The 121,896-nt window shown below is 30.0% G+C and overlaps 17 protein-coding genes and 2 long non-coding RNA genes across 26 annotated transcripts in view; 9 read left to right on the top strand and 10 right to left on the bottom strand.

Moving 5' to 3' along the window:
- Window positions 1-3,605: 3,605 nt before the first annotated feature.
- Window positions 3,606-6,561, bottom strand: LOC130668985 (inosine-5'-monophosphate dehydrogenase-like). Its single transcript, XM_057471605.1, has 2 exons — window positions 5,939-6,561; window positions 3,606-5,296 (listed from the first exon to the last, which is right to left on the bottom strand). The coding sequence occupies exons 1-2, from the start codon at window positions 6,263-6,265 to the stop codon at window positions 4,052-4,054; spliced, it is 1,572 nt and encodes a 523-aa protein (XP_057327588.1). The 5' UTR covers window positions 6,266-6,561; the 3' UTR covers window positions 3,606-4,051.
- Window positions 6,562-8,477: 1,916 nt separating this feature from the next.
- LOC130674896 (dolichol kinase) lies at window positions 8,478-13,359 on the bottom strand. 2 transcript variants are annotated; one of them, XM_057480355.1, is made up of 7 exons: window positions 12,737-13,359; window positions 11,657-11,910; window positions 11,321-11,541; window positions 10,099-10,287; window positions 9,606-9,815; window positions 9,172-9,499; window positions 8,478-9,103 (listed from the first exon to the last, which is right to left on the bottom strand). In XM_057480355.1, the coding sequence occupies exons 1-7, from the start codon at window positions 12,742-12,744 to the stop codon at window positions 8,970-8,972; spliced, it is 1,344 nt and encodes a 447-aa protein (XP_057336338.1). In that variant the 5' UTR covers window positions 12,745-13,359; the 3' UTR covers window positions 8,478-8,969. The 2 variants fall into 2 exon arrangements, with proteins under 2 accessions (XP_057336338.1, XP_057336332.1); XM_057480349.1 differs by lacking the exon at window positions 12,737-13,359 and adding an exon at window positions 12,049-12,681 and having other exon boundaries at window positions 8,479-9,103.
- A 182-nt stretch (window positions 13,360-13,541) lies between these two features.
- LOC130674860 (glucose-6-phosphate isomerase) lies at window positions 13,542-18,123 on the bottom strand. The gene is made up of 10 exons (XM_057480295.1): window positions 17,850-18,123; window positions 17,577-17,670; window positions 16,400-16,591; window positions 16,131-16,211; window positions 15,677-15,892; window positions 15,371-15,610; window positions 14,986-15,285; window positions 14,151-14,379; window positions 14,008-14,074; window positions 13,542-13,929 (listed from the first exon to the last, which is right to left on the bottom strand). The coding sequence occupies exons 1-10, from the start codon at window positions 17,981-17,983 to the stop codon at window positions 13,809-13,811; spliced, it is 1,674 nt and encodes a 557-aa protein (XP_057336278.1). The 5' UTR covers window positions 17,984-18,123; the 3' UTR covers window positions 13,542-13,808.
- Window positions 18,124-18,441: 318 nt separating this feature from the next.
- LOC130674866 (28S ribosomal protein S30, mitochondrial) lies at window positions 18,442-22,404 on the top strand. The gene is made up of 4 exons (XM_057480308.1): window positions 18,442-19,022; window positions 19,896-20,497; window positions 21,618-22,011; window positions 22,094-22,404. The coding sequence occupies exons 1-4, from the start codon at window positions 18,568-18,570 to the stop codon at window positions 22,302-22,304; spliced, it is 1,662 nt and encodes a 553-aa protein (XP_057336291.1). The 5' UTR covers window positions 18,442-18,567; the 3' UTR covers window positions 22,305-22,404.
- On the bottom strand, window positions 21,966-27,164 carry LOC130674871 (lysosomal acid glucosylceramidase-like). 4 transcript variants are annotated; one of them, XM_057480329.1, is made up of 9 exons: window positions 27,014-27,151; window positions 26,846-26,914; window positions 25,805-25,953; window positions 25,221-25,304; window positions 24,835-25,150; window positions 23,341-24,124; window positions 22,576-22,850; window positions 22,364-22,490; window positions 21,966-22,251 (listed from the first exon to the last, which is right to left on the bottom strand). In XM_057480329.1, the coding sequence occupies exons 4-8, from the start codon at window positions 25,264-25,266 to the stop codon at window positions 22,388-22,390; spliced, it is 1,524 nt and encodes a 507-aa protein (XP_057336312.1). In that variant the 5' UTR covers window positions 25,267-25,304; window positions 25,805-25,953; window positions 26,846-26,914; window positions 27,014-27,151; the 3' UTR covers window positions 21,966-22,251; window positions 22,364-22,387. The 4 variants fall into 4 exon arrangements, with proteins under 4 accessions (XP_057336312.1, XP_057336303.1, XP_057336321.1 ...); XM_057480320.1 differs by lacking the exon at window positions 26,846-26,914 and having other exon boundaries at window positions 27,014-27,164; XM_057480338.1 differs by lacking the exons at window positions 25,805-25,953; window positions 26,846-26,914; window positions 27,014-27,151 and having other exon boundaries at window positions 21,966-22,296; window positions 25,221-25,374.
- A 267-nt stretch (window positions 27,165-27,431) lies between these two features.
- LOC130674919 (ubiquitin carboxyl-terminal hydrolase isozyme L5) lies at window positions 27,432-29,702 on the top strand. The gene is made up of 6 exons (XM_057480376.1): window positions 27,432-27,587; window positions 27,772-27,835; window positions 27,924-28,029; window positions 28,097-28,284; window positions 28,981-29,178; window positions 29,260-29,702. Exons 1-6 carry the CDS (start codon window positions 27,512-27,514, stop codon window positions 29,561-29,563), a joined length of 936 nt encoding a protein of 311 aa, XP_057336359.1. The 5' UTR covers window positions 27,432-27,511; the 3' UTR covers window positions 29,564-29,702.
- LOC130674851 (uncharacterized) lies at window positions 29,649-35,383 on the bottom strand. The gene is made up of 5 exons (XM_057480285.1): window positions 32,474-35,383; window positions 32,213-32,401; window positions 31,951-32,141; window positions 30,183-30,778; window positions 29,649-30,113 (listed from the first exon to the last, which is right to left on the bottom strand). Exons 1-5 carry the CDS (start codon window positions 35,117-35,119, stop codon window positions 29,968-29,970), a joined length of 3,768 nt encoding a protein of 1,255 aa, XP_057336268.1. The 5' UTR covers window positions 35,120-35,383; the 3' UTR covers window positions 29,649-29,967.
- A 1,312-nt stretch (window positions 35,384-36,695) lies between these two features.
- On the bottom strand, window positions 36,696-43,670 carry LOC130674909 (sorbitol dehydrogenase). Its single transcript, XM_057480365.1, has 7 exons — window positions 43,441-43,670; window positions 42,140-42,173; window positions 41,168-41,328; window positions 40,884-41,047; window positions 38,689-38,873; window positions 38,128-38,428; window positions 36,696-37,038 (listed from the first exon to the last, which is right to left on the bottom strand). The coding sequence occupies exons 1-7, from the start codon at window positions 43,495-43,497 to the stop codon at window positions 36,885-36,887; spliced, it is 1,056 nt and encodes a 351-aa protein (XP_057336348.1). The 5' UTR covers window positions 43,498-43,670; the 3' UTR covers window positions 36,696-36,884.
- A 465-nt stretch (window positions 43,671-44,135) lies between these two features.
- On the bottom strand, window positions 44,136-46,490 carry LOC130664249 (serine/threonine-protein kinase RIO2). Its single transcript, XM_057464157.1, has 3 exons — window positions 46,257-46,490; window positions 46,018-46,159; window positions 44,136-45,729 (listed from the first exon to the last, which is right to left on the bottom strand). The coding sequence occupies exons 1-3, from the start codon at window positions 46,320-46,322 to the stop codon at window positions 44,504-44,506; spliced, it is 1,434 nt and encodes a 477-aa protein (XP_057320140.1). The 5' UTR covers window positions 46,323-46,490; the 3' UTR covers window positions 44,136-44,503.
- Window positions 46,491-47,455: 965 nt separating this feature from the next.
- LOC130664181 (protein crooked neck-like) lies at window positions 47,456-50,442 on the top strand. The gene is made up of 2 exons (XM_057464037.1): window positions 47,456-47,664; window positions 48,358-50,442. The coding sequence occupies exons 1-2, from the start codon at window positions 47,629-47,631 to the stop codon at window positions 50,335-50,337; spliced, it is 2,016 nt and encodes a 671-aa protein (XP_057320020.1). The 5' UTR covers window positions 47,456-47,628; the 3' UTR covers window positions 50,338-50,442.
- A 2,267-nt stretch (window positions 50,443-52,709) lies between these two features.
- Window positions 52,710-59,335, bottom strand: LOC130664112 (putative uncharacterized protein DDB_G0282133). Its single transcript, XM_057463916.1, has 4 exons — window positions 59,137-59,335; window positions 56,679-57,811; window positions 54,454-56,445; window positions 52,710-53,673 (listed from the first exon to the last, which is right to left on the bottom strand). Exons 2-4 carry the CDS (start codon window positions 57,666-57,668, stop codon window positions 53,572-53,574), a joined length of 3,084 nt encoding a protein of 1,027 aa, XP_057319899.1. The 5' UTR covers window positions 57,669-57,811; window positions 59,137-59,335; the 3' UTR covers window positions 52,710-53,571.
- On the top strand, window positions 59,267-60,252 carry LOC130664430 (uncharacterized). The gene is made up of 2 exons (XR_008989410.1): window positions 59,267-59,406; window positions 59,466-60,252. It is a non-coding gene; the product is annotated as an uncharacterized LOC130664430 (long non-coding RNA).
- Window positions 60,253-60,824: 572 nt separating this feature from the next.
- LOC130664362 (peroxisome assembly protein 12-A) lies at window positions 60,825-62,369 on the bottom strand. The gene has a single exon (XM_057464218.1). It carries the CDS (start codon window positions 61,961-61,963, stop codon window positions 60,980-60,982), a length of 984 nt encoding a protein of 327 aa, XP_057320201.1. The 5' UTR covers window positions 61,964-62,369; the 3' UTR covers window positions 60,825-60,979.
- Window positions 62,370-67,120: 4,751 nt separating this feature from the next.
- Window positions 67,121-68,841, bottom strand: LOC130671808 (uncharacterized). Its single transcript, XR_008990580.1, has 4 exons — window positions 68,827-68,841; window positions 67,646-68,106; window positions 67,371-67,547; window positions 67,121-67,285 (listed from the first exon to the last, which is right to left on the bottom strand). It is a non-coding gene; the product is annotated as an uncharacterized LOC130671808 (long non-coding RNA).
- A 24,829-nt stretch (window positions 68,842-93,670) lies between these two features.
- Window positions 93,671-98,276, top strand: LOC130674437 (ankyrin-3-like). 3 transcript variants are annotated; one of them, XM_057479781.1, is made up of 4 exons: window positions 93,672-93,905; window positions 94,006-95,174; window positions 95,298-95,531; window positions 96,563-98,272. In XM_057479781.1, the coding sequence occupies exons 2-4, from the start codon at window positions 94,034-94,036 to the stop codon at window positions 97,696-97,698; spliced, it is 2,511 nt and encodes an 836-aa protein (XP_057335764.1). In that variant the 5' UTR covers window positions 93,672-93,905; window positions 94,006-94,033; the 3' UTR covers window positions 97,699-98,272. The 3 variants fall into 3 exon arrangements, with proteins under 3 accessions (XP_057335756.1, XP_057335749.1, XP_057335764.1); XM_057479773.1 differs by having other exon boundaries at window positions 93,671-93,905; window positions 93,988-95,531; window positions 96,563-98,276; XM_057479766.1 differs by having other exon boundaries at window positions 93,671-93,905; window positions 94,006-95,531; window positions 96,563-98,275.
- Window positions 98,277-99,823: 1,547 nt separating this feature from the next.
- On the top strand, window positions 99,824-104,087 carry LOC130664828 (ankyrin-1-like). The gene is made up of 2 exons (XM_057464948.1): window positions 99,824-99,949; window positions 100,209-104,087. The coding sequence occupies exon 2, from the start codon at window positions 100,219-100,221 to the stop codon at window positions 103,384-103,386; it is 3,168 nt and encodes a 1,055-aa protein (XP_057320931.1). The 5' UTR covers window positions 99,824-99,949; window positions 100,209-100,218; the 3' UTR covers window positions 103,387-104,087.
- Window positions 104,088-105,864: 1,777 nt separating this feature from the next.
- On the top strand, window positions 105,865-109,571 carry LOC130665354 (ankyrin-1-like). Its single transcript, XM_057465691.1, has 2 exons — window positions 105,865-106,020; window positions 106,284-109,571. Exon 2 carries the CDS (start codon window positions 106,297-106,299, stop codon window positions 109,366-109,368), a length of 3,072 nt encoding a protein of 1,023 aa, XP_057321674.1. The 5' UTR covers window positions 105,865-106,020; window positions 106,284-106,296; the 3' UTR covers window positions 109,369-109,571.
- A 1,465-nt stretch (window positions 109,572-111,036) lies between these two features.
- LOC130666638 (putative ankyrin repeat protein RF_0381) lies at window positions 111,037-114,209 on the top strand. Of its 2 annotated transcripts, XM_057467836.1 has the most exons (3): window positions 111,037-111,163; window positions 111,231-113,374; window positions 113,432-114,209. In XM_057467836.1, exons 2-3 carry the CDS (start codon window positions 111,244-111,246, stop codon window positions 113,836-113,838), a joined length of 2,538 nt encoding a protein of 845 aa, XP_057323819.1. In that variant the 5' UTR covers window positions 111,037-111,163; window positions 111,231-111,243; the 3' UTR covers window positions 113,839-114,209. The 2 variants fall into 2 exon arrangements, with proteins under 2 accessions (XP_057323819.1, XP_057323811.1); XM_057467828.1 differs by having other exon boundaries at window positions 111,231-114,209.
- A 4,431-nt stretch (window positions 114,210-118,640) lies between these two features.
- LOC130673443 (uncharacterized) overlaps window positions 118,641-121,896 on the top strand; it is an 8,493-nt gene continuing 5,237 nt past the window's right edge. Inside the window, exons 1-2 of the mRNA XM_057478462.1 lie at window positions 118,641-119,151; window positions 119,419-121,896. The exon at window positions 119,419-121,896 is cut by the window's right edge and continues 688 nt beyond it. Of these exons, the coding sequence (XP_057334445.1) occupies window positions 119,432-121,896 (2,465 nt within the window). The 5' untranslated portion in view covers window positions 118,641-119,151; window positions 119,419-119,431. The remainder of the gene's footprint in view (window positions 119,152-119,418) is intronic.

The raw sequence follows: 121,896 nt of genomic DNA, 5'->3' as shown, positions 1-121,896 counted from the left end.
GAGGTTGTTAGACCTCAGAGTTAAATAAAATTTAAAAAATAAGTTCGTCTAAGCTAAATCCAGACATACCCTAGAGCGCGTATTTTAATAAAAAGGAATACTTTTCATTTGTTTAATAAATTGATTAATTTCATTTACGATTACCATACCTAAATTCCCAACAGTCATCAACCAAAAACTTTAGCTCTTTACAATAAAAACTAAATTATTATTATTATTATTTATATATTTGGCTATGAAGTCTAAGCTTCTTGCAGCCATCCATATAAAATACTATATAATATAATAGCATAATACAAGATAGTATAAAATTATCATTCATTACAACCCTGGTGAAAGTTTTTCGGACTTTTGTCCGAAAAAGTCTTTAGAACTCTAGAACTGAGTTTTTAATAATTTTATCATCAAATTAGCTAGTAATACTTAAAAAATGTTCAAAACACGACACATGGAACAGTTTAAATGTTAATTTATTTGTACAATCGACTGGTAAGTTGTTCCATGCCCTTATTGCACATACAATAAACGATTTATCAAATTTAGCACTACGATAATTTGGTAATGCTAATAAATCTTGTCGTACATTACTCTTCGGAGTTTTGGCTCTTAAATATAAATTTCATGTCGAAATAAAACCATGTACCATATTAATTGCCTTGTATATTAAACAACAATAAAAGGATTTACACCTTGTTTTTAATGTATGCCATCCTAATTTTTTGTAATATGGAATGACGTTCGTATCTAGGGATATTAAAAATGAAACATACACAGGCATTCATTTTTCTGTGTAACTTTAATTGCTATTGTGCAGCTAAATCACTATAAATCGCTGCACAATAATTGCAATATTCCTGATTTTTTTATACCAATAACAATTAATAATTATTCTAATTAATTTATAGATTAATCCAACAATTATTTAAGTTTCAAGTAATGTGTCTATAACAGTACGCATGTCAATAACAATTGATCACTATAAGAAGTTTGAAAAGTCACAATAATAAAGTGATGAAACGTCGTTCAAAAAATTAATGTTTGATTAATTAATCATTCAATTTGTCCATACCCGTGATAAATTTTCGATATTTACATATTCTGGACGTAATCAAAATTAATAATTCATTATAATTACAAGAGTCAGATTTAATTTTAATTATAAAATTTATTCCTATAATCTAATTGTGAAAATTATTTTAGACAGAGCATGGATATTAAAATTTAATCGGGCGATTAAAAATATAAAAAATAAAAATAAATTTTTTAAAACTCGTAAATTATAAACGTACGTACTTTTTTCCGGAGTAAATACATTTAGTAATTGAAAAAAAGGTTCATGAGCTTAAATCGATCCAATAATATTTGTATGGTTTCAATATAGAATTTTAAAAATAACTTTGTCAATTATTATTATTATTTTTGCTCTATTTTAAAATCAATTACTGTAATCAAATAAAAAGTGTTTAATATTTGGAGCACTCGCTATTATTTTTTTTTTAATTTGGTGATATAAAAACAATTCTTAGTAAAATTCTATTATTATTATTATTATTCGTATAAGTATGCGCATAATTTGTTTTCAATATGAAACATGAGAAGTTATTTAATCTTCACCTTGAAGATTCGTCTCGCATTAACTGTAATATTTGCGTAATTAACACAATGAACAGCATTAATTCTAACAGTTGATAATTAATTCTCGTGTAACAAGATCTCTACCCAGTAAATCAACATTCTTAGATAATTTATTTATTCGTTATACTTGAAAAATTCTAATCAACTAAAAATTTTACCTTTAATAAAAAAATTTACTTAAAAAAAAAAATTTACTTTTGTAAAAACAATATTTTCCTAAGAGATCATTCTGGTTTAAGTGGTAAAAAAAAAGGGTATTTTCATTAATTTGTTTAGAAGGGAATTGTTGTAAATATTTATAAAAAGTTTATGTAAGTTTTTGGGCCAAAAAAATACTTAAAATCAAAATTTAAATTTGACCGTAATTCAGACGAGAGCTACACGTCTACTTTATGTAAGTAATTTTTACTTTATCATTTTAAATGAGCCATTATCGAGATATCACCGCCGCCAGCGAACTACCTTTTTTTTACGAAGTCACCTTCATCCGCTATTTCAAGGTATTAGAAGAGTGAAAAAATTAAAAAAAAATTTTCTATCTACTTCAAAAGTGAATTAGTCAACCTAAATAAACTTTTTATGAATATTTACAACAATTCCTTTCTAAACAAATTAATGAAAATAGCTTTTTTTTCACCGTCTAACCCAGAATGTTCTCTTAATTAAAAAATTTACTTTAAAAAAAAAATTAACATTTGTAAAAACAATATTTTCTTTAGTAAATCAATAAAAATTGTAACATTATTAAGTCTATATTTAAATTGGAGAATAATTTTCTTGATAGGAGAAAATCGGAATTCATTTACACGACTCCAAAAAAAAAGGTCAGCAAATCTTGAGCTGAGCTCAGATTTCTTCGATTGCGCGAATTATTTTTGATGAAATATTCAAATCTTTGTGTTGAAAATATATTAGACTGAAAATTTTAAATAGTATAATTTCTTGTAAGAAGAAATTACAAATTTCTAAGACTTATTTTTTCTCTCAGTGTACTGATGAAAATCATTTTCAAGTTTTTGCTGAAATAAATTTTTCGTTTAACATTTAATTAGATTTATTTGTAGTTTTAATTAATAAATCGCCCAAATAATGAGGTAAGTTAATATTAAATAAATTTTAATTATTTTTAGAAATTAGTTATCAATAATTAGTAATAAATACTAATGGAATAAAAATCAAACTCGTTTTTAAGAAAGGATTGAATAAGAACAAAAGATAAATAGAGGTATGAATTATAATTTTATTAAAATTTAAAAATTTTACTACTTATGTAAAATAAATCGGAATACAAATTCCTTACAAGTTTTTAAAACATTACTAATAATTAATTCATTGATTTTATCAAATAAAAATAAATCCTTTTTTTTTATTGTTATTTGTAAAGATGATAAAAAATAAAAGCTGATTTATTCGGAAGTTCGAAAAAGATTGACAAAATTGTATATGTATAATAAAAATATAATAAAATGATTAAAAAAAAAAGGTTTGTGGGCTAGTGATTGTTTAAAAATATTATGGCAAACAAAATTTTATCTATAAAAATATTTTTTAAGTATATAATTATCTTAATTGATTGAACAATGATTGTAATGATCCCGTGTCATTTGGCAATATGTCATACTTTCTTTGTGTATATAGGGTAGAGGTACCGTTTTTGGCCACTTTAGGGCCAGTTTAGGACACTTGAAAAATTTAAATAAAATAATTGGTAAAAGATGCAATGATATAATTAATTTTTAAAATGTATTCAGACACTCTTAACCCGCTATTAAAATGGTAATTTTATTTTACACTTTGCCATTAATTAATATAAAGTATAAAATTTCCAAAAATGGAGCATTGGCCACAAATGGTACCCCTACACAGAAAAAAAAATTTCTTGCCTCAAAAAAAATTTTTTTGGAGCAAGAAAAAATTTTTGAGGCGAAAAAAAAATTCTTTAGCCAAGAAATACTTTATATATATATATATATATATATATGTATACACTGATTGGTTAAAAAAAATGTCTGCAATAGTCATTACTTTTTTTTTATATAAATTAATCGTCATAGAGAAAAGTCTGGTAAAAGTTTATCACAAAATGGATTAGACGGTTGTCAATTGATAGTGAAGAGTGGAAGCAATACTAAATTAATTTATAAGGCCTTATATAAACTGTATAGATTTTAAAGTAAATTATATAATGTTATGTATGTTAAAATATTCGCGTGAAAATTATTAAGGTCTTACATGAATTGTATATATTGTATATCTAAAGTAAATTATATAATATGATGTATGCTAAAATACCCGCGTGAAAATTTTATTAATTTTCAGAATGTAGTAAGATTTGTATGATGATATTCTAGTTCCAGACTAGAGTGGAACAGAGACAGGTACTGATGGATTTTAAAAAACAAAAGTTATATATTAATTAATAAAGTCTTTTTTCGTATGAAAAGAGACCGTGTACATTGCCTTCTTGCTGTGCTGAAGGTGTCCTTCTCTCGAATCTAAGTTCTCCGCTGTATGTTAATGATCGAAGAGTTGAAAGGGATTTGGCCCCGATATCTTGACATCCGTGTTTTATACCACACTGCAGATACGGTAAGAATTTTAAAACACTGCCTTTGTCGACGATGGATCCACTGACACCTTGGGCGACCTTCATTTTGTCCATTTCATTGTGGAAATAACGATCCATTGCTGAACCTTTGGCGTCTTTTTTATTCATAGCCTCGAGGGATCCCATGCCGCGGTATTTTTTCAAGCGGACACCGTCACTGAAGAAGTATTCACCAGGTGCTTCTGAAGTTCCAGCCAATAATGATCCCATCATTACTGTACTTGCACCAAGACTGAGTGCTTTGATGATATGTCCAAGAGATTGGATTCCACCGTCTGCAATTACTGGGACATCAAATTTACGAGCATACTCGCTGACTTTATAAACAGCAGTAGCTTGTGGGCGTCCAACAGCCATAACTTCTTGAGTAATGCAAATAGATCCGCATCCCATACCAACACGTAGTCCGTCAGCGCCAGCTTCAATTAAACTTTTCGCCTGCATCGTTGTAACAACATTACCCGCAACTATTTGTAGCTCTGGATACTCTGCTTTTATGTATTTAATCATTTCTATTTGAAAGAGTGAATTACCCTGTGATGAATCAAGAACAATCACATCAACACCTGCAGCCGCTAATAATTTAAGCCTCTCCCGATCAGTACTTCTTGTCCCAATAGCCGCGCCAACCAGTAACTGCTTATTCTCATCTTTGCTGGCATTTGGATAGCTACGATTTTTCTTCAAATCCGTTCGCGCCATCAAGGACACCAGCTCGCCTTTGTCATTTACAATTGGCAATTTACCTTTTTTAGATTTTTCCAAAATTAAATTTGCCTCTTGCAATGTCACACCGGATTTTGCAGTTATAAGATTTTCAAGTTTTGTCATTACCGTCCCAAGCTTTAAATTTTGCTGACTAGGTGAATCCTCCAAGAAATCAATATCTCGAGACGTGACAATACCAACCAATTTACCACCAATTTTACCACTTTCTGTGATGGGTACACCGCAAAAACCGTGTTCGGCTTTAACATTCAGCACATCTCTCACCGTGTGATTCGGTGAAAAAACCACCGGATCCCGAATAAATCCGTGTTTGTATTTTTTTACCTGTAAAAAATAAAAAATTAATTAATTAATTTTGAGTCACTGCACCGTAATAAAATATTAATCAAGTACGCGAATAATAAATACAGTGAAACTTATTAGTTCAATACTTTTAATGTTTTTGGTTTTTTAACTTATCAATATGCATGTTAACAGCTTGAATTTCCTGACGATTGGTTTTAACTAAGACTATTTTTTTCTAACAGCTTTTTCAATTCTAACTGCTTCATTTTTTTGCTATTGGAATCAATTTTTACTAGTTTTTTTTTTTCAAGATGATATTACAATCGCATTCGCGCCGCGCCACTTTTTGAAAAGTTTTGACAGATAAAAAAAAAAATAATCGGATTTTTTCAGTCAAAAGAAAAGAAAGTAAAAATTTTTTCAGCTTTTTGATGAAATTCCCTGAATTTCCCAGTATATTTACAATCCCCTGATATTTCCAGGTTTTACAGAGAAATGTGGCCACCATGATTTTAATACTAAAACTCAAAATCGAAGTGAATGCGGATTTAAATAAAATCCGTAATCACTTCGAATCCGCTGACAATTTTTTACAGTGAATCAAACGTTGCGCAAATATCAAACATCTGTAAAAATATTTGTGCAGCAGTTATCACATTTTAAATAAAATAAATAATTTACCTTGTGGACTTCAGAAGCCTGGTACTCAGGAGTGCAATTATGATGAATTATTCCAATCCCACCAGACAAAGCCATCGCAATGGCCATGTCTGACTCCGTAACTGTGTCCATCGGCGACGACACCAACGGCACTTTCAGAGTAATTTTTTTCGTCAGCGGAGACACCAGATCAACTTGATCAGCAACAAAGTCAATATAACCAGGCAGAATTATAAAATCATTGTACGTTAACCCCTCGCCGGCTGCAAATAATTTAGCAGCTGATAGACCATCATCTGGGAGCTCGATATCTCCAGGTTTCTCTTGACCAGCTTTATTGTTATCCATTATATTTATTTTACTATATTATCACACAGATGCTTTTTTTTTTTTTTATTAAACTTTTTATTAGTTTTTAAATACTCAATTTACTAATTAAAATTTTTGAAGTGAAATAATTATTAATTATTCTTGTCGTTATTTTCTATAAAATAATAATTGTATCGATTGTAACTGCAGTCAATTGAGTTAAAATAAGTTATTTTTTTTAAATTATTAATATTTTATTAACACGTGGTTCGTTTAATTCAGCGCCAGGTATTCACTTCACAAGATACTTCGGCAAAGTGACCGAATGCACATTGCGCACATCACTTTTATAGATCATGAATACTTCGTGTAGTTAAAACTATTATTATTATTATTGTAATACGATTGCTGCGCCACATAACAATAAATAGTGTAACTAAAAAATTTTTTATTTCCTACTATTTAAATTACAAATTTAAAATTATAAATGAATAGAGTAAATAATTAATCAAATTAAATTTTTAAAAAAATGCGCATTTAAAAAATTTTGAAATTAATAAGTGCATTTTTTATAAATATTATTTTTTTAATTATTTTGAATTTGTCTGATGTCTGCTCATTCACACTCATCACTAATTAAATTATTATTTTTGCATAAAAATAATAAATATAATCTGTATACTCATAAAATTATAATTAAATTTTCATCATTTTTTAAACTTCATATTCATAATTTTTAATTAGTTTTCAGATATATTTATATATTTTTTGTCATAATTAATGAGAGGTTAAAGGTTAGCATAAATTTTTCAAATTTACACTCAAAATATTGTTAATTTTATAGCGCAAATTTTTAAATATTTAAATTCTTCTCTCTCTATATAGGTACATATATAAATGTAAATAAAAATATATACATAATATACATATAGATCATTTTACTTTCTATAAATTATTTATTTCAAAATTTCCAAAATTTTTGAAAGTTCTTTACTTAGTTGCATTAATATCAGTCAGAATATGATTTCTTGGAACGAATTGACATTTAAATGCAAATAACTTAAAAAATTTGGAGAACTTTGTAAAAAATAAGTTGTAGAAAATGAAATAATTTACAAAATAGATCTCATAGCATTTTACGATAAGTCTGATAGTTTCGCTGGAAAAGTAAAATAATACTAAAATTTACAATGAATTAAACTTTGAATAACTTTTGAAAAATTAAATTTATCAAAAAATAATAAGAGATCTTTTTGTAGAGCCTTCAATTTCCAACATCAATTCATTGATTTTTACGATAAACTGATTCGCTGATGAGCGAGAAAATTTCACTTTAAATAAAATTTTTTCCATGTTATTTAATTAGGAAATTGAAAATTGTGATGAGCCGGTTGTTAATATTAATATTAAGAGCTCAAACTTTGGCAGTATTTTTTTTTTCGTCTTGAACAATATTTTCCATATAGTTTTCGAAAAAGAAATCGTCGACTTTTTGAATCAGTCTAATAAATCAACGTTCTAATTAGTAAATTTTCAGATAGTAATAATGAGAAAAGAAAGAAAAGAATATTATTTGAATAACCTAGACGAAAATATTATACGTATACTAGATATGGAATTGACATCGACTATTACATAACACGTTTGTTTTTTCCAAGCACACCTTTCAGTTGTGCATTGCATGTCCGAAGCTCTACACTAGCATTGAAAGTATCTCTGTCCACTGCTGCAGATTTAACAGCTTCCCTCAAAGATAACAGAGTATTATGCCGATTTCATCCCGTAAAAGAAACTGTCGATACCATGCTAGCTTAACATGTATTAATAAATAAAATTTAATTAGCTTTTTCATTTAATCCGCATTCACATCTATCACTCCAAGACATTACACAATCAGCAATACTGCCATTAGACATTTCATGTAATTCTGCAACATTACACGGTCTGTCTGAAGCCCTGTTGTATTTCATGAAATGCCTAAAAATTTTTATTAGTCACTTCGTGAAACAGAATTACTGTTACAGGATCTGTCTGCAGTTCATGAAATGTCTAATTTCACGATGTGTCTACGAAATATATATAATATATATATATATTAGACTGATCAAAGGTTGTGCAATAAATAAATTGTTTAGAATCCCATGAAAATAATCGTTCAACTTTTTTATTAATATATTGTTATTTTTTATTTATGTAAAAAAATATTTCATAAAATGGTTTAGTATAATTAATATTTGATAAGATAAAAATATTCATTGTTTTAGAAAAAGTAGCTTACATTAATTTGTAGGAATGCAATGGTAATATCCCATAAACATTAGTACTAAATATACGAGTTAAATTAAATTTACACATATAATAAAAACTGTTATATTAACTTACAATAATTAAATATATCAATATTTATGAACCGTTGTTGGCTGGAATTAAAAAAATGACTATTTTTATTAATAATAATTCTATTAAAAAGATAAAAAAATTTAATAAGGAACATATAAAATTAATCTTATAGTTAATTTGTTAAATAAATTTATCGATGCCATGCTGAAGTGTATCCTAAGGCACTGTAAACTTTACAATTATTTCCAGATATTACTTAAAATATCAATTATCAATAATATATTAAACTATAACAACCAAAACTATTTTAGTACGATCACTTTGTTTTTGATCTAGTTATAAAAACTAAACAATCAATTAAGTTTTCTTTTTTTCTAGATAAAAAATAAAAATATAAAAATATTTATAATATCAAAAAAATATATAGAAGAAGAGGTAGAGCGAGATTATCAACTTGATTCGTTTGTGCTTCGATTATTGATACTGCAATAACTGCTAGAGTACTTTTTATCAGAGCCAATCCACCAGAGACTAGTCCTAATTAAATTTAAATGGTTATTGATTTAACAGTAAAAATAAAATAGTTAAACTTAATAGGAACTTACCGATTACAGCGAGTCCGTAGATGAATAATAATTGACTTAAAATACAGGCAACGGTACCCTCTAGTGTTTTAGAAGTTCCTGGCCATTTATGTTTTCCGTATTTACTGCCAATAAAACTAGCTGCTGAATCACCAATACCTAATACGATCATACCACTCATTAGAGGTAATAATTCGATATTACTTGATGGCATCCATAAAGGGAATGACACACCAATATGAAGATACAATGGAGTTAACGAAATTAATGAATCTTTTTCATCTACAAATGCTGAAAATCCGAGTTGTAATATTTTATTCATCGGCGGTAAGTTTATCAATCGCATTAACTGAAAATAATTATTATATTTATGAAATTAAACGCTTAAATTATAATTATTAAATATCAAATTCGAAAATTCGATTCGCACATCCCTATTATTTATACTGTAATACCTCAAGCATCATAAATAATCCCATAATAATTCCACTCGCAAGATAAAGTAATGTTGGTTCCCATATTAATCCTGGGGTGTACACTAAAACTGATAAAATGTGAAAAGTTTTTCGCTCTATTGTACTAGCTGATGAATCGGATAATATTTGACGAGTGATGATAATTATGGCTATCAGCAAACACACACTCCAATACATTATCAAAGCTATCTAAAATAATGAGAGTAAAAAAAAAGTCAATAATAATATTTTTTTATTTATTAAGTAATAATATTGGTAATGGTTTTATTTTTAAACTTCCCGCTATGAAAATTTTCGAAAAAAGGGAAGTTAATAGTTTTCAGCAAAATGTGTATATTTTTTGTCCAGCCGTTTTTTGAGCTCGAAGAGCTTAAAAGTTTACCAATAATAACGTTCTCGAGCTCGAAGAGCGGGAAGTTTTGGAGCTGGCCCACAGGGTAAACCGTTGTCCAGATTCTTTTTTTCTACTTACTTTTCTGAAACTTCCGAATACAAAAAATAACATCCACAACAAGGGACTTTGATCCAATAAAATATGTAACACTGGGATCACGACAATTAGTAAAATTCCAAAAGCTATTGGATAAAAAAAATTAGCTGAACGTGATTTAGGATAAAAGGTGCAAATTAAACATAACAATCCGACGTAAATAATTCCGACCTGAAAAATAAAAAAATAATTGATATTAAAAATCACAATTCAATTTAAAAAAAAAAAAATTCTTAAAAATTTTTCTTCTTTCGGTTTAAAAATTCTAATCTTCCGAGAGCCAAAAGGGCATATCATTTTTTTTTTCATTGCCAATTGTCGGATAGTCTTATTGTAGAGCAAAAAATTTAAAAAAAAAAATTTGAAAGCCTAGAGGACACATGACTTGAATTACATGCCCTTTGGACTTTTTAAATTTTTTTAAAATTTCGAGCTTTAAAATAAATCTCCAAAACAATTTGTACTAAAATAAAAATTATAAGCCCTTTTCTCTCTAGAAAGTTCTCTAAACGCTGCATTAAATTTACATGGACTCTTATAGAAAAATTACCACACCTTAAAACGTGTAAAAAGTGTCTCCCTGATTAAGAAAAATTGTTTAATCCATACTAAGTGTATATCTATATATTAGTCGATTCAAATTGTTTTAAATCATTTCAAATTGTTTTGAATCATTTCAAATCATCTTTCTTAATGAGGGCCAATTATCCAAACTGATGACTTGCACACGGAGAAAAATGTTGGCTCAAAACGTAACAATTGCACGCCTCGGACGCGACAACGGGAGAGGTTGTGCTCTAAAATCGACTCGTCGTGAAAACCGGATTTTTTTATTATGCTGTCGACCAAAATTGAAACAGAGTGAGGCATCCAAAAATTTATTATGCTCTTATAAAAAATTATTATGCAGCATCACAATCATTATAATGTATGAAAGTAATTGTTATTAAATCTTATCGATAAGTTTCTCGCGCGTAGTAAGTGTTGTCATACAGCATAAGAACTTTTCGTATGAGCACAATAATTTTTTGGATGCTTCCCTTTTTGTTTCAAGTTTGGTCGACAGCATAATAAAAATTGCTAGGTTGCGAGCCAACATCTTTCTCCGTGCAGTGTTTTTAAATTAAGTTTTTTTTTCTTTTCAAATTGATGAATACAAAATTTTAAAAAATCTTTCAATGCTAGTATAAAATAAATTTCTCACCTGTAAAATAGTCGTTGCAATATCATCATCATGCAAAGGTGGCAAATGATATCTTAAAGGTAAATTTGTTCCACTCGATAAAAGAAATAATATAATTCCATGCATTATAGTAATACATTCACCTAATGTTAAACATCCTGGTAAGTAACTCATAAGCTGTAACACTCCCCAGGTACTCAAAGTTCCAACTCCTAAACCCCATGACACACTTACCAGTAAACCTGAAATTAATGATAAATAAACAAAAAAATAACACAATATTACAGTTATTGTTAGTAGTCAACGCAAAAATTTTAAATTTTTAAATCGTGTAATTAAACATAAATAAATATGTACCTTTATCTGCCCAGAGTAAATATAACATCGATGTTAAAACCGCTGGTAAAAAATATAACAACTGAAAATCTTTACTAGATGTTGTACCCATGTACAGTTGAAATATTAAACAAATACAGCTCATAATTAATCCGAATCCTGTTATTCCATTGAGTAAACATATTTCTGAATAACTATTATCCTCTTTTATTAATGTAATCAAAGCACAGATACCAATTAGCAATCCTAGCCATAGTCCTGTGCCTGACTGCTGTCTGTAAAATTTAAATAATTTAAAAAAACTAAAGGTATTTTTTTTAAATTTACAAAAAATGATTAGTAATAAAAAAACAGTTGAGGTTAAGTTTGATTATTTTTACAATAATACTTAAAAAAATAATATATATTATTACCGATGTACTATATTACTTTTTTCTAAATTTCGTAATATTTTTGCTTCAATAGAATTGTATGACATCGTAAACATTTTTATTGTTTTTATTTTACAACTTATGGAAATTATTTTTTTTGCGTCAATCGACACAAATCACACTACATCTCTTCCCCCTCTTTTTTACATTCATACAAAAATATATAGGTATATATATTTTGTATAATTCTAGGATATTGAACTGTTTTCTTTTATTTTTACGGAGGATTTTATTTGAATCCCAAAGTAATTTTTGAAAAAATAAAATTTTAAAAAAAAATATTGTTATTTTATATTTTTTAATTCTAAGATATATATTTATATATATAAAGAATCCAATATTGTATGGCGAGATGTGAATACGTTTTTAATTAATATGCGCGAAACGTTCAGATCAGAAATGACTAATTGATTTAAGACGCACATAGAAAACCGTAAGCACATTCGCGCTTATGGCGCGCAATAATAAATTTAAAAATAATAGGTAACAAATATAATGCGTTTACCGAAGTAGAGTAGAAACGACTTTAATATGTCTTTGAAAAGGACAAGACATATTTTTTTTTTCTCAAAGCCAAATTTTTTTATATGAATAAGACATACAGGAAATTTGTCTTCTTTTTTCGTCTTCAAAAAATCATTTCAACTAAAAATTTGTTTAGATGACTTACGTGGCCATTATTTGTAATTTACTTTTTGTCGTCTCTTCCCAAGTAGGACACTTGGCTTTATGATATTTATAAGATGTCAGTTTTGAGGCTGTTTTTTCACCTATCAAGGCACCAAAATGTAGACAAAGCGATCAGAAATTTACATCACTGAAAAAATATCTGCTTAAAAAGATTTGACACAAGTGATGACAAAAAGTGAATTACTAATGAATCATCTAAACGGTTTTTTAATTGAAACGACTTTTTTAAGACGGAAAAAAGAAGACAAATTTCCCATGACTTCTGGGACAAATTTATATGAAAAAAACTTGGCTTGGGACAAAAAAAAATTTGTCTTATCCTTTTCAAAGACATCATTATGACATCTTAAAGTTGCGTCTATTCTACTTGGGTTGGTCGTCTATTTGGGTACCGAAAACAAAATCATTTTTTTTTATCATCAAACTGTTGATATTTAAATTTTTAGTGAGTAATTAAAAGTTAGGTAAGTAAAATCTAATGCTTGTCATACTTTGCTATAAAATATGTAAATATTCTAGCATATTTCCTACTCTTGTTGGAAAAAAATTAAATTAAATAACAAGAGTAATTATTATACTTTATAATAAAGTCTTGTAAGCATAGTCGATAATTTTGCCGCGCTAAGTTTCTGTTTTAATTTCAAAGCATATATGTATGATTATATATAATTAGATTATACATACACAGAACAAAATTACATACAATGAGTAGTGACTAATGACATTTATTACTTAAATTATCATGCATTATTTATTAATTACATAAGATTCGATAAAAAATATTTATTATTTTTTAAAATGTATATTTTATGGCAGCAATTTTTTCTATTATATTTTCTAAGGATCTTCAGTATAAATAATTTTTCTTTTTTCTTATTTAAAGTCTGTATGTAAAAATAATACAGGAAAAATAAATGATTTTTATATATGTATAAAATGTATATGAATAGATAATTTGTAGACCTGTATAATAATAATTATTGCTGATAACAAAATTAAATAATAAATTTATAACTATGATTCTAGTTTAACAATAAAATCAAATATTTTTCTTAATTATTGGATTTTATAAAATTAATTAGACCATTGGTTGATGAGTCGTGACTGGTTATCTTATCTTTGCTTTTCAATTCTGGCTCAATAGCTTTAGCTAATTGTTTTCCTAATTCAACACTAAAAAAAAAATTATTCATTAGTATTTAATTAGACTAATTGCCTAAATTAATGTTAATTGCTAATAAAAATTGTTACCCCCACTGGTCGAAAGAGTTGATATCCCAAATAATTCCTTGCACAAAAATCTTGTGTTCATACATCGCTAAAAAAATGACAAAAATTATATAGTCTTCAATAATATAAATAAATATTAATCAATCCGGAAAAATTATACATACCAATTAATGCACCCAAAGTAAAAGGTGTAATTTTTTTAACGAGAATACTATTTGTCGGCCGATTGCCTTCAAAAACTTTGTGTGGGAGTAAGAAATTAACTTGTTCTGAGCTTAGTCCAGAGTTCTGCAGCTCTTCTCGTGCTTGGTCAACACTTTTACCTTTCATAAGTGCTTCAGTTTGTGCGAGAAAGTTGGCGAGTAATATTTTGTGATGTAAATCACCTTGTACCTGTATTCAAGAATAGTTAGTATTTAATTTTATATAAAAAATCTGAAAATCGTTGACCCTGTGAGCTAGCCCTAAAATTTCCTGCTGTTTTCAAGCTCGAAAACGTTTATTAATAAACTTTTGAGCTCAAAAAAAGTATATACATTTCGCTGAAAAAAAAGTAATTTTTGTCCAACGATATCTTCGGTATAAATCAGCCGATTTGCGGCAATCGTAAGAATTTATAGAGACTTAGATTTGATCAAACTTAGAAACAAATCGGTCGAGTGATTTATGAGTTATGCAACAAAAAATTTTTTTCCCGTATAACTCGTAAACTACTCAATCGATCGATTTCAAAATCTACTCAGATCTAAGTCTTGACGAGTCAATTCGATTGCCGCCAATCACGTTCAATTCGTTCTAAAGATATCATACGACAAGAAAAGTTTACACACATACACAATAGCTTCCTAGAACCTAAAAAGGTCGAGTTCTGATAAAAACTCAATTTTCGAAAGTTGGATCAAAACCAATAACATCTTTTTTTTTTGAAAATTTAAAATTGTAATGGCCGGAAGTTAAAAATATTGTTAGATATTTGCATAACATGAATAACAAATATACCTTATTGTGCGATAATACAGGAGCAATAAAATCAGCTGGTACCAATCTAGTACCTTGATGAATTAATTGATAAAATGCGTGTTGGCCATTGGTACCAGGTTCTCCCCAGACGATTGGTCCAGTAGTATAATTAACTGTTGTTCCTGAACGAGTGACATATTTTCCATTACTTTCCATATCACCCTGTTGAAAATAAGCAGCGAATCGATGAAGATACTGGTCATATGGCAAAAGCGCATGGGTTTCAGCTTTGAAAAAGTTGTGGTACCAAACACCTAATAGAGCAAGAATTACTGGTATCTAAAAATAATAATAATAATTTTTATTTAATTCCCTGTAATTTAAAAAAAAATAAAAAATTAAATGTATCAAATAATTAATGTACGTTTTGATTTAATGGAGTGTTGCAAAAATGTTGGTCCATGAAAAATGCGCCGTCCAATAATTTTTTGAAATTATCAAAGCCAATAGATAGTGAAATCGATAAACCAATAGCTGACCATAGCGAATAACGTCCACCGACCCAATCCCAAAATCCAAACATGTTTTTTTCATCGATTCCAAACTCCTTGACTTTTTGATTATTTGTTGACAATGCGACAAAATGAGACGCTACCGCTGCTTCCTATTGTTTTTAAATTTATTAATAAGAGAACATTGAGAAATAAAATATTTTTTATAAGAAACTTACATTTTTTAGGTGTTCTAAGAGCCACAATTTTGCGGATGTTGCATTAGTGATAGTTTCTTGAGTTGTAAATGTTTTTGATGCAATGATAAAAAGCGCGGTCTCTGGATTCAATTTTTTCAAAGTCTCGGCAATGTGAGTGCCATCAATATTACTCACAAAATGTACTCTCGGTCCACAATGATAAGGTTTTAATGCTTCAGTTACCATTAGAGGACCCTATCCGATAAGTTATCATTTTTAATATTATTTTTTTTTATTTACATATAGGGAAGAGTGGGAAAAAATGGGCTTACATTTATATTACATGTAAGCCCTTTTTTCTTAAGGGGCTCAATTTGGAATAAAATCAGTATTTTTTACTAAATACTACTGAGAACTTTGGGGTGGAGTAAAAAAAAAAAGTTTGTTGCTTCTAGTAAATTTAAAAATTATAATAAATAAATTATATATTTACCAAATCAGAACCACCGATTCCAATATTAACAACATCTTCGATAGGTTTACCAGTGAATCCTTTCCATTCTTTGGTAATTACCTATAAATAAAAAACACATTACCAACACACATTACGAGCATCAATTGCATTTTTCTATTCTTGGCTATACGTTGTCTAGAAGCCGCAATCCAATTAAAATTTTTTAATCAATACAAAAAAAATGAGAGATTAGCGATAAGAGATTTGACTTCTAGACTAGCAAAAATTTTTAATAAAAATAATTTTACTTGATTGGTAAATTCCTTCATATGTTGTAAGACAGCATTAATGTCTGGCATGACATCTTTTCCGTCAACGAGAATTGGTGTATTTTTTTGATTACGGAGAGCGGTATGTAATACCGCACGATTTTCCGTAAAATTGATTTTTTCTCCAGCAAACATTGCATCTCGCGCTTTTTCAATTTGTCGCGCTCGGGCCTACAACAAAATATAAATATATTTCCCATAGGGTCGAGACCCAGTACCCGATCATGGAACTAGTACCCGATCACTCATGTATTTTTATATCTATATTTACTGAATTTTACTGTATACAGATATACAATTACATGGAGTGATCGAGTACTAGGTCTTTTACCTCCCAAGTAGCACAGAGACTACTTTAAGATGTCTTTTAAAAGAACAAGACAAATTTTTTTTCGTTTCGAAGTCAAGTTTTTTTATATGAATGAGACCTACAGATGTTGGTCCTAGAAGTCATAGGAAATTTGTCTTTTTTTCCATCCTACAAAAGTCATTTCAATTAAAAAATCATTCAGATGACTTATTAGTAATTTAACTTTCGTCGTAACATGTGTCAAGTCTTTTAAGCGGATAGTTTTTTGGTTACATAAATTTCTGGTTACAAAATATTGATCAATTCTAAAGAAAATCTTGAGGAAGTCAAGCAAAATATTATATCTATATATACTGTGCTCTCAAGATCTTGACTAAACTGCTATCTTTTAAATGTCATAAAGTCAATCGTACTACTTGGGCTTATATATTTTGTTTGAAGATTTTAAAATCCCAATTAGTATACTTGGCTTCGTAACATCTATAAGATATCAGTTTTGAAGCTGTTTTTTGACCTATTGATAAGGCACCGACATGTTGACAAAATAATCAGAAATTTATGTCACCGGCAAAATATCTTCTTAAAAGACTTGATACAAGTAACAAAAAATAAATTTCTAATCAGTCACCTAAACGATTATTAAAATGAAATGACTTTTAAAAAAAAAATAAGAAAAATTTCCTATGACTTCTGGGACCAACATCTGTATGTCTTATTTATATAAAAAAAACTTGGCTTGGAGACAAAAAAAAATTTGTTCTTTTAAAATACATCTACAAGTTGTCTCTGCTAATTGGGATTATGAAATTTAAAAATAAAAATATGTATGAATTGTTTCGAACCTACCAAATTAAATAAAAGACTCAAAGCTTTCTCATCGATTCGATTTTTTGAATAATCAAATAGTATAGGCCCATCATCAGGAGTTTGAAGAGTTAGACTAAATCAATAAATAAATAAAAAATATTTTTCATCAATACAGAGATGTGTTAAATAATTAACCGAATTACATCATGCATTTATTAAGTAAAATATAATAAATTTAGAAAAAAAATTTTACATAAACGTTGATAAATTAGTGATTACAAAAGGTCATAATGATACTAAAAAATAAATTACCTAAATTTATCAAATCGTTCTGGGTCTTGATTAAATAAGTCGGCAATTTTAATTTTAGAGCCAGTGCCGAAAAAATACTCTTCTAATTGTTTCCAAGAAGCTTCTTCAGTTAACTTTTGTTGTTTAAGATCCATCTTCTTATATTTTATTACTTATTACTTATTTAAATTTCGATTATTTATGATTATCACGAACTTGGACTTTTCGAATTAATTTCGGAACTTCTGTCCTCGGTTGTCCTTCAAAAGTTTATAAGAACTGCTGCTCTGAGCATGACAATAATCACGTTCACTTCAGGGCGAATTTTCATTTAATTTTTTACAGAAATTGACGTCTTTTTTTAAATCTCGCGCACATGAGTGTGAATGTAGCAGACGGACAAATTTAAAATTATGAATAAATAGAGTAAATAATTTTTGAAAAATGTACTTATTAATTTTAAAATTTTTTAAATGCGCATTTTTTAAAAATTTTATTTGATTGATTATTTACTCTATTTATTTATAATTTTAAATTTGTCTGACGTCTGCTACATTCACACTCATCTCGCGCACATGCGCATAAAAATTTAAATATTTATTATTATGATTATGCTTAAAATTTATCACATGTTGAAAGTGTAGGCAGGTTATTTTTGATATTTTTGATGATCAACAAAATAGATATATATGAAAGTAAAAATTAATTTTAAAAGTTTTTAAATAAAATAAATATAAGAATGTTATTAATAAAAATTCATTCTCGCTCGTGTGTTAAATACTCGCCGGTAGTGACATGTATCAGAAATTCTCAAAGCGATACATCAAATGTTGCCGACTCTGTTAAAAGTCCAGTATACCCTCCAATTTTAGACATATCAGTGGTACCGAGATGGCAAAGAAAACTCGAACTTTGGCACGAGCAAGTAAAACAACTTCCGACTCCAGAGGAAAAATTAATAAAAGTTAATATGCCGCGTTACTGGGGATTCAAATGTCTTATGGTTCATGAAGGCAGTGTTTATTACAACGAGTTACCTCAAGCTCAATATATCACTCGTACGCACATAATTGATAATTCATCCCTGCCTTCATATTATGATAATTTAATGTCACCTGAAAAATTAAACAGTTTGACAGAAAATCTTAAGCAATTAATTGAAGACGGCGTAGCGTTTGAATTCAGAAACCAAAAGTATGTATTACGTTTGTGACAGTAAAGTTGGCGGACATCTGAAAATTTTTAAAACTTTAAAATCATGAAATAAAATTTTGTTTTTCAAAAAAAATTCTAAAATCAGTAAATGCATTTTTTTTTATTGTATCAATTTAATTGATTAATTTTTTTATATGTAATTTAAAAATTTTCTTGTCTGCTACATTTACACTCATATTACGTTTTAGTATAGGGTAGAATGGAGGTACTATTGGTGGTCACTGCTCCATTTGTGGACATCTAATACTTCATTTAAATTAATGAAAGAGTAAAATAAAATTTCCATTTTAAGGGTATTCTCAGACAGTGCCTCCTACTTTTTAAAAATATGAAATGACTTAACTGTCATAACTGTATTCAAATTGTATTAATTAATTAAAAAAGGACAACGTAGTAGCGATTTTGGGAAATTAGGAGTTAAACAAAATTTGTTGAATAAATTTTAGCCTACAAAAATTAACATGAAGATTTTGTCGAAAGTTGAGACATTAAAAATTTTTAAAAAGTTAGGAGTATTGTCTGAAAATGTCCTTAATAGTGGGACTAAAATATCTGTAAACACCTGAAAAATAATTATTTTATTGCGTCTTTTACAAATTTATTAATTAAAATTTTTAAAGAGTCCAAAACTGGCCCTAAAGTGGTCAAAATGGTACCTCTCTACCCTAATTATTTTTGTTTTATGTTTACATTGAGACCTAGTACCCAATCAGGAAACTAGTGCTCGATCACTCCATGTGTTTCTATATTTATATCTAGTAAATATATACATACAAATATATGAGTGATCGGGTACTAGTTTTCTGATCAAGTATTGGGTCTCTTACCTTAATACCGATTTATGTTATCCAGTCAATCTCCAGGACAACAGACGAAAGACACTCCTGATAAGCCGGATGAACTTGATGATATTGTAGGAAGTGCTGTATCCAAACAAGTTAATCGATTAATGTTATCAGCATTAGCTAAAGATTATCCGCATTTAATGGGGATTGAAATAGATTATGATCCTAGAATAGAAGCGGGTTGGTTTTTTGGTGGGATTAATATGACCAGAGAAACAAGAATATCGTTGCTGAAAAATAAACTTGAAGAAGCGTTAAATGAACCCATAGATAGAGAATTTCAATATTTAGGATCACCGATATTTCAACTTAGACATCAACATCCATTAAAAGAAATATTAACTATGGCTGAGTGTGAAAACCCAGAGTTTGAAGTTCCAGTAGTTAAACTTGATCCAAGAACATTTGGACATTATATTAAACGACGTCATCTCACGACTTTACCTGGGTTTTGGCCTGGAGATCCGAGTGAATTTGGTTTTATGTCTTATCATAAACGTGGATATTTACTAAGAAGACCCAAAGATTTAAATGATGAAATAGATGTACTTAAAACACAAGCTGTTTTCAGTAACTATGCGTGGCTTTTATCTCAAGCTTGTCATTTAGGTGATTTTATTAATATTTATTAGCTAGCGCTGTTTATTAACAAATGATATTAATTTTATTAATAATTATTACATTCTAATACGACGTTTTGCCTGCACTAAAAAATCGGGAGTAAATTCTGAGTGATTAGAAATTTTATTTCAATCTGAATTCACTCTGTTACTCGGAGTTTGTAAAAAAAATTACTCCGCATAGGGAGTGAATCGAGAGTTTCTTTTTTCATCGGAGTGATTTGGATTTTATTTAAATCCGCACTCCGACTTGGAGTTTTAATATTAAAATAAACTCCCCTTCAGAGTTAATTTCACTCCGAGGGGGTTAAATAAATAAACAGTCATCTGATGTACCTGAAGATCGGAACGTTTTTCACCCAACGAAAATCAAAATAATTTATGTAATTTGACTCTAAAGGTGACTTAAGGGGTAGTTGGGGTGACTTGCAATTATCGGCTGACGTGCGAAACATTTTAGAAATCTAGATCTAGTAGATTTTTTACTTTTCATTTCGATTTTTTATTTTAGTTCCGCGTAAAATGTTCTGATTTTCAGGTACACGTCATCCGCTCCGTATTCACTCCGGATTCAATCCGCGTTCACTCTTAAAATTTTTTACAGCATACAGTAAGCCTGTGGCAACTTCAAGTATCTTGTGTAAGTTATTAATAACTAAATTAACAATCTTATTTATCACAGCAGGTCATTGCAATTTCTTGATGACATTGATAGTTATCATTGTAACTATTAAAATAACCATGCAATGTGCTGTGATAAATAAGACTGTTGCTTTAGTTATTAATAATTTACACAAGATACCCGAAGATGCCGCAGGCTTACTGTAGGCGAAACGTCGTATCGTGACTTGTTAAAGTAAAATAAAAAAAACAGTCTATGAATATCAGTTGGCTTTGACTAATAATATCTATTAATTTTATTCAATAATCAACAAATTTGAGAACTTTAAGAAGTCACAATAATAAAGTGACGAAACGTCATTCAAAAAATTAATGTTTGATTAATTAATCAAGTAATTTGTCCACAACACCGGTGATAAATTTTAGATATTTACGTATTCTGGACGTTATCAAGATGAATAATTAATTTTATTGTTTATTATCTTCAGGATTTTCAACTTTCAATGATATCACTTATCCGTTAGTTAATCAAATGATTATAACTAATGGTCAGTACTGGTCATTTTGTGTTTACCAATTAAATACGACGGCTGTCAATCAACGGAATGCTGATGAAAATCCGAAAAGAAATCTGTGTTGGATCACTGAACCGATCAAGTTGTACGAAAAGGTGGAAAACAATAAATTAATTGGATTCAACGATGAAGTTATCAAAAATTTGATTAAATTTTATGTAAATACTCCTGAAGAGAGAGTCGGTGTTGACATGAAACCCTATTTGGGTAAAGAAGAACAACGAGTCGCAGACATACAGGATAAGGAAAAAAGAATTTGGCTTGAAAAAAGATACAAACATTTAATGTCAGCAAGACCTAGGCACTTGTACGTACTGCAATACAGTTATACTTTATAAATTTTTTTATAATTACTCATATTAAATTGGATATTTTTTTTTTTACTATAGACGGATGCCTGAATTATACCACTGGCAGAAAATTTATAAGTTTATATTCAATACCCGACCTTTGGATAAAAGACGTACCCCTTGGGATTATGGAATCAATCCGTATTTACGTAGATTGGATAATCATTGTCCTGATTATATACCAAAAGCATTACGCCCTGAAGGAAAAGCGAAAAAAATTAAATTCGCTAAGACTTATTATCCTAAGTAAAATATTAATTTTCGTAAGTATTTAAATAGATTTTTATAAATATTACTAAGTATAATTACCTGAAAATAAATAAATTTTTTTCTTTATTGTCTATATATAATTGTTTGAATAGTTTTTTTTGAAACCATCACATTGATATTTCCTTTATTTGGATCTACTATAGTCACATTTTTTGGTTTATCATTTCTGGAGGAAGAAAAAAAATTTTTTAATCGTGGGAGTATTGATAATTTAAGTAGTTTTTTTTTTAAAGAGATTTTTTAATACATACTTATTGTAAAGCACTATTACAGTAGTATTTTCTGGTGTGATGAATGCGACGGATTTAATGCTTCTGTGGTGAGTAAGATCAACTCGGACAGATCCACGTGAAATGAATTTACTGAAATGTGCAATTGCATAGTACATGGGTTGTTTGTAGAATTCATCTGTTTCTGAGTTTACGATTATTGCAGAGTCAACATAATTTTTAGCCCAATTCGGACCTCCTTTTTTGTCTAATGCGAGATTCCAATCTACCCATCCAGTTACCCAGTGATTTAAATCCTAAAAATTGATTTTATAAAAAAATAATTACAACATTTATTCCAGGACACAAATGGAGTTGGAAAAATGTAAGAATTTTTATTGTACTGGCGATCAAACTTGGAACAGGAAGTTGAGTTCCCCGATAATTATTGTGCTGTACGATTTCGAGCCTCTAGAAATTTTTCATACTCATATAATTCCGGATTCGGGCAAATAAATTTCATTACAGCTTATCAATATTTAAATTTATAACAATTTTTTGGGGACTCAACTTCCCGTTTCAAGTTCGGTCCGCAGTATAAAAAAAATTCGTACATTTTTCAACTCCATTTTCCTCGGTGAAAATATTAGAGTGCATGGAATAAACTCAATGTTTTTTTGGCACTAAATCGTCTTTTAAAATTTCAAAAATTTTTTCTAGTACCTGGTAAAAAAAAAAAATAATTCATAATTTTATTCGATACACTCTAATATGGAGATATTTAAAATGAATAAGTTTTAGTTTTACGTCAATAATGCTCATGATATATCTCTCCCCCCGCTTCCAAAATCCTAATCGAACTTTTTTTAATTCCCAAAATGTACTTCCAGTACACGCTTCTGTCATAATAATAAATTTATTTGGGAACGCAGTGTGAGTTCGATCGTACAATTCAATTGGAAAATATTTATCCATGTACCAATGAACTGCGATACCAGAAATATATTTATCGATTCGATTGTCATAATTATGCATTGCATGAAGATACCAAGGCAAGTCAAATCGTTGATCATCTAATGCTAAGATAATTGTTTCGTTTGATGTAGAATTAAGTAAAGTCGGTCCTAAATTATTAACAACCCATTTTGTAACAGTAGCAGGAGTCCAACCCATATCATTAAAGTGAACTGAATTCAATGCAAAAACATCTGCCGGCTCGTTTCCGGTAGAAATTGCCCAAATCGGTAGGCCTTGATTTTTGTAATCTTCTAAAAATTTAACTAAATAGTCAGCATATATTTGATAGTATTCTTTTTTTAAAAAACCCAGAAATCCAGTATAATTATGATTTGTTTTCATCCATGGAGGTGCTGACCATGAAGCGGATAAAAATTTTAATTCTTTATTTATTTTCAGAGCTCTTTTCATGTATGGTATTTTGTAATCAGTATCTTCTTTTGCTAAAGAAAAGTCTCGTAGTGAAACGTCATCTGGTGTATCGTCGAGCGAATAAGGTCTTATAGAAAAATCGGTGCCACCAATTGGAACGCGACCTAGATTATATTTGCTTCCGCTTTCGCCAAAATATGATCTGAAAATAAAGACTTTTTTCTTAGTATTTTTAATTTTTTATGAAATTAAATATCTCGCGTCACTAACTCCAAAAGGGCTTATATTTTTATACCCCCTTTTGGCTGTAGGAAACTATCTAAAACCAAGAGGGCGTGTAATTTTTTTTTTTATTGCCAATCATTTTGTAGACTTATTTAATAGCTGAAGAGACAATTCATTTGCGGTTCATGTCATACGTGCCCGGAATACGTTGCCAGCTGAGACTATAGCTATGGATAATTTGGCTGAATTTAAGGTTGCTTGCTTTAATTTTTTCATGGAACGTGATAACTAGCAATCACAATTACTGACTTTATATTGATTACATAAATTAACGTTTTCTTTTTACTAGCAGTATTATATTATATAATATTGTATGACAATTATTCCATAATTACTTTGTATTTTATTATAATTAATTTGTCAACCACTAATTAATTAATTTTTGTTTACAGACATATCATAATTACATGAATGTAAAACAATTAGGCTCTAGGGTCAAATAAAATTATTATTTATCTACTATGTAAAAATTGAAAAAAAAAAGATTTGGAAAGTCAAAAAGGCATATAATTTAAACTATACTCCCTTTTGACTTCAAACTTAGTGACGAAAACCAAAAGGGTTTATAAAAATATGTCCCTTTGAAATTAGTGACGCGATATATTTATTAATATTGAATTTACTGACTGTAATAATTGTTCTTTTGTTGAATCACTAAGAGTGTTGATATTTATACCAGTAGAATCAGTAAACGCGCCTCCAAATCCATGAATAGTTTGGTATTTTTTTTCAAAATTTAAATAAAGCTTTATGTTATTTTTTATTATTTTATCAAAGTCATAAAGTTTTGTTTCTAATCGTTGGCCACTTATGCTTGATTCGTAAACTCTAAATTGTCCATCTTGAGGTATTTGTACTGTTACAAAGTCGCAGTATGTAGCATTACACACACAAACATTACTATCTTCTCCAAACCTTCGTGGCGAACAATTTTCAGCAGATACTGTAATAAATAATAAATCCTATTACTAAATAAATTTACGTAAAATATGACTTCTTTTTAATGGACTCACCTAAAATACTGGTGTATAAAATAATAAAGAGAACAGTCATCGACATGATGCAGTATACGATTAAAAATTTTATGAAAAGACGAACTGAAATTTGACAGTTCTTTTAAAGTCGATAGATAGAATTTTTAACATTTTTTAAAATATATTTCTGAACTTGAAATACTTAAATATATTCTTGAATATTTTCATTTAAATAAATAAATATTATCAGTTTGCTTATCAAACTGCCAAGAACTGAATATTTATACACGATAGATTGTAATTATACAAAAATGTTATCTAGTTAAAATACACGCTGGTCATGCCAATATACTCGAAATTCAAAAATTATCAAAGTGAATCAACAGCTGAAGTTTAGACTTCAATCGTTTGAATACTTATAATTTGTTTAAAAAAATATATGATTTATTTAAATATTTTAATTTCATGTTCGTTTTATATTTTAAAAAAATAAAAAATAATAAAATCTATAAATTTGACCAATCAAACATAATTCAATTTTTGAATTCTTTTTGTCGCAAAGAAAAAACGTCGCATCTCTGATTTAAATTAAACTGAAAATTATTTGTAAAAATTTGTATTACCTTACTCCAATAAGTCATTTATACAAAACTTATCCAGGAACAGAATATTTGGACTAGCCAACGAGTACAAAAAAATGTAAATTTTTTTGGGGGATCTCTTAATTCATTCAAAAAGTCAATCCAAGTGGAAATAAAAACCAGAGGGAAAGCTGAAGCCAAAAATTAAGAAATTAAGAATAATTTAGAAATTTCAAATACTTTATATTTTTTTTTTAGTAACTTATTCCTAAAGTTTATCTGTTATGTATTGTAGTTATTGTGATTATCGCACTGGATAATGCAAATGAAATATGAAAAATTGTAAATTGCTGAAAGCGTAAATAAATAAATAAAATAAAATAAAATATCAGAATTAGAAAAATAAAAAGAAAACCAAAAATGTTACTATCATTTTAAAACAGATTTGGATACTGCTATATTTTAAAGATAATAAATTATACATGGGGAAAATTAACTATGGGCGTATGCTATAAATGAACTGTAAGAAATGCAGAAATTTACAATAACATATCGTAAATTTAGAAATTCTAACATTTAATAATTAGCAAAAAAACGAAGTAAAAATAATTAGTACTATCAGTAATTTTTACTCAAGTACCATAGTAAAATTGATCATCATTTAAAATTTAACATGGAGTTCATTGTATTTTATAATTTACATCACAATGTCCCATAATAAATCGTAATATTCATTTAGAGTTGGGATTCCCGACTATACAAAGTTCTTAAATTAGCCGATAAGTAAGCATCCAATAGCAGTTTTGTATTTATTCTAATGTATCCAGATTAAGGGTCGGCAGTACTAAACGAATTTTCGAATTTTACTTTTCTAATTACGTTTAGAATAATTACGTCACTCGAATGATGAAAACCTTCCGAAAAAGTTTGTCTTTCACATTTTTTCGGAAGCTATAAAAATTTCTGTAATAACAATTGATTAATAAATTAAAAGAAAAGTAAAATTCAAAAATTCGTTTAGTACGGCCCAGCCTTAAGGCTAGTTGTACCTAAAAAATTATGGAATCTTAGATTTCTAATTACGTTTTAAATATTTATGGGATTCGAATGATGAAAATCTTCTTGTCCTTTTTGTCAGAAGCTAAAAAATCGCTGTAATGAAAATCAATTAATTAATCAACAGAAGTCTAAAATTCAATAATTTTTTAAGTATGACCTTAAAATTACTGATAGATTGTAAATTTTAAAAACCTGTGCGCGTGTCAAAATCGCCTAGCAAAAGTTTCCTTCAATTTATAAAACTGTTGCCAATTAAAAGATATTCCAACTTTTACTTATAAGTAAATATATTTATGAATATAACTTGAGTTTGAACTACAAGTTGTCGTTCTATGCTCGGTTTTTTCAGACAAGTTGACTGAAAGTGTTGCCTGAAAAATAAAAGTTACAATTTGACATCAAGTTGGGAGAAGTTTGCGTCAATGAATTGAGCCTAAAGTTTTTGCAGTCAAGTTGACCTGAAATTCCTACCGTAGTTTTCTGTCAAATTGCAATTTGCAATCAAAGTGACTATCAAAGGGGTGAAGAAAAAAAAAAAGATAACGAAACTGAGGATAACTTCGACTGCAGCGTGAATTGCGGGAAAAATAAGTACCAAGTTTATGAGTGTGCGTGTGTAGGTTATTACTCTTTTAAAAGTATTTTTATTGTACACATGTAAGTACAGTATTTTGCAGTAAATTGAAAATAATGGCGTCGTCTACAGGATATTGGTGTGTCATCGAAAGTGACCCGGGTGTTTTTACAGAATTAATTAAAGAATTCGGTAATTAAAATTTTTTACATACCGATATTTATTTTATTTTGAATAATATTTAATAATAAATTAATTTACTGATTAAATTGCAACACTACAATGACAATCATAAAAGATAACCTACAAAAAAAGTTTTCTGGTTTATTTATAAAATCTTTATTTGTTTTGAATAAAAATAAATGTTATATTTTAGGCGCAAAAGGAGCTCAAGTTGAAGAATTATGGAGTTTGGATGAAGATCAATTTGAACCACTCAAGTGAGTAATTTCTTATAATAATATGTACTTATCAACAATTTTAAAATTATTTGTTTATTGATAAACAATTTTTATTTTTATTCCGCAGACCAATTCATGGGTTAATATTTTTATTCAAATGGGTTCAAGGTGAAGAACCAGCAGGACCTATTGTAAAAGATAACAGATTAGACAAAATATTTTTTGCTAAACAGGTGAGTAGATAAAATATTATTGTTGATTATCAGTTTAATTAAAAGTTCATTTTTTTTTTTATTAAAGGTAATAGGCAACGTTTGCGCTACACAGGCTATTTTAAGTATTTTATTAAATTGCAAACATTCCGATGTATCGATCGGTCCGAATTTAGAAGAATTTAAAAATTTTTGTCAAAGTTTTGATCCGACAATACGTGGACTTACTTTAAGTAATTCTGATGTTATAAGAGATGCTCATAATATGTTCGCAAGGTATGAAAATTTTATTCCAAAGTGTTTTTATTTATTAAGACTTTCTGCGATTTACGTATACATATACATCACAGTAGCACCATTACAATGTGAAAAAAAAAATAAGAAAAAAGATAAATCTTACATATATATATATTAGGGTGGCCCAAAATATGACTATTTTATTTTTTTAAGTCATAAAAATTTTCCTGATAGTAAGACTTTGGTCAGAAAATTGGTGTCAATTAGTTGCGATCAAGTTGTCGACAACTTGCAGCTTTTGACTACAAGTTGTTACCAACTTTCCCAGAAAGTTGGCGTCGGTCTACTGCCACAACCTGTCGCCAACTTTCTGAGAAAATTAAAGGCAACTTTCCGTCAACTAATGGCATGTCAACTTTTGCCACAAACTTTCTCAGAAATGCCATTTTTTGCGGCCAACTTGATGACAAGTTGCTGCAGGTTTATGTTAAAAAATCTTTTAAAAAATCAGTTCGATAAAGAATTTTCAAAAAGTCGCACCGGAATTTGGAAAATTTTAAAAATGATAAAAATTCGGATTTTCTTTCTCGTGACAGCAATACTTGATATGTGTAAAATTATCAATGTGTTGAAAAAATATTTTTTTTTTGAGATGGAAAATGATTACTTTGATAGATCAAAGTTATGTAAAATGAATTTATATCTGCTGTATTTTAATTATATAATAAATTACAGGCAAACATTTTTTGAATATGACCAGAAGCAAGAAAACAATGATTCTGATGTTTTTCATTACGTAAGTTACGTCCCTATTGATGGAAGATTATATGAATTAGATGGTCTCAAGGACGGTCCTGTAGATTTAGGTCCTTGTCCTACTGGAGAGGAATGGGTTCAAGCAGCTAAACCAATTATTCAAAAAAGAATTAATAAGTAAGTCAATATTTTTACGAAAACTATTAATATTAAATATCAAAGATAATATTGACATTAAAAATGTACATAAATTTTTAGATACAATGAAGGAGAAATTCGATTCAATTTGATGGCGATTGTTTCTGATCGAAAAATGCTTTACGAGAGACAAAAACTCAGTACTTGTGATCCAGCAGAAGTTGCACGACTAGAATCGCTTATTGAAGATGAAATTAACAAATCGAAAAGATATAAAATTGAAAACGCGCGACGTAAACACAATTATCTTCCTTTGATTGTTGAATTATTAAAAGTACTTGCTAAAGAAGGTAAACTTGTTCCTCTTTATCAGAAAGCCAAAGAACGAGCTATTGAAAAACGATCAAAAAAAAGTAACGCCTAATTTTTACATTTAAAAAGCATTTACTTATAATGTAATTCAAAATTATGTACCTGAAGATCGGAAGGTTATATGCGGAACGAAAATAAAAAAACGAAATGAGAAGTAAAAAATCTACTGGATTTAGATTTCTTAAATTTTTCGCACAGGTGCCAGTGTGTCAGCCGAAAATTGCAGGCCATCCCAACCTTCAGAACTACCCCTTAAGTCAATCACCTTTGAGCAGTCAAATTACATAAATTTTTTTAATTTTCATCGCGCGAAAAACGTTCCGATCTCCGGGTACATTTCAAAATTTAATTATCGAAACTTCATTTTTTTTGTATCAATTGTTTATTTAAAATATATTATCAATAAAAAAACGTTTTTCTTTATATAAATTAACACAATATTTAAATAATTTAATTTTAGTCTAATTTCGTATCTCTTTCATACGGATAATCATCGATGACTTCTATTTTACCATTTTTATAAATTAGTCGTGGTAAATAATTATCATTTTTTGCCCTCATTATTCTAGGAATTTTAACTTCATACAACCACTCAATTACTTCTGCAATAAAAAATTTTAATTAATATAATCATAAAAAAAAAAAAAATGTTTTTTTACACTAAGTTTTACCTGACAAGTTTTCTTTATCCGAAAAAGGTGACATGGCAATCATTGAACTAAATAGTCTACTCAAACCCTCATTGGTTGCACCGTCAAAATGTTGAGCAACGACTGTCCAGTCGATTTCTCGTCTAGTAGAAATACCTTTGACGTACAAGTATTCAATCAACATTATCCTTAATTCACTAGATATAATACATTTTGGATGAAATAATTGCATATGAAGCTGACAATGCCAAAACTGCATCAATTTGGACATAGGAATATTCAATTTTTTTTCCATTTCTATCCATACAACTTTTGGAATTTTCGCATACTTTAATTCGTCTATTTCATCACTTAGAGTCAGTTCCATTAAATTTTTTAAAAATTTTTCTGTCAAAGGCACATCCCACTCGATAAGCTGTCTTCCTTTACGTACTCTGGCTTTTCTGTCTTTCAATAAATGATAACGTGACAATACTGCTGATTCAGTTTGACCCAATAGTTCTGCTAATTCTTTACAACTTTTTTCAATATTTGATTGATTTTGAGTAATGTACACAATAATTAATCTGTCATCTTTGGACGTGAATCGCTTGGAAGTGATTTTACTCTTGTAATAGCTAATAATGATAATAATATTGATTAATATTAAACAATATCCACATTTTAAAAAAATATTCAATAACCTTGAGCTTTCATTACCGTATTTAAATTTTATTAATTACTCATTAGCATTAAGAAAAAAAGACAATTTCGTCGAAATATAGATTTGAAAAAAAATTACAACAGTTTTTATCAATTCGAAGTCAAATGAAATTTGGTAATATTCAGTAAATTTTAGTAAAATCTTCATGTCAAATTTGAAATGTAAAATTTTGTGGGCTAGAATTTACTTACCAAATTTCGTCTAACTCCTGATTGATAACAACTGTAAGTAATTTTTTTTTTTTTTTTAATCTTCATCTTGGCGAAATTGCAAAGACGGTGTCTTTTTTTCAATTAATTCTTTAATTTCTTTTTAATTAATTAATAAAATTTAAATGCAGTAATGTCCTTGATATTTAAAGACATTCTTAGACAGTGTCCCCACTTCAAAAATATTCAATGACTTTCAACTGCCATAATCGTATAAGAATTAAATTAATTAATTAAAAAAAAAAAAATTAAAGCGTTAATTGAAAAAAGGACGACGTAGCTGCAATTTCGTCGAGATATAGATTTGAAAAAGAATTACATAGTTATTATTTAATAGGAGTCAAACGAAATTTGGTAATAAATTTCAGTAAAATCTTCATATCATATTCGAATTGTCAAATTTTGTGGGCTAAAATTTACTTAGCAAATTTCGTCTAACTCCTAATTGATAAAAACTGTAAGTAATTTTTTTTCAAATCTAAGCGAAATCGTAACTACGTTGTCCTTTTATCAATTAATGTTTTAATTAATTTATAAAATTCTAATACGCTTATGACAGTCATTAAATATTTTTAAAAAGTGGAGGGAGAGAATTTTCTAAAAATGCCCTTAATGTCGTAGAATAGGATAGAGGTACCGTTTTTGTTCACTGTAGAACCAGTTTTGGACACGAAAAATTGAAACAAAATCATTTGTAAAAGATTCAAAGGCATAATTAATTTTTGTAAGATATTTTTATCCCACTATTAAAAGAGAAATTTAGTTTCATAGTTTTTCATTAATTAAAATAAAGTATTAAATGTCCAAAAATAGAGCAGTGGCCACAAATGCAACTTCTACCCTACAAAAAAAAATTAATTATTAAAAAATAATTTACTTCTTTTGTTTTGTTCCTCTGTACAAAGCTCGAAATCTTTTACACACTTGATGTAATAATCTATTCGGCAAATCTTTGGCTAAAAATTGTACAAGTTTGATTTTATCTTTCATGTATGCTAATAATAATCTTTTCCGGTCATTATGTCTGTCTAGAAGTATTGTTGCGCAGCTTGGATCCAAATCATGCACCTGAGAAAATATAATTTATATATAATACTAATAAAAATTGGAATTTTAAATAAGAATATAATTTTTTATACCTCACAAAAACGATTCCAATTTCTTTGAATAATTTTATCTTCTTCTAATCGAAAGTTTTGCCTCTGTAATTTTGAGTATTTACCAAATGAGCATCTTAATTCTTCAGTCATCTCGTTCAATAAAGAAGTTTCAAGTTGATGTTGTTTTGGTACCTCATGTTCAAGTTGAACTTCTAAATTTATAAATTTCTGAAAACAAAAAGTATGTAAATTTAAAAGAGATATTGTTTATGATATAATTATCTTATTAATTATACGTACATTTAATATTTTAGGTCCAATTCTTTTAGTTTTTTCTTCAACTATATCAGCTTCCGATTCTTCTGATATCATACTCATCTCTGAAGAAGATAAACCAGAAGAATCAGAATCATAATCATCAGCAACGTCCGATATTTCAGGCTCTGATTTTACTGAAATTGATTTTCTTCTCGACGTCTGTTTATCTCGATACTTCCCGTTACTTTTTATCCTACCCGGTGTGTGCTTTTCAATAAAATTTTTTTCTTCAACTATTTCTTTGGTGTCGGATTGATTTTCAAACTCTTCAACCTTTAAACTTTTTTTTCTTCCCACTTTATTCGTCCCTTGATTATTTAATTTTATCTTCAGTTTCAAAGGTTGGTCATCTTTAATAATTTCATACTCAGCATCATCATCACAAGATTGTTCTTCAATCTTAATACTTTTTCTTCTTCCTCTCCCTCTACCTCTACCTCTCTTACCCGTACTGTCTCCTAGTTTCTTCTTTCCTTTAAAATCTTCATTATTTTCATTTCCTACATCAGGATTCACTCTGATATTTTCATGATTCTCTTTGTCATCGATGTCTCGATCATCACGTGACTTTTCTCTAATCCGCGAACTGCTTCGTCGTACAAAATCACTTGGAACTTTTTTCCTAACGCGTCTTTTCTTGATAACTTCAGTATCAACTGCATCATTTATACTCAAATTTTGATTGATAATTGAAGTATTAGTTAATTTTTCATAATTTCTTTGACTTTCATCATCACTAAAAAATTTATTATCAATACTATCACTACGTTCTCTTTTTATATTTGTCAAAATTTTTTCGCTAACAAAATAATCTTCATTATTTTCATTTACTGTATTTTTTAAATCCGTCGTAGGTAAATTATTATCGAGATCCGCCTCAGCGATACTTTGATTCGCTGCATTGTTAGACGGCCTTTTAAGTCTTGAAAAACTTTTACGGGTTTTATTAATTTTATGAGGCGTATCAACTAAAGATTCTTCAATATCTTCATTAGTATTTTGAATATTTATAGATTTTTCTAAAAGTCGGGAACTTCTTCTCTGCTCAAGATTATTGTAAACTTTTCTAGTGCGCTTACGCTTTACCTTAAAATCACTAGTACTTTCTTGTAAAATATTGTCTACTTTATCACTATTACTATCATCCGAATCATCATCCTCACAAAAAGACATTTCATTTTTTAATCGTTTTTTCCTGCTATTATTTACCATTTTCTTGGTACGTTTTTTTCTTTTATCAAATTTATCTTCATCTTTATTTTCAATGCCCAAATTATTTTGTGAACTGCAAGATTTTCTCTTTGCTCTTAAAAACTTTTTACGCTGAGCATTGCTTGCTATTAATTTTCTAATATGTCTGCTTTTAATTTCAATACCTAGATCACTGTCGTCTGAAGTGTCAGACACTGAATTTATTGAAGTCGAACTGTCGATCAATGGATCAATAGTAATCATATAATCTTGATTTTTTTTATTTCCATGAGTTACAGGTGTCGTTAATAAATCAGCTAATAAATTATTATTTGTCGATTGATCAAGATCATTAAATTCATTCAACAATTCGATTGTTTCAAAACTAAACCTCGTTGGTTCATAATTATTACTTTTAATTGTATCACACATTCGTTCAAATTCACTGTCAGAACAAACTACTCCTTTATTGTCATTCTGAGAAAGTGTTGATAATTTTTCATTACATATTTTGTCATATTCGCTATCAGAATCTAATACATCTTCGGAAATCGAAGGTATTAAATTTTCTAATACATTATTATCTTTACTATGTAATTCTTTTATTGGAGTAATATACAATGGATCGTTTTCTTCATGACCCTTATGATTATTTTTTTCTGGAGTAATTGGTACTGGAAAAATATTATCAATTGGTACATCATCAATACACTCTTTTATATTTATTTCTTTATCTAAATTATCAGTATTATTAATAATTTCTTCATTATCTTTTTCCGGAGTCATTGGAATTGGAACCGCAGTTTCATTTTTTACAAAATCAAGAGACTTTTCTACGTCTATTTCTTCTTCTACATGATCAGTATTATCACCAATAGATTCATTTTCCTCTGAAATCATTTGTGTTATAAAAATATTATCATTTTCCACATCATTGATAAATTCCTTCAGGTCTAATTCTTTTTCTACATCATCAGTATTATTGACAACTGTTTCATTATTAAAAATATTTGTTTCTTCACTAGATTCAATACTTTTTGAATTTCGCTTACATGTTTTACTACTCCGACGTCTTTTAGAAGCACCAAGTTTTCTGGGACTTGACAAATCATTGTCATAAAAATCTTGATGACTTTTTTCAGTCGATGATTTGACAGGTGAAGTGTGAAATGGTTTAAGGCTTGACAGTCTTTCAAAATCGACTGTTTTGAGTGGCGCATATATGGTTTCTTCATTATTGACATCATTTGATTCTAAATCATCATTAGCATTTAGTACAGCTGGACTATCATAATAATTAACATGATACGATTCACCTGGATCACTTTTTATATCAAATTCTTCTTTGATTATATTTTTAACAGTATCTGCAATATTAAATTCTTGAGATAAATTGTAAGAAATTGACCCATTGTTTAATATTTCTTCTGCATTCATATTATAATTATTTTATAAACAATCACTATTACCACTAATTAATATTTAAAAGTTAGAAATTCAATATTTAATTATTTTAAATAGTTGTCACAAAATATCACTTTTATTTTATTAAATTATAGTTGTATAATTAACTAATTAATATAAATTTATAACAAATCAAAATTTATAAGCTTAAAAAACAAGAAATTAACAATCACGTGCTTTTTTGTTTCGTTTACAAACAATCTCATTGGTTATGTTACGATTTGCGCACGCGCGAGAAATTTAAAAATTGGCGCCAATAGTAATAAATTTTTGAATTTTACTTTCAGCGGTTACTTTCCATTAGCTAATGTTTTATGTTTTTTAGTAAAATTTTTAATTACTATCAATATTTGACAGTATGACAACCTTCAAATTTCTCTAATTGATGCCACGTCTACTCAAAATAGATATTTGGGTGCAGTTTTAATTTTCAAAAACTCTACACTTTTCTTTCTCTATTTAAAGACGACTTTAAATTAAAGTCAAATTAAAGCAGATGTTTCACATATATGTGAGATCTTTGAGATAAAAATTAAGGTATCAAAAATTGACTTCGATGAGAACTCTCTAGATGATCAAAATTTCAAATCAAAAATTGAAACGAAACATTTGACATTTCGATGACGTCTAGTATACCAAGAATTTTATTTAAACTTTTTACTTTCCCACACGTAAAATTACATATAGAGATGTGAAATATCAGCTTTTATTTTACGTTAAATTTATATGCTATTTTACTTATAAAAGAGCTAAAAAGTTGCACTGAAATTTTTTATGTATATGTACGTCACCAAGATAACAAAAGTTGCATTTCAATTTCTGAGCTGCAACTCTAATTTTTTGGAAACTTGATATCAAGTTGGTGACAAAAGTTGGCGTTCCATTAGTTGACGCAGTCACCTTGGATTTTCTCAGAAAGTTGGTGACAAGTTGCGGCAGTAGATTGACGCCAACTTTCTGGGAAAGTTGATAACTTGTAGTCAACAGTTACAAAAGCTGTTGTGAACTTGATCGCAACTAATTGATATCAACGTTCTGACCAGAAAGTCTTGCTAACAGGATAATTTTACAAGTATTTAAGATGGAGCAGTTGTTCTTGAAAGACCCGATTAACAAATCGAGCTGAACCAACAGTCAAATTAAAGCAGATACTTCACGTATACGTGAAATAAAAAACTAAGGTATCAAAAATTGACTTCGATGAGAACTCTCTAAATAATCAACATTTTAACTCAAAAATTGATATGAAACATTTGACATCTTGATGGCGTCTAGTACACGTAAAAAATATCATTTAAATTTCTGCTCTCTCTTTGATTAAGATAAAAATGATAATAACTTAACTGATAAATAAATAAATTTTACTTTTTCCATATTCTATTTCTGTTTATAAATTTAAAAAATTATGAGTTACTTTAGTTTATAATTAATAGAATTAAAAAAATTTTTACAAAGAAAAATCCAAATCGTTATTTACTTGTAAATATATTACTTTTTTTTATTTACATTAATAATTATTCCAAATATACATAAATTTTCTAAATTCATTTGTAACAAATAATTATGTATCTAAAATAATACATAAACATATTTTTTAAAAAAACTCTTTTATATCAATATCACTGACGAAGACGTCATTGGCCTCTATACTTCAATAGCACTTGTGATTTTTAAAAAATCTTATATACATTTAACATTTTATTTTTTATTTTCCTTTTTTTGGAGTAGGAGGTAAAACTTATTGGCAGTGAATCATCACTTTGATAGCACCACTTGTTAGAGATTTAGCAGCATCAAAAGCGTCAACAGTTTTTTCCATTTTGAAATTATGTGTAATTAATGGTTTCACATTAATTTTACCGGAAGCGATAAGAGCCAATGCATCAGGATAGCTGTAAAAAAATATAAATAATGTAATTCATTAAATTTTATTATCCAAGTATATAAATTAAAAACTATTTTTAAAACAATTTTAGTTTAGATATCTAAGAAACTCGATTTAGGAAGAAATTTTTTTTTTTTCAAATAATCAATAATGGCATAAAATTTTTATGGTTTATTTCTTTGTTTTACGTTGGATTTAAGTTATTAAATTTATTTATTTAAAAACAATTCCAATGTAATATATTACGAAAATTAAATTGCATTGTTCTTCGATAACAATTTACTGAAAAAAAATTCAAAATAATTTCATCAATTGTCAATAAATTTAAATGATACTGAAGTTCACCTCAACTACCTTTCCCTTCAAAAGAACGGTCCTTAGCCAGATAGTCACTTCGTTGGCCCTTAGTAAAATTATGAGCCAACGATTGGCCAGTTTTTGTTGTGAATCAACTGGTCACAGCAAACACGTTCGTTTGGAGGGATATAATAATCACCGAATGATACTGAAGTTGGCCTACGTCTAATAATTTTTTTTTTTTTAAACAACAAATTATACAAAAAAAAAATTTTGAAAAAATTGCACTTGTAGTTTTTAAAATTTTCTACATGTGCATATTTTTATTTTTTATTTTTTTGGTAATTGATTTGTTGAAAAAAAAATCCGAAAATTGTAAATTGTCTGTTTACTTCAGGATGATAAATTTAAATATGATACTGAAGTTAGCAGACGTCTAGTAATTTTTGGATATTATTTTAGACGGTAAATTATACAAAAAAAAAAAAATTTGAAAAAATTGCACCTGTAGTTTTTTAAATTTTCTACATGTGCATATTTTTATTTTTTATTTTTTTGTAATTGATTTGTTGAAAAAAAATTCGAAAATTTTTAATTGTCTGCTAACTTGAGGATCATAATTTAAATTTTAAATGTATTTTTTATGACAATAATTTATACTAAAAAAAAATAATTAATAAAAAAAGATTAGGTTTTAGTAAAAATGATCAAAAATAAAAAAAAATGTTTAATAAATTAACTCTTGTTTTAATCTTAAATAAGAACCAACATTTAAAAAAAATAAAAAAATGAAACCTACTCATTGGCATATCGGAAGACACCACGAATATCAACTTCTCGCACCAAAGCATTAATCAATGGAATTTTAACTTCTGGTGCACCCATTCCAACTAATACAGCAATACCGCCAGCTTTAGTAGCCAAAATAGCAATACGAATACACGATTCAGCACCAGAAGCATCAATTGTTTTATCTGGTTCACCATCGAAAGCTGCATGAATCAATTTAACAGTATCTTCTTCTTTCATTTCTCTTTGCAATTGTATCGTCTTGTTTGCGCCCAATTCTTTAGCTACTTTCAAACGTTGTTCCACTAAATCTACAAGCAAATATTATAAATTGCACTTATTATTCACCTTGGAATTCAACACATTGGGTACATATTTGCATAACAAAGATACTATCTAACAAGTAAATATATAATAAATGATCGTAAAAACTTATGCAACACAATTGTTTTTGCATCGTTCAATTACGTAAGAAATATGCAGGTATTATCTATAGAATTAATCAGGTTACTACTTCAAGATATGAGTTAATGATAATAAAACAAATTATTAAATAAAATATTAAACTTACCAGTAATCACAATCATACTAGCGCCCATTGCTTTAGCAACTAATAAAGTTACTAAACCAATTGGTCCAGCACCAGTAATTAAAACCTTTGATCCAATTCCAATATTTGCACGTTTGCATGCATGAACACCAACTGCCAAAGGTTCCATTAATGCTCCTTCTTCAAAACTAACATGATCTGGTAGTCTGAAAATAATTAAAGACCATTTTTATAATAATTATTAATCAATATTTCATTTAATTAAATACCTATACTAATTACTAGTTCTTAAATTGATAACCCTGCTGGAAAAGCCTCATAAATTGTTATAGAAATTTTTATTTTTTATTTTACTGATAAATTCTCATAAATATTTATAATATTGACTGCTCATAGGTTCCTATAAGAGATCCTTCTCATCAATTACAACCCATAAAAATCTCGATAAGAAATTTAAATATGATGAGATTTTATGGGAGACTGATGCTACTCATAAGATCTCTTAGGTTCTGATGAAATTTAATGATGATAAGTTTCTATGAGTGTTTTCGTGGAAAAATGCACGTATAAAATCTCATAGGATATATTTCAAGTTTTTTTTTATGATAATCTATGAGGTTTTTCCTGCAGGGAATTAATTTAAATGAAAATTACATCGGTATTAATAAAATTTATATACACGAAAAAAAAGTGTTACTGCTTTCCTGCAGCTGCATCAGGACTTTCTTGTGGTAGCAACAGGACGTTCTTGCGGCTTTCATACGTGGAATTTTAAAACCCATAACTGTGGTGATTACATTCAAAATCAAGAACTATTACTACCTATTGTACCTGATATTTTAATTATAATCAATTGGTTTTGCTACGTAACGAGACATTTAATCAACACAGTAGTGTACGTGTAAGACAAAAATTTTTGAAGTAAAACATCCATTAAATACAACTTATTAAAACAGTTACTTTCTGTTACTTTTGTTATGAATTATAACTTTTTTGATATTTTTTTTAACGCGATTTACATCCGACAAAAATTAAAATTATTTTTCCATAGAAATTTATTTTATACTAGAGTGTTTTTTTACTTTGGGTTGATTAGAAACTCTTGTAGCAGTCACAGAAAAGTCCTGTTGTAACCACAGGTCAATCCTGTGATAGCAACATTTTTTTCCGTGAAGTGATACAATTTAAATATTATAAATATATAAGCAATAAATATTGATATAAATTATCATTTTCCATTTACATTAATCACAATTTCTTTAATCAATCGATAAATATTAATCCGTTTTATAAAATATGGGTTTCAGATTAACTCGGTTGTGAGAAAATAAATTAAAAAATAATAATTATATTTATTATTTCAATTTTGCGGTCGTCTCATAATTATGCAATTGCATTATTTATTTTTATTATCATTTTGTTAAAACAAATTACGAAATAAATAACAGAAATTTCTTTCGTTAGTAAACTGCAAGGTCACACGCGAAATCGTTTTGTAATGACTTTAAATGATATATATATTTGGGTCATTTTACTCCAAATCACCCAAGCTGTGATACCGATCATTATTTATTCAGTTCATTTTTATTTTTTTTTATTTTACTACACATTAAAAATCACATTCATGTTTTTTTTCAATTTTTATCTCAACTCTTCGAAGAGTTTTAATGCCTATAATTTACAACTTTTAAAATTATTGTAATTATTATTAATAACATGATTAATTTTTTGGCTTTGAATGTATTTTCCATGAAATATATTTAAAAATTTATTTTCATTAATTTTTTTAGTTTGAAATACAAAATCATTATTTTAAAAATATTAAAATTTTCATTTTTTTTTTTTAATTCTCACAAATTATTTTCAAAAGACAAATTTTGAGTCTTGCCCATTCGTGGCGATATTTTTTTGAATTTCAGAAAAAATAATTACTAGACTTTTTACTCCATAAATCTCTCAAAAATTTTACAATAAAACAATAAAAATTTTTAAACATGATTTTGTGGTTTTTGTCTTTTTTTTTTTTCTCAAATATTTTTTGTTCCCAATACATCTAAAGTCGAACTCCCAAATTTAAAAAATTCCAACTCCTTAGGGAATAAAAAAAATTTGGCTAAATAAAAAATGGTCAATGTCGCGACTTCTTTGATTTGCAATAGAATAATAATTCTATGATGATTATTATGATGAATGATTATTTATAAATAAATATTTACTTGAAACAGAAATCAGCAGCATGTTTGTAAAAACGACGAAGATTACCATGAATGGGTGGTGTAGCGCAGAAAATCATATCTTTACACAAGTTATAACGTCCTTCTTTACAAAATTGACATAATCTACACGATACACCGGGTTCAATGGCTACACGATCTCCTACCTGTATACAGAATCGTTAAATTAAAATATTTGTATAGATTTATAATAAACTTTAAAAAAAGCAAAGCCGTGAATAAAAAATAATAAAATTAATACACAAAAAATAATGATAATAATAAACCTTCAAGTTCTTGACATTTTTTCCAATCTTAGCGACAGTTCCCGAGGCTTCGTGACCTATTATCATTGGCTTTTCTACGATAAAGTCACCTATTCTTCCGTTCACAAGATAATGAACGTCCGAACCGCATATTCCAACACATGCCATTTGCAAAAGTACTTCTGCAATTAATTTAATAACATTCTATTAGTTTTATTACTATTTTATTTGTAATTATGATTGAATAATTGCAATAATATATATCGAGATTTATAAAAATAACTTCTGTTACTATTAACGTATATTTGATGATTGTTGGGACTATTATTTTAACACATTAACGAGGACATACGTATCACTTTTAACTCACATTTATTATATTACGTATGTACATAATGTCTAACAAGTTCAAAAATTACCATTATTGACGAGTTAAAAATAACACTGTTTCTTTTAAATTATAGCGAGTTTTGTATAAACATCATTACGAGACTACTTAATTATCCATTCATTTTTTTTTTGTTATGTAATTAGTATTTGAAATAGACGAATATGTCAACAAAGTAATTACTAAAATCTATTATTTCAACGACTGAGCAAAGATAATTTTTTTATGATACTGAAAGTACCAGACTTTAAAAAAATATATTTCTTTTAAATAAATAATTAAAAAATTGCACATAAAAAATTTTTAAAAATCTTTAAATGCATATTTAAAAAATTGTATTTTATTTACAAGTAAATTCTTTATAAAAATTACAAAATTGTCTGATGTCTGCTACTTTCAGTATCATATTTTTTTATGTTTAAATTTAATATTTATAACGAATTAATTAATTCTTCAAATATTTTAATCAGGTATTAATCAACGAGTAAAATTTTTAAAATTAAATACAAAATAAAAAGTTACATTATTTTTTTTAATGATTTTTATAATTTGAATTTTTAAGTCATATCCCATACAGATATAAAAATATAAAATATGATATTTACCACCATCATTTGGTTCTTCAATTGGAGTTTGTTCCTAAAAAATAATTTAATAAAAAAAATTACAAATCGATTGATAATTTATAGAAAAAAAAAGTTGAGTTATAATAAAAAATTAATATCGACATCATTATAGATATATATATATATATATATATATATATATATATATATATATATATATATATATATATATATCTATATATATGAGCAATCAATAGTACTAGGACAAATGTATATATATTTATATATAAAAGCTCAGGGTCACTAGTCGTATGATTGAATGAATGTCAAAGTACAATGTCAATGCAATATGATATAGCGTAGTTTATATATATATATATAAACATAAGAAACGTGGCTAGATCACGTGCGTGATTATTACATACATTGAAATTAAGCCCGTCATCCTAAAACAACGTTATACTACTTGCCACGTTAACCGAAAATTATTAAATGAATATGTATTAAGTAAATTAATTTTTCAAAGCAGCAATGCTCGATAAATACTTTTCCTCTTCATTAATTGTATAATTACTCATTTAATAAATTAATCTCAATGATTAAGTATAATCTCAAAGTGGCCCCTAGATATTTCGAAAATCTAATGACCCTGAAATATCATTAATGAAAATAAATATATACGTTATCTATGGAATGTAACATCTATTTCCCGCAAAAAAATAGATTTCACTATATATATAAACACATATGTTTGTAATAGATAATAAATTTATTTTTAATATGAACAGGAATTATATTTTTGTATTAGTGTATAAAGAGATATACTATTGGTATATTTGTACTTATCTTTATACATAGGTATAAATTATAATATTTCGTAATCTTATTTTAGCGCCGAAAAATGTATGTCGAGTAATCGTGATTTCTATGTTACATATATTTGTATGTACACGTAATAAACTGCATATAGTTTTTATTATGCAAGCTATTTAATTAATAGTATTATAATTTAATTAGCAAATTAAAAAAAATTAACGCGTTATCTAAAAAAAATCGAGGCAAGTTGTACTTTCTTCAAGTATCGCATCGATTTTTATTTTATTTTGTTGATAAAATTATATATAACATCTAAAGGTCATTAGATTTTTTTTAACTAAAGGAAACTCTGAGATGGTTTTTAATTAACACAAGTAAAAAAAATTCAAAATTAATTGGAGTGCAAATTTAAAAAAAAAAAAGTCTATTTGATTTTTTGACAAATGACTGTAGATATTTTTAAGAAAAAATCAATCAATAAAATTTTTAATTAATTATGAATAAATAAAAAAAAAAAAACGAACCAATCGTATATCGTTGATACCGTAAAGTACAGCAGTCAAATTATCGCCCGTAGCCATCGTTAAAGAATTTTCTTCCGTTCTACTGATGCAGTAGCTCAGTCAAGAGTAATGTGAAACAACCAGCTTACACCGAATCGTGAAAACCTACTGACTGACTGACTGACTTTGAGCAACTGGTTAGCTGATATATTGATCGGTTGGCTGTCGATCTTAGTGAGTATTGTTGGAATGAGTTCTGAAAGCCTCAGGGTGACTTAATACGACTTTTATTTAAGCTTACCAACATTTGCATTTATTATCAATATAATACCTATCGAAAACTTATTTTTTTAACAGCAATAAATTATTCATTGCCTCAATGTCACATGATGCGACTAAAAACGTAAATCATTTTATAATTACCAAGATAATGATTTATCTTAATGTTGCTGTAATAAAAGTTTTTTTCTTTATATCTATCTATTGTGTCCATAAAATCTATCCAGGAAATAAACTTAATACTTCAGTCATTTGATAAATTTAAAAAAAAAATTATTAATAAAAATTTTTCAGTTTTTATAAATTGTTTTTTTATTTATTTATCTATAATAGTAACAATAATAATAATAGTTATTATCTAAAACTAGTTTATAATCTCTAGATAAACCAAATACTTGAAAATAATATTTTCAAAAATTAAATAAAATATTTGCGTATATTTTAACTTCCTGTTATGAAAATTGCAAATTTTCAAAAAAAGGGAAGATATTTTTTTTTATTAAAGTCATGATGAAAAATTCGACAAATTTTTAATAAAAAATGAACATAATTTTAAAAATATTTCAATCTGGAGTTATTGAAAAAAATATTTGTACTTAAGTAGTTCGAAATTCTTTGATAGTTCTACGAAACTAAAAAGAAAAAAAAGTACTTAGAATAATTTAATTGATATATAAACTTTACATTAAATTATTTAATTAATTAATTAATTAATTACGAAAAATATTGAAAACTTTTAAGGAAGTTGTTAAGCGCAACACGTCCACGCTTGAGGTATGCAATATAAAAAAAATTAAAACAAATTTTAATCTCCCCAGATACCGCCACCAGTAGATTGTTGAATATTACTACGATTTTCACGTCTCTGTCGTGTAGTTGCACTAGCTTCACCCTTAGCTAAAATTTTTCTCGACTGTGCGCGATGCTCTCGCTTCAGCAGCGATTGTTTTACGCGTTTCTTTACCACCATCGGATCAATTGTCGATGCAGTACTCCATGCACTTCGATTATCAAACTGCGACTCACAATCATCATCAGAAAAATCTCTTTTTTCATCAACTTGTTCAACTTCCCCTTCATTATTACCATCATCATCAACTTGTATTTTTAATTGTTCATTTAAATCTCTGGCAATACTTGCATCGACTTCATCTCTTAATAATTTAATTTTAGCATCATCTAAAGTTTTTTCCTCATTATTGTCTTTGTCATCAGCTTTATTATCTTGATTACTTTCATCGTTTTGATTATCATCATTATCATCATCATCATCATCATCTATCATTCCCATACCAACAAGTAAATCTTTTTCCATTTCTCTAGTCAATCCACTAGCTTTGACTTCAGCATCAATACAATCTTCTCTATCAATATCTTTAAATGACGGATATAATTCACTTTCATAATCGAATCTTCGTTTGAAAAATGTTCTTATACAATTGACATCACGTTCAAAAAAATATTCAGCATTAGGATGTTCAGTAGATACCATCTGAGGAAAATCAATAATAATCGGTTTTCCATCATCCGTAATCATTATATTAAATTCATTGAAGTCACCATGTATGACTCCATGATTACCAAATCGTACTATCAAATTCATTAGTTCATCATATAATTTATCAGGATTTTCAACTTGTTTTATTGAACACAATGGATAACCATCAACTAATTCCATAATAACACAGTGACGATTAAAATCAATGGGTTTTGGTACAGGAAACCCACGATCTTCAAGTGCTTTCATATAAGCAAATTCACGTGTTGCTGATACACGAGACAAATATAACCATGACATGGATTTACGATTTTTATGATAATCACGTTTATCTTTTATGTTACGGAAACATGTACGGCCAAGACGGTGTAATTTTAAACACAATGGAGTATCATTTTTGTCAGCTACTACGTATATGTTTGATTCTTTTCCTACACCTATTTGATTACCAAATGATGACACTACTTCACGTGATGATAGGACTTTTAAAGCTAGATAATCATATCCTGCGTTGGTTAAACGATAACCATCATCTGGAAAAAAAATTCAAATTCTTAATAGAAGTGTAAGACTGGCAGTTGAGTTGTAAAGGGACATCTGAAGTCTACAAGTTAATAATTTATGACAGTGAAATCAGCAGAAATTTTTTGAATTTTTAAATAGAAAAAAATCAAATAATTTGTCGAATAGATATTAAGGACTTTTTAAAATCTTTGTGGCCACATTTTAAAATAGTTTTTTCTAATAATATTTAATCGTCTTTTAACTTCAGGATCATTAATAATAAATAAAATTAATAATTAATTATTTAAAAATCTTACATCGTTTTCCTCGTTCATAACTGACTAATTTATGTTTTGACAATTCCCTTAATAATTTATGAACACCACCATGACGTAGGTTTGCAATTTGAGCAACAAGCATTGCAGGAACAAGTTCATGATTTTTCATTCCCATTTCAATCTAAAACAAAATTAATTTGATACAGTAAATATATAAATAATTTTAATAATTAAAATAAATATAATTTAGTATAAGTGTGTAAGAAATAAATACTAACAGCAGTCAAAACACGAAAATCTTCTTTAGAAAGATAACGTAATCCTGTGACATCAAGTTTACCCATTGTTTAAATTATTTAATAACAATCGATTAAATTTATTATTTTATTAAATTCAAATAATATTATTTAATTATTTGAAAACATGTATGAGTTTATTTTATTGTTGAAAAATACTTAGAAACACGTGGACGTGTGTTTTTACGGTAGAAATATAAAATGGCGACCAAATGAATACCAGAGACATCTGGATTTTTTTTTTTTTTTTTTAAAAGACCGCAATATTTTTAAATGAGGAAATAATTAGATCTGTTTTTTTTTGTGAAGTCCCAAGTAGCAGATTTGGCTTTGTGACATCTATAACATATAAGTTTTTTGACAATCGATAAGATGCCAAAATATTAACAAAGCGATCTGCTTAAAAAACTTGACACAAGTGACAACAAAAAGTAAATTACAAATAATTGTCAAATAAGTCATCTAAACTATTTTTGAATTGAAATCACTTTTTTTACAATGTAAAAATTTGCGGAGTGGGCGCAGATTAAATCTGGACCGAAACCGGAGCGGATGACTGTGTTTTTTCTAAACCTCTCGGAGTAAAATTCACTCAAGGGGAATTTATTTTTTCCTATGACTTCTAGGACCAACATCTGTACGTCTTACATAAAAATGTACACTTGTCTGGTGGGAAATAGCAGTTGTGACGTTTTTTAGCTGCAATACACTTGGAAACATTTAATTTAAATCTCCAAGTGTGTTAGGAAATCCTTCTGCATATTATTTCCCCGCCAAGGTTTGTTCAAACACTTGCATGTTTTTTTTTTTTTTTAATATTTTTCTATCATATTCTGCCACGATTTTATTTTACTGAACGAATTTTAATTTGTCTCCAATTTTTAATAATTTATTTTCAAAATATTTAAATTTACCACGCAAGTGATAATAATAATTAATAAATTAATTACTTGGGGTGCATTCGAAAATGTTCTGGCTCTAGCTATCGCTATATGACAACACTTGGCCAGAGCTAGAGCTAGAGAAATTTTCGAATGTACTAGTGGGTTAATTTTAAAAATAATTGTGCGAGGAAATTCACCAGCTATTACTGCAAGTCCTATCCAAAATATTTGAATTGCCGCTTTTTTTAAATGGCGACCGCGCATGCGTGCAGTGAGTCGTTAACTTTTAACTTCATCCGAATTTTTTCTGGCGGCCATTACAGATCACAGCCAAAAGAGTATGCGAGTATTTACAAACGTTTTGAAAGTGAAGACAAGTTAATATATAATTTCTTCATATTTATTATTTTAGAATAATAATTACTCAGTAATAAACTTTTAAACGTCACTTGTTAATAATTTACTCCAAGATGGAAAAACCTCAGAAAATGCCTAAGGTGGCTAAAGTAAGTACATAACCTTTTTAATTTTGTTTCAAATTAATATTCAATTATTTTTTAAACCTATTGCTTGACTGAAAGTTAAGGGGGATAGCCACTGTGAAATTTCAAAAAAAAAAAATTTTTTTTATTTTATTAAATCAAAGTTTATATATTCAAAAATATGTATCTTGAGTATTATATAAAAATTTCTAATATTTTCCGAGTTAAAGTCATTTTTGTGACAACGCGTCAACTGACCGTTGCATCAACGAAAAACTTTAAACGCGTTTTTCTCGAAACTACTTTTTTTGAACTAGTCTCATCTATAATTTGCATAAATATGAACCGATTCGCAACTTTTTTATTTTTCCGTATTCGTCTATTCAGTAGCTAAAGTCGCACGTAGGGAATTTTGAAAATTTTGATTTTTAAGATTCTTTAAAGCTGCTTGAATCCAAAAAAATGAGAAAAAAAAAACGAAAAAATTTTTAATATGTCGTCATTTTTTTTAAAATCTAAATTTTCAAAATCCCCTACGTGGAACGATAACTACATGCATACAGATTACAACGCGGTTTGGTTTTTTCGTTTTAGATAATCCGTTTTTGAGTTTGAAATGAGACCGTGGTGGGGGAAATTTAATTTTTAAAATATATTGGGTCCATATTGATCACAATTTATAGAATAATGATACTAATTAATATTAATATATTTCAGGTTAAAAATAAAGCCCCAGCGGAAATTCAAATAACAGCTGAGCAGCTGCTACGTGAAGCCAAAGAACGTGATTTGGAGATCCTGCCACCACCACCGAAGCAAAAAATTTCAGATCCCCATGAACTCGCGGACTATCAACACCGCAAACGTAAAGCATTTGAAGACAACATACGTAAGAATCGTATGGTCATATCAAACTGGGTAAAATACGCACAATGGGAGGAAACACAGAAACAAATTCCCCGGGCGCGTTCTATCTACGAGCGTGCTTTGGACGTCGATCATCGAAATATAACTCTGTGGCTAAAGTACGTCGAGATGGAAATGCGCAACCGTCAAGTCAATCACGCGCGAAATTTGTGGGATCGCGCGGTCACTATTCTTCCGCGTGTCAGTCAATTTTGGTACAAGTATACGTACATGGAGGAGATGCTGGAGAACACGGCAGCAGCCCGGCAAGTATTTGAGCGCTGGATGGAGTGGGAACCTGATGAGCAGGCATGGCAGACGTACATTAATTTTGAGCTTAGATACAAAGAACTAGACCGAGCTCGTCAAATTTACGAACGTTTTGTGATGGTCCATCCAGATGTTAAGAACTGGATAAAGTACGCGCGCTTTGAGGCCAACAACGGATTTATAAAAGGCGCCCGTAGCGTTTATGAACGTGCTGTCACATTCTATGGCGATGAAGTGATCGACGAGAAACTCTATCTTGCGTTTGCTCGTTTTGAAGAATCTCAGCGTGAGCATGAACGCGCTCGAGCAATCTACAAGTATTCAATAGATCACATTCCGAAGGAGCGCGCTGAAGAAATATATAAAGCGTACACGATTCATGAAAAAAAATATGGCGACCGTTCAGACATTGAATCGGTAATTGTTAGTAAGCGTAAAAATAAATACGAGCAGTCAGTTAACGACGACCCCTACAACTACGACACATGGTTCGATTATCTAAAACTAATGGAATCGGAAGGTAACCACGAGGAAACTCGGGAAGTATATGAACGGGCTATCGCTTACGTTCCGCCTAAAAAAGAAAAAGAATACTGGCGGCGTTACATTTATTTGTGGATCAACTACGCCCTGTTTGAAGAGCTCGAGACCAAGGATCTGAGTCGCTGTCAACAAGTCTACACAGTATGCCTCGAATTGATTCCGCACAAAATATTTACGTTCGCAAAGATCTGGCTCATGTATGCGAAGTTTGAGATTAGACGAAAAAATCTAACTGTCGCGCGTAAAACTCTGGGTAGAAGTTTGGGCGTATGTCCAAAAAATAAACTATTCCGTGGGTACATCGAATTGGAGATCCAGTTACGCGAATTCGATCGTTGCAGAAAACTTTATGAAAAGTGGTTGGAATATGAGCCGGAAAACTGCACGACGTGGATGAAATACTGCGAGTTAGAGACTCTGCTGGGTGATATTGATCGTGCGCGAGCTATATATGAGCTTGGATTAAAGCAACCACGGCTCGATATGCCGGAGCTGCTGTGGAAGTCGTACATTGACTTTGAAATATCCCAAGAAGAGCCTCAGAGAGCGCGGCAGTTATTCGAGCGCCTGCTTGAGCGATCGATTCACGTCAAAATTTGGATCGCTTATGCCAAATTTGAGCTGTTCAATGAGCATGAGGATATAGATAAAGTAGAAGTCGCTAGGAGAGTTTTCGAGCGTGCGAATAATGCATTAAAACTAAATGGAGACCGAGAGAGCCGAGCCATCTTGTTGGAAGCTTGGAGAGACTTTGAGATGGAGAAAGGGGATGAGGAGAGTCAGAAGAAGATCAAGGACAAGATGCCGCGAAGAATTAAGAAAACACAAAAAGTGATGGGTGAAGATGGTATGGAGGGATGGCAGGAGGTATACGACTTTGAGTTCCCTGAGGATGAGACTCACAAAACCACCATAAAATTACTGAGCTTTGCGAAGAACTGGAAAAAGATCGCTGACAAAACTTCAGAAGAAAATTAAATTTTCATTATTCTTTTAGTTGAGTAAGGATTTGATTTAAATTATGGATATAAGTTTTCTTTTGTAAATAACTGTAAATAAAAATCACTCATTTTTCTAAATAAATTGTAGTATTGAATTAAATTTAATTATTTTTTAATATTATCCATTTACCGAACAATTAGAATAATAAAAAATAAACTTTATATCGTAGATTGATTTTTATAAAATAATTATTGAAGTTTTGAATTTTGTTCGGAGATTCAAAATTTTATTTTCGGTATATTCATTAAGATTTAGCGCCAAATCATTGCATAGAAAATTATAATTAAAAGAAAAATTTAAATAATGACCCCATTTATAACATCTCTGGAATATTAATTTCGGCCTTGATGTCAATATTGATTTCATCTTGAACATCTGTTTTGCTCTTTTTAATTCCACTCTGACCTCGAATTTTCATAGTTTCTCCTCTTTCAAAGTTTCTTCCTCTGAGAAAATCCCAATTATTATCGTCAACTTGCTAAGAACCATAGAGGTATCTATCAATGGCGTTTACTGTTCGAGAACCTCCTTGATTTCTATCAGTACCATACATTCTTCGATAATCACTTTGATTTCTATCACTGGCGATAATTCTTCGAGAATTAGATTGACTTCTATTACTGCCGGTTACTCTTCGAGAATCTGCTCGGTTCCTATCAATGTTGTATCCTTTGTAATAACGATTGTGGTTAAAATCAATGTCAAATACTTTTCGAGAATGAGATTGATCACCACTAATCATATTTATTCCTAAGGAGCCATCAGGTTGAAAAGAATCGATCTATGAATTAAAAGAAAATTATTTTATCGGATTTTTTAAGCTGGGCCTTGGGGTAAAGTACTTTATTGCCATCATAGCTCTTTTAAATATTTTATTAATGAATATATGTAAAATTTAATTATTATATTTATTTTCTCACTGATTTTATTCCTTGTTAAGACAATTTTCAATAATGAGTTGTCTTATTATTGACATACTCGCAATTTAAATCATAGGAAATTGAACAGTGAAATTAATTTAAATAAATCGATCGTTTCGTGATTTTTTTATGACTTTATCAGACACTATAGGATAAATACAATAAGTAATTAGTATCAATCAATTAAATTATCTTGCATGATTTATTTTATTTTATAAATTCAATTGCCTAATTTATAAAATCTATACGAATTGGATCATACGTTATTATTTTTACTATGCTCAGACTTATTTCAAACGCTCAAATTGATCCTTAATAAATTATTGTTGATTTAATAAAAAATGAATTATTACATCTATTTATTAATCACTTAAGTGTTCAACTTATTTTCATTAATTTAACTGTCAAATTTCTAACAATTTGAATCATTTAATTATTTAAATTTCAAATAGGCAAAAGCTGACTTTTAATTCTGTCAAAAATTTTCGTATTTTCATCCTTAGACTTAATAGTACATGACATTCATTAATTCGCAACATAAGGAATTTAATAATTATAAAATTTTGAACATTTTTATGGCGTAAGAATTTGGAAAATAATTTTTAAATTAACTAGATTTAATAAAAGTCATTAAAAATTTCTGAAGCATTTTATAAAAATTAATAAGTTTAGCATTAATGTTTATAAAGATTTTAAGGCCATTCTCAGACAGTGCCTCCCACTTTTTAAAAATTTTCAATGATTTTCAACTGTCATAAGCGTATCAAATTTTTATCAATTAATTAAAAAAAAATTAGAACATTAATTGAAAAAAGGACAACGTAGTCGTAATTTCGCCGATATACAGATTAAAAAAAAATTTATTTACACTCGATATCAATTAAGAGTTAAACAAAATTCGTTAAATAAATTTCAGTAAAATCGTCATGTCAATTTTATAATTCGAATTTTTAAATTTTGTTGGCTAAAATTTATTCAACAAATTTCGTTTAACTCCCAATTGATATCAATTGTAAGTAATTTTTTTAAAATTTTATATCTCAACGAAATTACGACTACGTTGTCCTTTTTTCAATTAAGGTTTTAATTTTTTTTTAATTAATAATTAAAATTTTGATACGGTTATGACAGTTGAAAGTCATTGCATATTTTTAAAAAGTGGGGGGCACTGTCTGAGAATGCCCTTAAGTAATAATTCATATTAATTAAACATAATGAATCATCGACTGTCAAGTGTTTTAACTTGTAATTAATTAAATATGTGCTTATCTGTTAAATTACTCTTAATCAATGACTGATATATTTTATTAATGATGTTTGCTAAAATGCAACGACATTTATAAAAACTTAAGATTAAATAATGTCCTTGGTACGCAATAAATTAATTACGAGTTACGGATTAAGGAAAAAAATTAAGTATAAGTAATATAAATCAACATATTTAATATTTATTTTTATAAGAACAAAAAAGTATATAATAATTATTGATTACAAATTAAGTGGCGATAAATTTAAGACGATAAAGATAATATAATATTTAATATAATAATTTTTATTATTTAAAGCTCTTATGACAATAATTATGTACCAATCCAATTAATACCCACAAAAATTAATTTTAAATCTTAAAAAATACAAGTTAATCGATATAGTAATTTGCATAAATTAAATTTTTTTATTATGTAATTGTGTTGTATTTTTTCTATTTTTTTTTATTCTTTAATTTTTTTTTTCTTTTATTTGAATGATTTATAAGACTATTTTACGTAGAATTATATACATATCACAATTACACTAGCACTGATACAATTTTAAATACAAGTACAATAATACAACAAATTAATTATTAATTGAAGAAAAAATGTATAGTAATTAAATTGAAAAATGTTTATATAAAACAATTAAAAAAAAAAAACAAAGTTGTTGATAGAAATTTTTATAAGTCTATAATTTTTTATAAAATGAAGTCATATATTATACATGTTAAATTTTTAAGGCACTTTCATTCAACTTTTACCTCGTATTTTAATATAACAGTTGGATTTAATTATTTTTTAAATCAATCTATTAGATATTATCAGCATTTATCATGAAAATTAATATTGACTTTAGTTTGGTCCATTAATTATTTAATCACATCGACATAAAATTTTCATTTGATCATTTATCATTATTGATTAAAAAAAAAAAAGAGCTCAACGCTCATCAAAAAAAAAAAATAATAATAATAATTGATCAAAAGTTAAATAAATGAATAAATCACATTTATTCTTTATCTTCTCAATAAAAATTATTCACTTGGACTATTCATTTCATCATCAGATCCAAAAATAGAGCCATCATTTGATCGATTACTATTAAATGATTTTGAATAAGTACCTTTTGGAAATACCTGAAAATTAAATAAAATTTTAGTTGCAATAATTTTTCAAATAACTATGACGACTAATCTGCAGTCACTGTGTGACTGCCTAAATATCACTACTAAATTTATGAAAAAATACACGGAAAAAAATGATTCATTGCTGCAAAAATTTTTATGCACTATGAATTGAATACAAAAATTGTCTTGGGGCGAGAAAAAATTTTTTGGGAAAGAAATAATTTCTTGCGCCAAGTGATTGTTTCTAGTTTTAAATAAATTTTTATTTTTAATTAACAATGCAAAAAATTTCTTGGGGTAAGTAAAAATTTTCTTTAGGGGAGTAAAAATAGTAAACACTCCTTGGGCAGTAAATAAGAAAGCCTCAGATCACATGTTTATTGATTACATGTGATCTGAAACATTTCTTACTTTACTGCCCTAGGTGTGTAATATACTATTGCGTCAATGAATCCTTTTTTTTCTGTGTACGCTTTTTTCGCTTTGAGAAACTCCCTAAAACTAAAAGGGAGTGTAAAAATATGTTGTTTTAGAATTAGTAATGCGATATAAATAATATATATTCAGTGACATCCAGTCATATTTAGTGACAGGATAATTAAAATATTAATTTGTTTAACTAAAATAAACACGATCGTCCTTTTTCCCGCGTAATTTAAATGTAATTCGAATGATGTAGATAAATCAATTTATCTCAATGCTTGGGAATAAAAAAGAGTTTAAATTACGAAAAGACACAAATTCAAGTCAAGATCTTTCTAACGATACTAAATTATTAATAAAAAATACCTTATCATAATGATCATCATTATCACCGTCCAATGGTTTAATATCATCATCTTCCATCAAACCAGAATTTTCATAATCAATTATCTTTTCTTTTTCGTCAAAAATCGATCCATCATCAGACAAATTATCATCATTATCATCACAAATAATCGAATCCTGTTTCTTTTTTTCCCGCATTTTTTTATGTGATCTTTTAATCGACGTATTTTGTATTAATCGTAAATACGTCTTAACTTTTAAGCAATTTGGTGGCGTATTAATTGTCTCAGTATTACTATCACTTTTATTATTATCTGAAGGAGACGAATTATTTGCAGAAGAAGTTGATGGCCTAGGACTTGTTAATTCTTCCGACGATTCATGTTTTTCCTCACTTTCAGGGCTGGATTCGAATGTTAAATTATTAGAACGCCAATTCGTATTATTAACTGTACTGAGATCTTTAAAATCATTTTTACCATAACTACTATTTTTATTTTTTTTTAATAACAAACGTGATGACTCACGCGTGCGTACTTTCGCCCACTTATCTTTACGATGTGATTTTTTAATCGAGCTTAAAGATGAAATCATTTTAGTATGATTTAAATTATCTGGTGTTTGTCTGCCATTCGTGTCATCATCACTCTGCGTTCTCTCGACATTTGCGTCATCTCCCTTCTTAATATTATTATCATCATCATTGTTATTATTATTACTATATTTATTTTTAACTACGTCATTATCATTCGCAGGTATTAAAATACTCATACCCAATCTAGGAGTTTCACATCTATCGCTACAAATTTCAACAACTGGTTTTTTTGGTGTAGAAAATACACATTCATTTAAATTACTCTTATTTAATTTACCAATAGACTTTCTTTTTTTAATTGGCGTAAATATTTTAAATTCTTCTTCCGGACTCTGACAATCCATCAGCTTTAATTCACTGCTTGACGTATCTGCTTCAATAGAGGAACAACTGCTAACATTTGGGCTCTTTCGTTTATTTGGGGATGAGATCAATTTAAAATCTCCGTCTTCAGAGTCTAACACTGACTGATGGAGACTTTGATAACGATTATTGTCATGGTGTAATGACGTTGATAAATCATTTGAAGACTTTGATGTACTAGCTTCTGTTATATTTATTTGTGGAATATTTAATAAACGTTTGCTGGGTGATTTATTATATTCTGCTTCAGGACTTGAACTTTCATTGCTGTCATTCATCATTATATGACGTTGGGCAAAACCTATTTTGCGATGTTTATCTTTTCTATGTGATTTTTTAACAGAACTAAATTTTGATAGCAACAGTCTACTTGAATTCATATTTTCTGGTGTACCAGAACGATTTCTAGTATCGGTATCTGAAGATTTTGATGGAAGAATTTCTTGTTCAGTAGATTCATTTAAATTTAGTTCATTTTTCAACATTGAAACATTATCCTGTTGTCGTTCTATCAAACGCGACTTGAATAATTTTTTTTTATTTGAATCCTTAAGTTTTTTATGTGACTTTTTAATTGAATCAGTCATTATACGTTTTAAATAATCGATACGATTTTCAGGAGTTATTCGACCTGATGTACTTGCTCTTGGAGTCGCGGGTACAGGTGTCTTGGGCTCATGACACTGTCCAGTTTTTGGGGGTGTTTGAAATTCTATTTCCTCGTTAACTTGCACGGGACTCAAATCTTCAGATGAATTGAGTTTCAATTTTTCTTCTTCTTCTTCTTCTTTTTCTTTTTCTTCTTCAATATTTGAGTACTCAAAAAGAGACCCAGTGTCTGACAACTCATCTTCTGAATGATTTACACATAATTTTTTTTTACTTTTATCTTTTTTATGAGATTTTTTAATTGAATGAATACTATAATTTGGACTCTGATGTACATCACTTGTTAAAGGAGTTGTGGGTCGTTCTTCCGAGTCAATGTCTGTGTCTAGAGGCTCTTCAGTTGAATTTTGATTTATACGATTCATGAAGCGTCCAGTAAAACGTTCCTGTAAAAAAAAAAAAAGTTATTTATTAATTCACTGAAATAGAAAAATACAAATTTAAGGAACCAGAACTTTTTTAAATTTTTTCTCCAAATGCGTCTCTAATTATTATAGTTTACGATGAAAATGTACCAAAAATAACCGCGTCATCGTTTAAGACACGCTCTTAATTAGTTTAAATTTTTTGTGAAACGCGGCAGCCCCTTTTAAATTTAAAAAAATAATGATCTTTTTACCTTACGATGACTCTTCTTAATGGCACTCATACTCTCCGGAATCAATCGTATAACATTGACCGGTGTTTCCGGTCTCTCATCATCATTATCATCGTCCGTAAAGTCTTTATACAAATTTCGTGGTGTACTAACAGTAATTTCATCATCATTAACTAGTTGCTTATGACCTGATGACATTAATTTTGATTGTGGAGTTGTTACCATACTTGTTACTACAATATCATCTATTTTTTCACGTAATTCAGTTCTTAGGCCCGGCGATGATAGCAAATGAAATTCAAATGACGATGACGTACCACTTCCACCTGAACTTAATGATAAATAACTCAATGTTTTTTTTATTTTTCTACTTCTTTGTGAAGACGGGGTTTGATTTTGATTCTCGTCAATAGATTCAATTGAAGTATCAAGTGCACTTGCAACTGGTGAATCATCACAGCTGTCAAAATTTAATGATTTACTTATACCATTTGACTGTAAACTTAAATCAGATAATTTACAACGACGTGTTTGGCTATTTGTTGCTGTTGATGTTGGTGATTTAAATCTACTTGAATTTGGTGTTAAATCAAATGTCAAAGTTTTATTTATTTTTTTATAATCATCATTCATTACTGGACTATACTCAATATTTAATGCTTTTAATATTTTAGCTGATCGACTCAATGATAAATTTTTATTTATCGGTGAATGTCCTACTGATTTTGGTGACAAAAAACTGTCACTTCTACGTCGTTGTTCTTGTGGATTAATATTACTATCAAATTGTAATGAACGATTTATTTTGAAATTTACTAAACTACGATTACGTCTTGGTACTGATCTACTTAATAAACGTGACGGAAAATTAGCACGTGGACAAAATTTAGTATCTGATGGTGGTGTAAATTTTATATAATATCCTTGTCCTGTTTCTACATGATAAAAATCAAAGCTTTCATCACTCGGTGGATTCATTAATCTATCGTCAAAACTTGCCGTTCGAAACATTATTATTTTTATATTTTATTTTCTCAAGGTTTATACTTTTTTAATTTATCAATCGTTCAATTTGTTTTTTTTGTCAATTTTATTGTCATAAAACCTTTAGCTCATATGAATGTTTTTTTCTTGTATAAGTACACGAGCAGTATCTGTAAAAAAAATAAAAAAATTAATTCATAATTTCGCAATTATTTTTACATTGCAGTGAACATTTAAATTTTGAATTTAAATGTTAAACAAACAATAAAAAAATTACATAAAGACAAAGCAATTACTGACAGATGGAAATAATATATAAATACTGAGACTTTCGACATAAATTTAATATTTTTATCTAGACGTATCATTGCGGACGTTTTCGAAAAAATAAAAAACATTTCCCAGCAGTAAAAAACTAGTTTCTAAGAATGTTAGATAGGATACTATCGAATCTCGGGTCAAGTCCAGGAGGTCACGCCCAAAAGTTCTTCGACACCTATTTTTTTTCTTACTATTTTACTATTAACTTTTACGCTACACCCCCTACGTATCCCGTTCCCCTTCTTTTACGGTCATCTCCCTTTGCTATCAAGATCTCCCGCATAGTATAAAGAAAAACAAGTTCATTTTTTAACTCCAATACAAAAAAAAATATATTTTTTTTAAATTATTAATTCAATTTTATAGAAAATCTTTAGTCATAAAAAAAAAAAGAATTTTTTAAAATCTTTATATGAATAATTTTAAGTAATTTTTAATTTCATAAAAAAAAACAATAATAAAAATATGATATTTTCAGTATCATATTTATAAATTTTTTAAACTAGCATGCATGTTAAAAATACTTGTTAATAATAAGCATATACATATCTTTAGTTAATTAATATAAATATTGGTTTGAAATTCAAATTAATTTATAATATCAGCAAGCCAATATATATTTGAATTAGCAATTATCTTAAAAACAAATATCTAATTTAAATTCAACAAGTGGCCATGACAAGATTTATACATATATTTATATATATATATATATATATATATATGGACAGTTATGCTACAGGTTGAAGAAGATTGCTCATCACCCCCTTGAACACATACACATCTATATACTTTTATAAATGTGTACATGTGTATATACATTTAGATGCATATATACATTAAGCCAGTAACATAGTGTACACATATATAGAAGATTGCTCCTTTTCCCATCCACCAACGCATGATACTTTCAATACAATGATATATATAAGATACTAATGGCATCATAACCCAGACATCAGGTCTTCAAAGACAAACCTACACAACTATCATTAATTTGTTTTGTCTAGTGCTTATCTGACGGACCGTAATGTCTAAAACTATTATTTTTTTTTAGACGAAAATAAATTCATACATTTATATTTAAAAAAAAATATAATAATTTATAAAATAAAGAGACCATGAGGTAAAAAAAAATTGGTTATAACGGGATAAAATGAGTCATAATACTTACGATAATGTGTTAAATGTACTCTGATTAATTAACGAGTGATTTAAAAATTGCAAACGCTCAACATTCACACAAATTTAAAAATTAAAACTTAATCTTTTAATTTAAAAAAATACATTTTAAATTATAATCACGAGTACACGCGACAAATATATATCACACTATACAGTATATACGACTCTTGCTCTTACTCTCTACGAATTCTACGTGACTACTACAGTCAGTTTACTACGGCTTCATAAAAATTTACAAATACATTCAAAACCGGTTTGTGTGAGTTTTTAAATTCGACGCTCACTTTACTATGGCTTACATTTTGATTTTTGTTACAGTGGAAAGAGAGAGATGGAGACATTGGATTGAGCATGTGTGTGAAATTAATGAAATCGAGTATAATACGAGTGCCTACGAAAAGCGACACGTCACGTTGTGATCTTTCTTGAGAGTTCAATAATTTGAATTTAGGTGGCGCGAAAATTAAGTTCTGATATCGATTGAATGTACGGGCGATTTCTCATGTTACCAACAGAAATCCAAAAAGAAAAAAGTCAACTACGCGCACTATACTTTTTTTTTTTGACACTTGAATTGTTTTTTTCCCGGCTGTTATAGTTGGATTAGCGAGAGTTTGTGTTTCGGATATTTTCGGTTTTTACCCCCACCATCTAAATTTAGTACCTAAGACATTGCGCCTTGATGGTGGGGGTAAAAAACCGAAGCGCAAACTCTCGCTAATCCAACTATATTATTCTCTGAAATTTACAATTTTAGAATAAAATTTTTTTAAATTAATTTTTTTTTAATGCTGTTTGTAATGTTAATTTGTTATGATCCAGAAATGAGCAATGTGTGAATGTAGCAGACATGAAACATTTGATAAATTTTGAATAAATAAATAAATGATTTAAAATAATGAAGTTTAAAAAAGTGTGCGTACGGATTTTTCATTGATCTAAATATGTACGCATTTTTAAATTTTTATTTAACTTACATTTTATGCATTTCTTCAAAAATTTAAAAAATTCCCATCTGTCAGTTACATTCATACTCATAAATTAGCAGACAATTAACAATTTTCGGATTTGTTTTCAACAAATTAATTAAAAAAAAAAAATAAAATAAACTAAAAATGTGCACATGGAGAAAATTAAAAAAAATCATAGGTGTAATTTTTTGAAATATTGCACGACTTATGATGCGAAGCATCTGAGATGTGCTTTACGATCAAAAAATTTTTTGTTTCTATCATTCGTTTCTAAGAAAATTCAAAAATTACTAAACGTCAGCCAACTTCATTATAATTAATTTGTAAATTTTATATTAATAAGTAAATTATTACAATGAATATAAAATTAAGTAAAAAAATGTCTCTAGCAAAATCTGTAAGTTCTTTAAACAAAAATATATTTTCTTATGATCCAGAAGTTAGCAGGCAATCAACAATTTTTGGATTTTTTTTTCACCAAATCAATTGCAAAAAAAAAAAAAAACTAAAAAAATGCACATGTAGAAAATAAAAAAATCTACAAGTGCAATTTTTCAAAATATATTTTTTTTTATAATTTATCATTTTTTTTAAATTCCAAAAATTATTTGACGTTTGCTAACTTCAGTATCACATTTTCTTGATAATCACCGAGCAAATAATTTGCTTAATTGAAAAGAAAGTTATTTAAAATTTTTTTTTATTTTACTTTAAATACTTTTGTTATTATTTGAAGCTGTTTGAATAGTGATTAATAAAATCTAAAACTAGTTATTTAATTAAAAAAATATTTATGTAAAATATTGTTCTACACATTCATACAAAATATAATAAATTAAGTCTATCTAAGATTAAATAAAACTATTTATCCATATAAATTCTAATTAAATCATCTTCCTTAGCAGGATAATGTGTCACTGGACACCTCTTATCAGTTTGTATGATAGGTAGAATACATTGATAGCAAAATACATATCCCGATACTGCCACAGCAGTCGGTATATTTAAAGTTTTACAACAAACTGGACACAGTCCTTTGGATTTCTCAGGCATTTCCAAAGTCGGAGGTGATGGAGGTATCGGCAATGATGTGATGTTCGTATAATAATTTTCTTGATTCCACCAACTAACAAACTGAAGAAAAAATGCTCCCAACTCAAGAGTCGTCATAAATCCTCTTTGAATTAATTCAACACCTTCACTGGTACTAAAGTTATTTTGTTTCCATTTATTGAATAATTCAGCCATTGAAGTTACTTTGAATGGATCAGAATAAGTTAGTGTCGATGACAACAAATGGAATAAAGGAGTTGGATTTTTAAAGTCGTCTATTATATAACGCAAATAATAATACGTCTCAATAATATTATAAGTAAAATTCATAATTTTGTAAGTCTTAACAAAATAAATTTTCATTAATTGTTTCCATTTTTCCTTTGGAATTTTCCCATCAATTATTTCTAACTCGTATTGTTGAAACTTTGATTTAATATACGGATTAATAATTAATGTAATAAGATGTAAGATTTTTTTGTTTTTAGAGATTTCATTCTCTACATGTGAATTTTTAATTGTAACTCTTTTTAATCCATAAAATGTTTCAGCAAAAGACGCAGAATAATTTTTCAAATAAAAATATTGAATTACTCCATTAAATAATAAGTAAACTTCATGTGACCAACGATCAAGACATCCATATCTTTCGGGATTATTAGTTATTAAAAATGAATAAAATTTATTAAATATCTGCTCTAGAGTTGATGAGAGCGATTGTTGTGCGACTATTTCAAATATTGTCGGTTTTACAAAAGTAGTATTAGTTAAATAAACCCCACGTTCTGCCATATTTATTTAAATTTTTTTATGTACTTTTTACATATATTAGAATACGTGGACACATATCCTGATAAATATTATTGATATTCGAAAAAAATGTATCGTTCAGATCACAACTTTCAAATTATTAAATTTCTTTGAGAGAAAAGTGGCATTATTTTTTATAATAATACGTTAGAATTTATGAAAATTGCAATAGGTTATTTAACACTCAATGTCGCATTACTCGTTTCACACAATATCGTTGACTATGAACATAAACTTCATGATTTTCATATTATTATAATTCTTAATACTGATTCAATTTAAATTATTACTGTTCAGAATTTGATATTAAATAATATTGATAAATATAACAATGCAATTAACAATATTAATCAACAGGATACAAATAATATCTGAGCACGTGACTTATCTTATTCTTTGTTTACAAATTTAATACCTCTCTCTCGAATAAGAAGCGTAATAATCATGGTAACAATAGGTAACGTGTTTATCAACATTTTGATTACTATCATATGATAAATGAAATTTATGAGCGTGAATTTGGCTGACAATCGGTAATTTTTAAAATTTTTGAATAATTATAAATAAATAAAATGTAAAAAAACAACGAAAATTAAAAAATGAGTACTAAGTAATTAAAAAAAAAGTACGCGCATTTTTTTAAATTTCATTATTTTAATTTATATATTTATTTGTGCAAAATTAATAAATTGTCTCGTGTCTCCTATATTTTTTTGAATAATTTAATTATTTATGAAAAATTAAAAATAAATAAATGTTTTATCTTTTTAAATATAAAAAATATTATTATCAATAAAAAAAAAAAAAAAAAGAAAAAAAAATTGTCGCAGCCCGGATTTGAACCGGGAACTCTCGGATATCAGTCCCTTAGGGGAAACTTACATTCCTAATCTTACTAAATAGTATCACGAAGGCCCACAGGTTCGATCCACAACCCCCCTCACCACCCTATCACGAGATATTCACCGGTGGCGGATCAGAGGATTGCTTCACTCCCCTATGACACAGATTATAGATCACACGAGGGCTAGCCCCTCAGGAGAACTGTCCAAGCGCGTTACCAATTTCGCCACTGCGACCACAGGTGACGATTGATTGTTTTAACTGATTGATAACGCATCGTGTACTTACTCATGAAAAGAAGCGATTTAAAACGATTAGTAATGTTAAATTCTCATGAGAAGGGTGATTCAAAGGTATTCAAAGTATTCAAAAGCATTAAAAAATATAAAAAAAATTTTTTTTTCTAATAGTTTTAAATCGCTTCTTTTAATAAGGGCTGTGGTTATCCCCTGATATTTTAAAATAAATCATAAATTGATTAACTAAAATCATTAAATTTAAAATAATGCGCGTTTGGATTTTTCAATTTTCTCAATACGCATTTTGTAATTTTTCTTCTTGTTATATTTAAATTATTTATTGAAAAATTTCAAAAAACTGCTGATTGTTAGCTACATTCATCAAAAAGTCAATATTTTTTTCTTTACACCGCTTCGGAGTACTCAAAAATTATGCTTTTTTAAAAGTGTTTTGTCTTATTTTTTACAACAAAATATTATTGTTTTAGATATTTTGATTTTTCGATACTTTTGCTTTTATTTTTTAAAATTTAATTTAAATGGATATTTATTTCTAATAATTATTATTTACAAGTTAATTACTTTTGATGCTAAAAATTATGCTTATAATAAAAAAAGAAATCAATAAATAATTTTTTTAAACAAAAAAAAACATGAGCACTTACAAGTTGCGGCTTTGTTATGAATTTCATCGAAGCTCAATCGAGATATGGAATGTGAGTAATTAAAAGATTGTTCATTACGAAATACACTCACATTATCTACGTCATCTGATCATTAAAATCGAACAGTTGAAATAGTTCGAAAACATTAGTTAGAGATGTGAGATGAAGATACCAAGTGCTCAATTTGTGCCACACATTTAATCATTTTCTTTTATTTATTTGTGACATCTAGAAGTAATTAATAGCTTATTAGCTTTCTGAAGTAGTATTCATCAATCTGAAAATAATTTTTTAATAAACATTGGCTTAGTCAGGTTAAATATATTATCTATCCGAATAGCTCGGATTTGACAAATACAACGAACGATTTATGTCATCATTTTCTTAATCATAATTTGGGTAATTAATTAATATTCAGGTATTGAATTGTCGTTTGAACAACGATTTAAATAATTTAGCCTTTATAATTATACTAAACTTTTTATTGAAGACAAGAATTTAATATACTAATTATTGTCACTAGAAAATAATAGACTTGGATTTTTAAAAATATTTATTATGTTCAATTAATGAGCGAATTATTATAATTTTACAGATCTTGAGAACTGTAAATATTTTAACTGGAAGTTGGAAATAAAGATGGCCGTAAAAAAATTCAAATTATGAAATTGGATGTCAGCGCTGCAGCTTACTAAAATTGCCGTTAATAGTGTGGATGCTGCAAGAAGACAAGAATCGAAGAATTTGTGACAATTTTTAAACTAACTTGTATTAGTAAGATTTAAAATTCAATCATTTTATTACTTTATTTTATTTATTTTCATTGACAATAAATAGTTTGAGTCTTGACAGCTTCATTAAGTCATTAAGTTTGTTTATTAACTGTTTCTTAACTGAATATTTAATGTCGAAAATATATTTTAAATATCCCTATCCAAAACATCCCATAGAATCCATTAGAATGGGTCAAAAGCCGCATAGAATCCTATAGACTTGTATTGGTTTTTAAGCGGCTTTTGACCCATTCTAATGGATTCTATGGGATGTTTTGGATAGGGATCTGGATAGCTTGAAGGTGCTTATATATTTAATTGCTTAAAAAAAATTTGTATTATTTTCTTCACTGATATTTCAGTAATTGATTTATATTTCATGTTTTTTTTATAATATTCTGGAAAATTAAAAAAGAACAAAAATTATTCTCAGCAGTTCTAAATATTTGACTTTGAGCTAAAAATATTTATTTACTACTTATAAACAGTTTTTTTGTGAAATTTTCAGTTGACGCAAAAATGATTTCCCTGAGAAGAAAATCTACAGTTCCGAGTTGCTTATTGATGCAATAAAATTATTTAAGGTCCCGATCATTAGCATCTTTAACGCTGGTTCCGGTTACTGGAAGCGCAAAAAAACGTCCGCCGAAGTAAATTTTTTTTCAAATGCAACAAAAATTTATACAAAAATATTATTTTATGTAAACAATAATTCACAATAATTATTTTTGTATTTACAGAAATTGAAAGAATTGTCTGCTGGTCTGGATATTTTTCGGCGAGGTGAGTGACGTAACGACTTTCTGCATGATATATTTTTTTAATAAATCAATTTTTTTAATAAATGTTTTTATTTTCTATCTTTTGACTCGAGTTGAAGTTGTGTGCTAATATTTCCCAAATTTTTTTCGTTTGTACAGTCCAGTCGCGTTATAAGTCCGCCGACTTATATTTCTCGGAAGACATTCCCCCTCTATGACTACGAAAATAATCATGTACACACTCACACGCTTGCAAAGTAGGGGAAGTGTGAGTTAAGGCGTTCAACTGCTGAGCAGAAGTGGGGGCACAGAAATTCTTAGAATTATATTCCCTTACACCCCTGTAGGAGGACTTATAACGCGATTCTACTGTATTTAACTGAAACTGCCCCAAGTCCTAAAGTAGAGGTAATTCGGTTTGTAGTCTGCTGATAAGTTTCGCGACTTTTACCTCAAATTCATCTTGAAAAATATTCGAGCTTGTACCTCGAATCTTAGCTTTAATTAATTTAGGGACCTTTCGATATAAAATATCTAACAGCTTAAGGAGAGGCTACTTGTTCAATTTATAAACGAAAACTAAAACACTTGTTCTGATAAGTTTTTAATCAAGAATCTCATTGGTTTTATTTGTCTGAAAATTACTGAAGATTTCCGGTATGTGTTTTTTTATTTTTAAATCAGAAAAAACATTCTTTGTTTAATTAAAATCTGTCATTGATTTATTTATTTATGTATTTTAGATTATTATCAAATACAATTGAAGTAAAGGAGTTGATCAAGTACTTGCATCAATTTTATCAATAAAAATATCGTAGATTTTGTCGATAACGGCGATCCAACTTTATGTATTGGAAAATGACAACATCATCGAAGTCTTTTGAAATGTAGGTAAATAATTATTATTTATTTATTTATTTATTTTTTTAATTATTATTAAAGGAATTTTTATAATATTTCTATTCAACTTCAATTTAAAAATTGATTCAATATTGCCACCAAAGAATATAGAGTCGCATTCCTTGAAATAGTAATCTAAATTAATTAATTATCTTATTACAGATCTTGACTGCCTAAAGGATTCTAATAGTCGCCTATTGTCGGAGATACAGATAATTTTTTAGGTAAGATATTTGAAATTTTTTTAAATTACAAAATCAGCTTCGAAGCTCACAATCGTACAGTCGACTATGCCAAGATGTAACATAATTTTTTTTCGATTATTTAATATCCTAATTCTACTTTCTATTTAAATTTTTATAGCCGTTATCAAAATGTCTACTGATTGACTGAGAATAATAAACTGGAGTGTAAAATGATAAACAAGAGTTGTGATTTCATTCCAACTGATGATCATCATGGCTTTAGCTATCTCGTTCTGATGCCTGGAAGTGGAGAAAAACGACCGCCGAAGTAAGTGAGTTTTATAGTTTATCAAGCCAGGTAATGTATATGCAAACATTTTCAAATAAATAAACATCTATAAATTAAGTCAACTTTCTTTACTTTTACAGAAGTTAAAAGAATTGTCTGCTGCTCTGAACACTTCTCGGCGAGGTGAGTGACTTATTGTATGAGTATTTTTTTTTTTTATTTGTCTGATATTATTATTAACTGCCTTCAGATTCGAGTCAAAAGGTCCCGCTTATATTTAACCATGAGTATTTATCGTCTTTCATGAATCAAAGAAAATTAAGAAAATTTTTTGGTAGATTTCAATAGAAATCTAAAAATAAATTTATTTTTTCGAGTTTTACTGCATTTTTTTTTATTTATTCTGAGGGAGATTTTAATTTATTGGCCGAGTTTCTCTAGTCAATTATGCTGATATTAAATAATATATAAAAAAAAATTCGTTCTAATTTAGAAGTTAACTGTATTTTATTTAGATAGTACATATTTATTATTACCATTTACGAAAATACAACAGGAGTTTTAAGAATTATCTTATGAGTCAATTTAAATTATAATATAATTATTCAAACAAGCCAGCGCTTCCAGATTCCAGCGATTCGATTTCCATCTGAAATAAATATTTAAAAGTTAATTAGAAAATTGAGTTAGTAAAAAACTTTTCAATAAAATCTTCCAATTAGAAAAATATTTACTTTCTGTTTGTAGCACATCATCTATTATATTGATAAATGATGTTCTCTTTACAAAAGTCGAGATAATTTCTTTTTCAATTTAACTTTTTCCTGTGGATGTCCTATATTTTTAGTTGCATCAATTTCCGAATTCGCTGACTGTCCACCTTCTGGTGAGATTGCACTGGATTTAGTCTGCTGTAGATTAACAAACAAATAAATAAATATTACAATTTAGGAACACATAATTTATTTTAAAAAATGTAATATTATTCTAAATTATTCCAACTACTTACCATTATATTTTTGTAGAATTCAGGCTTAAGAATCCAATAAGTATCTGCTAATCTCATTTCCATTTCACTACCATAGTTTTCACTTGATTCACTCATTTTTGAAAATTAAATTTAATTTCAACAATTTGAGAAATAGGAATAATATATTTTTAGTCTCTTGCAAGTTTCTGCAGAATATTATTTTTCGATCTTGCTAGCTTCAAGACTTTTGTAAAACTGATTGCACAGAGCAATAGCATTCATTACTGTCCTCAGACCCGAAAATAAGAGTAGGGAGAAAGACCCGATGGACGTCATAGACAATTGGTAACAATCCCATGTATAAGATACCTGATCTTAAAATTTTGTCGGCAGATGTTATTGCTTTTAAATTATCGTAAGAGTGTCATTAAATTATTTTACGATAATAAAAGTAAAATCTATTGTATACCCACTTCCATAACAATGAATCTTTTGTATACCTAGAAACATTAGGTATATTAGTTAAGACCTATAATGACATTCGAAAACAAGACCAAAGAAAGTTTATTTAAAAGATTATAGTTTCAAGAAATCCAGATTATCTTAAGGAATGGTAGATTATATGGGAAGGGGGGGGGGGGGGGGAGGGGCAGAGCGGTGTACTTAAGAAAATATTAAGGTTTCGAGGACTCAAATACGCTAAATCTTTTTTTTTTTTTAATGATATTCAGAATAATAAACAAAAATTTCAGTTGCCGTTGAAACAAAAAATTTTTTACTTTTGCGGGCAAAATGAGGTACCTCCTCAAAAGGTGAAAACAAAAAAAAATTTGCATATTAAATAAAATTGATTAAATTAAATTTTTTTGTAAGTAATTTACATAAAGAAAAATTATATTTTACACAATTATCGGATGCAAAGGAAGAAAAAAAAAATTTTATTGGTTTTTATCATAAAATAAAAGCCATTAACATTTTTCGACTAACACTTGATTGTTGAAAAAGTTTAAAAAAAATATTCAAAATAATGCTCAATTAAATTTACAAAAGTGATTTTGGAATGTTTAAAATACATTTAAAAAATAAAAATTTTTTTTTTTTAATTTTTGGGGTACGCCGTTTTGCCTACCCTACCCCCTTTTGACCCTTAATTTTGAGTTACGCGTAATTTAATAAATAGATATAGGCATAGATTTAAAAAAAAAAAAAGAATTACTTACAGTTATTATTACATTGAGAAAAAAGTTTATTAACATTTTATAAATTGTATGTATGAAATACTCGACTTCATTTATTAAATATTAGTCTGAAAATATAAAATATTGATTCCTTACATCGACTAAATATCAATAAATTCATATCAACATTTTATAGGCCGCTGGTCAATATTTAATACAAGTTTATTACTATTTGATAAATTTGTATTAATTATTGATATGAGATTATTAAAAAAATGGGGCTTGCAAAAATTATTTCTAATTTTTTGATATTTGTGTCCATCTTTATTTCATATTTAATAAACTGTTAATCAATATTTCATAAACACGTTTATTAATATTTGATAATGAATTACTTGGAAACAATCTACACTGAGAGAAAAAAGTGTATATTTCCAAGTAAAATTTCTTAATTTAAGTATTAGTTTACTTAAATAGTGCCAAGAAAATATTTTCTTAATTTTAGTAAAAATTTATATGAGTAGATTTGAACAATTGTTATAAAGAAAATTTGGAAAATCCAAAAGTGCGCGACTCATAATGCTCATTTATTATGAAATAATAAAATAATCATAAAAAAATGGCGGGAAGCACGAATAAATTTAAAATATATAAAATTTTCTTTCCTTAAATATTTTTTTTTTTTTTTTTTAAATTATATTAGTATTTTTTATATAATTATGAAAGAACCTACTCAAAATATCTCGATTAATAACAAAAGCAAAAAAAAAATATGTAAATAAAAAAAAATTGAACTGAAACAATTCAGGCTTACCAATTAGCAAAAAAAAAAAAAAACAGCTACGCTAGGATGGTAATTCGCAAGCGCCCCTGGTGGGATAAATGTACGTATAATGTATAGGTTTAGATATATCGGCATCCATGTTAATTTTACATCGATATATATAGATATAGTTATACAGCCTTTTTATTCTTTTATTAATTGTTATTAAACGACACTGAATTACCTAGCCAGTAGCAATAGGGGATCTACAAATCTTTCAAAGAATTAAAAAAAAAAAAATTTGATTCAATTACTGCATTTTTTCGTAAGTTATTGTGTCTACGGGTTTCATACTTGACGGACAGGAAATTTTTTTAGACTATTTTGATGTTTTTTCCTTTTTTATTGAACTAAATAAATTTTTGAAAAGTATGAAACTAATATCCATTAAATTATCTTCAAAATAGTATGCAACATATCTCAATTCCGTAAACTAACAAGGGTATAATAATTGAAATAGTTGCCGAAGTGAGGCGAATAAAATTTTTCGATCATAAAACACATCTCAGATGCTTCGCATCATGAGTCGTGCAATAGCTAATTTTCGAAAAAAAATCAGAATCAAAAGATGGAGTGAAACGGCAAGACCTGAATTATTTCTATCTTCCGGGGCATTTTGATTGATTCTGACGAATCTAGGGACTGCTCAGCTAAACAACTTTCACGATCGTGTTCCTCGGGAAATTTCCGATGGGAAACTAGTTTCAAATAGCTAATTTTCGAAAAAAATCAGAATCAAAAGACGAAGTGAAACGGCAAGACCTGAATTATTTCGATCTTTCGGGGCTTTTTGATTGATTTTGATGAATCTAGAGACTGCTCAGCTAAACTACTTTCACGATCGTGTTCCTCGGGAAATTTCCGATGGGAAACTAGTGTCAAATAGCTAATTTTCGAAAAAAATCAAAATCAAAAGACGAAATGAAACGGCAAGACCTGAATTATTTCTATTTTCCGGGGCATTTTAATCATTTCTGACGAATCTAGCGACTGCTCAGCTAAAGTACTTTCACGATCGTGTTCCTCGGGAAATTTCCGATGGAAAACTAGTGTCAAATATCGAATTTTCGAATAAAATCAGAATCAAAAGATGAAGTGAAACGGCAAGACCTGAATTATTTCTATTTTCCGGGGCTTCCTGATTGATTCTAATGAATCTAGGGACTGCTCAGCTAAAGTACTTCCACGATCGTGTTCCTCGGGAAATTTCCGATGGGGAACTAGTGTCAAATATCTAATTTTCGAAAAAAATCAGAATTAAAAGACGAAGTGAAACGGCAAGACCTGCATTATTTCTATCTTTCGGGGCATTTTGATTGATTCTGGCGAATCTAGGGACTGCTCAGCTAAACTACTTTCACGATCGTGTTCCTCGGGAAATTTCCGATGGGAAACTTGTGTCAAATAGCTAATTTTCGAAAAAAATCAGAATCAAAAGACGAAGTAAAACGGCAAGACCTGAATTATTTCTATCTTCCGGAGCATTTTGATTGATTCCGACGAATCTAGCGACTGCTCAGCTAAAGTACTTTCACGATCGTGTTCCTCGGGAAATTTCCGATGGGAAACTAGTGTCAAATAGCTAATTTTCAAAAAAAAATCAGAATCAAGAGATGAAGAGAAACGGCAAGACCTGAATTATTTCTATCTTCCGGGGCATTTTGATTGATTCTGGCGAATCTAGGGACTGCTCAGCTAAACTACTTTCACGATCGTGTTCCTCGGGAAATTTCCGATGGGAAACTAGTGTCAAATAGCTAATTTTCGAAAAAAATCAGATCAAAAGACGAATTGAAACGGCAAGACCTGAATTATTTCTATCTTTCGGGGCTTTTTGATTGATTCTGATGAATCTAGGGACTGCTCAGCTAAACTACTTTCCTGATCGTGTTCCTCGGGAAATTTCCGATAGGAAACTAGTGTCAAATAGCTAATTTTCGAAAAAAATCAGAATCAAAAGACGAAGTGAAACGGCAAGACCTGAATTATTTCTATCTTTCGGGGCTTTTTGATTGATTCTGATGAATCTAGGGACTGCTCAGCTAAACTACTTTCCTGATCGTGTTCCTCGGGAAATGTCCGATGGGAAACTAGTGTCAAATATCTAATTTTCGAATAAAATCAGAATCAAAAGATGAAGTGAAACGGCAAGACCTGAATTATTTCTATTTTCCGGGGCTTCCTGATTGATTCTAATGAATCTAGGGACTGCTCAGCTAAAGTACTTTCACGATCGTGGTCCTCGGGAAATTTCCGATGGGAAACTGGTGTAAAATAGCTAATTTTCGAAAAAAATCGGAATCAAAAGACGAAGTGAAACGGCAAGACCTGAATTATTTCTATCTTTCGGGGCTTTTTGATTGATTCTGATGAATCTAGGGACTGCTCAGCTAAACTCTTTTTACGATCGTGTTCCTCGGGAAATTTCCGATAGGAAACTAGTGTCAAATAGCTAATTTTCGAAAAAAATCAGAATCAAAAGACGAAGTGAAACGGCAAGACCTGAATTATTTGTATTTTCCGGGGCTTCTTGATTGATTCTGATGAATCTAGGGACTGCTCAGCTAAAGTACTTTCACGATCGTGGTCCTCGGGAAATTTCCGATGGGAAACTGGTGTAAAATAGCTAATTGTCGAAAAAAATCAGAATCAAAAGATGAAGTGAAACGGCAAGACCTGAATTATTTCTATTTTCCGGGGCATTTTGATTATTTCTGACGAATCTAGCGACTGCTCAGCTAAAGTACTTTCACGATCGTGTTTCTCGGGAAATTTCCGATGGGAAACTGGTGTCAAATAGCTAATTTTCGAAAAAGATCGGAATCAAAAGACGAAGTGAAACGGCAAGACCTGCATTATTTCTATCTTTCGGGGCTTTTTGATTGATTCTGATGAATCTAGGGACTACTCAGCTAAAGTACTTTCACGATCGTGTTCCTCGGGAAATTTCCGATGGGAAACTAGTGTAAAATAGCTAATTTTCGAAAAAAATCAGATCAAAAGATGCAGTAAAACGGCAAGACCTGAATTATTTCTATCTTTCGGGGCTTTTTGATTGATTCTGATGAATCTAGGGACTGCTCAGCTAAACTACTTTCCTGATCGTGTTCCTCGGGAAATTTCCGATAGGAAACTAGTGTCAAATAGCTAATTTTCGAAAAAAATCAGAATCAAAAGACGAAGTGAAACGGCAAGACCTGAATTATTTCTATCTTTCGGGGCTTTTTGATTGATTCTGATGAATCTAGGGACTGCTCAGCTAAACTACTTTCCTGATCGTGTTCCTCGGGAAATTTCCGATGGGAAACTAGTGTCAAATATCTAATTTTCGAATAAAATCAGAATCAAAAGATGAAGTGAAACGGCAAGACCTGAATTATTTCTATTTTCCGGGGCTTCCTGATTGATTCTAATGAATCTAGGGACTGCTCAGCTAAAGTACTTCCACGATCGTGTTCCTCGGGAAATTTCCGATGGGGAACTAGTGTCAAATATCTAATTTTCGAAAAAAATCAGAATCAAAAGACGAAGTGAAACGGCAAGACCTGCATTATTTCTATCTTTCGGGGCTTTTTGATTGATTCTGATGAATCTAGGGACATCTCAGCTAAAGTAATTTCACGATCGTGTTCTTCGGGAAATTTCCAATGGGAAACTCGTGTCAAATAGCTAATTTTCGAAAAAAATCAGATCAAAAGACGAATTGAAACGGCAAGACCTGAATTATTTCTATCTTTCGGGGCTTTTTGATTGATTCTGATGAATCTAGGGACTACTCAGCTAAAGTACTTTCACGATCGTGTTCCTCGGGAAATTTCCGATAGGAAACTAGTGTCAAATAGCTAATTTTCGAAAAAAATCAGATCAAAAGATGCAGTAAAACGGCAAGACCTGCATTATTTCTATCTTCCGGGGCTTTTTGATTGATTCTGATGAATCTAGGGACTGCTCAGCTAAACTACTTTTACGATCGTGTTCCTCGGGAAATTTCCGATAGGAAACTAGTGTCAAATAGCTAATTTTCGAAAAAAATCAGAATCAAAAGACGAAGTGAAACGGCAAGACCTGAATTATTTGTATTTTCCGGGGCTTCTTGATTGATTCTGATGAATCTAGGGACTGCTCAGCTAAAGTACTTTCACGATCGTGGTCCTCGGGAAATTTCCGATGGGAAACTGGTGTCAAATAGCTAATTTTCGAAAAAGATCGGAATCAAAAGACGAAGTGAAACGGCAAGACCTGCATTATTTCTATCTTTTGGGGGCTTTTTGATTGATTCTGATGAATCTAGGGACTACTCAGCTAAAGTACTTTCACGATCGTGTTCCTCGGGAAATTTCCGATAGGAAACTAGTGTCAAATAGCTAATTTTCGAAAAAAATCAGAATCAAAAGATGAAGTGAAACGGCAAGACCTGAATTATTTCTATTTTCCGGGGCATTTTGATTATTTCTGACGAATCTAGCGACTGCTCAGCTAAAGTACTTTCACGATCGTGTTTCTCGGGAAATTTCCGATGGGAAACTGGTGTCAAATAGCTAATTTTCGAAAAAGATCGGAATCAAAAGACGAAGTGAAACGGCAAGACCTGCATTATTTCTATCTTTCGGGGCTTTTTGATTGATTCTGATGAATCTAGGGACTACTCAGCTAAAGTACTTTCACGATCGTGTTCCTCGGGAAATTTCCGATGGGAAACTAGTGTCAAATAGCTAATTTTCGAAAAAAATCAGATCAAAAGATGCAGTAAAACGGCAAGACCTGAATTATTTCTATCTTTCGGGGCTTTTTGATTGATTCTGATGAATCTAGGGACTACTCAGCTAAAGTACTTTCACGATCGTGTTCCTCGGGAAATTTCCGATAGGAAACTAGTGTCAAATAGCTAATTTTCGAAAAAAATCAGATCAAAAGATGCAGTAAAACGGCAAGACCTGCATTATTTCTATCTTCCGGGGCTTTTTGATTGATTCTGATGAATCTAGGGACTGCTCAGCTAAACTACTTTTACGATCGTGTTCCTCGGGAAATTTCCGATGGGAAACTGGTGTAAAATAGCTAATTTTCGAAAAAAATCAGAATCAAAAGACGAAGTGAAACGGCAAGACCTGAATTATTTGTATTTTCCGGGGCTTCTTGATTGATTCTGATGAATCTAGGGACTGCTCAGCTAAAGTACTTTCACGATCGTGGTCCTCGGGAAATTTCCGATGGGAAACTGGTGTAAAATAGCTAATTTTCGAAAAAAATCAGAATCAAAAGATGAAGTGAAACGGCAAGACCTGAATTATTTCTATTTTCCGGGGCATTTTGATTATTTCTGACGAATCTAGCGACTACTCAGCTAAAGTACTTTCACGATCGTGTTCCTCGGGAAATTTCCGATAGGAAACTAGTGTCAAATAGCTAATTTTCGAAAAAGATCGGAATCAAAAGACGAAGTGAAACGGCAAGACCTGCATTATTTCTATCTTTTGGGGGCTTTTTGATTGATTCTGATGAATCTAGGGACTACTCAGCTAAAGTACTTTCACGATCGTGTTCCTCGGGAAATTTCCGATAGGAAACTAGTGTCAAATAGCTAATTTTCGAAAAAAATCAGAATCAAAAGATGAAGTGAAACGGCAAGACCTGAATTATTTCTATTTTCCGGGGCATTTTGATTATTTCTGACGAATCTAGCGACTGCTCAGCTAAAGTACTTTCACGATCGTGTTTCTCGGGAAATTTCCGATGGGAAACTGGTGTCAAATAGCTAATTTTCGAAAAAGATCGGAATCAAAAGACGAAGTGAAACGGCAAGACCTGCATTATTTCTATCTTTCGGGGCTTTTTGATTGATTCTGATGAATCTAGGGACTACTCAGCTAAAGTACTTTCACGATCGTGTTCCTCGGGAAATTTCCGATGGGAAACTAGTGTCAAATAGCTAATTTTCGAAAAAAATCAGATCAAAAGATGCAGTAAAACGGCAAGACCTGAATTATTTCTATCTTTCGGGGCTTTTTGATTGATTCTGATGAATCTAGGGACTGCTCAGCTAAACTACTTTCCTGATCGTGTTCCTCGGGAAATTTCCGATAGGAAACTAGTGTCAAATAGCTAATTTTCGAAAAAAATCAGAATCAAAAGACGAAGTGAAACGGCAAGACCTGAATTATTTCTATTTTCCGGGGCATTTTGATTATTTCTGACGAATCTAGCGACTGCTCAGCTAAAGTACTTTCACGATCGTGTTCCTCGGGAAATTTCCGATAGGAAACTAGTGTCAAATAGCTAATTTTCGAAAAAAATCAGATCAAAAGATGCAGTAAAACGGCAAGACCTGAATTATTTCTATCTTTCGGGGCTTTTTGATTGATTCTGATGAATCTAGGGACTACTCAGCTAAAGTACTTTCACGATCGTGTTCCTCGGGAAATTTCCGATAGGAAACTAGTGTCAAATAGCTAATTTTCGAAAAAAATCAGATCAAAAGATGCAGTAAAACGGCAAGACCTGAATTATTTCTATCTTTCGGGGCTTTTTGATTGATTCTGATGAATCTAGGGACTACTCAGCTAAAGTACTTTCACGATCGTGTTCCTCGGGAAATTTCCGATAGGAAACTAGTGTCAAATAGCTAATTTTCGAAAAAAATCAGAATCAAAAGACGAAGTGAAACGGCAAGACCTGAATTATTTCTATCTTTCGGGGCTTTTTGATTGATTCTGATGAATCTAGGGACTACTCAGCTAAAGTACTTTCACGATCGTGTTCCTCGGGAAATTTCCGATAGGAAACTAGTGTCAAATAGCTAATTTTCGAAAAAAATCAGATCAAAAGATGCAGTAAAACGGCAAGACCTGAATTATTTCTATCTTTCGGGGCTTTTTGATTGATTCTGATGAATCTAGGGACTGCTCAGCTAAACTACTTTCCTGATCGTGTTCCTCGGGAAATTTCCGATAGGAAACTAGTGTCAAATAGCTAATTTTCGAAAAAAATCAGAATCAAAAGATGAAGTGAAACGGCAAGACCTGAATAATTTCTATCTTTCGGGGCTTTTTGATTGATTCTCATGAATCTAGGGACTACTCAGCTAAAGTACTTTCACGATCCTGTTCTTCGGGAAATTTCCGATGGGAAACTAGTGTCAAATAGCTAATTTTCGAAAAAAATCAGAATCAAAAGACGAATTGAAACGGGAAGACCTGAATTATTTCTATCTTCCGGGGCATTTTGATTGATTCTGGCGAATCTAGGGACTGCTCAGCTAAACTACTTTTACGATCGTGTTCCTCGGGAAATTTCCGATAGGAAACTAGTGTCAAATAGCTATTTTCGAAAAAAATCAGAATCAAAAGATGAAGTGAAACGGCAAGACCTGAATAATTTCTATCTTTCGGGGCTTTTTGATTGATTCTCATGAATCTAGGGACTACTCAGCTAAAGTACTCTCACGATCGTGTTCCTCGGGGAATTTCCGATGGGAAACTAGTGTCAAATAGCTAATTTTCGAAAAAAATCAGAATCAAAAGACGAAGTGAAACGGCAAGACGTGAATTATTTCTATCTTTCGGGGCTTTCTGATTGATTCTGATGAATCTAGGGACTGCTCAGCTAAAGAAATTTCACGATCGTGTTCCTCGGGAAATTTCCGATGGGAAACTGGTGTCAAATAGCTAATTTTCGAAAAAAATCAGAATCAAAAGATGAAGTGAAATGGCAAGACCTGAATTATTTCTATTTTCCGGGGCATTTTAATTATTTCTGACGAATCTAGCGACTGCTCAGCTAAAGTACTTTCACGATCGTGTTTCTCGGGAAATTTCCGATGGGAAACTAGTGTCAAATAGCTAATTCTCGAAAAAAATCAGAATCAAAAGACGAATTGAAACGGGAAGACCTGAATTATTTCTATCTTCCGGGGCATTTTGATTGATTCTGACGAATCTAGGGACTGCTCAGCTAAACAACTTTTATGATCGTGTTTCTCGGGAAATTTCCGATAGGAAACTAGTGTCAAATAGCTAATTTTCGAAAAAAATCAGAATCAAAAGATGAAGTGAAACGGCAAGACCTGAATAATTTCTATCTTTCGGGGCTTTTTGATTGATTCTCATGAATCTAGGGACTACTCAGCTAAAGTACTCTCACGATCCTGTTCTTCGGGAAATTTCCGATGGGAAACTAGTGTCAAATAGCTAATTTTCGAAAAAAATCAGAATCAAAAGACGAAGTGAAACGGCAAGACCTGAATTATTTCTATCTTCCGGGGCATTTTGATTGATTCTGGCGAATCTAGGGACTGCTCAGCTAAACTACTTTTACGATCGTGTTCCTCGGGAAATTTCCGATAGGAAACTAATGTCAAATAGCTAATTTTCGAAAAAAATCAGAATCAAAAGATGAAGTGAAACGGCAAGACCTGAATAATTTCTATCTTTCGGGGCTTTTTGATTGATTCTCATGAATCTAGGGACTACTCAGCTAAAGTACTCTCACGATCGTGTTCCTCGGGGAATTTCCGATGGGAAACTAGTGTCAAATAGCTAATTTTCGAAAAAAATCAGAATCAAAAGACGAAGTGAAACGGCAAGACCTGAATTATTTCTATCTTTCGGGGCTTTCTGATTGATTCTGATGAATCTAGGGACTGCTCAGCTAAAGAAATTTCACGATCGTGTTCCTCGGGAAATTTCCGATGGGAAACTGATGTCAAATAGCTAATTTTCGAAAAAAATCAGAATCAAAAGATGAAGTGAAACGGCAAGACCTGAATTATTTCTATTTTCCGGGGCATTTTAATTATTTCTGACGAATCTAGCGACTGCTCAGCTAAAGTACTTTCACGATCGTGTTTCTCGGGAAATTTCCGATGGGAAACTAGTGTCAAATAGCTAATTCTCGAAAAAAATCAGAATCAAAAGACGAATTGAAACGGGAAGACCTGAATTATTTCTATCTTCCGGGGCATTTTGATTGATTCTGACGAATCTAGGGACTGCTCAGCTAAACAACTTTTATGATCGTGTTTCTCGGGAAATTTCCGATGGGAAACTAGTGTCAAATAGCTAATTTTCGAAAAAAATCAGAATCAAAAGACGAATTGAAACGGGAAGACCTGAATTATTTCTATCTTCCGGGGCATTTTGATTGATTCTGGCGAATCTAGGGACTGCTCAGCTAAACTACTTTTACGATCGTGTTCCTCGGGAAATTTCCGATAGGAAACTAGTGTCAAATAGCTAATTTTCGAAAAAAATCAGAATCAAAAGATGAAGTGAAACGGCAAGACCTGAATAATTTCTATCTTTCGGGGCTTTTTGATTGATTCTCATGAATCTAGGGACTACTCAGCTAAAGTACTCTCACGATCGTGTTCCTCGGGGAATTTCCGATGGGAAACTAGTGTCAAATAGCTAATTTTCGAAAAAAATCAGAATCAAAAGACGAAGTGAAACGGCAAGACCTGAATTATTTCTATCTTTCGGGGCTTTCTGATTGATTCTGATGAATCTAGGGACTGCTCAGCTAAAGAAATTTCACGATCGTGTTCCTCGGGAAATTTCCGATGGGAAACTGGTGTCAAATAGCTAATTTTCGAAAAAAATCAGAATCAAAAGATGAAGTGAAACGGCAAGACCTGAATTATTTCTATTTTCCGGGGCATTTTAATTATTTCTGACGAATCTAGCGACTGCTCAGCTAAAGTACTTTCACGATCGTGTTTCTCGGGAAATTTCCGATGGGAAACTAGTGTCAAATAGCTAATTCTCGAAAAAAATCAGAATCAAAAGACGAATTGAAACGGGAAGACCTGAATTATTTCTATCTTCCGGGGCATTTTGATTGATTCTGACGAATCTAGGGACTGCTCAGCTAAACAACTTTTATGATCGTGTTTCTCGGGAAATTTCCGATAGGAAACTAGTGTCAAATAGCTAATTTTCGAAAAAAATCAGAATCAAAAGATGAAGTGAAACGGCAAGACCTGAATAATTTCTATCTTTCGGGGCTTTTTGATTGATTCTCATGAATCTAGGGACTACTCAGCTAAAGTACTCTCACGATCCTGTTCTTCGGGAAATTTCCGATGGGAAACTAGTGTCAAATAGCTAATTTTCGAAAAAAATCAGAATCAAAAGACGAATTGAAACGGGAAGACCTGAATTATTTCTATCTTCCGGGGCATTTTGATTGATTCTGGCGAATCTAGGGACTGCTCAGCTAAACTACTTTTACGATCGTGTTCCTCGGGAAATTTCCGATAGGAAACTAGTGTCAAATAGCTAATTTTCGAAAAAAATCAGAATCAAAAGATGAAGTGAAACGGCAAGACCTGAATAATTTCTATCTTTCGGGGCTTTTTGATTGATTCTCATGAATCTAGGGACTACTCAGCTAAAGTACTCTCACGATCGTGTTCCTCGGGGAATTTCCGATGGGAAACTAGTGTCAAATAGCTAATTTTCGAAAAAAATCAGAATCAAAAGACGAAGTGAAACGGCAAGACCTGAATTATTTCTATCTTTCGGGGCTTTCTGATTGATTCTGATGAATCTAGGGACTGCTCAGCTAAAGAAATTTCACGATCGTGTTCCTCGGGAAATTTCCGATGGGAAACTGGTGTCAAATAGCTAATTTTCGAAAAAAATCAGAATCAAAAGATGAAGTGAAACGGCAAGACCTGAATTATTTCTATTTTCCGGGGCATTTTAATTATTTCTGACGAATCTAGCGACTGCTCAGCTAAAGTACTTTCACGATCGTGTTTCTCGGGAAATTTCCGATGGGAAACTGGTGTCAAATAGCTAATTTTCGAAAAAAATCAGAATTAAAAGATGAAGTGAAACGGCAAGACCTGAATTATTTCTATCTTTCGGGGCTTTTTGATTGATTCTGATGAATCTAGGGACTGCTCAGCTAACGTAATTTCACGATCGTGTTCCTCGGGAAATTTCCGATGGGAAACTGGTGTCAAATAGCTAATTTTCGAAAAAAATCAGAATCAAAAGATGAAGTGAAACGGCAAGACCTGAATTATTTCTATTTTCCGGGGCATTTTAATCATTTCTGACGAATCTAGCGACTGCTCAGCTAAAGTACTTTCACGATCGTGTTCCTCGGGAAATTTCCGATGGGAAACTAGTGTCAAATAGCTAATTTTCGAAAAAAATCAGAATCAAAAGACGAATTGAAACGGGAAGACCTGAATTATTTCTATCTTCCGGGGCATTTTGATTGATTCTGGCGAATCTAGGGACTGCTCAGCTAAACTACTTTTACGATCGTGTTCCTCGGGAAATTTCCGATAGGAAACTAGTGTCAAATAGCTAATTTTCGAAAAAAATCAGAATCAAAAGATGAAGTGAAACGGCAAGACCTGAATAATTTCTATCTTTCGGGGCTTTTTGATTGATTCTCATGAATCTAGGGACTACTCAGCTAAAGTACTCTCACGATCGTGTTCCTCGGGGAATTTCCGATGGGAAACTAGTGTCAAATAGCTAATTTTCGAAAAAAATCAGAATCAAAAGACGAAGTGAAACGGCAAGACCTGAATTATTTCTATCTTTCGGGGCTTTCTGATTGATTCTGATGAATCTAGGGACTGCTCAGCTAAAGAAATTTCACGATCGTGTTCCTCGGGAAATTTCCGATGGGAAACTGGTGTCAAATAGCTAATTTTCGAAAAAAATCAGAATCAAAAGATGAAGTGAAACGGCAAGACCTGAATTATTTCTATTTTCCGGGGCATTTTAATTATTTCTGACGAATCTAGCGACTGCTCAGCTAAAGTACTTTCACGATCGTGTTTCTCGGGAAATTTCCGATGGGAAACTGGTGTCAAATAGCTAATTTTCGAAAAAAATCAGAATTAAAAGATGAAGTGAAACGGCAAGACCTGAATTATTTCTATCTTTCGGGGCTTTTTGATTGATTCTGATGAATCTAGGGACTGCTCAGCTAACGTAATTTCACGATCGTGTTCCTCGGGAAATTTCCGATGGGAAACTGGTGTCAAATAGCTAATTTTCGAAAAAAATCAGAATCAAAAGATGAAGTGAAACGGCAAGACCTGAATTATTTCTATTTTCCGGGGCATTTTAATCATTTCTGACGAATCTAGCGACTGCTCAGCTAAAGTACTTTCACGATCGTGTTCCTCGGGAAATTTCCGATGGGAAACTAGTGTCAAATAGCTAATTTTCGAAAAAAATCAGAATCAAAAGACGAATTGAAACGGGAAGACCTGAATTATTTCTATCTTCCGGGGCATTTTGATTGATTCTGACGAATCTAGGGACTGCTCAGCTAAACAACTTTCATGATCGTGTTCCTTCGGGAAATTTCCGATGGGAAACTAGTGTCAAAAATTTGGACAATTCTAAAGTGCGCGACTCATAATGCTCATTTATTATGAAATAATAAAATAATCATCAAAAAATGGCGGGAAGCACGAATAAATTTAAAATATATAAAATTTTCTTTCCTTAAATATTTTTTTTTTTTTTTTTTTTTTAAAATTATATTAGTATTTTTTATATAATTATGAAAGAACCTACTCAAAATATCTCGATTAATAACAAAAGCAAAAAAAATATATGTAAATAAAAAAAAATTGAACTGAAACAATTCAGGCTTACCAATTAGCAAAAAAAAAAAACAGCTACACTAGGATGGTAATTCGCAAGCGCCCCTGGTGGGATAAATGTACGTATAATGTATAGGTATAGATATGTATATCGGCATCCATGTTAATTTTACATCGATATATATAGATATAGTTATACAGCCTTTTTATTCTTTTATTAATTGTTATTAAACGACACTGAACTACCTAGCCAGTAGCAATAGGGGATCTACAAATCTTTCAAAGAATTAAAAAAAAAAAAATTTGATTCAATTACTGCATTTTTTCGTAAGTTATTGTGTCTACGGGTTTCATACTTGACGGACAGGAAATTTTTTTAGACTATTTTGATGTTTTTTCCTTTTTTATTGAACTAAATAAATTTTTGAAAAGTATGAAACTAATATCCATTAAATTATCTTCAAAATAGTATGCAACATATCTCAATTCCGTAAACTAACAAGGGTATAATAATTGAAATAGTTGCCGAAGTGAGGCGAATAAAATTTTTCGATCATAAAACACATCTCAGATGCTTCGCATCATGAGTCGTGCAATAGCTAATTTTCGAAAAAAAATCAGAATCAAAAGATGGAGTGAAACGGCAAGACCTGAATTATTTCTATCTTCCGGGGCATTTTGATTGATTCTGACGAATCTAGGGACTGCTCAGCTAAACAACTTTCACGATCGTGTTCCTCGGGAAATTTCCGATGGGAAACTAGTTTCAAATAGCTAATTTTCGAAAAAAATCAGAATCAAAAGACGAAGTGAAACGGCAAGACCTGAATTATTTCGATCTTTCGGGGCTTTTTGATTGATTTTGATGAATCTAGAGACTGCTCAGCTAAACTACTTTCACGATCGTGTTCCTCGGGAAATTTCCGATGGGAAACTAGTGTCAAATAGCTAATTTTCGAAAAAAATCAAAATCAAAAGACGAAATGAAACGGCAAGACCTAAATTATTTCGATCTTCCGGGGCTTTTTGATTGATTCTGACGAATCTAGCGACTGCTCAGCTAAACAACTTTCACGATCGTGTTCCTCGGGAAATTTCCGATGGAAAACTAGTGTCAAATATCGAATTTTCGAATAAAATCAGAATCAAAAGATGGAGTGAAACGGCAAGACCTGAATTATTTCTATTTTCCGGGGCTTCCTGATTGATTCTAATGAATCTAGGGACTGCTCAGCTAAAGTACTTCCACGATCGTGTTCCTCGGGAAATTTCCGATGGGGAACTAGTGTCAAATATCTAATTTTCGAAAAAAATCAGAATTAAAAGACGAAGTGAAACGGCAAGACCTGCATTATTTCTATCTTTCGGGGCATTTTGATTGATTCTGGCGAATCTAGGGACTGCTCAGCTAAACTACTTTCACGATCGTGTTCCTCGGGAAATTTCCGATGGGAAACTTGTGTCAAATAGCTAATTTTCGAAAAAAATCAGAATCAAAAGACGAAGTGAAACGGCAAGACCTGAATTATTTCTATCTTCCGGAGCATTTTGATTGATTCTGACGAATCTAGCGACTGCTCAGCTAAAGTACTTTCACGATCGTGTTCCTCGGGAAATTTCCGATGGGAAACTTGTGTCAAATAGCTAATTTTCGAAAAAAATCAGAATCAAAAGACGAAGTAAAACGGCAAGACCTGAATTATTTCTATCTTCCGGAGCATTTTGATTGATTCCGACGAATCTAGCGACTGCTCAGCTAAAGTACTTTCACGATCGTGTTCCTCGGGAAATTTCCGATGGGAAACTAGTGTCAAATAGCTAATTTTCAAAAAAAAATCAGAATCAAGAGATGAAGAGAAACGGCAAGACCTGAATTATTTCTATCTTCCGGGGCATTTTGATTGATTCTGGCGAATCTAGGGACTGCTCAGCTAAACTACTTTCACGATCGTGTTCCTCGGGAAATTTCCGATGGGAAACTAGTGTCAAATAGCTAATTTTCGAAAAAAATCAGATCAAAAGACGAATTGAAACGGCAAGACCTGAATTATTTCTATCTTTCGGGGCTTTTTGATTGATTCTGATGAATCTAGGGACTGCTCAGCTAAACTACTTTCCTGATCGTGTTCCTCGGGAAATTTCCGATAGGAAACTAGTGTCAAATAGCTAATTTTCGAAAAAAATCAGAATCAAAAGACGAAGTGAAACGGCAAGACCTGAATTATTTCTATCTTTCGGGGCTTTTTGATTGATTCTGATGAATCTAGGGACTGCTCAGCTAAACTACTTTCCTGATCGTGTTCCTCGGGAAATGTCCGATGGGAAACTAGTGTCAAATATCTAATTTTCGAATAAAATCAGAATCAAAAGATGAAGTGAAACGGCAAGACCTGAATTATTTCTATTTTCCGGGGCTTCCTGATTGATTCTAATGAATCTAGGGACTGCTCAGCTAAAGTACTTTCACGATCGTGGTCCTCGGGAAATTTCCGATGGGAAACTAGTGTCAAATAGCTAATTTTCAAAAAAAAATCAGAATCAAGAGATGAAGAGAAACGGCAAGACCTGAATTATTTCTATCTTCCGGGGCATTTTGATTGATTCTGGCGAATCTAGGGACTGCTCAGCTAAACTACTTTCACGATCGTGTTCCTCGGGAAATTTCCGATGGGAAACTAGTGTCAAATAGCTAATTTTCAAAAAAAAATCAGAATCAAGAGATGAAGAGAAACGGCAAGACCTGAATTATTTCTATCTTCCGGGGCATTTTGATTGATTCTGGCGAATCTAGGGACTGCTCAGCTAAAGTACTTTCACGATCGTGGTCCTCGGGAAATTTCCGATGGGAAACTAGTGTCAAATAGCTAATTTTCAAAAAAAAATCAGAATCAAGAGATGAAGAGAAACGGCAAGACCTGAATTATTTCTATCTTCCGGAGCATTTTGATTGATTCCGACGAATCTAGCGACTGCTCAGCTAAAGTACTTTCACGATCGTGTTCCTCGGGAAATTTCCGATGGGAAACTAGTGTCAAATAGCTAATTTTCAAAAAAAAATCAGAATCAAGAGATGAAGAGAAACGGCAAGACCTGAATTATTTCTATCTTCCGGGGCATTTTGATTGATTCTGGCGAATCTAGGGACTGCTCAGCTAAACTACTTTCACGATCGTGTTCCTCGGGAAATTTCCGATGGGAAACTAGTGTCAAATAGCTAATTTTCGAAAAAAATCAGATCAAAAGACGAATTGAAACGGCAAGACCTGAATTATTTCTATCTTTCGGGGCTTTTTGATTGATTCTGATGAATCTAGGGACTGCTCAGCTAAACTACTTTCCTGATCGTGTTCCTCGGGAAATTTCCGATAGGAAACTAGTGTCAAATAGCTAATTTTCGAAAAAAATCAGAATCAAAAGACGAAGTGAAACGGCAAGACCTGAATTATTTCTATCTTTCGGGGCTTTTTGATTGATTCTGATGAATCTAGGGACTGCTCAGCTAAACTACTTTCCTGATCGTGTTCCTCGGGAAATGTCCGATGGGAAACTAGTGTCAAATATCTAATTTTCGAATAAAATCAGAATCAAAAGATGCAGTAAAACGGCAAGACCTGCATTATTTCTATCTTCCGGGGCTTTTTGATTGATTCTGATGAATCTAGGGACTGCTCAGCTAAAGTACTTTCACGATCGTGGTCCTCGGGAAATTTCCGATGGGAAACTGGTGTAAAATAGCTAATTTTCGAAAAAAATCGGAATCAAAAGACGAAGTGAAACGGCAAGACCTGAATTATTTCTATCTTTCGGGGCTTTTTGATTGATTCTGATGAATCTAGGGACTGCTCAGCTAAACTACTTTCCTGATCGTGTTCCTCGGGAAATGTCCGATGGGAAACTAGTGTCAAATATCTAATTTTCGAATAAAATCAGAATCAAAAGATGCAGTAAAACGGCAAGACCTGCATTATTTCTATCTTCCGGGGCTTTTTGATTGATTCTGATGAATCTAGGGACTGCTCAGCTAAACTCTTTTTACGATCGTGTTCCTCGGGAAATTTCCGATAGGAAACTAGTGTCAAATAGCTAATTTTCGAAAAAAATCAGAATCAAAAGACGAAGTGAAACGGCAAGACCTGAATTATTTGTATTTTCCGGGGCTTCTTGATTGATTCTGATGAATCTAGGGACTGCTCAGCTAAAGTACTTTCACGATCGTGGTCCTCGGGAAATTTCCGATGGGAAACTGGTGTAAAATAGCTAATTGTCGAAAAAAATCAGAATCAAAAGATGAAGTGAAACGGCAAGACCTGAATTATTTCTATTTTCCGGGGCATTTTGATTATTTCTGACGAATCTAGCGACTGCTCAGCTAAAGTACTTTCACGATCGTGTTTCTCGGGAAATTTCCGATGGGAAACTGGTGTCAAATAGCTAATTTTCGAAAAAGATCGGAATCAAAAGACGAAGTGAAACGGCAAGACCTGCATTATTTCTATCTTTCGGGGCTTTTTGATTGATTCTGATGAATCTAGGGACTACTCAGCTAAAGTACTTTCACGATCGTGTTCCTCGGGAAATTTCCGATGGGAAACTAGTGTAAAATAGCTAATTTTCGAAAAAAATCAGATCAAAAGATGCAGTAAAACGGCAAGACCTGAATTATTTCTATCTTTCGGGGCTTTTTGATTGATTCTGATGAATCTAGGGACTGCTCAGCTAAACTACTTTCCTGATCGTGTTCCTCGGGAAATTTCCGATAGGAAACTAGTGTCAAATAGCTAATTTTCGAAAAAAATCAGAATCAAAAGACGAAGTGAAACGGCAAGACCTGAATTATTTCTATCTTTCGGGGCTTTTTGATTGATTCTGATGAATCTAGGGACTGCTCAGCTAAACTACTTTCCTGATCGTGTTCCTCGGGAAATTTCCGATGGGAAACTAGTGTCAAATATCTAATTTTCGAATAAAATCAGAATCAAAAGATGAAGTGAAACGGCAAGACCTGAATTATTTCTATTTTCCGGGGCTTCCTGATTGATTCTAATGAATCTAGGGACTGCTCAGCTAAAGTACTTCCACGATCGTGTTCCTCGGGAAATTTCCGATGGGGAACTAGTGTCAAATATCTAATTTTCGAAAAAAATCAGAATCAAAAGACGAAGTGAAACGGCAAGACCTGCATTATTTCTATCTTTCGGGGCTTTTTGATTGATTCTGATGAATCTAGGGACATCTCAGCTAAAGTAATTTCACGATCGTGTTCTTCGGGAAATTTCCAATGGGAAACTCGTGTCAAATAGCTAATTTTCGAAAAAAATCAGAATCAAAAGACGAAGTGAAACGGCAAGACCTGAATTATTTCTATCTTTCGGGGCTTTCTGATTGATTCTGATGAATCTAGGGACTGCTCAGCTAAACTCTTTTTACGATCGTGTTCCTCGGGAAATTTCCGATAGGAAACTAGTGTCAAATAGCTAATTTTCGAAAAAAATCAGAATCAAAAGACGAAGTGAAACGGCAAGACCTGAATTATTTGTATTTTCCGGGGCTTCTTGATTGATTCTGATGAATCTAGGGACTGCTCAGCTAAAGTACTTTCACGATCGTGGTCCTCGGGAAATTTCCGATGGGAAACTGGTGTAAAATAGCTAATTGTCGAAAAAAATCAGAATCAAAAGATGAAGTGAAACGGCAAGACCTGAATTATTTCTATTTTCCGGGGCATTTTGATTATTTCTGACGAATCTAGCGACTGCTCAGCTAAAGTACTTTCACGATCGTGTTTCTCGGGAAATTTCCGATGGGAAACTGGTGTCAAATAGCTAATTTTCGAAAAAGATCGGAATCAAAAGACGAAGTGAAACGGCAAGACCTGCATTATTTCTATCTTTCGGGGCTTTTTGATTGATTCTGATGAATCTAGGGACTACTCAGCTAAAGTACTTTCACGATCGTGTTCCTCGGGAAATTTCCGATGGGAAACTAGTGTAAAATAGCTAATTTTCGAAAAAAATCAGATCAAAAGATGCAGTAAAACGGCAAGACCTGAATTATTTCTATCTTTCGGGGCTTTTTGATTGATTCTGATGAATCTAGGGACTGCTCAGCTAAACTACTTTCCTGATCGTGTTCCTCGGGAAATTTCCGATAGGAAACTAGTGTCAAATAGCTAATTTTCGAAAAAAATCAGAATCAAAAGACGAAGTGAAACGGCAAGACCTGAATTATTTCTATCTTTCGGGGCTTTTTGATTGATTCTGATGAATCTAGGGACTGCTCAGCTAAACTACTTTCCTGATCGTGTTCCTCGGGAAATTTCCGATGGGAAACTAGTGTCAAATATCTAATTTTCGAATAAAATCAGAATCAAAAGATGAAGTGAAACGGCAAGACCTGAATTATTTCTATTTTCCGGGGCTTCCTGATTGATTCTAATGAATCTAGGGACTGCTCAGCTAAAGTACTTCCACGATCGTGTTCCTCGGGAAATTTCCGATGGGGAACTAGTGTCAAATATCTAATTTTCGAAAAAAATCAGAATCAAAAGACGAAGTGAAACGGCAAGACCTGCATTATTTCTATCTTTCGGGGCTTTTTGATTGATTCTGATGAATCTAGGGACATCTCAGCTAAAGTAATTTCACGATCGTGTTCTTCGGGAAATTTCCAATGGGAAACTCGTGTCAAATAGCTAATTTTCGAAAAAAATCAGAATCAAAAGACGAAGTGAAACGGCAAGACCTGAATTATTTCTATCTTTCGGGGCTTTCTGATTGATTCTGATGAATCTAGGGACTGCTCAGCTAAAGTAATTTCACGATCGTGTTCCTCGGGAAATTTCCGATGGGAAACTGGTGTCAAATAGCTAATTTTCGAAAAAAATCAGAATCAAAAGATGAAGTGAAACGGCAAGACCTGAATTATTTCTATTTTCCGGGGCATTTTAATTATTTCTGACGAATCTAGCGACTGCTCAGCTAAAGTACTTTCACGATCGTGTTTCTCGGGAAATTTCCGATGGGAAACTGGTGTCAAATAGCTAATTTTCGAAAAAAATCAGAATTAAAAGATGAAGTGAAACGGCAAGACCTGAATTATTTCTATTTTCCGGGGCATTTTAATCATTTCTGACGAATCTAGCGACTGCTCAGCTAAAGTACTTTCACGATCGTGTTCCTCGGGAAATTTCCGATGGGAAACTAGTGTCAAATAGCTAATTTTCGAAAAAAATCAGAATCAAAAGACGAATTGAAACGGGAAGACCTGAATTATTTCTATCTTCCGGGGCATTTTGATTGATTCTGACGAATCTAGGGACTGCTCAGCTAAACAACTTTCATGATCGTGTTCCTTCGGGAAATTTCCGATGGGAAACTAGTGTCAAAAATTTGGACAATTCTAAAGTGCGCGACTCATAATGCTCATTTATTATGAAATAATAAAATAATCATCAAAAAATGGCGGGAAGCACGAATAAATTTAAAATATATAAAATTTTCTTTCCTTAAATATTTTTTTTTTTTTTTTTTTTTTTAAATTATATTAGTATTTTTTATATAATTATGAAAGAACCTACTCAAAATATCTCGATTAATAACAAAAGCAAAAAAAATATATGTAAATAAAAAAAAATTGAACTGAAACAATTCAGGCTTACCAATTAGCAAAAAAAAAAAACAGCTACACTAGGATGGTAATTCGCAAGCGCCCCTGGTGGGATAAATGTACGTATAATGTATAGGTATAGATACAATCAGCGGCGGGTATTCATACCGTACCCGGTTACAAGCGTGCCTTGCAGATCTCTACTATTATCACTCTACCAACATACAACTCTCTTAAATAGATTTCTATGCGAAAATATCAATACTAAATATATTTATGTTGCAAAATAATTCTCTGTAAAATTATCTCTATGTAAACTTATTCTATTAAGTATAAATATATGCGAAAATAATTCATGTCCAAAATATCTCTATATTATATATCTCTATGAAAATTAAGTCTCTACAAAATTTACTATAATATGACAGAATTAGGTGTTAACATATTTATATTATGGAATTTCTCCATAACTATACAACTCTCCTTAATATTTCTCTATTCTGCATATCTCTATGACACAACAATTCTATGAAAAAATTTTTCTATTTAAAAATTTTTCTATGTTGACAAAAGTCAGTTTCATAAGATCTCTCAGCAAAAAAAAAACTAAGTTTTACGAATGATTTTGTGTCTTACCACCAGCAATCGCGTGGCGCTACCATAAAATTCCAACAACAATACAATAATAATGATAATGATTTAAGTAATTATAATTTTTTCTTTTTAAATGTCATTAAATTTGAATCCTGACTTTGTCAGTATTTTATTATAATTTCATTTGAATCCTGACTTTGTCAATATTTTATTATAATTTCAAATTTAATGACATTTAAAAAGAAAAAATTATAATTACTTAAATCATTATCATTATTATTGTATTGTTGTTGGAATTTTATGGTAGCGCCACGCGATTGCTGGTGGTAAGACACAAAATCATTCGTAAAACTTAGTTTTTTTTTTGCTGAGAGATCTTATGAAACTGACTTTTGTCAACATAGAAAAATTTTTAAATACAAAAATTTTTTCATAGAATTGTTGTGTCATAGAGATATGCAGAATAGAGAAATATTAAGGAGAGTTGTATAGTTATGGAGAAATTCCATAATATAAATATGTTAACACCTAATTCTGTCATATTATAGTAAATTTTGTAGAGACTTAATTTTCATAGAGATATATAATATAGAGATATTTTGGACATGAATTATTTTCGCATATATTTATACTTAATAGAATAAGTTTACATAGAGATAATTTTACAGAGAATTATTTTGCAACATAAATATATTTAGTATTGATATTTTCGCATAGAAATCTATTTAAGAGAGTTGTATGTTGGTAGAGTGATAATAGTAGAGATCTGCAAGGCACGCTTGTAACCGGGTACGGTATGAATACCCGCCGCTGATTGTATATCGGCATCCATGTTAATTTTACATCGATATATATAGATATAGTTATACAGCCTTTTTATTCTTTTATTAATTGTTATTAAACGACACTGAACTACCTAGCCAGTAGCAATAGGGGATCTACAAATCTTTCAAAGAATTAAAAAAAAAAAAATTTGATTCAATTACTGCATTTTTTCGTAAGTTATTGTGTCTACGGGTTTCATACTTGACGGACAGGAAATTTTTTTAGACTATTTTGATGTTTTTTCCTTTTTTATTGAACTAAATAAATTTTTGAAAAGTATGAAACTAATATCCATTAAATTATCTTCAAAATAGTATGCAACATATCTCAATTCCGTAAACTAACAAGGGTATAATAATTGAAATAGTTGCCGAAGTGAGGCGAATTAAATTTTTCGATCATAAAGCACATCTCAGATGCTTCGCATCATGAGTCGTGCAATAAGAAATATTATACTTCGATGTAGTAGATTTTTTCTTTTTTTTAGTATTATGAGTCAAGTAAACATGCTTACTTAAATTTAATTTTTTTTCTCTCAGTGTAAGTAAACTGTTTACTAAATATTGATAAATTTTATCGATATTTGATAAATTGTTTTCTCAGCTGAGAGAATGTCAAATGTGAAGTTGTCTTTACATACTTTACAAATGTAAAGTATATATTGTCGCTATATAACATTTTGTCAAAATATTGCAGAATGAAACTTTACTGTTGCCAATCTTTGGGTATTTTTCATAGCTTCTATTTTTCTGTTTTATCTAATACACTTATAGAAATATATGAGTGTATTATGAAATACGAGCAAGCTGCATTCACCACGTGACTGCCCAAATATCACTATGAAATTTATAAAATACGCAGAAAAAAAAGGATTTCTTGCCGCAAAAAATTTTAATTTGCACCATGAAATTTTGTGCATTATCAATTAAATACAAAAATTGTCTTGGGGCGAGAAATAATTTTTTTAGTAAAGAAATAATTCCTTACACCAAGTAATTTTTTCTAGTTCGAAATAAATTTTTGTTTTCAATTCACAATGCAAAAAATTTCTTGGGGCAAGTAAAATTTTTTTTCAGGCGAGTGAAGATTTTTTGTGTCAATGAATTCTTTTTTTTCTATGCACACTTTTTTGGCTTTAAGAAGCTTCCTAAAACCAAGAGGGAGTATAAAAATCCGTCATTTTAGAATAAGTAACGCGATATGTATAATACAGCTATATTCAGTGAAATTCAGTCATATTTAGTGACAGAATAATTAAAGTATTAATTTATTTAAAGAAAATAAATATGATCGACTTTTTTCCAGCGCAATTTAAACGTAATTCGAATGATATAGATAAATCAATTTATCTCAATACTTGGCAATTAAAAAGAGTTTAAACTATAAAAAGGCACAAATTCAAGTCAAGATCTATCTAATGATACCAGTTTCAATAACATTAACTAATTCTATCATATAGATACGGCGGGAACAAAATTTTCCTTATTCTCTTAATAATATATATCAGTCTTTTACGTCCAAAATGTCCAATGTTATAAAAAAATCATGAATTCAAACTGGTAAAAAACCGCAGAAATGAGATAGAGTAGATGCATGACGATCAAATGTCAAAGTACGTGCCTGTTCTATCCTATTTTGCCCTTTGGAATGAGTGCGAATGCAACAGACATCAGACAAATTTTAAATTATTAAAAAATAGCGTAAATAATTAATAAAAAAAAATTTTAAAAAAAAGCGCATTTTAAAAATTTTGAAACTGATAAGCGCATTTTTTATAAATGTTATTTTTTAAATTATTTACTCTATTTTTTTATAATTTTAAATGCCTGATGTCTGCAACACTCACACCCATCCTTTGGAGTTTTTATTTTGATGGATAAAATTGAAGAAAAATGATCGATTTCGGATCATTCCGAGCTATAGGTATTCTTAATTTCTCGTATTTTCATAAGAATTTTATGATAATACTGAAGTAAGCTGACGAATAATAATTTTATAATTTTTTTAAAAACGATAAATTATTTTAAAAAAATATTTTTTAAAATTCCATGATCTTGAAGTTAACAGACAATTAAAAATTTTCAGATTTTTTTTTCAATAAATCGATTAAAAAAAATAAAAACTAAAAATATGCACATGTACAAAATTTTAAAAACTATAAGTGCAATTTTTTCAAATATTTTTTTTCTTTATAATTTTTATTTAAAAAAAAATCCAAAAATTATTAGATGTCGGCTAACTTCAGTACCATGAAATTCCACCCATAATAATAAGCAAACTTTAAATACAAAGTGACATTTCTTCTATAAAATATCACATATGTAAAGTCCTACCAGATAGTAAGTCGCCCTCATATTTTACCCCCATCATTCAAAAACTCGCTTAATCTCACGCCGTTAATTCTCCTTAACAATACAAACCGAAAATTTCCGACGATTCCCGAAGACGACTGACTGCGGGAAAAGTTATGTGCGTGTACACACAATCTTTGGTACAAAAAAAAAACAATAGAACAAAAGTAATTAACATTTAACTCTCTGGAGAGAGTTATTGAGTCATTTGTCAGTTAGATACTGCAGTCGAGATCAAGTTTACAAAAAAAGACTAATGATTTTATAAAATAAAAACAAAAAAAAGTTAGTCATTATAAAGCACAGACTCAACTATTTTTAACCTATGAAAATTTAATCGAAAGTAAGTATTTATATATATTTGCATAATATATTGCGGACATGATATAAAAAACTTGTATAAGGTTTATATAAATTAACAATAGAAAAATTTTATTTTACAGAAGTCAAATCGAGATATTAAATTTTACCATGGCATTTGATGGCCCAGATGAAACAAATTCAGTCATTGATAATCTCTGTGTAGATTTAGAAGCTGCGATTCGTGATTTGGATGAAAAGCGCGTACGCGAATTACTTGATTCAATAAAACAAAGGGATAATAAAAATGGATTACGTACTTTGGAAGGGGAAGTTGGATATAATATGCTTCGAGATGCTATTCAAAAGCATAGAAATATCGCAAAGTTATTAATAGAACATGGTGTCAATGCAAATAGGTCAACAAACCAAGCATGTAATACCCCACTTCATTTAGCCATAAAAAATGGAGATTGGGTGTTAGTAGAAATGCTCTTAAACCGAGGCGCTAAAACAAGAGCTAAAAACTCTCAAGGAAAAACACCACTTTATCTCGCAGTTGAATATAATCATGATAAAATAATAGAAACATTATTAGAGAAAGATAACGAGCCAAATTTAAATACCAAAAATAAATTATTTCCCATTGACGCTGCTGCTAAAAACGGAAATGAAAAAATTTTTAATTTACTGGTTAGTAAAGGCGCTAAATCAAACATAAAACAATGTGATGGTACAGTAATGCTAGATGTAGCGGTCGAAAAAGGATATACGTCAACTGTCGATCAGATTCTCAAACATAAAAATTCTGAGACCAACAAAAATTTAAAAAATAATAAATTGATAACCGTCGCTGTTATGGGTAACGAAACCGGACATAAGATGATCGCTAAAACTCTGTTCAGCGCTAAGTTTCCTTTGGACCCTGAAAGTATTCATAATGTTGAATTTATTCACAAAGTTGTTGAAACAGGACAAACTGATATCTTTGATGAATTATTAAAGCTTGGTGCTGATCCAAATACCTTCAGTTCATCAGGCGACGCACTTTTAATAACAGCCTGTAAATCCCAACAAGCTGAAATTGTTAAAATATTGATTAAAAATAATGCCAGTGTACGTGTAAAAGATATAAACGGATGTTCAGTATTATATTACGCTATTGATAATCTACATACAAGTAATTACAAATGGCGCTTTTACAATAGTGTCAGTGATGATTCTGATTGTGAAGATGAAAAATTTGCAGACGATAAAATAAAATGTTTTTCCGATGATTGGTTCGAAATCACTAAACTGCTGATTGATAAAGGTATTGACGTAAATGAAAAGGACGAATCATATTTAACACCTTTATACTATGTAGCAAAAAATAATCATTCTCATAGATATTATCATTATATTAAAGAACTTGCTATTTTGTTGTTAAAATCAGGAGCTGACATTAAATGTCGTGATAAAAGCGGCAATACACCGCTCCAGTATGCAATTTTGCAAGGATGTTTAGAGGTGGTTAAATTACTTTTACAACAGGACTCTGCAAGTGATGATACTAAGACGTTAAATGACAAGAAACAGACACTGCTTCATTCCGCAGCTTCGATTAAATCAAGGAGCATCATTAAATTGCTTTTAAAACGCAAGTATTTTGAAAATGTCGATATTGAAGGTAAATTTTATTATATTTAGTTGCTCAATTTGAGGGGGACCACTAGTGTGAAATTTTGAAAAATCAATACATTTTTTTTTGCATATTTTGATAGTCTATACCTTCAAAAATAATATATTGGAATTTCTAGTGCATATCTCGAATATTTTTGTAAAATTACAGCCACCTGAAGAGCAACCGCTCGTTCTTTGCAACTGCAGCTTCTTTTATATGTTTCTACGTGCCATGAACTTTCAGTTTTTCGATCGAATCAAAAATGAAATTTTGGCAGACCAAAAATCATAAAATTTTCGCGCTAAATTTCAATTTTTTTCTTAGCGCGAGAGTAATGGTACGGGGAATACCTTCTAGTTTAATAAACTTCACTAATAGCCACTTTAGCTTGAAATTGACATTGAAATTGCCTGAAATTTACTACCCGAATTGGCTGTCAATTTGACAGCAAAAGTCAGAAAAAAAAAATACTTCACAATTTTTCAAGTCAAATTAACAATGAGTTGATATCAAAATTTGCCTGAAAATTGACAACTTTTTTCTAGCCAACTTTTGAAGTGAATTTGCATTCTTATTCGGGTAGTAAACTTACGTAAAATTGTCCAACAAATTGTATACACATTTACTTCAAGTTGTATAGAAATTGTCGTCGAAAACGTAAAAGTCCGAAGTTGATGGACGTTTGACGAAAAAATTCAAGGAAACTTTTGCTAAAGCAAATTGTGCTATCAGGGAATTTTTGGTTTTTTTTTATTTTATAGACTGAGAAGGTCGCTATCACTGCAGCAGTGGGAGGACTTTTTTTTAACGTTCGGAGGTTGTGAATAACTCGCTGTTTTGAATTTATTGGTCCAAAAATTTTATTTTGCATTCATTATATATCCAAAAATTTATTTTTAAAACATTAAAGCATTCCATGCAGTAGTTTTCTTTAAAAAAATTACCAAAAATCATCGTTTTTTCAGGCGGTCACACTAGTGGTCCCCCTTAATAAAAATTATTAAAACCTCTTTATAATAATAATAATCTCATTTTAGATATCGATGGTAAAACTCCTCTCCACTTGGCCGTTCAAAGCTCACGACTGAAAACAGTAAAACTTCTTTTGAAACACAAGGCGAATGTTAATGCAGTTGATAAAAAATTGTCGACTCCACTACTCTGTGCTATCCACAATCCTTATCAATCACCGATGATTGAATTATTGTTGGAACATAAAGCAGATCCTAACTGTGTTAATAAAGAAGGATTAACGCCATCATTTATTGCTGCTACATATACAAATGATGACTACATCCAGATTCTTTTAAAATATGGAGCTGACCTAAATTTGAAAATTGGCGATTCCGGAAAAACGGCTCTGCATTGTTTAGCTGAATGTGAAAATAAATTTGTCAATAAAATAATAAAATATGGCGCGGATATTAATGTCTTGAGCAACGATGAAAAAACAGCCTTAGATTATTTATTGGAATCTATGGTATCATATTGTAAAAAAAATAACGTGGAAATAAACCCGTTGAGGTCATTCATGCATATTGAATACTATACTAACAAGTATCGCGAAAACGCACAGATTTTAATCGAGCATATATTAAAATTAAAAAGTATTAATTCATATGTTTCTGAAAAAAATTTACTTTTAGCCTATAAATATGAGCTTGATTACGGCTGGATAAACGATCGCGAGACGACTTACAGAGGAGGCAAAAAATCAAAGATTGACGAGTTCCAAAAAAAATGTGAAGAAGAAATCGAACTGATGAAACAACTCACGATTTATAATACTAACATTAATTTTTATCAAATTTTAACTAAATGTACTCATCGTTTAGCTAAATATGTTTTAAATGATAACGTAAATCAGCAATTAAGAGAATCCAATCATACTGAAAAATTTCCGATTTATTGTGACTTGATAAAAATACGTTTTGAAAAATGCTTGGAAAGAAAAAAAATACTAAATCAAGATACTGACTATTCGTTCCAAAGAGTTCTTCCATCTTTACCTTACGATTGTATCGACCAAATTCTGAGCTATCTGAACAATAAGGACTTAGAAGTTCTAATAAGTGTTTGTTACTTGAGTACAGACTCCCACGTATCAGTGTCTGATACTAATAATTCGAACGGTTCAAACGTGACCAAAACTCTGAAGAAACAAAAAATTTAAATGATAGATGAATACCATAAACTTTAATATTATTTTTATTGTTTCTTTAATTTCTTACTACGAATATTAACAATCGCGACTAAATAATTTAAAAAGAGAGAATAAGTAAATTTATTAACAGTTTTCTTATTTTATTGCTGTTTCTTAATTTTTATTTTAATTAAAAGTTATTGTTTCATCTGCTTGAGTATTTATCTAAATGGAAATTATTTCAAATGAATTTGAAAAAAATGATAGTTTAAATACTTTATTGTTTCTGTTAACAATTATGATGATTGAATACAAGAGAGTGAATCTCTTGACTTTATGATAATGAGTCCATCAAAACTTATAACCGGATGTAGAACAAAAATTACTATTTCCATAGTATATTTTATCAGATTTTCTCATATTGCTTGCTGCGGTTAATTTTAATTTGCCTAAACTTTAAAAGGTTATTTTTATAAAGTTACATTACTTGTAATAATTTATGTACACAGGTAAGATATACCTGTTCAAAAATATTTCTGCATTCAAAGACGTCATTTACTTTGCATACTTGTAATTTCTTACAATAAATTAATATATTTTTCAAAAATAATCATGGGCATGATTTGATTTTTTTGTGAGTTTGTTATAATTTTATATTTATTCATACACAGAAAAAAAAGAATTTCTTGGCGCCAAACATTTTTTCCATTCCTAAGAAAACTTTTGTCTTCAATTTATAGAGCAAAATATTTCTTGTGTCGAGAAATCTTTTTTTCTGAGTAAAAAAAAATACTCATATATTTATTAACATATAATAGATGATCTTATAAATGATTTAATTAATTATAAGCTGGGCTATTGACAAGAGGAGCTAGTTTTTAAAAAATGTATACAACCAGAATTTCATTTCGCTATTTATATTTTATATACCCCTGTAATAAAAGAGTAGCGTTATACATTAGTTTCTGCTTGATGCCACAGCCATAGATAGTAATGATGAATGTTTATGGTTGTAGAAATTATCGATATAATCTAGAGCCATGTTCTTGTCACTAATTCATGTTCCTAAGGGGTTTTAATTAGTTTAAAAAAAAAAATTCCTGATAATATATAAATTCGGAAGTAGTTTTTAAAAATTTGAATGATAAAGGGTCCAATTCTGCCAACCTAGTCGATAAAATTGTCCAGTGTCACAAAAAGAAGACTAAATTAATCCTTATCATTAGACTACTAAGACACCAGTGTGTACTTTCTCAAAATTTTGAATTATTTTTTTCTCAACTAATCAACGATAGAAAGGTACCCTGAGGGTGCCAGTGTTTCACCAGATTTCTTTTTATACTGCTAATATATCTATAGGGTAGAAGTACCACTTGTGGTCACTGCTCGATTTTTGGACATTTAATGCTTTATTTTAATTAATGAAAAAGTATAAAAAAAAAACTTTCATTGCAATAGAGTGATAAAAGTATTTTTGAACCCATTTAAAAATTAATTACATCATTGCGTATTTTACAAATTATTTTATTAAAATTTTTTAAGGGCCCAAAACTGGCCCTAAAGTGGCCAAAAACGGTACCTCTACCCTACATTAATAATATATAGATATACCAACAATAGCAATTTAAATTCGGATTAAAACTAAACCCGGTTTGAAAAACTGGACTTTTTATTCATTAGTTTGTTCAGTGGCCCAACAAATTAGACTTCTAAGGGTGAAAATTAATACTAAGTCTATTCTTTTAATCTACTAGGGTTGATTCTGTCATCTGACCAAATTTTACTCTCACTATGACTGTGAAGATTCATAGAAAAAAGTATGCCTTCAACATGAAATTGCATCTTATGATTCTCACGTGTGTTCTTCGAATGATACTGAAGTAAGCCGACGTCTAATAATTGTTGGATTTTTTAAAAAACGATAAATTATAAAAAAAAAAAATTGCACTTGTAGTCTTTTTAATTTTCTATATGTGCATTTTATCAGTTTCGTTTTTTCTTCAAATTTAATTGTTCAAAATGAAATCCTAAAATTTTTGAATGTCTGCTAACTTCAGGATCATGTTCTTCGAAGCAGTTTCAAAGTTTTCATCACATGAAAGTTCACCTTTATGAACATATCGATATATATATATATATCAAACATCAGCAAGAAAAAAAAAACAAACCATTGACGGCATTAAAAATGTAGCGCATTGTGATTGATGTTGATACAGAATATAACCCATCGGTAGAAGAGTAATAAAATTTTATGAATATCTATTAAAATCAAGTAAAAAAGGTAAAAATATATTTAAATTATTTAATTTTTTGTAAATTTAAATGATACTGACGTTAACTGACAACAATTTTATGATTTTTATTTTATTAATAAATAAATGACAAAAAATAAAAATATGCACATGTAGCAAATTTAAAAAACTACAGGTGCATTTTTTCAAATACTTTTTTAAAATAATTTATTGCTTGAAAAAACTTCAAATAATTATTAGACGTCCGCTAACTTCAGTATCATAAATTTATTTATAATTATTTTTCAGTTACAACATCATGTCAGGTTATTTTTCGAGGTTTAATAACCCGCGAAATGATGGGACATACTACATGCTTCGAGATGCCGTCCAACGTAAAAACAGTGAGTTGGCAAAATCACTTTTGAACACTGGTGCTCAGGTGAATAGCCCTCATGGAAGATCTTGTAACACAGTACTTCATTTCGCTACAATGAATCGTAATGTAGAATTGGTGCAAATGTTGCTAGACAGAGGAGCTTATGTTAACATACCAAACACACAGGGTAAAACTCCACTTCATTTAGCAGTTGAATGCGGCTCTGAGCCAATAGTTAAATTACTTGTCAACAAAGGAGCCAACGTAAACACCATTGCTAAAGACAATTCAAAGCCAATTGAAAAAGCTATCTCTACGTGGCAAAGTAATATTTTTTCACTACTAGTTTGTCATGGCGCGAATGTTAACATTACTCTCAGTAATGGTCAAACGTTACTTTATGAAGCAGTTCAACGCGGCTATACATCTATCGTTAAGTGCATTCTTGAAAAATCTTCAGTTAATAAAAGTATAAACCAACACTGTCTTACAACAGCAGTACTTAAGGGAAATGAAGAAATTGAACAGCTCTTAATTAAGCATGGTTTCGAAGTTGAACCTCAATGTGTTAATAATTCAAAATTTTTCCACGCTATCGTTAAAAGAGGATATACCAAATTCGTAACTGATCTTTTGACAATGGGTGCTGATGTCAATGCACTCCGTCAAGAAACAACTAAATATACACTTCTTCATACTGCTTGTATAAATCAAAAATTAGAAATCACTAAGTTATTAATACAGCATGATATTAACTTGAATGTGAAAGACAATAAAGAAAAAACGGCAATATTTTATGCCGTAAAAAATGGCGATTTTAATATTGTAAAGTTGTTGATAACTAACGGAGCTAGCGTTAAAGATGATCCTGATTTACTTAACATTGCTGCTCATAATCAATGCATTGATATTGTTCAAATTTTACTGGAACATGGTGTTGATATTAATGCATATGATTGTTTTGGAAAGACGGCTTTACATTCGGCATTAATTGAACAGTTTTTCCAATTAGAAGACAAAGTAATTTGTATACTCTCTTCTAAAGACGTTAAGGCGTCATTAGTGAGAGTTTTATTGAACAAAGGTGCTGATGTCAATATTCGAATGAAGGATGGTCAAACAGCGCTTCATTTAGCTGTTCGAACTGATAACAAAGAAATCGTAAATACTCTTCTGGAATGCAACTCACAGGTAAATGTATCAGATGCTAAAGGAACTACACCATTACATTTAGCTGCTCAAACAAAAAATTCAATAATTGTTGACAGTCTCCTCAGTCAAAATGCTGATATTAAAGCTATGGATATAAAAGGCATGACGGCATTACATTTTGCGGCTGAAGTAGGACATCTAGATATTATTAAAATTCTCTTGAGATATGAACCTGATGTCAATGCCATAGATCAATTCTGCTTGACACCACTGCATTGTGCGGCTAAATATGGACACTTGGAAGCTGTTGAAATTTTACTTGAGCACAATGCTGATGTAAATGCCGTTGACATAAGTGGTTCGACGACACTTCATTTAGCAGTTGAAGCCGGGCATCATAAGATTGTTGAGCACTTACTTAAATTCAATCCTGACATGAATTCACCAGATGATAATGGTGAAACTTATCTTCATATTGCGGTTAAAAATGAAGACATCAATATTACCCGATTACTTATGAATTATTCCATAGACGTTGATTGTATCAATAAAGATGGATTGACTCCACTATTGATAGCTTCGCACTATAATTACCCGATTTTATCTAAACTTCTGATAGAGAATGGAGCTAATATTAATTTTACTGATCCGCTGGGTAGGAGTGTTCTCCACATTGCTGCTAAAAATAATAACTTAGAAAGTGCTTCAATTCTATTAGAGAAACATGCTGATGTTAACTGTAAAGACGAAAATGGATTGACACCACTACTAATAGCAGTTCGTTCAAATCATGAAGACCTCGCTGGCCTTCTCCTTGAGCACAATGCAGATGTTAATTGTCCTGATCAAAATGATAAGCGAGCACTTCACATCGCTATGGAGAAAAGAAATGAAAGTATAGTTTTAAAGTTATTGACTCATGGCGCCGATGTTAATTTCGTTGATGATGAAGGATCGACTGTTCTTCTCAATGCTATTTGGCACGCATTTTCTCCACAATTTATTGAAAAATTACTCATGTTTGGTGCAGATGTTAATCACAGGAATAAAAAAGGAGAGACAGCTCTTCACATTGCTGCAAAAGGGAAACGACGTAACATTATTGAAATTTTATTAAAATATGGTGCAGACATAAATATGAAATGTCACAGAAATAAAATCGCTTTATTTCATACATATGAGTACACTAATTCAGACTACCGTTCATCATCTTCGGACTGTGAAGGTTGTGGGAATTCTGATTGTGAATGTTGGGATGGTGGTTATTACAATAGTTGGAAGCGAAGAAGTTGGTATGACCGAGGCAGGAATTATCAGCAGGAAAACTTTTCTTGCCATGTCGATGAATGTTCTTCAATTGTTGCAGTTTTCAAGCGACATATTCTAAAGTTACAAGCTGCTAAATTTCATGTGGATGAGAGTAATATACATGCTCTTAAATATTTTAAGAAAATGGAAAGTGACAGAGACAACAGTGATCATTATGACATAGACTTTGATGCATACAATGAAAGTGATTCTGATATAGATATTGATTCAGACAGCGAAACAGATAACGAAAATTATGATAATAAAGAAATTATGGAATTAGAGTCTATGAAAAATGAAAGAATTGGAAACAGCAACATATCATTCTATGATTTTTTGACAAGTAGTGTGCATCGGTTAGCTAGATATGTCAAGAATAAGAATATAGTCGAAATCATAAATTTAAATGATTATGAATTGATATTTCCTATTTATTCTGACATCATCAAGAGTCGCTTTTATATTGGCATGGAGAGGAACAAATTGTTAGCACAATGTGAGTTTCTGGGTGATATTTTTGTCGACTTACCCGATACTTGCATTGATGAAATTATAAGTTATCTTAACAACCAAGAGCTTAGATTTTTAACGAATGCGTACAAAGATCAGAATATTTCGAACAAACGAAAAATTCATCTCGTTTCATAAATTTAATTATTCCAATTAATGTAAACGAGATCAAAAGCACACGCATATTTTTTTTTTGTTTTTTCATTTATTTATTTTTTATTTTCAAAATATTCAAATAACTCAATGAAAATAATTTCTAACTAGTTGAACTATCAACAATCAATACATAAATACTATGTAACAAATTTCAACTGATTGTTATCGATTCGATTGATCGCAGTTGATTTACGCGTAGTTATTTAACTTTATAAAGTTTATTATGAAAAATTATAGTTTATTCTGAAAATATAATTATTTATTTTAAATTAAATACTTTTATTCTAACATTTAAATGAAAGTTTTTATGGTTTTATTAATTATTATTGAATACATATTTCAATAATATAAATACTTCGTTTCAAATGAACGTTTTTCTATGCTGTTCAACAATTATTTTTCCATCGAGTACTTTATTTTATTCATTCTTTTCTTTTTTCATAAGAGACTACACTCTAATAAAACTAATGTGTAATTCAATCGTTTATTTAGAGTAATAAATAGCAGCAGCTGTTTTATTGTACTATTTATTTATTAATTCATTTATTTTATGCTATTATTAGTAAAAATTGAAATACTGATAATGCGGAATTGGTTCTACTGAGATATTAAAAATCATCATCATCATCAATAAATATAATTTATCAAAATTTTGCATTGACAGTTTTTAAATTGATTTTTAATTTATGGACAACTCACACGTTAATTTTTTATTCTGTTTAAAAAATCTACGCGATTTTTCAAAGATTTATGTTGACATTAAAATACGCTGACAATAACTATTTTACTTATATTATATCAGTATATGTTTTTTAAAAATGATCAAGAAAATAATTAAAATATTAATACACCGTTGTTTATTGTTTCATACATATGATAGATTAAAAAAAAAACCTCTGCGAAAAATAATTCATCGTATATAACTCATGCTCTTAATGATAAATATTTTTTTATTAATTGAAAGCTAAGTATTTCATTACTGGTATTTTCTATCGCATTGTAATCAATATTTTTTTAAAATAAATCAAATTTACTTTTATTAATTTTTGTTTTTTATATTTAGTGTGAAGTAAACGATCCTATAATTAACCGTTTTAGAAAATTATAAAAATGAATAACGTTTGGTAAAGTTTGAGGATTAAAAATTGGGCATTTTATTGGGTCAAAAAGTTGTAGCATGTTGAATTTTGCCTATCAAAAACTGGGCCCATAAAAGATTTTTTTTTATAAATAAATAAAAACGATTTATTTTTAATAATCATATATATGATAAATTGAAAAAAAACCTCTGCGAAAAATAGCTTATCATATTACTCCATGCTCTTAATAATAAATATTTGATTATTAATTGTAAGCTAAGTTTTTGATTACTTGTGTTTTCTATCACAATGTAATTGATGTTTTGTTGAAATAAATAAAATTTATTTCTATTCATTTTTATTTTTTATATTCTTTTTCGTAAGTTTTCATAAGTCGGAAAAATCGTAATCCTGAAGTTAGAAGATAATTTAAAATTTACGATTTTTTTTTTTTCTAATAAATCAATTATTGACACAAATAATTTAAAAAAAAATGATTAAAATATAATTTTGCCATTTTGCACCAAAGGGGTGCTACTGCACGTCGTTGTGTTCAGCGTTCAAATTTTTGCTAAAGTGGGGGTGGGAGGATGAATTGCTAAATCTATTGCTTTGTAGGAACTGACGGTCCAATAGCAACAGTCAGTATCTCGACTACAGCATAAGCAGTCCAGATCCTTCTTCACATTTAAATTAAAACACAGTATTGTAGCGTCGTGTAAAGTTGTGCAGTGATTGTAAGATTTATCTTTTATTAATTTAAGTTGTGTAATGTATCTGTGGTGTAGTTAAGTGATCAGTGCTAGTGTAAAGTGGTAAGTGTTCAGTGCAAGTGTTAAGTGTTGCGAATTCCTGATCATGATAACTTCCAGGTTCCTGATCAAACTCATCCGGCATCGTTTGGTGGGAAATATCAGTTAAGTGACGTTTTTTTAGCTGCAATACACTTGGAGAAATTTAAATTAAATCTCCAAGTGTATTTGGGTACCCTTCTGCATATTATTTCTCTGCCAAGGTTTGTTCAAACACTTGCGTGTTTTTTTTTTTATTTTTTAAAATATTTTTCTATCATATTCTGTCGCCATTTTATTTTGAAGTACAATTTTCGATTTTTCTCCAATTTCTTATAATTTATTTTTCAAATATTTAACTTAACTCTGCAAGTAATAAGAAAAATTAACAAATCCTTAATGAAAACAAATAATTTTGACCACATTTTTTTGCCTTATTAATAGAATTATCGACACAAATTTAAATGAATTATTAAATTTCAATTTTGAAATTTCGCGCCAAGGTGGGACTACTGCGCGTCGTTGTTGTATTCAGATGGGAGTTCAAACTTTTGCTAAAGTGGGAGAGAGAGAATGTGCAAAATCGATTGCTTGCATCGACTGGCAGTCCAATTATATCGCTCAGAGAAAAACCATTCGCGGCATTAAATACGTAGCGCATTTTGATTAATGTTGATACAGAATATAACCCGTCGGTAGAAAATTAACAGAAATTTATCAACATCTATTCAAATCAAGTAAAACAGGTAAAAATCTTAGAAATATATGAATATTATTGGATTTTCTGTAAATTTATCATTCTGGAGTTCACAGACAATTAACAATTTTTTGATTTTTTTTTTCTTCAAAAAATAAATGACGAAAAAAAAAACTAAAAATCTGCACATGTAGAAAATTTATAAAACTACAAGTGCAATTATTTTGAATAATTCATTGCTTGAAAAAAATTAAAAATAAATAGACGTCAACTAACTTCAATATCATAAATTGACTTATGATCATTTTTCAGTTGAAACATCACCATGTTTGGGAATTATACAAAGTTCAATAACCCTACAAACAATAGGACATACTTCATGCTTCGAGATGCTGTCCAACGTAAAAACAGTGAGTTGGCAAAATTACTTTTGAACACTGGTGCTCAGGTGAATAGCCCTCACAGAAGATATTGTAACACAGTACTTCATTTCGCTACAATGAATAGTGATGTAGAATTGGTGCAAATGCTGCTAGATAGAGGAGCTTATGTTGACATATCAAACACACAGGGTAAAACTCCGCTTCATTTAGCAGTTGAATGCGGCTCTGAGCCAATAGTTGAATTACTTGTCAACAAAGGAGCCAACGTAAACACTATAGCTAAAGATAATTCAACGCCAATTGAAAAAGCAATCTCTACGTGGCAATGTCATATTTTTTCACTACTAGTTTGTCATGGCGCGAATGTTAACATTACTCTCAGTAATGGTCAAACGTTACTTTATGAAGCAGTTCAACGCGGCTATACATCTATCGTTAAGTGTATTCTTGAAAATTCTTCAGTTAATAAAAGTATAAACAAAAACTGTCTTACAACAGCAGTACTTGATGGAAATGAAGAAATTGAACATCACTTGCTTGAGCATGGTTTCGAAGTTGAACCTCAATGTGTTAATAATTCAAAATTTTTCCACGCTATCGTTGCAAGAGGATATGCAAAATTCGTAAATGATCTTTTGACAATGGGTGCTGATGTTAATGCACTTCGTCAAGAAACAACTAAATATACACTTCTTCATACTGCTTGTATAAATCGAAAATTAGAAATCACTAAATTATTACTACAGCATGATATTAATTTAAATGTGAAAGACAATAAAGAAAAAACGGCAATATTTTATGCCGTAAAAAATGGCGATTTTAATATTGTAAAGTTGTTGATAACTAACGGAGCTTGCATTGATGATGATCCCGATTTACTTAATATTGCTGCTCATAATCAATGCATTGATACTGTTCAAATTTTACTGGAACATGGTGTTGATATTAATACATCTGATTGTTTTGGAAATACGGCTTTACATTCGTCATTAATTGAAAAGTTTTTCCAATCAGTGGACAATGTAATGAGTATACTCTCTTCTAGAAACGTTAAGGCATCATTAGTTCGACTATTATTGAACAAAGGTGCTGATGTCAATATTCAAATGAAGGATGGTCAAACAGCGCTTCATTTAGCTGTTCGGACTAATAGAGAAGAAATCGTAAATACTGTTCTGGAAAGCAATTCACAGGTAAATGTATCAGATGCTAAAGGAACTACACCAATACATTTAGCTGTACAAACGGAAAATGTAATTATTGTTTATAGTCTTCTCAGTAAAAATGCAGATATTAAAGCTATGGATATAAAAGGTATGACGGCATTACATTTTGCGGCTGAAGTAGGACATCTCGATATTATTAAAATTCTCTTGAGATATAAACCTGATGTCAATGCCGTAGATCAATTTCGCTTGACACCACTGCATTGTGCGGCTAAATATGGATACTTGGAAGCTGTTAAAATTTTAATTGAGCACAATGCTAATGTAAATGCCGTTGACATAAGCGGTTCGACGGCTCTTCATTTAGCTGTTGAAGCCTGGCATTGTGAAATGGTTAAGCACTTACTTAAATTCAATCCTGACATGAATTCACCAAATGATAATGGTGAAACTTATCTTCATATTGCGGTAAAAAATGAAGATATTGATACTACCCGATTACTTTTGAATTATTCTATTGATGTTGATTGCACCAATAAAGATGGATTAACTCCACTATTAATGACTGCGCTCGGTAATGTCTCGATATTAACTAAACTTCTGATAGAGAACGGAGCTGATATTCATGTTACCGATCCAGAGGGTAGAAGTGTTCTTCAAATTGCTGCTGAACACAATAACTTAGAAAGTGCTTCAATTCTATTAGAGAAACATGCTGATGTTAACTGTAAAGACGAATATGGATTGACACCACTACTAATAGCAGTTCGTTCAAATCATGAAGACCTCACTGGCCTTCTCCTTGAGCACAATGCAGATGTTAATTGTCCTGATCAAAATGATATGCGAGCACTTCACATCGCTATGGAGAACAGAAATGAAAGTATAGCTTTGAAGTTAATAAGTCATGGCGCCGATGTAAATTTCGTTGATCATGATGGAGCGACTGTTTTTCTCAATGCTGTTTGGCGAGCATCTTCTCCACAATTTATCGAGAAATTACGCATGTTCGGTGCAGATGTTAATCACAGAAATAACGAAGGAGAGACAGCTCTTCACATTGCTTCAAGAGAGAAACGACCTGACATTGTTGATATTTTATTAGGTTATGGCGCAGACATAAATATCAAATGTCAAAGAAATAAAACCGCTTTACTTCATTTATATAAGTACACCTATTCAGACAACTTTCCATCATCTTCGGGCTGGGGAGGTTGTGAGAATTCCGATTGTAATTGTTGGGACGGTGGTTGTTGCAATAGTTGGCAGCAGGAAATCTTTTCTTGCGATTTCATTGAATGTTCTTTAATTGTTGCACTGTTCAAGCGACATATTCTAAAGCTACAAGCCGCTAAATTTGATGTAGATAAGAGTAATATTCATACTCTTGAATACTTTGACAAAATGGTAAGTGACAGAGACAACGGTGAAAATCATGTCATAGACTTTGATACATACAAAGAAAGTGAAAAAAATTATGTTAGTGAAGCAATTATGGAGTTAGAGTCTATGAAAAATGAAAGAATTGGAAACAGCAACATATCATTCTATGATTTTTTGACAAGTAGTGTGCATCGGTTAGCCAGATATGTCAAGAATAAAAATATAGTCGAAATCATAAATTTAAATGATTATGAATTGATATTTCCTATTTATTCTGACTTCATCAAGAGTCACTATCATATTGGCATGGCGAGGAACAAATTGTTAGCACAATGTGAGTTTCTGGGTGATATTTTTGTCGACTTACCCTATACTTGCATTGATGAAATTATAAGTTATCTTAACAATCAAGAGCTAAGATTTTTAACGAATGCTTACAAAGATCATAATTTTTCGAACAAATGAACAATTCATATCGTTTCATAAATTTTATTATTCCAATTATTGTAAACGAGATCAAAAGTACACTCATATTTTTTGGCTGTTAACTTATTCTTAAAATATTTAAATAACTCAATAAAAATGATTTCTTATCAGTTTAACTATTAATAAAAAATACATAAATACTAAGTAACAAATTTCCACTGATTGTTATTAATACGATTGATCGCAGTTGATTTACGCTTAATCATTTAAAATTTAAGAAGTTACTTATGAAAAATATAGTTTGTCTTGAAAATATAATTATTTACTATAAATTAAATACTTTTATTCTAACATTTAAATGAATGTTTTTATGGCATTACTAATTATTATTCAATCTATATTTCAATAACATAAATACTTCGTTTCAAATGAACATTTTTCTTTGCTGTTCAACAATTATTTTTTCATCGAGTACTTTATTTTATTCATTCTTTTTTTTTCATAAGAGATTACACTCTAATAAAACTAATGTGTAATTCAATTATTTACTTAGAGTAATAAATAGCAGCAAATTTTTTATTACACTATTTATTTATTAACTCGTTTATTTTATGCTATTATTAGTAAAAATTGAAATACTGATAATACGGAATTGGTTCTACTGAGATATTAAAAATCATCATCATCATCAATAAATATAATTTATCAAAATTTTGCATTGACAGTTTTTAAATTAATTTTTAATTTATGGACAACTCACACGTTAATTTTTTATTCTGTTTAAAAAATCTACGCGATTTTTCAAAGATTTATGTTGACATTAAAATACGCTGACAATAACTATTTTACTTATATTATATCAGTATATGTTTTTTAAAAATGATCAAGAAAATAATTATAATATTATACAACGTTGTTTATTGTTTCATACTTATAATAAATTAAACAAAAAACCTCTGTGAAAAATAATTTATCATATATAACTTATGCTCTTAATAATAAATATTTTTTTTATTAATTGTAAGCTAAGTATTTCATAACTGGCATTTTCTATCGCATTGTAATCAATATTTTTTTGAAATAAATCAAATTTACTTTTATTAATTTTTGTTTTTTATATTTAGTATAAAGTAAACGATCCTATAATTAACCGTTTTAAAAAATTATAATAATGAATAACGTTTGGTAAAGTTTGAGGATTAAAAATTGGGCATTTCATAGGGTCAAAAAGTTGTATTATGTTGAATTTTGCCCATCAAAAACTGAGTATGAGAGATTTTTTTTTTAAATAAATGAAAACTATTTATTTTTAATAACAATATGGAACTCAAATTGACTGTATAAATTTTCTGCCGCTGAAATTTCAAATACGAATTTCAAGAACCCGAACTATTGAATGATAAAATAAAAATTTCAATAAACATTACAGAGAAAAAAAGTGCCAACGTACGAATAAAAATTTGTTTAATTTTTTAAAAATAAACAATTATCGGAAAAATAAAAAATTCTATCGAACATTAACGGACAATTAAATTGTTTATAAAAAAATTTAAAAAATAAATTTTTAGGCGCCAAGTTAATAGCGGGAGAAATAAAAGACAGTTGGCATTGACATGACTGGTAAAAGTAAGTCGCCGACAGTTTTTACCCCTTTTCTTAGCAAACGAGTCTAATTTCACACTGGCACTACCCATTAACTTCCGGCAATTTCCGGCTGCGATTTACTCTCTGAGAGGCTTTTGTTTCCATCGATGTAATGTTGATCCCGAACAACCAGCCCACTGATCGCGGTGTAACAAAAATTCACCAACATTTATATATTCCGACTAAACAGGTAAAAATCTTAGAAATATATTGAAATTGTTTGATTTTTTTTTAATTCATGAATAATTATTTTACAGTCCAAACATTATCATGTCCGGTTATCATAAGAAATTTGATAACTGCAATAACGATGAACCAGACGCCCAGCTTCGTATTGCTGTGCAACGAAGAGATCGTAAGTTGGCAAAATCACTTTTGAACAATGGTGCTCAGATAAATTATCCTCACGCAAGACCTTGTGCCACAATAATTCATTTAGCTGTAATGAATCATGATGTAGAAATGGTGTCAATGTTGCTAGACAGCGGAGCTTATTTAAACAAACAAAACACATGCGGTGAAACTGCACTTCATTTAGCTACGATCGATCGTGATGTAAAAATGGTGAAAGTGTTGCTAGACAAATGCATTTATTTCGATTATTTAGATATTAAAGACAATAACGGTAAAACTGCACTTCATTTAGCAGCTGAATGTGGCTCTGAGCCAATAGTTAAATTACTTGTCAACAAAGGAGCCAACGTAAACACCATTGCTAAAGATCATTCAAGGCCAATCGAAAAAGTTATTTCGACTTGGAGAAATAATATCTTTAAATTACTTGTATGTCATGGTGCTAATGTTGATATTACACTCAGTGATGGTGAATCACTACTCCTTAGAGCAATTAAAAGCTGTGAACCATCTACCGTTAAGTGTATTCTTGAAAAATCTTCAGTTGATAAAAATATAAACAAAACCTGTCTTACAACAGCAGTACTTAAAGGAAATGAAGAAATTGAACAGCTCTTAATTAAGCATGGTTTCGAAGTTGAACCTCAATGTGTTAATAATTCAAAATTTTTTCACGCTATCGTTAAAAGAGGATATACCAAATTCGTAACTGATCTTTTGACAATGGGTGCTGATGTTAATGCACTCCGTCAAGAAACAACTAAATATACACTTCTTCATACTGCTTGTATAAATCGAAAATTAGAAATGGCTAGATTATTAATACAGCATGATATTAACTTAAATGTAAAAGATCATAAAGAAAAAACGGCAATTTTTTATGCCGTAAAAAATGGCGATTTTAATATCGTAAAGTTGTTGATAACTAACGGAGCTTGTGTTGAAGATGATCCTGATTTACTTAACATTGCTGCTCTTAATCAATGCAGTGATACTGTTCAAATATTACTGGAACATGGTGTTGATATTAATGCATGTGATTCTTTTGGAAAGACGGCTTTACATTCAGCATTTGTTAAACAGTCTTCTCAATTGAACAACGATGTAATTTATAAAATCGAGCCGTCATTAATTCGAGTACTATTAAACAAAGGTGCTGATGTCAATATGCCAATGAATGATGGCCGAACAGCGCTTCATTTGGCTGTTCAAACTGATAACAAAGAAATCGTAAATACTCTTCTGGAATACAATCCAAAAGTGAGTGTGTCAGATGCTAAAGGAATGACACCATTACATTCAGCTGCACAAACGGAAAATTCCAAAATTGTTGACAGCCTTCTGAATAAAAATGCAGATATTACAGCTGTGGATATAAAAGGCATGACGGCATTACATTTTGCCGCTGAAGTAGGACATTTAGACATCATTAAAAATCTCTTGAAATATGAGCCTAATGCCGATGCTATAGATGAATTCAACTCAACACTTTTGCATGGTGCAGCTAAATATGGATACTTAGATACTATTAATTGTGTTAATGGTGAAGGATCAACTGCTCTCCTTATCGCTATTTCGCATTCATTATCTCTAGAGTTTATTCAAGAATTACTCACGTTTGGTGCAGACGTTAATTATAGAAATACCAAAGGAGAAACAGCTCTTCACATTGCTTCAAAAATGAAACAACGTGAAATTATTGAAATTTTATTAAGATATGGCGCAGACATAAACATTAAATGTCAAAGGAATAAAACCGCTTTACTTCATACATATGAGTATAAACGTCCAAAATTTTTCAGTTCACGAGTTATTGATTGCGATTGTGAGGAATATGGCTGTGGGTGTGCGGATGATTGTTATAGTTGGGAACTAAGAGATCAGTATGACGAAGAAGAATTTCGATTTGATCACTTTTCTTGTCATGTCAAAGATTGCTGTCCAATTGTTGAAGTTTTCAAGCATCATATTCTAAAACTCAAAGCTGTCAAGTTTTATGTAGATAAGAATAACATACTAGGTCTCGAATATTTTGAGGAGTTGAAAAGTAACGTATATTTCGATGTATTCGATCAAAGCGACTCTGATAGAGATTCGTTTTCAGGAAGTCCAGTTGTTGATAATAGTAAAGTAAATATGGAATTAGAGTCTATGAAAAATGAAAGAATTGGCAACAGTAACATAACATTCTATCACTTTTTGACAAGCAATATTCATCAGTTAGCTAGATATGTCAAGAATAAAAATATTGTCGAAGTCATAAATTCAAATGATTATGAATTGATATTTCCTATTTTTTCTGATATCATTGAGAGTCGCTTCCATATTGGAATAGAAAGACACAAATTGTTAGCACGCTGTGATTTTCTTTGCGACTTTTTTGTAGACTTACCCGATACTTGCATTGATGAAATTCTAAGTTATCTCAACAATCAAGAGCTTAGATTCTTAACCAATGCGTACAAAAATCAATATGTTTTAAACAAACGAAAAATTTTCCTCAATTTATAAATTTAATGATTGCATAATTATAAACCAGATAATAAGGAAATTTTTATTTTACTTTTTTTTATTTATAAAATGTCTAAAAATGGATGCGAATCTGTTCAACTATATTACGAAATAATACATAAATAAAACTATAAAAACTTTCAACAATGATTGTTATCGATACGATTGATCGCGGTTGATTTACGCGTAATTATTTAAATTTTATAAAGTTTATTATGAAAAATTATAGTTTATTCTGAAAATATAATTATTTATTTTAAATTAAATACTTTTATTCTAACATTTAAATGAAAGTTTTTATGGTTTTATTAATTATTATTGAATACATATTTCAATAATATAAATACTTTGTTTGCAAATGAACGTTTTTCTGTGCTGTTCAACAATTAGTTTTTTATCGAGTACTTTATTTTATTCATTCTTTTATTTTTTTTATAAGAACTTTCACTCTAATAAAACTAATGTGTAATTCAATCGTTTATTTAGAGTAATAAATAGCAGCAACTTTTTTATTACACTATTTATTTATTAATTCATTTATTTTATTCTATTATGAGTAAAAATTGAAGTACTGATACTGTGGAATTGGTTCTATTGAGATATTAAAAATCATTATCATCAATAAATATAATTTATCAAAATTTTGCATTGATAGTATTTGAGTTGATCTTTAATTTATGGACAACTCACACGTTAATTTCTTATTTTGTTTAAAAAATCTACGCGATTTTTTAAAAATTTATGTTGACGTTAAAAAACGTTGATAATAATTATTTTAGTTATATCATATAAGTAAACGTGTTTCAAAAATTATCAAGAAAATTAAAATGATATTAATATAACGTTGTCTATTGTTCAATATATATGATAAATTAAAAAAAAACCTCTGCGAGAAATAGCCTATCATATTGATCCATGCTCATAATAATAAATATTTTATAATTAATTGTAAGCTAAGTATTTCATTACTGGTGTTTGCTATCACATTGTAATTAATATTTTTGAGGAATAAATAAAATTTATTTCTATTCATTTTTATTTTTTAAATTCTTCGTCGTAAGTTTTTATAAGTCAGAAAAATCTTGATCCTGAAGTCAGAAGATAGTTACATATTTTCGAATTTTTTTTATTTACTAATAAATCAATTATTGACACAAATAATTTTTAATAAAATGATTAAATTATAGTTTTTCAATTTTGCGCCAAAGTGGTGTAACTGCACGTCAATGTGTTCAGCGTTCAAATTTTTGCTAAAGTGGGGGTAGGAGGATGAATTGCAAAATCGATTGTTACGTACAATTTTTAATTTTTCTCTAATTTCTTATAATTTACTTTTTAAATATTTAATTTAACTGTGCAAGTAATAAGAAAAATTAACAAATCCTTAGTAAAAGCAAAACATTTTGACCGCATTTTTTTGCCTTATTAATATAATTGTCGATACAAATAAATTTAAATGAATTATTAAATTTAAATTTTGAAATTTCGCACAAAGGTGGCACTACTGCGCGTCGTTGTTGTATTCAGATGCGAGTTCAAACTTCTGCTAAAGTGGGGGTAGGAGAATATGCAAAATCGATTGCTTTGTATCGACTGGTAGTCCTATTATATCAGTCAGAAAAGTTCCATTCGCGATATTAAATATCCCACCAAAAACAGATTCTCTGTAAAAAATCGCGCCAAGTACACGTTCAACACTTTTTATGAATGGAAAAAATTTACTTTACAAAAAGCTATAAAATCTTGAAAACACCAAGTAACTGGTAGCATTGAAAATCATGAGAAAAATCTCAATCAAAATATATAATAAAAAAAAAATGATCCGAATGTACTTGGTGTGCGTCACGATTTGATTGAGTGAAGTAATTCACTGCAAATCCACTCTGTAAGTAAGTGTATTATTTTAACACACATGGTATGTATCCCATGTTTGTCATACGCTAACTATATTTTTTTTGTAGTCATTTGATACACGTTTAATGGCGTGTTAAATTTCTATAGCTTGCTCACCGCATTTCAATGTTTTTCGGTAAGTGTTTAAATTCTGACTACACGCTTGATTTTACAGTCAATTCCTGTGATCGATTCTGAATTTTAGTAAGCTGCAGACAAATAACGATAACAAGAAAATTTATTGTTTAAACGCACACCAAGTACATTCGGATCATTTTTTTATTATTATATATTTTGATTGAGATTTTTCTCATGATTTTCAATGCTACCAGTTACTTGGTGTTTTCAAGATTTTATAGCTTTTTGTAAAGTAAATTTTTTCCATTCATAAAAAGTGTTGAACGTGTACTTGGCGCGATTTTTTACAGAGAATCTGTTTTTGGTGGGATTTCTCTCTTTTTTGTAGAGCAAAGCAACTTCATATATTGTCTGGGAGTTACATTGTTTTTTATATTTCTGAATAGAAACCTTTGATACAATAATTATAAATTTTTTAATATTACGAAACATTTACATGATATATATAATCTTAGCCACTAAGAAATACGACTTTCTTTTTCTTTTTGCCGTCCTATATCCACCGCAGATTGTGGGAAAATTGAATTCAGAGTTGCCAGAAAATTTTTGTCTAAGTCACCCCATCTATGATCAAAAGTAGCGAAATATTTTGTCGTCGTCCAATCATTTTTAAGTTCAAAATAGTTCTATTGGCTCTCAGTTTAATCTATATTAGCCGATAAGAGGACACTATAATTTACCGCATAAATTGAAATTAACTTTTCAAAAAGTATTATTGTAATAATTTTTTTTTGTAGTGAGAAATTATAGGATATTTTTAGGAAAAATTTGATGAAAAAAATTCTTAATCAATATTCCCCTTTATTTTTTTTGTAAAAAGAAAACATAAGCATTTTTAGCATTAGTTGGCCACCGTATTGGTTGTATGTTTTTATCATCTGCTTGGATCCATGCTGAGTTATCTTTCATCATAGCAACATAATGACAAGAGCTATCATCTTTTTCAGAATAAAATATTGCACTTACGACATTATACATTTCATTACACAAAGAAATCTTGGCTGTAGGCACTGATTTTATCAGTCCTTTTTTTTTATTGAAATTTTATTATTATCTTTTAAAGATGATTCTAACTTCACGACAATTATCTGCTGTACAGAGTTTATTACAATTTTAGTATGCGTTTCTTTGATCTCTTTACAATTATTGCAAAATTTCAATGTATTGAACCACTGTCTGATAAATCCGTAATAATGGCCGATATTCACGCAAAATTCTTTTTAACAACAATGACCACTATTGTTTTACTTTTAACCGCCACTTTTTTTTACATATGACACATGCCAACTTAAATAAACATCAATAAACTGATCAATCAAATTGTTGACTTGTATGGTAATTTTTAGTTATTATACCATTATCGAGTTTGACAAAACTGTAACTTCACACGAAATTATTTATATAGATTTTCTTATAAAAATTGCAATGTAAATAATTTACTGATATTTTCAGTTGATGGAATCAGTCATGATTATATTATTAATTTTGAAAATACTTTCGTGATCATAACTTATCATTTAGTCATGCAGTAGGATTAAAATCAAAGTTCAGTTGAGCGGGTAAATAACGATAATTCAAAATTACCACTTTGTGGTGGAAAATGTCACTTGCGTGTGACTAACAACATTGAAAACATAAAAATATTTTAGTTTGTTTCTGTTGGTCAAACTGAGTTCTTGGTAAACTTACCATATTATCAGATTCGCCGAGCGAACTCCCTAATAGCACAGTTTGCTTTAGCAAAAGTTTACTTACAAAAGTTTCCTTGAATTTTTCGTCAAATATCCGTCAACTTCGGACTTTTCCGTTTTTTACGACTATTTGTATGCAACTTGATATTCAATTTGACGCCAATTTACTCTGCCCGATTTAGAATCCAAATTCACTTTAAAAGTTGACTAGAAAAAAGTTGTCGTCAATTTTTAAGCATATTTTTACTTCAATTCATGGTTAATTTGACTTAAAAAATTGTAAAGTATTTTTTTACCGTGAAATTGTAGAAAATTTGATTTATGATTTTGCTTACCTTCTGAAATGGTAAGAATTAACATTACCGACTTTTTTTTCTCCTAAAAAGTTACTTCTAAATTGAACGAAAATTAACCGAAAATTTTTCTTTCCAACTTCTGCTGTCAAATTGTCAGGAAATTCGGGCAACAAATTTCAGGCAATTTCAATCTCAAATTAGTGTCAATTTCAAGCTAAAGTCGCTATTAGGGAGTTTGCTAAACAAAAGTTTTCTTTATAAAAGTTTCCTGGATTTTTTTGTCAAATGACCGTCAATTTCGGGCTTTTTCGTTTTTGACGATAATTGGTGTACAACTTACCATACAATTTGACGTAAATTTACTTTCTGAGTTAAAATGCAAATTTACTTCAAAAGTTGTATACAAATTGTCGTCAAAAACAGAAAAGCTTAAAGTTGACCGACATTTGACGAAAAATTTAAGGATTTTTTCGTAAAGTTAAACTTTTGCTAGGCAAACTGCGCTAATTGGATTTTGTTTCGAGTAAAAAAAGTTACCTTTAAATTGAGGAAAAATTAATCGTAAATTTTTCGATTTAACCTTCGCTGTCAAACTGTCAGCAAATTCGGGCAGCAAATTTTGGGTAATTTCATTGTCAAATTATTGTCAATTTCAAGCTAAGTAGTCATTAGGGTAGTTAATAGTTAACCCAAACTCGCTCATTCATTCGTCATGGGTAAAATAATATTACGCATTAGGCCTCGTTGCTTGTGCATACAAGGCTGTGTCGGATAATGAAAGCGCTCTCTAGTGCTAAAAATCAAGACAGATTTTAAATACTTCGATGTTGAGTCAATCGTGCTCCTTCTTAAAACTATTTATTCTAAGACGGTAATAAATAAGCATAAATTATAGATGGAAAAAATTTCTCAAATCTCAAATTTTAAGGTACTATAGTATATGCTAACGTTTTTTATATTTTATGAGATAAATAATAATAAAATGTGATAACATTCAGTTAATAAAGTCTGAGTGAGACACAAATATTTAGAAAAAACAGAAATAAGCCGTGTTTAAATTTTAATTAAAAAAAATGTAATACATAACCATAAAACACCACTCCGACTCGAGAAAAGAGACAGGTAGGCTCGCGCTACACACTCACACATATACATGTGTTGGACCGTGTACTTGGCGCGAGACACTACCGTGTCTCTGGATATAGCGCATTTTGATTAATGTTGATACAGAATATAACCCATCGGTAGACAATTAACAGGAATTTATTAACATCTATTCAAATCAAGTAAAACAGGTAAAAATCTTAGAAATATATGAAAATTATTTGATTTTTTGTAAATTTATCATTCTGAAGTTCACAGACAATTAACAATTTTTTGATTTTTTTTTTTTTTTCAACAAATAAATGACGAAAAAAGAAACTAAGAATATGCACATGTAGAGAATTAATGAAACTACAAGTGCAATTATTTTGAATTATTCATTGCTTGAAAAAAATTAAAAAAATTATTAGACGTCAACTAACTTCAGTATCATAAATTGACTTATGATTATTTTTCAGTTGAAACATTACCATGTTTGGTAATTATACAGAGTTCAATAACTCTAACAAAGATGAAACATACTTCATGCTTCGAGATGCTGTCCAACGTAAAAACAGTGAGCTGGCAAAATCACTTTTGAACAATGGTGCTCAAGTAAATAGTCCTTACGAAAGATCTTGTAACACGATACTTCATTATGCTACGATGAATCGTAATGAAGAATTGGTGCAAATGTTGCTAGACAGAGGAGCTTATATTGACGTACCAAACACACAGGGTAAAACTCCACTTCATTTAGCAGTTGAATGCGGCTCTGAGCCAATAGTTAAATTACTTGTCAACAAAGGAGCCAACGTAAACACTATAGCTAAAGATAATTCAACGCCAATTGAAAAAGCAATCTCTACGTGGCAATGTCATATTTTCTCACTACTGGTTCGTCATGGCGCGAATGTTAACATTACTCTCAGTAATGGTCAAACATTACTTTATGAAGCAGTTCAACGCGGCTATACATCTGTCGTTAAGTGTATTCTCGAAAAATCTTCAGTTAATAAAAATAAAAACAAAAACTGTCTTACAACAGCAGTACTTAAGGGAAATGAAGAAATTGAACATCACTTGCTTGAGCATGGTTTCGAAGTTGAACCTCAATGTGTTAATAATTCAAAATTTTTCCACGCTATCGTTGCAAGAGGATATATCAAATGCGTAACTGATCTTTTGAAAATGGGTGCTGATGTTAATGCACTCCGTCAAGAAACAACTAAATATACACTTCTTCATACTGCTTGTATAAATCAAAAATTAGAAATGGCTAGATTATTAATACAGCATGATATTAACTTGAATGTGAAAGATAATAAAGAAAAAACGGCAATATTTTATGCCGTAAAAAATGGTGATTTTAATATCGTAAAGTTGTTGATAACTAACGGAGCTTGTGTTGAAGATGATCCTGATTTACTTAACATTGCTGCTCATAATCAATGCATTGATATTGTTCAAATTTTACTGGAGCATGGTGTTGATATTAATGCTTATGATTGTTTTGGAAAGACGGCTTTACATTCGGCATTAATTGAACAGTTTTTCCAATTAGAAGACAAAGTAATTTGTATACTCTCTTCTAAAGACGTTAAGGCGTCATTAGTGAGAGTATTATTGAACAAAGGTGCTGATGTCAATATTCGAATGAAGGACGGTCAAACAGCGCTTCATTTAGCTGTTCGAACTGATAACAAAGAAATCGTGGATACTGTTCTGGAATGCAATTCAAAGGTAAATGTATCAGATGCTAAAGGAACTACACCAATACATTTAGCTGTACAAACGAAAAATGTAATTATTGTTTTTAGTCTTCTCAGTAAAAATGCAGATATTAAAGCTATGGATATAAAAGGTATGACGGCATTACATTTTGCGGCTGAAGTAGGACATCTCGATATTATTAAAATTCTCTTGAGATATGAACCTGATGTTAATGCCATAAATCAATTCTGCTTGACACCACTGCATTGTGCGGCTAAATATGGACACTTGGAAGCTGTTAAAATTTTACTTGAGCACAATGCTAATGTAAATGCCGTTGACATTAGGGGTTCGACGGCTCTTCATTTAGCTGTTGAAGCCAAGCATCGTAAAATTGCTAAGTACTTACTTAAATTCAATCGTCACATAAATTCACCAAATGATAATGGTGAAACTTATCTTCATATTGCGGTGAAAAATGATGACATTGATACTACCAGATTACTTTTGAATTATTCTATAGATGTTAATTGTATCAATAAAAATGGATTGACTCCACTATTAATAGCTGCGCTCGGTAATTTCTCGATATTAACTGAACTTCTGATAGAGAACGGAGCTGATATTCATGTTACAGATCCACGGGGTAGAAGTGTTCTTCACATTGCTGCTAAAAATAATAACTTAGAAAGTGTTTCAATTCTATTAGAGAAACATGCTGATGTTAACTGTAAAGACAAAAATGGATTGACACCACTACTAATAGCAGTTCGTTTAAATCATGAAGATCTCACTGATCTTTCTCTCGAGCACAATGCAGATGTTAATTGTCCCGAACAAAATAATGAGCCAGCAATTGACATTGCTATGGAGAAAAGAAATGAAACTATAGTCTTAAAGTTATTAACTCATGGCGCCGATGTTAATTTCGTTGATGATGAAGGATCGACTGTTCTTCTCAATGCTATTTGGCAAGCACCATCTCCACAATTTATTGAAAAATTACTCATGTTTGGTGCAGATGTTAATCACAGAAATAACAAAGGAGAGACAGCTCTTCACATTGCTTCAAGAGTGAAACGACGTGACATTATTGAAATTTTATTAAGATATGGCGCAGACATAAATATCAAATGCCAAAGAAATAAAATCGCTTTACTTCATTTATATGAGTACACCAATTCAGAAAACCGTCCATCATCTTCGGGCTGGGAAGGTTGTGAGAATTTCGATTGCGAAGGTTG

Source organism: Microplitis mediator, chromosome 1 (genome assembly GCF_029852145.1).
Source record: "Microplitis mediator isolate UGA2020A chromosome 1, iyMicMedi2.1, whole genome shotgun sequence".
Taxonomy (NCBI): Eukaryota; Metazoa; Arthropoda; class Insecta; order Hymenoptera; family Braconidae; genus Microplitis; species Microplitis mediator.
The sequence above is the reverse complement of the archived record's forward strand: the minus strand, read 5'-3'. Positions and strand labels throughout refer to the sequence as shown.

Coding starts and splice junctions, on each gene's coding strand:
- LOC130674851 (XM_057480285.1), bottom strand. CDS start 35,119: ATGAATGCAGAAGAAATATTAAACAATGGGTCAATTTCTTACAATTTA. Junction 32,402..32,473: donor TTGGACCTAAAATATTAAAT/GTACGTATAATT, acceptor TTTTGTTTTCAG/AAATTTATAAATTTAGAAGT. Junction 30,779..31,950: donor AGAGGAACAAAACAAAAGAA/GTAAATTATTTT, acceptor TATCATTATTAG/CTATTACAAGAGTAAAATCA.
- LOC130664249 (XM_057464157.1), bottom strand. CDS start 46,322: ATGGGTAAACTTGATGTCACAGGATTACGTTATCTTTCTAAAGAAGAT. Junction 46,160..46,256: donor ATTTTCGTGTTTTGACTGCT/GTTAGTATTTAT, acceptor ATTTTGTTTTAG/ATTGAAATGGGAATGAAAAA. Junction 45,730..46,017: donor TTATGAACGAGGAAAACGAT/GTAAGATTTTTA, acceptor TTTTTTTTCCAG/ATGATGGTTATCGTTTAACC.
- LOC130674860 (XM_057480295.1), bottom strand. CDS start 17,983: ATGGATCTTAAACAACAAAAGTTAACTGAAGAAGCTTCTTGGAAACAA. Junction 16,212..16,399: donor TGAAGGAATTTACCAATCAA/GTAAAATTATTT, acceptor TTTTATTTATAG/GTAATTACCAAAGAATGGAA. Junction 14,075..14,150: donor TACTTTGGGTGCATTAATTG/GTATGTATAATT, acceptor TCATTTTTTTAG/CGATGTATGAACACAAGATT.
- LOC130664181 (XM_057464037.1), top strand. CDS start 47,629: ATGGAAAAACCTCAGAAAATGCCTAAGGTGGCTAAA. Junction 47,665..48,357: donor AAATGCCTAAGGTGGCTAAA/GTAAGTACATAA, acceptor AATATATTTCAG/GTTAAAAATAAAGCCCCAGC.
- LOC130664362 (XM_057464218.1), bottom strand. CDS start 61,963: ATGGCAGAACGTGGGGTTTATTTAACTAATACTACTTTTGTAAAACCG.
- LOC130665354 (XM_057465691.1), top strand. CDS start 106,297: ATGTTTGGGAATTATACAAAGTTCAATAACCCTACAAACAATAGGACA.
- LOC130664828 (XM_057464948.1), top strand. CDS start 100,219: ATGTCAGGTTATTTTTCGAGGTTTAATAACCCGCGAAATGATGGGACA.
- LOC130666638 (XM_057467828.1), top strand. CDS start 111,244: ATGTCCGGTTATCATAAGAAATTTGATAACTGCAATAACGATGAACCA.
- LOC130668985 (XM_057471605.1), bottom strand. CDS start 6,265: ATGGATAACAATAAAGCTGGTCAAGAGAAACCTGGAGATATCGAGCTC. Junction 5,297..5,938: donor AGGCTTCTGAAGTCCACAAG/GTAAATTATTTA, acceptor TATTTTTTACAG/GTAAAAAAATACAAACACGG.
- LOC130674866 (XM_057480308.1), top strand. CDS start 18,568: ATGTTATTAATAAAAATTCATTCTCGCTCGTGTGTTAAATACTCGCCG. Junction 19,023..19,895: donor TTTGAATTCAGAAACCAAAA/GTATGTATTACG, acceptor TATGTTATCCAG/TCAATCTCCAGGACAACAGA. Junction 22,012..22,093: donor TCAGCAAGACCTAGGCACTT/GTACGTACTGCA, acceptor TTTTTACTATAG/ACGGATGCCTGAATTATACC.
- LOC130674919 (XM_057480376.1), top strand. CDS start 27,512: ATGGCGTCGTCTACAGGATATTGGTGTGTCATCGAAAGTGACCCGGGT. Junction 27,836..27,923: donor GATCAATTTGAACCACTCAA/GTGAGTAATTTC, acceptor TTTATTCCGCAG/ACCAATTCATGGGTTAATAT. Junction 28,030..28,096: donor AAATATTTTTTGCTAAACAG/GTGAGTAGATAA, acceptor TTTTTATTAAAG/GTAATAGGCAACGTTTGCGC.
- LOC130674437 (XM_057479773.1), top strand. CDS start 94,034: ATGGCATTTGATGGCCCAGATGAAACAAATTCAGTCATTGATAATCTC. Junction 95,532..96,562: donor TGAAAATGTCGATATTGAAG/GTAAATTTTATT, acceptor ATCTCATTTTAG/ATATCGATGGTAAAACTCCT.
- LOC130674871 (XM_057480320.1), bottom strand. CDS start 25,266: ATGTCGATGACTGTTCTCTTTATTATTTTATACACCAGTATTTTAG. Junction 24,125..24,834: donor ACAAAAGAACAATTATTACA/GTCAGTAAATTC, acceptor CTTTATTTTCAG/ATCATATTTTGGCGAAAGCG. Junction 22,491..22,575: donor GTAATAGTGCTTTACAATAA/GTATGTATTAAA, acceptor TTCTTCCTCCAG/AAATGATAAACCAAAAAATG.
- LOC130674909 (XM_057480365.1), bottom strand. CDS start 43,497: ATGGCTACGGGCGATAATTTGACTGCTGTACTTTACGGTATCAACGAT. Junction 41,329..42,139: donor TGAAGAACCAAATGATGGTG/GTAAATATCATA, acceptor AATTAATTGCAG/AAGTACTTTTGCAAATGGCA. Junction 38,429..38,688: donor TAGTATGATTGTGATTACTG/GTAAGTTTAATA, acceptor ATTTGCTTGTAG/ATTTAGTGGAACAACGTTTG.
- LOC130674896 (XM_057480349.1), bottom strand. CDS start 12,122: ATGTTTACGATGTCATACAATTCTATTGAAGCAAAAATATTACGAAAT. Junction 9,816..10,098: donor TATTCGGAAGTTTCAGAAAA/GTAAGTAGAAAA, acceptor TCATTATTTTAG/ATAGCTTTGATAATGTATTG. Junction 9,500..9,605: donor GATTATTTATGATGCTTGAG/GTATTACAGTAT, acceptor AATTATTTTCAG/TTAATGCGATTGATAAACTT.
- LOC130664112 (XM_057463916.1), bottom strand. CDS start 57,668: ATGTTTCGAACGGCAAGTTTTGACGATAGATTAATGAATCCACCGAGT. Junction 56,446..56,678: donor TTAAGAAGAGTCATCGTAAG/GTAAAAAGATCA, acceptor TTTTTTTTACAG/GAACGTTTTACTGGACGCTT. Junction 53,674..54,453: donor ATGATGATCATTATGATAAG/GTATTTTTTATT, acceptor TTTAATTTTCAG/GTATTTCCAAAAGGTACTTA.